General features: G+C 43.6%; 4 protein-coding genes across 5 annotated transcripts in view; 2 read left to right on the top strand and 2 right to left on the bottom strand.

Annotated features, from left to right (window-relative positions):
- LOC103185478 (RING finger protein 175) overlaps nt 1-6,377 on the top strand; it is a gene marked incomplete at its 5' end in the record, with an annotated part of 18,148 nt that extends 11,771 nt beyond the window's left edge. The window contains 4 exon segments of one of the 2 annotated variants that reach the window (XM_007903988.1): nt 71-191; nt 293-426; nt 4,219-4,320; nt 5,511-6,377. In XM_007903988.1, coding sequence (XP_007902179.1) covers nt 71-191; nt 293-426; nt 4,219-4,320; nt 5,511-5,631 — 478 coding nt within the window. 2 annotated transcript variants of the gene reach the window in all.
- A 2,963-nt stretch (nt 6,378-9,340) lies between these two features.
- On the bottom strand, nt 9,341-12,668 carry LOC103185476 (toll-like receptor 2). The gene has a single exon (XM_007903987.2). The coding sequence runs from the start codon at nt 12,659-12,661 to the stop codon at nt 10,280-10,282; it is 2,382 nt and encodes a 793-aa protein (XP_007902178.1). The 5' UTR covers nt 12,662-12,668; the 3' UTR covers nt 9,341-10,279.
- Nucleotides 12,669-46,068: 33,400 nt separating this feature from the next.
- LOC103185499 (toll-like receptor 2) lies at nt 46,069-48,567 on the top strand. The gene has a single exon (XM_007904038.2). The coding sequence runs from the start codon at nt 46,076-46,078 to the stop codon at nt 48,458-48,460; it is 2,385 nt and encodes a 794-aa protein (XP_007902229.2). The 5' UTR covers nt 46,069-46,075; the 3' UTR covers nt 48,461-48,567.
- Nucleotides 48,568-52,611: 4,044 nt separating this feature from the next.
- On the bottom strand, nt 52,612-134,866 carry tmem131l (transmembrane 131 like). The gene is made up of 35 exons (XM_042340187.1): nt 134,734-134,866; nt 132,198-132,268; nt 131,041-131,084; nt 97,980-98,045; nt 94,975-95,098; nt 92,456-92,572; nt 90,811-90,924; nt 89,556-89,633; nt 86,224-86,377; nt 85,296-85,354; nt 83,597-83,708; nt 82,156-82,258; nt 81,193-81,343; nt 78,904-79,071; nt 77,903-77,960; nt 76,414-76,531; nt 74,360-74,495; nt 73,402-73,511; nt 72,412-72,484; nt 71,359-71,507; nt 69,786-69,928; nt 66,317-66,503; nt 65,325-65,510; nt 63,779-63,931; nt 62,470-63,080; nt 60,759-60,910; nt 59,906-60,027; nt 58,350-58,510; nt 57,314-57,505; nt 56,753-56,831; nt 56,531-56,664; nt 55,824-55,944; nt 54,617-54,699; nt 54,035-54,174; nt 52,612-53,105 (listed from the first exon to the last, which is right to left on the bottom strand). The coding sequence occupies exons 1-35, from the start codon at nt 134,864-134,866 to the stop codon at nt 52,827-52,829; spliced, it is 4,881 nt and encodes a 1,626-aa protein (XP_042196121.1). The 3' UTR covers nt 52,612-52,826.
- Nucleotides 134,867-144,179: the final 9,313 nt, after the last annotated feature.

The following is a 144,179-nucleotide window of genomic DNA, read 5'->3' as shown; positions in this document are numbered from 1 at the left end:
GGCTGTTCGACCTGACTGTGTGAAATTGACCATTTTTAACTAATCTGAAATGACCTTTTCCTTAATCCAGAATAAAGACAGAAGATTCGATGGATTTTGGTGTAATTTTGCTTTTCTATGGCTTGTACTATGGGGTTATGGGAAGAGACTTTGCAGAGATTTGTTCTGACTACATGGCGTCCACTATTGGAGTAAGTAATGTTTGTACACTAAACAACGTTTATTTTGTCTGAAACAAAGCCCATACTTTCATCAACAAATCACTAATTTTTTTGCGTACTTCTTTTCACAGTTCTATAATTTTGGTAGTATGCCTTCCAGAAATCTTTCCTGTGACATCTGTGCAGTATGCGGTCAAAAAATATTTGTGGACGTTGATGAAGAAGGAATTATAGAAGATACCTACCAACTCTCCTGTAATCATTTGTATCCTTTCAGTTCTGCTTTGGGTTTGTTGCTGACCCCTTGATTAATTTTTATCACCATTGCATTCTAAGGTTCAAGTTTTGTGACCATAACTTTTATTACCTAGTTTATACAACACTTATACTAAATCATTTTTATTACCTCGTTTATTCTACGCTAGTTTATACTGCACTGTGAAAATCGTGGCGAATTGTGTTTGAGGTACATGGTCGCAAAGTTTTAAAAAGTCTCTTGAAACATTAAACATTATAGCCTGACTGGTTAGAGAGAGGGAAGCGGGATAATAAATCAGGCTTCACGCCCCACATCGTTCCACTCGAGAAATGAGGCATCACTTCTGAAGGGATAAACCAGGCTTTATTTGCACTTTGCAAACTGTTGTAGTACTGGACAGTTCACAGTGGTGGTGCTGTAGAATTACCCACTCCTGATTATCTCTTGGGGGACATAAATTTCATGAGCACTTCATAATCATTCCAACTTTCACAGATTTTGTCAATTGTAGAGTGTAACACAATTGTTTTAAGGCCAACATTTTTGTTACATGTATTCTCCCAAAGAGCTGTAAAATGCTATGAGTATAGAAGCTTCAGTCATTTTGCTGTACAATTGCCATTATTGTCCTCAATTAATGCACGAGTTTTAAGTTGTGAAATATCATTCAAGTAAATTTAACTTGGTACTTTCCAACACAAATGGAAATTGTGCAGTGTTCATTTTGAACAGTTCTGCATATTTCTTTTTCTGACTCATCCTTCCAAACAGAATCCTAACCTGCTGTCACTTGGTGTATCTAATAGCTGGCTGAGCAATGGTGAAATATTCCCTTACTCAAGCACGAATGACAGGGAAGCTGTGGGTTTTAAGAGCGTTAGTTTGGTACAATCTTCAACATCTAGTAATATTTGGTACTTTGATAAAATTCCACATTGATATGCTATGAAGTTATCATAATTGTGCAAATAGCTCATTTTGTAGGCCAAAAAATACTGCACCGTTCAGAATGACTCCACTATAAAAATTTATTTCAGAAAATACATACATAATTCAGCATCATGTTCTGGTTGTCAACTGAACAATGTTTGTATATAATTATATAAATACAACTTTACACCTTTTGAAGTAGTAATGGACTTTATTGCATCAGTTTGGCTCAGTTGTAGCTCTTTTCATTGGGTCAAAAGGTTCGGTGTTCAACTTTTCCCCCACAGCAAAAACATTTGAGCCCATATCTGGCCTGTCTATCAGTGCAGTACTGAGAGAACTCCGCATTGTTGGAGGTTGAAACAAATAGCTAGGAAGTCCTATCTGCAGTTCTGTTGGACATTTTAAAAAGTTCAGTCTAATCTCATCCAAATTCATTCATACAAATTAAATGGTCATTCATTTCAATTTGTGGGACGTTGGTGCAAAATAGCTCCCTCATTTGCCTTAAAAATAACCGGTTGTGTGAAGTAGATGGAGACTACATTTAATTACATAGAATATACAGTCCAGAAACAGGCCATTCAGTCCAACTGGTCTATATTTTTAAGGCCATCCTACCTTTCTGACCTGCTGACTCCCTACCAACCTGCCCGCTCCCTCCGTTCAGCGGGCTCCAGCCTGCTCCATGTCTCCCGCCCGACCCGCCCTACCATCGGTGGCTGGGCTTTTGGCCTCTCTGCCCCCACACTCTGGAACTCCTTCCCACGGTCCCTTCGCCTCACTTCCTCCCTTGCCTCCTTCAAGGCCGGTTTATGCTCCACATGAGCCTCCTGTTCTTCCTCAATTAAGCCTATCAGCATAACCTTCTGTTCCTGTCTCCCTCGTACTTATCTGGCTTTCCCTTACATGCATCTATGTCATTCGCCTCAACCACTCCTTGCGGCAGCAAGTTTTGCATTCCCACCACTCTCTAGGTAAAAAAGTTTCTTCTGACTTCCCTGTTTGACTTATTCCCTATTTGACCTCACTAAGCCAGTCACGAACCCGGGTGTCTTGTTTAACCCTGAACTGTCCTTTCTCCCCCACATCTGCGCCATGACCAGCAGTGCCTTCCACCACCTCTGCAATATTGCCAGACTCCGCCACTGCCTCACCCCTCAGGCTGCTGAAACCCTCACCTACGCATTTGTCACATCAAGGCTCAATTACGGGAACTCTCTCCTCATCGGCCTTCCCAACTCTTCCCTTCACAAGCTGCAGATCATCCAAAACACCACAGCTCGTGTACTCTCGCACATCAGGCTCCGTGACTCCATCACTCCCACTCTCACCCGACTCCACTGGCTCCCCATCCCCCAGAGGATCGAGTTCAAGATCTTCGTCCTCACATTTAAGGCCATCCATGGCCTTGCCCCCTCCTACCTTTCTGACCTGCTGACTTCCTACCAACCTGCCCACTCCCTCCGTTCATCAGGCTCCGGCCTACTCCATGTCTCCTGTCCGACCCGCTCTACCATTGGTGGCCGGGCTTTCAGCCTCTCTGCCCCACACTCTGGAACTCCATCCCACGGTCCCTTCGCCTCGCTTCCTCCCTTGCCTCCCTCAAGGCCGGTCTCAAGATCCTTCTCTTCGATCGTGCCTTTGGTCACCCTCTCACCTCTCTGCCTTCCCTCTTCCCTAAACCACCCCTCCCCCATGCTTGTGCCGTTCACTGCTTTGGGACGTCCTCCCGACGTGAAAGGCGCTCTATAAATGTAAATTTTTTGTTGTATTGGTGACTATTTTATATTTATGGCCTTGGTTTTGGTCTCCCCCACAAGTGGAAACATCTTCCCTATGTCTACCCTATCAAAACCTTTCATAATTTTAAAGACCTCTATTGGGTCACCCTTTACCCTCCTCTTTTCAAGAGAAAAGAGCTCAAGCTTGTTCAACCTTTCCTGATCGCAGTACTGGTATCATCCTTGTAAATTTCCTTTGCACCTTCTCCAGTGCCTCAAAATCCTTTCTATAATATGGGGACCAGAACTGTACACAGTACACCAAGTGTGGTCTAACCAAGGTTCGATATAAGTTTAGCATAACTTCCCTGTTCTTCATTTCAAGCTTTGCAGGAAGCAAAGATCCCTCTAGAAATGGTTTGCTTCTTTATGGCCTTATTAACCTGTGTCGCTACTTTTAGCGATTTGTGCACCTGTACCCCTAGATCCCTTTGCTCCTCTACCCCATTTAGATTCTTATTTTCCAGGCAGTATGTGACCTCCTTATTTCTCCGACCAAAATGTACCACCTCACACTTATCTAAATTGAAATTTATTTGCCAATTAAATGCCCATTCAGCAAGTTTATTAATGTCTTTTTGTAATTTGTTGCAGTGCACCTCAGAATTAACTACACTCCCCAATTGGTGTCGTCCGCAAATTTTGAAATTGTACTTTCAATCCCCGAGTCCAAATCATTAATGTAAATTGTGAACAACAGTTATCCCAATACCGATCCTTGTGAAGAACCACTTCCCACCCTCTGCCAGTCTGAGAAGCTACCTTTTATCCCTACTCTCTGTTTTCTGTCTTGTAGCCAGCTTGCTATCCATTCTGCTTCTTTTCCCTGTCTACATTCATTATGTTACAGTGAACAATGTAATATGTAATTGCAAGTATTTATTATTAGATTGTGGAATATTATATTTTATAATGAAAATGTGAGAATTTTGCCTCTTAGCATCTGTTTTTAACGCTGTTTTCAACATTGTCTTGTTACATTCCTGCTATACTGCAAACAACCCAGTGAATAAATGCAAACAGTTATTTAACGCTTGTGTTACTGCCCTAGACGAGCATCATATCCTTAACGTGATCCGCGCAGATTTCATGAATTCTGCATTCGAGGCTGGTGCATCGTAGGTAAAAAGCAGACCTGTCCGTACTGCAATGAGAAGGTGGACCTCAAGAGAATGCTCAGTAACCCGTATCCTTTAATGTTCATTTTTCTGGAAGTTGAAAATGTTTTCAAATGGTACTGGAAGTGATCAGCAGTATATATAGGGCATTAGGTGTCTTAAATGCTCTGCTATACACTCTGATATCTGCAAGAGTCTTATATACCAGATTGCAGTATATCACAGAGATAAACATCACAACACTTCTCAAATTTTATCATGCATTCTGTAACTAAATTAGCTGCAGGTTTCTAGGTACAGGAGTTGCTAAACAGTAAAAGTTTGCAATTATAGAATTCCAGGTTCAGGCACATAATTGGAATACAATTCTCACTATGTACAGCCGACTTGATTATCAAGCTTATTTTAATGCTACAAAAATTTCATCTTACGTTTTGTTCGCAAATAGAATTTAAATTGAATTCCTTTCACTCGAGACTGTCAACAGAGTTCTGATTTTAAATGTGCTTAAGATGACATTTGCAAAATTCTGCAAATTTAGGAATACAGTAATTTGTTTTTCTTTTCAAAACAATAGCAGCATTTGGTCATGTACTAACGTGTTTTTTTTCTTTGCATGGCATAATGATGGTGCACATCATCTCTAATGCCCTGCAAAGCTTGTTTTATAATGTGCTGTGCAGCTGAAACCTGATAAAAGCACATATAGTTTGACAAGAAATGTTATGTTTGGATTAGAATTGTGCTGGAATCCACATTTCTACAATGTCAGATGAAAAATATTCAACTTTCAAATATTTGTTCCACAGTTTGTGTCCTATTTTAAACTGCATAAATTATTGTAGATTCAATTATAATTTTGTGTTGGGTTAATGCTAAGAATGCAGTCTAAAATTGGGTTTTTTGAGCAATTAATCATCAATCTCAGTATACATTAGGTATGAGTTGTACCACTTTTTGTCCTCTTTTAAAGGAATTTTTTTTAGTGCTAAATACTGCAATTGAATGATGCATTCTTGCAAATGTATTGGTTTTTTTTGGTCGGCTGGGTGTCTGACACATGCGGAAACCCATCACCATGCTTAAGCGTATCCAAACCAAACTGAGAATTCCATGCATCGCGTCTACACATTGAAATTCCAGAGATATTGCTCTGCTTTCAGTGTTGTTCCTTTCTCAAGTTTACAATTCTATTTTCATATACTGAAAGAAAATTGTATTAAACTCCAAATCTGTATTTTACTTAACTTCTTCACAGATGGGAGCGCACACATGTTTTGTATGGCCAGTTGTTGGATTGGCTACGATACCTGGTTGCCTGGCAGCCTGTAATTATAGGTCTGGTTCAGGGCATTAACTACATATTGGGTTTAGAGTAAATCATAGAAATTATTTGAATGTATAATTGAGCAATATGTCATAAATGGAAAGAGACAATTTCTGTATATTCTGTACTTAATATTGTATAAACAAAATGAGCTCTTTACTCTAAAAATATGGCAATTAGTATTAGGTAGCTGAAACATGATTGTAAATTAATCACTTTTTACTGTGTCTGTGTTGTCACATATTAAACTGCAGTATTTGAAAAAATATTTTTTAAAAAATGATTGTGCAGTGACACTGGGTTTTGTGGAACAAGTCCCATGTTATATCATTAGAGGAGAATGCAGCAACAACAAAAAAATTACATTTGTATAATGCCTTTCACATCAGCACCCAGCAACAGAGTTGACAAAGGCAGACGTGTTTACCTTTCTGTACTTATGATGCATTGTTGGCTATAATTCTGATTCATCCATTGTGAGTATGTTAAAGCCAAACTTGACTGTAAAATGTATAAATGCATAACTTATTAAAAAAAGTTGAAATCGTCCAACTTTCAGGTTCTGTACTGTTTACAGCGAATGTGTTAAGAATTTATGCTAGAATGCATAATGCACAACGTTAATTTATTATTATTTTTAGGTTGTCATATTTGTAAGCAGTATTAGAATACTGAGTATGTTGTATATCCACAACATCCAAATTCATATATTCTGCAGTGATTTTCTTTCTGGTTTTTCTATTTCATCTTAAGCATACATACTGTAACCACTTAAATAAAATGTGATTACTATTTTCACCCCTTGTCTGTGATTTTCCATTTCAGGTTTAGTTCTATTAGAAGCGAGACTGGTAGCAAATAATCCATAAATTCGGAATTACATGATTCTTTCAGTGCTGATTTGGCTTTTTACCCATCTATAATTACTATTTAGATATTAAATATTGTTTTTATAATATTTTTGCATTCATTGTATTTATCTAAACACGTATTTCCCTCCATCTTATTAATGGCTGCAAGTAGCTCAATTAGTCTTTGAATTAAAAAGCTGTAAAGCGTTATTTTATCCACCACTGGCAGTAATAATAATGATTATCCTTGCATTTGATATAGCACCTTATCACATAATTGAGACTATTTTGCCAGATACATTTACTGTACTTTATACTTACAAAGTACTTTTTTAGTTCCAAATGCAGGTTCTGTAAATAGCCTTTAATAAAGAATGGAGCCATGCCATTGTCACGGAGCTTGAAATTTTATACCCAAGCTTCAGTGATTAGAGTCGGGGCTTCTCGAGTCAGGAGGATTAAGCCAGTATCCTGGTTATATTAAATTTAAAATGCGCACTTCTCGAAATAACTTTAAACTACTTAATGGAAACAAGCATATATTTTTGACAACACTCCAAAGCCTTAAGTCAGAGTCATAATGCTGCCATTTACGGTTTGAGCAGAGAAGCAAGCTGACCCACTTGCTTGTTATAAGTACCCCCCCCCCCCCCCCCGCCCCCCACAAGGTACAACTCTGCTGCCTGCTCAAACACCTTGTGTTTTATCCCCTAGTTAGTGTACTGTGACATTCACAAAATACACATTCATACAGTCGATAAGTTTTCATGTAAATCAGGCCTCCTTCAGACAACAACATCCTTTAACAGTTCCTGCTACCTGTTAGGTGTAAGTGACTGAAACAATACCATGCAAACAGTAAAGGCAACTTCTAACAGACATCAGTCTCCACTCAAACCAGTTTGCAGGTTCCCTGCTCATGATGTCACCACCGCCAAACCATTAGGCAGATTTTAAAATAAAACTATTATAAAGGGATTTGAATTCTCTTTTTTCCTCAAGTAAGAAAAGACTGCACTGTTAATTAATTCCTTCAAAAAGGACTTTGATGTTTTGCTTAGAATTGGGACTGAAGGTAATGATGCTCCTTGGGGTGGGACTGTTGGCAATCGAGCTGCAATTCTGACGGAGACAAGTAGGTGCAGTAATGTTTACAGCCTGTGGAAGGAGTGCGTTTGATGGCTCAATGTATTCTTATACTTATTCTTGTTACTTGAGAGTTAGTTTGAGACTGCGAGACATCTGAATCTACACTCAAATCACTCTGACGACTGCCTATCTTTGCCGACACCTTAATTCCTTTACTTTCTGGCTCAGTATTTGCTTTACATCTACTATCAATACTATTAACCTAAGGCTCAGCCAAGATTTAACAGTTGACAGGCAGTCTGTCAAGTGCAGTGTTCCTGGAGGCACAAAGATACAAGCTTACAAATCAGAAGATTAGTTTGCAATGGTCCCTTCTCATCCTTTCAGAATATTCAGAATACACCATTTTCCCATCGCAGCATCAAGCTGCTTTTTAAGTAAGTCCAGTGAACTGGCCAAAACCACTTAAATGGCAATCTGTTCCAGTCATTAATTACCTTTTAAGTAATGAAATACTTCCTAGTGTGTCGTGAACCTGCCCTTTGCAACTCAAAATTAGGTTGTCTTGTACTATCTTGGTGTATCTAAAAGTATTGTTCTGAATAACATCAAAAGTTTGCACAATCCATGCTAAAATCATCTTTTAAACTAAAATACCACCCATTTGACCTTTCAAAGTGTTTTTATATGTGACTTCTGCTGATGTAGCACGAAGATTGGTAACATCTTTGGTTTATGTTGCCAGAAAGTACAATGACAAATTTTAAAGTAAAACACATGGGAGTAGTTGTTCTCTGATGGCAAATGTTTAAAGGATTCGTTATTGACCTGATCTTTGATAGATTTCGAAATATAACTTAATTATGTGAAAGACTTCAAACTGTTTCTGACCTGAATGCGCAGACAGACATTCCTTTCACACAAAATGAGACTTAAACAGAAACAGAACTTTTCTTTGGAAGTTACTTCAGTGAATACCTGAGGTTTGAGTATGTACAGATTTAACACAAAACAATTGAGCGACCCAAGTCTTTATTAACGATTCAAACATCTGTTCTGTAAAGTTATGCAGATGTTATATTAATGTTATATTACGTATTATATGATGACATTTTAAATATTAATCACGAGTCAGTAAGACCACCAAGGAGATCAATACTTTCGCACTGGAAAACTTGTTCGCTGAATCATTCAGTGCAATTTAGAATTTGTTTATTCCGTGCAGTATCTTGCATCAACAATTAATTTAAAGGTAATTTCAAAGCAACTTGACAAACTAGGTCCACCTAATATGTATTTTATATGCTCAAGCTTAACCTTAATAATGGATTTACTGTGTATTTTGTGGGCAAATTGCCAGTCAATTGCGCACAGCAATGAAATTTACATAGAAATTTACAGCACGCGGGAGAGCCATTCAGCCCATCATGTCTGTGCTGACTATTTCAGTCCCATTTACCTGCCCTTTCCTCATATCCCTGTAGTTTGCTTCTTCTTAGATATTTACCTACTTCCCTTTGAAGCTAATATGGATTCTGCTCCAAATAGTGCTCCACTCCAGCCATATCCTAACTGCTCTGCGTACAAATAAAATTCACCTAACCTCTCCATTTGCTCTTTGGTAACAAACTCGAATTGATGCCCTGTGGCCACTGATTAACCAACCAGTGAGAATAATTTCTCCCCATTGACTATTAAAACCCCTCAGAATTTTGATAACCATCTGTCAGACAGAACCCTGCAGACCGCAGATTGGACAATTCCAGCTCGTAAGACGAAAACCAAATATACTGCTTTGTACTGAAATAAGTAACTCATTTCTCTATGTAAAACATATTTTTTTAATGTGGAGATATATATACATTTGTTAGTTGCTTGAAATTTGAAGAGATTGCATTTTTGCAGTGACATCGTGGTCAACCGGTTTAAAAGTTAGCAAGAAAAGCAGATTGTCCATCTGACTTAGCGCGCAAATTTATTATGCAAATACTTAGCACTTTGTGTCAAACAGTTCTGCCTTCCTGTGTCCAAGTTCCTAAATTTCAGATTCTGTGCACTTTTTCTTGCATTAGATAAGCACCTGCATACATTTAATAGTTCAGAGTAAAGAGAAAGTGATAGGTTTTCTCTGGAGAATGTCAAATACCATTGGGTAGATATAGGCGTTTGCAGATTACTGAAGGCACAATAATTACAAGTGGAGCCTACAGTTTTTTAACGATTCCATGTGTTCTGTGAGCTTTTTCATGCATCTTTGCCATTTGTGGTCAGCAATGAAAATTGGATGTGGGTAAACATCTATCTTGTTACATGATTTTAGATTATAGAGTCAAGTAAGACTGAAGTCATCAAGCCAGGGAGCAGTGGTGTATGGACTACATTAAGTGGAAATGTGGAAATGTAAAGATGAGCAGACATTCTGGATTCTCACTTGATTGGAGGTTTATTGCAGAATTGACCATAAACAGATGAAACAGGTAGAGAGAGTGATGAGATGTTGTTCCTGGTCTCAGGAGGCAGCGGTCCTAAAGGTTCAAATAGTTATTTCTTGTTTCATGCCTTCTTATCATTAATACCAATCCACGGGACTGAATATTAGGAACTCAGGTGAGTTTATAACAATGTGTGATAGAGGTGTACCTCATGCAACATTCATTTAAATTCACTCCAGTTCCTATTTCCAAACACTATGGACACACTTGCAAAATTATTTGAAACCCAGACGTCTTTTCTCATCTCCGAAGTACTGAAGATTTTTTTTTACTGATGTCCTCTTATGTTTTCCTCACCTTTTAATGCTACTTTTAAGTTAAACCAGAAGATTTGCTGTTCTACTTCATCCTCAGGCCATTCCAAATAGGTTTTTGTGTTCATCAGTTTCCTAAGCTTACAGAATCGCTGAGGAATGGTTTCCTTTGGGATTGGCTCCAACAGAACAAGAATGGCGGTGTCATTATTCTCATCAAACAGACGGAAATGAGAATAGTCCAGCTCGTACTTGCACCACTCGCTTTGGACAAAGTGTTGAGACAAGACAAACAGGGTCTTTCTGCTCTTCTCAATGGACTCAATGATGTTGTCAATTATCCACTTCCCTGGGATGAAATCGCGCTTATGAAGACAGAGTATCAGTGGTGGATGGGTATTTTCTAATTCCCTCAGCAGGAAGTTTTCCACCCACTCAGAATCCATCTCGCTGTAAGAAACAAATGCGTCGTAGAAAATATTATTATTCCTCACTTTCTTTGGCTTCCTTTTTGCCTGGAGCCACGCCCAGGTCATTTGGATGTACCAGATCCCGTGATACTTGTAGCACAATAGTCCCACAATAGCTATTGGCAAACACAAAGCCACACACGACAAGGTGACAGAGAGTGTTGTGTGACAGTCAAAGAAAGAGCGCTTGGTATTTTTCACAATCATTCGCTTGACAACTAAAGGTGAATCACAAATGTAGTTTTCCGGCCAGTTCAGCAGTTGTATTGAGTGGGTTAGGTATTTGTTTATATAGGTCAAGAATTCACAGGAACAGATGTAATGGTTCTTTCCAGCATCCAATGTTGTCAACTTATCGAATGTCGTGATTTCATCACTGGACATAGAGATGAGATTATTCCCACTGATCATCAGAATCTTCACGTTTGGTAGATAGCCACCGCCTGGTAAATACATCAGCTTGTTATTGGACACATTTAGTTCTCTGAGAGAAGGAAGGTGGGTAGTGAATGTCCTTATGTTATTGTTGCTTAAATCCAACACCTCGATATTTGGAGGGATGCACTGTGATATAGTACTTAATTGACTGCCTGAAAGGTTTAGAAATTGAAGAGTTTTTGACCATACACAAAAATCAACATCACTTAATGTATTCTGGCTTAAATCGAGGTGCATCAGGTGGGTAATGTTAGATAAAATCGGGCTAATTTTCTTGAGAGAATGCAACTTATTCTTTCTCAGAATAAGGTACGTCAGAGAAGACCAGGAGTTCTCACAAACCATTTCTTTCATCATTAAATCAGTGAGCAAATTCTCCCTTAAATCAAGATACTCCAATCTTTGAAAACTTTTGGATACACCACATGGCATCATGAACAAGTTCAAGTTTGTCAACCTAGCTGTTCTAACATGGGATATCAAGCCATGAAGGAACGAAAGATCAAAAAATAAATAAAACTGTTTTATGGATATATGTCTGATTGTCAGTGAAATAAGTGATTCACATGTCATATTTTTAACTTTGTGCCATTCTCCTCTTCCTGAAAATGCACAATTTTCTGCAACTAGTTCAGATATTCCACTGTTTCTTCCATTTTTTAGTAAAACATATATTGTACTGTCACTCAGAGAACTATTTCTGAAGGTATATTTCTTCACTGATGAATTATTTGGCAATGAAAATAATTGAGTATCACTGGAACTCAGATATTCTAAGTCTCTCAGTTCAACATGGGTGGTGGCTGGTGCTAAATCCCAGATAATCCGTTGAGCTAAGGTCTGGTTTTTTTGGAATGGGTCATGTAAATTCATAGTGGCATGGCTTACATTTTGGAAAGAACTGAAACTTCTGTCCTCGTATGATTCCAATTTGTTTCCCAGTAAAATAAAGTCATCGAGATGTGAAATTCCTTCAAAGTCATCTTTCTTTAGATTAGACAAGAAAGCGTTTCCAACTTTTAACCACCGGAGGCTTTCCAGATGTGAGAAAAGTCTGCCTGGTCCCAGGTTTCTGTATTTATTCCCTGAAAGATCCAGGTGTTGTAATTTGGAAAGATGCAGAAACCAAGCTGGTGAGAGTTGGATCAAGGAGTTATTGGACAAATCAAGGTATTCTAGGACCACGTTGCTCTTAAATGCCTGGTCATCAATAGACTGTATTTCATTTGATTGTAGCATAAGTACTTTGAGTTTAATATGCTTAGTGAGATCAGTTTCCTTGATGTGCGTTATGAAGTTGTAGGAGAGGTTCAATCTTGAGACTTTCTCCAACACACGTGGAATAGTCACTAAGTTCATTGAAGAGCAGTTACAGAAGTTGCTGGAGTCACATCTTTGACAGGTGTCTGCCTCTGAGCGAGCAATGTCCAGGTAAACACATGCAGCAGCAAGCAGCGTCCACACACTGACACCTCTCATGGTTCTCATTCACACGTGTCTGAAATAAAAGAAAATATTGCTTTTATTTTCCTACAAATAATAATAATGCTTATATTTGTTATCATGCCTTTCACATCAGGATGCCATTTCAAAGCTTATCATGGCACATATCGTTGGTTGTCCCAGAGCAGCCACTCATTACGCAAAACCCTCCCCCGCACCTATAAGGCAAACCCTTCCCTCACTCCCACCCTTCACAACTCTCCTCCCCCCTCAAATCCCACAGTTGCTCTCCCCCCACAATCTGCAACACCCTCTCCCCAGCATCCAATCCCATCAGCGCCCCCACCAGCATCACCCTCCAAAACTTCGCTCCCTCTCAAACAAAGCCCTCACCATCCACCACCCCATCCTAGATGAGCAAGTTGACATCGTAGGGCTCATGGAAACCTGGCCGCCCTCCGGCAACTCCGTCACCCCCACCCCACCCCAACCATCTCGGCAGTCGTGTGGCCCTCATCTCCCAAATCTCTCTTAATCTACCCCACTATTCCTCTGGCTGTTTCCCTTCTTTTGAGCACCTCCACCATCCCTCCTCTCTCCTTCAAATTCCTCCTTGTGCACTGCTCCTCCCAAAACTTCCTGGCTCCTTCCTCATGGACATCTCTCTCCTCTCATCCCTGTCCCTCTGCACTGAATGCATGCTCATCACAGGCAACTTCAGCCTTCATCTCAACTCTTCCTGCCCCACTTCCTTTGACTTCACTGCACTCCTCTCCACCCTAAATCTCATCCTCCATATGAACTCCCTGACCCATAACCATGGCCACCCCCTGGACCTTGTTATCACCCACAGCTTAGATATCTCTGGCCTATCAATCACCAACAAGGCCCTCTCAGCCCATTTCCTTGTCTCCCTCTCTTCTTGCATCCCTTTTCCCTCCATCAAGCCCTCCACCATCCTTTTCCACCCATGGAAAAGACAGTCCCCGGGACCCTCACAAATGCCCTTCCATCCTCAGACCTCCTCTTCCTCTGGCCTACCACCCGCAGCAATCCTGATGCAGCCATCAAGCTGCTCCATGATTGCCTCTCCTCCACCTTGAACTCCCTTGGCTCCCTGAAATCCAGGACTGTCTTCAAATGCTCCCGCTCCCCCGGTACAACAGCCATCTTCATTCCCTAAAATCACAAACCTGGTTACTCGAAGCAAATGGCAAAAAACCAGCCTCATAGTTCACCACCATCTGTGGCTCAAGCACCTTCACACCTACTGCCGCTCCCTCTCGCAAGCAAAAACTGTGTATTACTCAAAGATCATTCTGGAGGCCAAAAATAACTCTAAACTCCACCCACCACGTCCTCCGTGCACCCCTCTAGCACCCTCAATCATTACATCAAATGCCAAGTGTGAAGAGGTCATGGATCTCCTTACCTCCAAAATAGAAAACATCTGCCTGGCAGCCTCATCCTCCTGCCCTGTGTCCCCCAGCACTATGGAACTCCCTCCCTCAGTCCCTTCGCCTTGCCCCCTCTTTCCCCATTTTAAGATTGCATTGGGCTCCGCCATTGTTAACCACCACTTGGACGCCATCTGGAGTGTAGACCGCTATATAAATGCAAGTTATTGTTATGTAAAAAAAAGTCAGCTGAGGCTTCTCTATCTGGCCTTTAGGAGAGACATAGGCGGGTGAAATGGCTTTATCCAGGATCAATAGAATCATATAAGAAAGAACTGGATACGCAGAAACATTTAATCTAACAAGTAAATACAATTATGACATGAGCCAATATTTTTCAACCAAATTGTTCATGTAAATATTTGACGTTAAAGTCAGTTTTAACTTTTGGTGAGTTAATTACTGCAGAAGCTATCCTAGCCATGTTGCAAGGTAGGTTACCACAGATAATTCCTTTGATTCTGGAAGCAGTGAAATAAAGTGTTTTAAATCTCTGTAAAAATGCTCTCGTCATAAAAAATAACTTATAAACACTGTACAACAACGACAACTTGCATTTATACAGCACTCTTCATGTTGAGCTCTTTACAAAGGCAGATTATGGCCATATGTAAGAATTATTATTAGTGACGGATTAAATTGTAGTTTAAAAGATGATTTCAAGCAGGTTACAAAACTAAATCCTAGCGAAATTGGGATTTGGCATTCCAAAAATCCATTTGATGAATTCAGTCTTAATTTTTGAAGCCAGTTTTTTGTAAGTTCTTTCGAGAACTTCATTCAACAATTTGTCAATGCTAGATGCTTTGAAAAGCTAAGAATATAGCATAATAATAACAGCAACAACAACTTGGATTTATATCGCGCCCTCCACACCGGATGGCATCTCAGAGCACTTCACAGTAACGGATCCCGGGGCCGAGCCAGGGGGAGGGGGAGGAAAGTGACCAAAGACGCGGCCGAAAAGAAAGGTCTTCAGCAGAGACCTGAAAATAGGAAGGGAGGGAGCGAGGCAAAGGGAGTGAGAAAGGCAGTTCCAGAGCCTTGGGGCATAGTGTCTGAAGGCACGGCGACCGAGGGTGGAGCGGAGGACTCGGGGGACGAGGAGGAGGCCAGACCCGGAGGAACGAAGGCAACATAACATAACATGTAGGAGTAGGCCATTCGGCCCTTCGAGCCTGCCCCGCCATTCAATCATGGCTGATCTTCTAATCTAACTCCAGTTGATACCATAACCCTGCCTTATCCCCATATCCCTTAATCCCTTTTGCAATAAGAAATATATCTATCTCAGTCTTGAATATGTTCAAGGACTGAGCATCAACAGCCCTTTGGGGTAGAGAGTTCCATACGTTCACCACCCTTTGAGTGAAGAAGTTCTTCCTCAACTCAGTGCGAAAGGGCTGGCCTCTGATTTTAAAGTTGTGACTCCTGGTTTTAGTTTCTCCAACCAGGGGAAACAATCTCCCACTATCTACTCTATCATGCCCTTTGATGATCTTATAGGTTTCTAAAAAGATCCCCTCTAATTCTTCTATATTCTAAAGAATATAGGCCCAAATTGGTCAGCCTATCCTCGTAACTCATCCCCTTCATCCCTGGTACTAACCTAGTAAATCTACGCTGCACCCCCTCCAAGGCAAGTACATCCTTCCTTAAATAAGGAGACAAAACTGCACACAGTATTCCAGGTGTGGTCTCACCAGGGTCCTATACAGTTGCAGCAAGACTTCCCTACTCTTATACTCTAATCCTTTCATAATCCTTTCAATGTGGAGAAATGCGAGGTAATGCAATTTGGTAGAAAGAATGAGGGGAGGCAATATAGGTTAGGTGATACAATCTTAAGGGGGGTGAAAGAACAGAGAGACCTGGGGGTGCAGGTAAATGAATCCTTGAAGGTGGCAGGACAGGTAGATAAAGCTGTAAAAAGGGCATATGGGATACTAGGCTTTATAAACAGGGGCATAGAGTACAAGAGTCAGGAGGTTATGATTAACCTATATAAAGCACAGGTTAGGCCTCAGTTGGAATACTGCACCCAATTCTGGGCACCACACTATAGGAAGGATGTTAAAGCATTGGAAAGGGTGCAGAGGAGATTTACAAGGATGGTACCAGGAATGAGCGACCTTGATTATGAGGAAAGGCACGAGAGACTGGGATTGTTCTCATTGGAGCAGAGAAGGTTACGAGGAGACCTAATAGAGGTCTTCAAAATCATGAGGGGATATGATAGGGTAGAAAGGGAAAAACTGTTTTCACTGGTGGGTGTGTCGGTGACTCGAGGTTACAGATTCAAAATAGTCTCCAAAAGAAGCAGAGGGGAGGTGAGAAGAATTTTTTTCACGCAGCGAGTTGTTCGAATCTGGAACGTATTGCCTGAAAGGGTGGTGGAGGCCGATTTGATAACTACTTTTAAAAACGCGGTGGACGGGTATTTAAGGAGGACGAAACCCGGGTTATGGGGAAAGGGCCGGGGAGTGGGATTGACATTAATTGCTCTAATCAAAGAGCCGGCACAAACTCGATGGGCCGAATGGTTTCTTTTTGTGCTGTACGATTCTATAATTCTATGATTCTATGAATGCTAACATACCATTCGCCTTCCCAATTGCTGCTGCACCTGTAGACTAACTTTCTGTGATTGGTGTACAAGGACACCCAAGTCCCTCTGGACGCTAACACATTCCAATCTCTCCCCTTCTAAAAAATAACCTGCTCTACTGTTTTTGCTACCTAGGTGGATGACTTCGCACTTCCCTACATTATACTTCATCTGCCACCTACCTGCCCAATCACCTAACCTATCAATGTCTCGCTGCATTTTTTTAATGTCATCCTCTGTGTTGACACTTCCTCCTAGTTTTGTGTCATCCGCGAATTTAGATATATTAACTTCGATGTCCTCATCTAGATCAGTGATGTAGACGGTAAATAGCTGAGGCCCAAGGACTGATCCTTGTGGCACTCCACTAGTCACATCCCGCCAATCTGAAAAGGACCCGTTTATCCCTACTATTTGTCCCTACCCGTTAACCATTCCCCAATCCATGTTAATATGCTCCCCCCAATTCCGTGGGCCCCTATCTTTTGGACTAACCTTTTATGTGGCACCGTATCGAATGCCTTCTGGAAGTCTAAATAGGCCACAACCACTGATTCACCCTTATCTAGTTTACACGAAATATCCTCAAACAATTCTATGAAATTTGTTAAACATGACTTCCCTTTTGTAAAGCCATGCTGACTTGGCCTAATTATATTGTGCTCCCCTGAATACCGCACTACCACATCCTTAATCAACGATTCTAAAATTTTTCCTATCAGTGATGTGAGACTAACTGGCCTATAGTTTCCCATCCTTTCCTTTCCACCTTTTTAAAATAGTGGTATGACATTTGCAATCTTCCAATCCATGGGGACTGTTCCAGAATCCAAGGAATTTTGGAAAATCAGACACAAGGCCTCCACTATCTCATAAGATACCCCTTTTAAAACCCTGGGATGCAAGCCGTCCGGACCAGGGGATTTGTCACTCTTTAGTACTAACAGTTTCCCTAGCACCAATTCTCTACCAATGAAAATTTCCCTAAGTTGCTCCCTGTCCTTATCCCCTTGGTGCATCCCTATTGTTGGCAGATTGGTTGTGTCTTCTAATTTAGGGACTCTGCCATGTCCTTATCCCCCATTACAACTTCTCCCGTCTCTGACTGAAGTGGACCTACATTTACCCTCACTAGCCTATCCCTCTTAATGTATTTGTAAAAACCTTTGCAATCTGACTTAATGTTCCTTTTTCTCGCTCTTAATGAGTTTTTTAGGTTTTTTTTGTTGGTTTCTAAAAGCCTCCCAATCTTCAGATTTGCTGCTTTTTTTTGGCAGTTTTATAAGCTTTTTGTTTTAATTTGATGCTTTCCCTGCCTGCCTGTCTGACATCGAGTCCTGGACGAGAGACAACTTTCTTCAGCTCAACATGCGTAAAACTGAGGCCCTCCTGATTGGCTCACGTCAGCGCCTCCGCACCTCAGGCGCTGACAGCATCAGCATCCAAGGCTGCACTCTCCACCTCTCAAAGCCGGTCAGGAACCTCGGTGTTCTGTTCGACCCTGAGCTGTCCTTTCTTCCCCACATCCGCGCCACAAGTGGCACCGCTTTCCATCACCTCCGGAACATCGCCAGACTACGGCACTACCTCACCCCTCACGCTGCTGAAACTCTGGTCCACGCCTTTATCACCTCAAGGCTGGACTATGGGAACTCTCTCCTCGTCGGCCTTCCCGGCACCTCCCTCCACAAGCTGCAGGTCATTCAGAACTCTGCAGCTCGTGTACTGTCCCGCACCAGGCTTCGGGACCACATCACTCCCACCCTCGCTCGCCTCCACTGGCTCCCCATCCCCCAGAGGATCGAATTCAAGATCCTCATCCTCACCTACAAGGCCATTCACGGCCTCGCTCCCTCCTACCTCTCCGACCTACTATCCCCCTATCTACCTGCCCGTACCCTCCGTTCCTCTGACTCCGATCTGCTCCACATCCCCCGCCCCAACCGCCCTACCATCGGTGGCCGGGCCTTCAGCTTCTCAGTCCCTAGGCTCTGGAACTCTATCCCCCAGTGCCTTCGCCTTGCCTCCTCCCTTTCCTCCTTCAAGGCCGATCTCTTTGACCGTGCCTTCAGCTCCCCTCTCAACTCTCTACCCCCTCCTTGCCCCCTCCCTTCCCTCCCCCCACCCTGACCATTTCCCCCCTGCTCGGATCCTGACCCAACTGTCCAGCGCTTTGGGACGTCCTCCCGACGTGAAAGGCGCTTCTATAAATGGAATCTTGTTGTTGTTGTTGTTCCCTAACTGCTCTAGTTAGCCACGGATGAATTGCTTTCCCTGTGGTACTCTTATTCCGCAAGGGAATATGCGACCGCTGAGAATTATGCACTACATCCTTAAATATTTGCCACTGTTGGTCTACAGTTTTACCTCTTAATCTTATTCTCCAGTCTATTTTACCTAAATCTTTCCTCATACCTACAAAATTAGCCTTATTTAAATTCAGAATACTTGCCTCGGATTTAATTATATCCCTCTCTAACTTAATGCAGAATTCAATCATATTGTGATCACTCTGCCCTAGAGGAGTCTTAATACCTACACTGCCGACTAGCCTTGTTTCATTACACAAAACAAGATCCAGGATGGTCTGTCCCCTAGTTGGTTCCTCGGCATGTTGCTCTGGAAAGTTATCTCTCATACACTCAATGAACTCTTCTTCTAACCTACTTTTGCTGATTTGGTTTTCCCAATCTATGTGGCGATTGAAATCATCCACTATTACCCCTACAGAGGGGTAGGGGGGTGCAGAGGAGTGCAGGAACTTGAATACAAGGGTGAGGATCTTGAAATCGATCCTCTCTGGGATAGGCAGCCAATGCAGTCTGGCGTGGACTGGGGTGATCGGGGAGTGGACTTTCGTGCGGGTGAGAATGCGGGTAGCAGAGTTTTGAATGATTTGGATTTTATGGATGGTAGTAGAGGGGAGGCCGGTGAGAAGGGCATTAGAGTAGTCCATCCGAGAGGTGACAAAGGCATAGACCAGGGTTTCAGCGGCTTTTGGGGAGAGGTATTGGCGGAGATGGGTGATGCGTCGGAGGTGGAAGAAAGCGGTGCTGGTGAGGGACCGGATGTGGGGGAGGAAGGATAATTAGGGATCGAACCTGATGCCTAGGTTTCGTACTGGTTCAGAGAGTTTTAGGGGGAGGTTCGGTAGGTGAAGGAGGTGAGAGCCGTGAGATTTTAGACATTGACGAGAGCCAAGAGTACGGCTTCCGTCTTGTCAACGTTCAGCTGAAGGAAACTTGCGCTCATCCACACCCTGAGGTCTGATAGGCAGGCTGACAGAACATCAGGGGACTGGGGGTCACAAAGAGAGGGGGAAAACTAGAGTTGGGTGTCATCTGCATACATGTGGAAGTGTTATCCCATGTTTGCGGATGAAATCCCCAAGAGGGAGCATGTAGATCAGAAAGAGGAGGGGGCCAAGGATGGATCCTTGGGGTACCCTGCAGGTAACCGGGTGAGAGTGGGAGGAGGAGCCGTTTGTGCAGATGTGCTGCTGGCGGTTCGTGAGGTAAGACTCGAACCAGGCGAGTGCGGTCCCACTGAGGTGGATGACGGAGGAAAGGCGGTGGAGGAGGATGGCGTGATCGACTGTGTTGACCGCGGCGGAGAGGTCCAGGAGGACAAGGAGGCAGAGGGAGTCCTGGTCACAGATAGAGAGGATGTCATTTGTGACTTTCACAAGCGCAGTCTTTGTACTGTGGGCAGCGCGGAAACCGGACTGGAAGGGTTCGAAGAGGGAGTGGGAGGAGAGATGTGCGCGAAGTTGGTTGGCAACAATGCATTCTAGGACTTTTGAGAGGAAGGGCAGATTAGAAATAGGGCGGTAGTGGCTGGGGTTTGAGGGATCTAGGGAAGGTTTTTTGAGGAGGGGGGTGATGACAGCAGTTTTAGGGGGGCAGGGACTGATCCGGAGGAGAGGGACTAGTTGATGATGTCAGCCAGTAGTGGGCAGAAAAGGGGGAGCTGTGTGACTAGTAAGTTGGTGGGGAGGGTCGAGGCAGCTGATAGTGGGTTTCATGGAGGTGATGGTGGGTGAGAGGGAGGAGGAGAGATGGGGAGGAAAGAATGTAGAATGGGAGTGGTGGTAGGAGCAGATGATGAGGAAGGTGAGGGGGACAGAGATGCCATGGTGGTGGGTGACAAGGGGCAGGTGGATGAAGCTGCCTGGTGGATGTTAAGTATTTTAGATGAAAAGAAGTCCATGACCTCCCCGCACTTGGCATTTGATATGAAGATTGAGGAGGCCTGAGGGGGGCATGGAGGAGGTAGTGGGTGGTGGAAAAAAGGATTTTAGGGTTGTGTTTAGCCTCCAAGATGATGTTGGAGTAGAAGGCCGTTTTTGCACATGTCAAAGAACAGCGGTAGCTGTGGAGATGCTCGAGCCACAGTTGGTGGTGAACTGTCAGGCCAGTTTTCTGCCATCTGCGCTCAAGCAGACAGGTTTGGGTTTTTTGGCAGTGGAGATGGTTGTTGTATCAGTGGGATCGGGTGGATTTGGAGAAGGTCCTGGATTTCAGGGGGACGAGGGAGTTAAAGGTGGAGGAGAGGCGATCATGGATCAGCTGGACGGCTGCTTCAAGATCTCCGCGGGTGGAAGGCCAGAGGGATAGGATGTTTGATGAAGAGAGGGCCTTTGTGAGGATCTCAGGGGCTAGTCTTTTCCAAGGGCGGTAGAGGATGGTTGAGGGCTTGGTGGAGGAGAGAGGGATGTGAGAGGAGAAGGAGATGAAAAAGTGGTCCGAGATGGCCTTGGCCACTATGCTGAGGCCGGAAATGTCAAGGCCATGGGTGATGACGAGGTCAAGTGCATGAAAACGGTTGTGGGTGGGTGAGTTTATATGAAGGGTTAGGTTTAGGGAGGAGAGGAGGGCAGTGAAATCAGCAGAAGTGGTGCAAGGGGAGTTTAGGCGGAGGTTGAAATCACCCATTATGAGTAGGTGCTCGGAACAGAGGAACAGGAAGAGAGGAGCGTGGAGATGTCTGTGTGGAAGGAGCCGGGGGGGCTTGGGGGGGCGGTAGACAAGGAGGATCCTCTACCGCCCTTGAAAAAGGCTACCCCCTGAGACCCTCATAAAGGCCCTCTCATCATTAATAATCATTGTATTTAATATATTTCTTGTCACATCAGCAGGATATCTCAAAGTGTTTCACGGGATTTAAGGCAAAGTGACCGCGTACTTTGTAGGAATTATGGTGGTTTCTCATGAAGTCTTCAATTTTAGGGGCTTAATTTGTTCCCATCCAGAGTAAATCAAGATGAAATTTCTACATGTGAACGTACTGAAATTTGCTAATTACACATTTCTTATTAAGAGATCTACCAGAAAAAGCATTGCAATTTATCCATATGACTGAAAATTTCATGACCATAACCACATATGTATCTGCTAAAAGGATACAAAACAACGACGGGAAATTATATTTGTATAGCACCTTTCACATCGGGAGGATGTCCCAAGGTGCTGGACAGTCAAGGATTTGAACCCGAACTGGGAGTTGGGAGCAAGAGGTGTGGAGGACAGGGGAGGGTAGAGATAGGAGGATGAGTGTAAATCTCACCCACAAATATACGGTCAATTCACTTTACAGCATATTCTGTGAAGCTCTTTGAGACGTCTAGAAGACGTGAAAAGCGTTATTTCAAATGCAAGGATTATCTCAAGTGCTAAAATGTGAAACAAATTGTGAAAAACTGTGCAAAGGGGTCTTTACATTCTAAGATTATCCACAAACTACTAGCTAAATATTAAATAAACTTTACATTGATTTCCAGCACGGAAAGAGGCCATTCGGCCCAGCTAGTCCATCCTGGTGTTTGTACACCACATGCTCCATTCGCCATCCACTCCTTACTCCCTCCCTTATATTCCCTTCTTCCTTGTCTGTCTACTTCGCTTCTTCTAAAATGCATCTCATTTAGATCCCATAGTAACTATCATGTGGAGTCCTGTAGCTTAGTAGTTAGAACACTCGCCTCGCAAGCGAGAGGCCTGGGTTTGATTCCCAGCAGGGCAAAACCGTGGGCAAGTTTCCTTACTGCATGCGTCTCTGTTTACATAACAGTAAGTAGGTACCCGGTTGTTAGTCAATTGGCGGATCACTTTTACAGGGGTTAATCATTCCTTAAAAAAATAATAATTTGGTCACTCAATCCAAGACTGTTTGTGGAACACTGCTGTGCACAATTGGATGCCGCTTTTTGTCCACAAAATATACAGTCCATTAAATTTACAGTATGTTCTGTGAAGCGTTTTGAGACGTCTTGAAGATGTGATAAGGGGCTATATCAAATGCAAGGATTATTATTATTGCTATACATCATTAATTATTCTCAAAAGCGTCACTTCAGATTGCGCACCTGTGTTTTCAACCCTGAAATGCTTCTATTTTAAGACTAAAGGTTTGAAAACATTTTGAGAGATGAAACTTCCTTTAGTTGTTAACTACTGCAAAATAACATATTTAGGTTTTTTTTAGTCCTTGTAAACCTCATTAATTGTTCAACTGTGTAATTTAGTTCCCCTCACTCATGGAACCTAACTCCTATTCCATAAGAAATACAAAGCAAGTGGAAACAAACATATTCTCTTTGAGTTACTTAAAACAGTATTCTTACCTGCGGAGATTTCAGTATCAAGTTCCACAAATTATGGTTTTGATGCTTTCCGTTCAAAAGACAATAAAATTGTAAGCGTAAAGTTCATTTGATTTGATTTTCTGAAGCAAATGTAATCAATAATTGGCAGATTATCTCAGTGCAAACTGCTTACAGTCAACCGTCTGTAGGAAATGAGCAGGACAAAGATGGAGTCTCAACTCACAAAAAGTAAAGCCAATAATAGCAGTACAGGGACTACTGAACCATATCAAGGTTGCGTAGCTTTGTTTCGGGATTACTGCGCAAATAACAACAATTTGCATTTATACAGAGTATATTATATATACGCAGGGTGACATCCCAGAGCGCAAAAAACAATAAGTATTACTGGAAAATGATACTTGCTTACTCTTCAGTTATCTACATTAGTGTCCTTGCAGAACTGACAGTAAGAAAATTACATGAAACTGAATCTTTACAGAACTTGCCAAACCACAACATAATAGCAACAGCCTTGACTTCTTTATAGAAGCAGCTTTTGGTTGGTGCAAGACTTTGGTGAGAGGTTTGACAGTTCACAAAAATCACAGAGACATGAATTTGCAAATCAAATTTCTAGAATTTATAGAATTTATCCCTCGCCACCCCCCCTCCCCCTCCCCCTCCCCCTCTTCTGTGACCATTACAACAACAACAGCAACAACTTGGATTTATATAGCGCCCTCCACGCCAGACGGCATCTCAGAGCGCTTTACAGTAACGGATCCCGGGGCCGAGCCAGGGGGAGGGAGAGGAAGGTGACCAAAGGCGCGGTCGAAAAGAAAGGTCTTCAGCAGAGACCTGAAAATAGGAAGGGAGGGAGCGAGACGAAGGGAGTGAGGAAGGGAGTTCCAAAACCTTGGAGCATAGTGGCTGAAGGCACGGCCGCCGTGAGTGGAGCGGAGGACTCGGGGGATGAGGAGGAGGCCAGATCCGGTGGAACGAAGGCAACGCGTACTGTTTTGAGGAAGAGGAGGCCAGAGAGATAGTGGGGTGCAGAGGAGTGCAGGGAATTGAATACAAGGGTGAGGATTGCCACATCATCCTGGTCCCAGACACACCTTTTCTCTCCCTGATCTCCCTGTTTTGTTGCAAGTTCTTTTGTCACCCCCGCCTTTTGTTCTGCATCACTAACTCCTCTTTAACTCATCATCCCCTGTCCTCTACTTGAAAAGCCTGGTCAAGAAAGGCCTATGTGCATCAGGTATCATATAACAACAAGACCAACAATAACAACTAGCATTTATATAGCGCTTCACACAGCGTAGCGCACCAGAGCGCTCCACAATGGCAGAGTCTGACAATGAGCCGGGGGAGAGGGAGGCGGGAGGTGAATGTACAAACTAACTTCCAGTGCCTGATACATTATCAGTGCCTGATACATGATACATAGGCCACCTTTTCAGTGATATCCATCAGTTTATTCAGATCATTATTCGACAGAAATAGGCTTGACAGCAGTGCCTGCATCTCCAATAACTTACTTGATTTCACACTTCCCAGGGATCAAGCACTCAAGTATATGACTATTTAATGCATTACTTGCTGCTTTTTTCTTTTCAGAACCATATTTTGTTTATATATTCCCTGATAGCAATAATAATGATAATAATATTCGTTGCATTTGATATTGCAATTAATCACATCTTTATTTGCATATAGTGTCATCCCTACTGCCTTTGCCCCCAATCACACCTCCCCTGAATGTTGTGATTCACACGAGAACATAGTTTGAATGATGCCAGCACACTCTGATGTGTTGCATAAATACCTATGTGTGAGCATAGACTATGAGTGACCATTCAAACTATTTAGCCACACGGATGACCACAACCCTACCTGAGAGAGATTCTTAAATTAGTCCAGAGTCTTAGCTTCAACCACCTTGGGTAACCAGTTCGAGTCATCGATTGCCCCTTGTGTAAACAAATACTTCCTGAGTTCCGTGTCAGAATTGCTATAATAATAATACCTCCACAAGTATGTGGAGTCCTGTAGCTTAGTGGTTAGAGCTCTTGCCTCACAAGTGAGAGACCTGGGTTCGATTCTCGGAAGGATGAAATGTTGAGCAAGTTTCCTTACTGCACACGCCTCTGTTTACGCAGCAGTAAGTAATAATAATAATAATAATAATAATGATCCTTAAATTTGATATAGCGCTTTCCATTTCTTCTAGACATCTCAAAGCGCTTCACAGAATATATTGTAGAGTGAATTGACTGTAGCTGTTCTGTAGAGGAGTTCTGCAGCTCAGTGGTTTGAGCACTCGCCTTGCAAGCAACAACAACAACCACAACAACAACTTGGATTTATATAGCGCCCTCCATGCCGGACGGCGTCTTAGAGCGCTTTACAGTAACGGATCCCGGGACACCTGGGTTAAATTCCAGGCAGAGCAAAACCTTGGGCAAGTTTCCTTACTCCACACGCCTAATAATAATCCCTCCAAAACAAAACAATAATAAATTGGTCATTTTCAATCCATGACTGTTTGTGGGACACTGCTGTGCGCCATTGGCTGCCGTGTTTTGCCCACAAATATACAGTCAATTCACTTTACAGCATATTCTGTGAAGCGCTTTGAGACGTCTAGAAGAAATGGAAAGGGCTATATCAAATTTAAGGATCATTATTATTATTATTATTACTTACTGCTGCGTAAACAGAGGCGTGTGCAGTAAGGAAACTTGCTCAACATTTCATCCTTCCGAGAATCGAACCCAGGTCTCTCACTTGTGAGGCAAGAGCTCTAACCACTAAGCTACAGGACTCCACATACTTGTGGAGGTATTATTATTATAGCAATTCTGACACGGAACTCAGGAAGTATTTGTTTACACAAGGGGCAATCGATGACTCGAACTGGTTACCAAAGGTGGTTGAAGCTAAGACTCTGGACTAATTTAAGAATCTCTCTCAGGTAGGGTTGTGGTCGGGACCACATCACTCCCACCCTCGCTCGCCTCCACTGGCTCCCCATCCCCCAGAGGATTGATTTCAAGATCCTCATCCTCACCTACAAGGCCATTCACGGCCTCGCTCCCTCCTACCTCTCCAACCTACTATCCCCCTACCTACCTGCCCGTACCCTCCGTTCCTCTGGCTCCGGTCTGCTCCATGTCCCCCGCGCCAACCGCCCTACCATCAGTGGTCGGGCCTTCAGCCTCTCAGCCCCCAGGCTCTGGAACTCCATCCCCCAGTGCCTTCGCCGCTTCCTCCCTTTCCTCCTTCAAGGCCGGTCTCAAAACCTTTCTCTTTGACCGTGCCTTCAGCTCCCCTCTCGACTCTCTTCCCCCTCCTCGCTCCCTCCCTTCCCTCCCCTCACCCTGACCATTTCCCCCCTCCTCTCTCCCTCCCTTCCCTCCCCTCACCCTGACCATTTCCCCCCTGCTCGGGTCATGACCCAACTGTGCAGCGCCTTGGGACGTCCTCCTGACGTGAAAGGCGCTTTATAAATGGAATCTTGTTGTTGTTGTTGTTGTCTCGATGATGTGATAAGACACTGTATCAAATGCAAGGGTTATTATTATGGCAAGGGAGGTGGATCATACAAGTTTTGGTGTGTCATCATAAAGTAACAGCTGCATGTCAACTTCATGAATTGAAGTAGATGGTTTGGTAAGGTTGGTTATATATTACTGCAAGCAAATCTATTTAACTCTGGCCGGATGCAGCCTTTCTTGCCACATTGTTTCTCTAAGAGTCTATGAGCTTACTCGTATTGCTCCATGCCACTTCCCCAATTCATTCCGTGACTGGTTCATCTTGCTTCTCGCTACTTGACGCAGTGTGCAATTTGATTGGCATTAAGCTTCTCCACTCAATAACATTGCAGGAGCACCATGGCTGCAGGGTCAACAGCAGTTTATAGAGAAAGCTTCACCACCATCTTCTCAAGGCAACCAGGCTTGGGCAACAAATCCAGCTCCGGCCAGTGTCATCCACATTCAGTGCGATGCCATTAAATGTGACATGAATCTTCCATATTTTTCATCCTATGCTGTCCATCACAAAATAATGTCTATTTACCAAAGCCCCTCAGTTTAGTTTGGATATTCTTAAATGTGTCAGTCACCTGGCTGGCCAAAATAAAAAAGCTTGGCTCATCAGTTAGTATTGAAGAGGTAGAGAAACCCCCAAACTTGGTCATTTAGTCCACGGCTGTTTGTGGGATATTGCTGTGAACAAATTGGCTATTGCATTTGCCTGTAAATATACAGTCACTGTACAGTAAAATTTTACTTTACTTAGTAAAATCCAGTGGGGCGCTTTGAGATATCCGAACAACGTGATATGGCACTATATCAAATACAAGGATTGTTATTATGTCTGATTGTCAGTGAAATAATCATGCGCCTCCACACCTCAGGCCATGATAGCATTACCATCCATAGATGCTCACTCCACCTCACTGAGCCAATCCGGAACCTAAGCGTTTTGTTTGACACTCAACATCCGTGCCATGACCCGCTCTGCCTTCCCCCACCTCTGCAACATTGCCCGACTCTACCACTGACCCACCCCTTAGGCCGCCGAAACCCTCATCACACCGTTCATCACATCTAGGCTCGACTACGCCAACTCCCTGCTTGTTGTTCACTGTCCGGCGCCTTAGGACATCCTCCCGATGTGAAAGGTGCTATATAAATGTAATCTTGTTGTTGTTGATGGTGGTGGTTTTCCACCTCTTCCCTCCACAGATCATCCAGAACTCTGCAGCTCATGTCCTCTCATGCACCAGGCTCCATGACCCTATTACCCCCACCTTTGCCCGGATCCACTTGCTCCCCATCTCCCAGAGTTCAAAATCCTTGTTCTCGCCATCAAGGCCCTCCACGGGCTTGCTCCTTCCTACCTCTGTGACCTGCTGACCCCCTATCAACTTGTCCGCTCTGGCCTGCTCCACGTCCACCACCCGTGCCACCCCACCATTGGCGGTTGGGCCTTCAGCCTCTCTGCCGCCACCTTATGGAACTCCATTCCGCATTCCTTTCACCTTGCTCCCTTCCTTGCCTCCTTCATCCCAGTCCCAGCGCTTTGGGACTTCCCCCCAACATGAAAGGCACTCTATAAATGTAATTTTGTTGTGTTGTTGTTCAAGGCACATCTCAAGATCATCATCTTTGATCGCGCCTTCGGCCACCCTTCGACCCTCCCTGTCCTCCACCCTCCCTGATCCCAACCCCCCCGCTCAGGTCCAAATCCCTGACTGTCCAGCACCTTGGTACATCTCCCGATGTGAAAGGCGCTACACAAATGTAATTTTGTATTGTATTGTATAACTCAGATGGTAGCAAAGAATTTTGTGCAATAGCCCTACGTCGGGACTTGGAACTCATATAGTCTAAGATGACACTCCAATGTCATGCTAGGGTTGTGCTGCATTGTTCGAGATGGTGTCTTTTAAATGAGACATTAAACTGAGCTCCCATGTGAACGCATGGTCATTAAAGATCCCATGACTCTACTCAAAAAAAGGAAGTTTCTCCTTTTAATTCCCCACCAATTCCACAAATGAAATTGGCCATTCACGTCATGGTTATTTGTAGGACATTGCTGTGCACAATTGCTGTTGTATTCACCTACAAAATACAGAGTCACTCCACTTTATATGATATCCTGTGGAGCGCTTTGAAATGTCCTCTTGCAAGGCACTATAGCAAATGTAAGGATCATTATTATAGCCTTATAAATTGCTTTGCCCATTCACACACGCGTCCTATATGGCATCCTATATCCTATAAGTATTCTATATGGCCAATCTTTATGGTCGGCCAATTAAATAAATTGTTCTTGATTGAATATTTCTTGATTTATGGCCACTGAATGACAAGCCAGCTGCACATCTCTGTCCAGGATGGTCGAAACATGGGTCTCTAGGCCAACCTGCAGGGTTGACCACCACTGCTATATGGGAAGCTGAGGTAAGAGATGAGAATTAGAGAGAGAATCATCACTGGGTCACTCGTACATTTGTGCTTCACAAAATGTAAAGAACATTCAGACTCAACAGAGAACAGTGCAAGTGCGTCTCAAGTGAGTGCAAGTCTCAAGAACAAAGCAAGTTAGCTTTCTACCACATATGGCTACTGGATTCAATAAAGCCTATATCGATTAAATCTTCAAAGAATTCATTAAGGTTGATCAAACATAACCTTCCTTTTGTAAATTATGTTCTCCTTTTCCAAGTGACGGGTTACTTAAACCTTTATTGTTATAGATTCTGACAGCTTGCACAAGTGATGTTAAGATGACTGGCCTGCAGTTTCCTGGACAAAGACTATCATTCTTTTCAATTCTAGCAGAAGTGAAAGAGGAAGAGAGAAGTGAAACAGCAAGAGAGAAGAGAAACAGCTAATAGGAAGTATGAAATAATATCACAATAAAAATGTTAAGTAACTCAGAGGCCATGAGTGCGGAACTTCCACCTACCGAGTCTTTGTCATGCATTCAGGCAAAGCACCTGACGTCTGCTATTGTTATTTATATAGCAATGATCTGTTTCCCCCATCTGTGCTTAAGGAACACATTGGGTTTTCAAATATAAAGGCTGGGTCTGCATTAATTCTCTCGCTTGTGAGCTAAGTGGTTCTGAGCTATAGGACTCCACATATAGTGGTGTCTGTCCTGAATTACCCTTTATAACTTTAAATCTTTGCCCACTTTTTCTGCTGTTTTGGTGAATCAAAAAGTATTGTTCTGGCTTTTCATGTGGTGAGCGTTGAAAACACCACAAGATCTCTTTCTGCTTCACCTTTGGCAAGCTGCAGCCCATCCATTTTTCATGTGTTAAACATGGCACACAAACCTTGCCTTAATGTCACCAGTAACGTCACAGTACAGTTCTTGTGTATTTGGCATGTATTAGTCATATAGAATCTGACTTATACAAAACTTTACATAAATCATATTTGATACGACTTATACAAGTTTGTCATAACTGATAGATACTCTGCATCAGTCATATTAAAAATTATGATCCCAACTCATACAACTTATGTGAGTTTTACTGAAATGTATCTGGATTTCCAGAAGGCTTTTGATAAAGTTCCACATAAGATGCTCATGACTAAAATGCTGATTTGTGCAAAAAGTAGCAGAAATAATTAAAGAATGATTAGGAAACCGAAAGCAAAGGGTAGGAGTTAAGGATATCTTCTCAGGCTGCAAGAGGTAGGAAATAGTGTTCTACAGAGATCAGTGTTAGGACCTCTACTGCTCAACATATGCATAAATTATTTGGATTCAGCTATACAACAACAACAACAACAACAACAACAAGATCACATGTCGGGAGAACGTCCCAAGGCGCTGGACAGAGTACAATATTTCAGACCTGAGCTGGGGTTGGGGGGGAGAAGGGAAGGGAAGGGAAGGGAAGGGAAGGGGGGTGGCCGATGGCATGGTCGAAGAGGAGGTTCTTGAAGCAGGACTTGAAGGAGGCTAAGGAGGGGGTGAGGTGGAATGACTGGGGGATGGAATTCCAGAGGTTGGGGGCAGAGTGGCTGAAGGCTCTCCCGCCAATGGTGGGGCTGGTGGGTCGGGGGACATGGAGCAGGCCAGAGCCGGCTGAGCGGAGAGAACGGGCAGATTGGTAGGGGGTTAGGAGGTCGCAGAGGTAGGGTGGGACGAGCCATGGAGAGCTTTGTATAAGAGGTGCGGTGCAGAAATTTGCAGATGACACCGAATTGGAGAGCATGGGAGAAGGGAATTGCAGAAGAATGCATAAGGACATAAGTAGGCTAGCAGAATGGGCAGATACATGGCAAATGAAGTTTAATGTTGGAAAATTCACTTTGGAAGGAAAAGTAAAGAAGCTACAACAACAACAACTTGGATTTATATAGCGCCCTCCATGTTGAATTTATACAAAATCTTGGTTAGACCACATTTGGAGTTTTGTGTACAATTCTAGTCTCCATAGTATAAGAAGGATATAACAACGATGGAACAAGCACAGTGTAGGTTTATTAGGATGAGACCAGGGTTGTCAGGTTACTGCTATCAGGATAGACTGGATAGATTAGGCCTTTTTTTTTACTAGAGAAGAGACGTTTAAGGGGGGAACATAATACAATTGTTTACAATTATAAAAATAGTCAATATTTTAGAATAACTAGGATGTTTCCACTGGTTGGGGAGTCGGTAACCAGGGGACACAAGTGCAAGATAGCGATTGGGGATCTAAAAGAGAATTTAGGAGGAACTACTTTACGCAGAGAGTAGGGAGATTGTGGAAATCATTGCCTGAAGCAGTATTTGAATCAGATAGTATAGATGCATTCAAGAGGAAGCTAGACTTTTACATGAGGGAGAGGTTAATAGAAGGGTACGGGAGAGAATAAGGAAAGGATGAAGACTTGCGTGAAGTATAAACACCGACACGGTTAGGCCGAATGGCTTGTTTCCGTGCTGTACATTCTTTGTAAATCTATGTAATTCTTTGTAATAATAGACCAATAATAATTGTCAACGTTTGACAGTTTTGACAAACATGAGACAGAGGAACAGACTCTCATGTATAACAAAAGTTGATCAATAGCAATCAGTATGTAGTGACCTGGACTGGAGAACATCGGCAGCACAAACTCAATGGGATCAAATTTATGAGAATCACAAAAGATTAAGTAAACAGCAAATCCCAGATGTGTTGCAGGCTCCACCTCAATAACTCCCCTTAGATGCTGATCTCCACTACCATAAAGTTGGTCCCTAAGCAGAGATCTAGAGGGTTAGAGAAGTAATAATAATAATAATAATAATCCTTGCATTTGATATAGCGCTTTTCACGTCGGGAGGACGTCCCAAAGCGCTTCACAGAACACACTGTAAAGTGAATTGACTGTATATTTGTGGGCGAACGCGGCAGCCAATTGCGCACAGCAATGTCCCACAAACATTCGTAGATTGAAAATGACCAATTTATTATTGTTTTCGGTTTTGGAGGGATTATTATTAGATGTGTGGAGTAAGGAAACTTGCCCAAGGTTTCGCCCTCTGCCTGGAATTGAACTCAGGTCTCTCGCTTGCAAAGCGAATGCTCTAACCACTGAGCTACAGGACTTCACGTATATTGTATATACGAATAATGTATATTCATAGATTCATAGAATGTTACGGCACAGAAGGAGGCCATTCGGCCCATCGAGTCTGTGCCGGCTCTTTGACAGAGCAAGTCACTTTCATTAACCCCAATCACCAGCTTTCTCCCCATAACCCTGCAAACCCGTCGTCCCCAGATACCTATCCAGTTCTCTCTTAAAAGCTGTTATCGAATCGGACTTCACTGCCCTTTCAGGCAGATCATTCCAAATTCGAACAACTCGCTGAGTGAAAACATTTCTTCTAACCTCCCCTCTGCTTCTTTTGGTAGATATCTTAAGACTGTGACCACGGATCACAGACACACCTACCAGCGGAAACAGCTTTTCCTTATCGAGCCTGTCGAAACCTTTCATGATCTTGAAGACCTCTGTCAGGTCCCCGCGTAACCTTCTCTCCTCTAATGGGAAAAGTCCTATCATTCTCGTGAATCTCCTCTGCACCCTTTCCAGTGCCTTAATGTCCTTCCTGAAGTAAGATGCCCAGAACTGGACGCAGTGCTCCAGCTGAGGCCTAACCAGTGTATAGATTAACCATAACCTCCCTACTCTTATACTCTATGCCCCTACTAATAAAGTTCAGTACATCAAATGCCTTTTTTACTGCCTTATCTGTTTGCCCCGCTACCTTTAATGATTCGCTTACTTGAACACCCAGATCTCTCTGTACATTCGACCCCCTTAAGATTGAGCTACTAAGTCTTAAATTGCCTCCTATCATTTTTCCTACCTAAGTGTATCACCTCACACTTATCCACATTGAAATCCATCTGCCACATGTCAGCCTATTCCACCATTCTGTGTATGTCTGCTTGCAGTTGGTTACAGTCCTCCTCACTATTTACTACCCTACCTAACTTTGTATCATCTGCAAACTTGGAAATAGTGCTCTCTATGCCCAAGTCCAGATCATTAATATATATTAGAAAGAGCAGTGGTCCCAATACCGATCCCTGGGGGACACCACTGCACACCTCCTTCCATTTCGAGAAACACCCATTAACCACCACCCTCTGCTTTCTGTCACTCAGCCAGTTCTTAATCCAAACTGCCACTGTCCCCTTAATACCGTGGGCCTCTAATTTTTTATTAATCTCTTATGCGGTACTGTGTCAAAAGCCTTTTTGAAATCCATGTAAATAACGTCCACCGCATTTCCCTCATCAACCCTCGCAGTCACCTCTTCAAAAAATTCTATTAGATTTGTTAGGCAAGATTTGCCTTTAACAAATCCATGTTGGCTGTCTCTAATTACCTCGTGTTCCTCTAAGTAGAGATTTATTTTGTCCCGGATTACGGTCTCCAGTAGTTTTCCTATTACCGAAGTTAGGCTGACTGGCCTGTAATTTCCGGGTTTGTCTTTCTGCCCCTTTTTGTAGAGGGGGTAACATTAGCCACTCTCCAGTCTCTTGGCACCACTCCTGTGTCCAATGAAGATTGAAATATAATGGCCAAAGCCTCCGCTATTTGAACCCGTATCTCCCACAGCAACCTTGGGTGAAACCCATCTGGTCCTGGTGACTTATCAATTTTGAGCCCAGTCAATCTTTTCAGAACTTCCTCTCTGTCTATAGTAATCTGATCTATTTCCTCTACCCTCTCATCCAATACTGCGGCATTTGGGGCATCCGTTTCCGTTGTGAAGACAGATGCAAAGTACTCGTTCAGTACATCAGCCATGTCCTCTACCTCCACAACAAGATTGCCATCCCTACCTTTAACTAACCTTTTTTCCTTTATGTGCTTGTAAAATATTTTAGGATTCCCCTTTATGTTACCCGCTAACCTCTTCTAATGCGATCTTTTAGCCTGTCTTATCACTCTTTTAAGATCACTCCTGCATTCTCTATAATGCGCTTTGCTATCCTCAGTATCTTGCGTCTTCCAATTGTCGTACGCCGTCTTCTTCTTTTTCATCCTAGACAGAATATCCCTGGTCATCCAGGCTGGCTTGGTTGTCGCACATTTCCCTTTTGTGGGAATATATCTATTTAGACCTTGAGCTATCATATCTTTGAAGATCTCCCATTGCTCATGAGTTGTTTTACCTGCTAGTCTTACTTGCCAGTCCGCCAACTCTAGGTCCCTTTTTAGCCCATCCCTACCGAAACCTGTTCAACCTGACCTATTTCATTCCCCAGGACTAGATCCAGCAATGCTTCCTTCCTCGTAGGACTGGAGACATACTGCTCAAGAAAATTTTCCTGTACACAGTCTATGAATCTTTCTCCTGCCTTGCCCTTAGCGCTGCTATTTTGCCAGTCTATATTGGGATAATTGAAATCCCCCATTATCACAACTCTGTTCGCCTTACATCTATCCGCGATCTGGTTGCAGATCTGCTCCTCTATCTCCTTCCTGCTGTCTGGTGGTCTATAGTAAACCCCTATCAGTGTAACCACTCCTTTCTTATTTCTCAGCTCTAACCAGATGGATTCTATTGTCGGGCCCTCCAGAGCCCTGTTCCTTTCTACAGCTATAATTGTATCCTTAACTGATATTGCCACCCCTCCTCCTTTTCTTCCTTCTCTATCCTTCCTGAACACATTATATCCTGGAATATTTAACTCCCATTCCTGTCCTGGCTTGAGCCATGTCTCGGTTACTGCCACCACATCGTAACCCCCTACGGCCAGTTGAACCTGCAGCTCATCAACCTTATTCCCTAAGCTACGTGCATTTAGGTACATGCATTTGAGGAAATTGTCCACTTGTACCTGCTCTACACTTCCCACTTGTCTTTTTCCTCTAATCTCTAATCCATTGTTTATCCTTGGATACCCATTACCCCCTTGACACTAGTTTAAATCCGCCCCTACAGCATTTGATAATCTCTTGGCAAGGAAGCTCACCCCTGCCTTGCTTAAGTGCCGCCCATCCTAAGGTAAAGATCCCACCTCCCCCAGGAGTGGTCCCAATTGTCCAGAAAACAGAAACCTTCTTTTCCAGACCATTTCTCCAGCCAATCATTCATGCACCTGATCCTTTCATTATGGTGCTTTGTTGCCCGAGGTACCGGGAGTAACCCAGAGATCACCACCTTGGATGTTCTGGACTTGAGTTTGCTCCCCAGCTTTTGATACTCGCCCTGGAGCATCTCAGCCCTCTTCTTACCAATATCGTGGGTCCCCATATCATCACACAAATCTGGGCAGGGGCATGAAAGCATGGTTGAGGGTTTTATCTGCATTAGGTGTAAGGTACAGTCGGAGGCGGAGGCAATACAATACAAAGTACATTAATAAAGTGCCTTTCACATCAGGAGGACATCCCAAGGTACTGAATAATCAAGGGTTAGGGATTAGAACCTGAATGGGTTGGCGGGAGGGATTGGGATCAGGGAGGCTGGAGAGCAGAGAGGGTAGAGGGGTGGCCGAAGGCACAGTCAAAGAGAAGGATCTTGAGGCATGTCTTGAAGGAGGCAACAGAGGGAGTGAGGCAAAAGGAATGTGAGATGGAATTCCAGAAGGTGGGGACAGAGAGGCTGAGGAAGGAGAAGCAGTGGAAGAGGTCAATCAACTGTGTCGAAGGCAGGGAAGAAGTCCAGGAAGACAAGGAGGCAGAGGTGTATAAAGGGGGGGGAAGGAGCCAGAAGAATAGGAGGATAGACCAAGGGAGGTGTGGGAGATGAGGGTCACCCCACCACCACAGTGCTTGGGGCAAGGGGGGAGTGGGCGAGGCGGACAGTGCAGCCAGGTGGGGAGGCTTTGATGAAGGGAATGGGGGGTCACCGGGTGATAGCCAGGTTTCCGTGAGCCCATGGAGATTGATGCGCTCGTCCAGGTTGAAGTCGTGGATAGAGAGAGCTTTGTTAGAGAGACCGTGGACATTTTGGAGGACAATACGAATAGGAGCACTGCTGGGAAGGGCCCAGGCGATAGAACTTCTGGATTGGGGATGGAAAAAAATGTGGAACTTAAAGAGCAAGCTCAGCAGCCAAAAATTGCGAAATCCCATTTACTGTTGCTGAAAAAGGAACTGTGAGAAGAACATGTCAAAGAGAAATAAAACTATTATTTCACAAACACTATGGGCAAATGAATGCTCTTCCATTCAATGCATTTTGTTTCTCTGACTTTTTAGTACTGAACAGCATTGGCAATACAGAATATCATCATTTCAAATGCTGCAAGGATCACAAGTGATGGGTGCTTAGAAAAATGATGGTGCTACATATGTTTCATATACCCACATTTTCATCTCAAATTAATAATAATCATAAAAATTCTTGCATTTGATAGAGCGCCTTATCATGTCATTGAGATGTCTCAAGCACTTCACAGAATACACTGTCAAGTGAATATACTGTATATTTTATGGCTGAAACGTAGCAGCCATTTGCACACAACAGTGTTACACAAAGAGCAGTAGAAGTTCTTCCAGCTATAAAGTTTTCATTTTTGCAAATGGGCCAATTCCAATTCCCCAAAAAGAATCCTTCCAATATCTGCTTCTTTCCAAATTGAAAGGTTAGTGTGGGTTGGTGAAATTACTGCTGTATTAGTTTTCCATGATTTCCAAGCTAGTAAGTGAAAACTTTGTGCTAATGTGACTGAACCCAGACAGTTAAGCATCAAGAATACATCTTTCAGATACTATTTATGTTTTATTCTAATTTGTTACAATATGAAAGTCTGCCCTAAATTTTGTGCAAATACTCTTGACAATGAGTGATTACGGATGGTAAAATAAAACTGTGACTTTCTTTTTGAAACTGTGAACACCAGCGGAGTGATTCTCTGATGTTCAGTAACTTTAGTGAGCTTGGTGAGTGAGCGCCAATAGGAGAGAGATTATTTGAGGAACAACAACAACAACAACTTGGATTTATATAGCACTCTCCAAACCGGAGGGCGTCTCAGAGCGCTTCACAGTAACGGATCCCAGGGCCGAGCCAGGGGGAGGGGGAAGAAGGTGACCAAAGGCGCGGTCAAAAAGAAAGATCTTCAGTCGAAACCTGAAAATAGAAATAAAGGGAGCGAGGCAAAGGGAATGAGGAAGCAAGTTCCAGAGTCTCAGGGTGTAGTGGCTGAAGTCACAGCTGCCGATGGTGAAGCGGAGAATTCAAGAGACAAGGAGAGGCCAGACCCCATGGAGTGAAGCCAACGAGCACCGTTTTGAGGAGGGAGGAGGTCAGAGAGGTAGGGGGGATGCAGAGGAGTGGAGGGATTTGAAGACAAGAGTGAGGATCTTGAAGTCGATCCTCTCTGGGACAGGCAGCCAGTGCAGCCTGGCAAGGACTGGGGTTATCGGGGAGCGGAGTTTGGTGCAGATAAGCCAAAGAGTATGGCTTCCGTCTTGTCAACATTTAGCTGAAGGAAATTCGCCCTCATCACGGCAGCTCCTGATGTCTGACAGGCAGGCTGACAGAACATCAGGGTACTGGGGGTCGCAAAAGGTGGAAAAATAGAGTTGGGTGTCATCCGCATACATGTGGAAGTGTACCCCATGTCTGCGGATGACATCCCCAAGAGGGAGCATATAGATTAGGAAGAGGAGTGAGCCAAGGATGGATCCTTGGGGTACCCCGCAGGTAACCGGGTGAGAGCGGGAGGAAAAGCCATCTGTGCAGATATACTGCTGGCGGTTCATGAGGTAGGAATTGGACCAGGCGAGTGTGGTCCCACTGAGGTGGATGACGGAGGAAAGGTGGTGGAGGAGGATGGCATGATCGACTGTGTCGATCGCGGCGGAGAGGTCCAGGAGGATAAGGAGGCAGAGGGATCCCTGGTCACAGATAGAGAGGATGTCATTTGAGACTTTCACAAGCACAGTCTCTGTACCGTGGGCAGGGCGGAAACCGGACTGGAGGGGTTCGAAGAGGGAGTGGGAGGAGAGGTGTGCGCGGAGTTGATTGGTAACAACGCATTCTAGGACTTTTGCAAGGAAGGGCAAGTTTGAAATAGGACGGTAGTGGCTGGGGTTTGAGGGATCTAGCGAGAGTTTTTTTGAGGAGGGGAGTGATGACAGCAGTTTTGAGGGGGGGCAGGGACTGATCCGGAGGAGAGGGACTAGTTGATGATGTTAGCCAGTAGTGGGCAGAAGAAGGGGAGCTGGGTGACCAGCAAGTTGGTGGGAGTGGGTTGAGGCAGCAGGTGGTGGGTTTCATTGAAGTGATGGTGGGTGAGAGGGAGGAAGGAGAGATGGGAGGAAGGAATGTAGGATGGGGTTCGTGGTAAGAGCTGATGATGGGAAGGGTGAGGGGTGAGGGGGACGGATAGGTGGTGGGTGACAAGAGGCAGACAGATGAGGCTGCCTGGCGGATGAGACGTTATCTGGCGTGGAGGGCGCTATATAAATCCAAGTTGTTGTTGTTGTTAAGTATTTTGGTTGAAAAGAAGTTCATGACCTCCTCGCACTTGGCATTAGATGTGAAGATTGAGAAGGCCTGAGGGGGGCATGGAGAGGTAGTGGCTGATGGAAAAAAGGATTTTAGGGTTGTGTTTAGCCTCCAAGATGAAGTTGGAGTAGAAGGCCGTTTTTGCGCGTGTCAAAGAACGGCGGTAGCTGTGGAGATGCCCGAGCCACAGTTGGTGGTGAACTGTCAGGCCAGTTTTCTGCCATCTGCGCTCGAGCAGCCGGGTTTGGGTTTTTAGGCAGTGGAAACGATTGTTATATCAGGGGGATCGGGTGGGTTTGGAGCTGGTCCTGGATTTGAGAGGAACAAGTGAGTTGAAGGTGGAGGAGAGGCGATCATGGAGCAGCTGGATGGCTGCTTCAGAATCTCTGTGGGTGGAAGGCCAGAGGGATAGGATATTTGAGGATGTGAGGTAACAGTGAGAGCTGCTGTGATCATTTTCACAAAGAAAAGAATCACTGTCCAGTGAGTGAAGATTCAGCATTTACCTTGACCTGGCCACTTTATATACCACTCCAAATACAGTTGTCAAAATACCTTTAACAAGGCAGGAAGATTAAACATTGACGCAACATAGTGTCCTCCAGGTGTCCTCCCAACGTGAAAGGTACATTATAAATGTAATTTTGTATTGCATAGTCAAAGGCAATGTGGAAAAGAAAACATCAGTGGAGTTGGGCACTGGCTAGAGAAATGTTTGTAATGGTAACATTAGCCATGCCTTATATAACAGGGTGAGTGTATTGAGACTGAGTTAAGGTCGAGTTTTCCGGGGAAATGGACAACATTCCTGGCTTATTTGAAAGAATGCAGGATAATAAAGAATGGCAGTGTGATGTTGTAAACACTGCAAATTACCTCCTTTTATTAGGTGAGATTGGCACATAATTTATGCAGTTTTGTGTGATTAGTAATTAGAAAAGGGTTGATTTCCTGCTTTTATTTTTGCAATTGAAAATGTGTCATTTGGAAGCTCACACTCATACTTCACCTGTTGTCTGAAATATCAGGGTTACCAGGCTTCCACTGGTGTAAAAATATAATAATAATAATAATCCTTTCATTTGATATAATGCCTTATCACACCTTCGAGACATCTCAAGGCGCTTTACAGAACATACTGTAAAGTGAATTGACTGTATATTTTGTGGGCAAAATGGGGCAGCCAAATGGGTACAGCAGTGTCCCACAAACAGTCGAAGATTGAGTGACCAAATTATTATTTAGTAGGTTTTTTTTTTAAGAGATCTGCCAATTGACTTACAATTGGATTCCTACTTACTGCTAGGTAAACAGAGGCCTGTGCAGTAAGGAAACTTGCACAAATCTTTCGCTCTGCCCAGGAATTCAACCCAGGTCCTCTCGCTTGCGAGGCAACTGCTCTAACTGAGCTATAGGGCTCCACATGTTACACATCAGATCTATCCGCCTGTCGGGACGTTGGCACGTCGGGATGTCCTCCTGACATGAAAGGGGCTTTTACAAATGTAATTTTCTTGATGTTGTACAACGTCACTGATTACGCTTTCGAGCATTTATTGAATCTGGTAGCCACATGTGGTAGAAAGCTAATTTTCTCTTTTCTTGAGACTTGCACTCACTTGAGACACACTTGCACTGTTCTCTGTTAAATCTGAATGTTCTTTACATTTTGTGAAGCACAAATGTGCCGAGCTCCTGATTGGACTGAATGACAAGCCAGCCGCACACCTCTGTCCAGGATAATAATGATAATAATCCTTGCATTTGATATAGCGCTTTTCACGTCTTCTAGACGTTTCAAAGCGCTTCACAGAATACACTGTAAAGTGAATTGACTGTATATTTGTGGGCGAAACGCGGCAGCCAATTGCACACAGCAGTGACCCACAAACAGTCATGGATTGAAGTAACCAAATTATTATTGTTTTTTTTCTTGAGGGTTTATTATCAGGTGTGTGGAGTAAGGAAACTTGTCCAAGGTTTCTCCCTGGTGGGAACAAACCCATGTCTCTTGCTCTGAGCTACAGGACTTCTCCAAAGGAGGAGGTGATCTTTCTTACATTTATAGAGCACCTTTCACGTCGGGAGGACGTCCCAAGGTGCTGGACAGTCAGGGGTCAGGATCCGAGCATGGTGGAGAGGTGGGATAGGGGTGAGGGAGGGCAACCAAAGGCACGATTGAAGAGGAGGGTCTTGAAACCGGCCTTCAAGGAGGCAAGGGAGGAAGCGAGGCGAAGGGACCGTGGGATGGAGTTCTTGAGCGTGGGGGCAGAGAGACTGAAAGCCCGGCCACTGATGGTAGGGTGGGTCGGGCGGGAGACATGGAGCAGGCCGGAGCCCTTTGAAAGGAGGGAGTGGGCAGGTTGGTAGGGAGTCAGCAAGTCAGAGAGGTAGGAGGGGGCAAGGCCATGGATGGCCTTGAAAGTGAGGACGAGGATCTTGAATTCGATCCTCTGAGGGCTGGGTAGCCAGTGGAGTCTGGCGCGGGTGGGAATGATGGGGTCACGAAGCCTGGTGTGCAAGGGTACATGAGCTTTGGATGACCTGCAGGGGAAGTGAAAAGTTGGAAAGGCCGATGAGGAGGTAATTTCCATAAATGAGTCTTGAGGTGACGAATGCGTGGGTGAGGGCTTCGGCAGCCTGAGGGATGAGGCAGTGGTGGAGTCTGGCAATGTTGCGGATGTGGTGGTAGGCAGTGCCGGTCATGGCGTGGATGTGGGGGAGAAAGGACAGTTCAGGGTCAAACAAGATACCGAGGTTCCTGACTGGCTTAGTGAGGTTGAGTGTGCAGCTGTGGAGGCTGATGCTGCCAGCAACTGAGGTGTGGAAGCGCTGGCGCAAGCCAATCATGAGGGCCTCAGTCTTGCTGACGTTCAGCTGGAGAAAGTTGTCCCTCTTCCAGGACTTGATGTCAGGACACCAGTAGTCCTGGAGTTCAGGGTGGAGGCAGAGAGGTAGAGCTGGGTATCATCCACATACATATGGAAATTTACCCCATGTCTGCCGAGGTCACCAAGGGGGAGCATGTAGAGGTTGAAGAGGAGGGGAGCAAGGACAGAGCCCTGAGGAACATCGCACAAGGTGGTGTGGGGGCTGGAGGAGAAGCCGTTAGCTGAGATGAAATGGAGGCGGTGTGAAAGGTAGGACCTGAACCAGTCAAGCCAAGAATCTTGGAGGTTGAGGTGGGAGGAGGCAGAGGGAGCCCTGGTCATACAAGGTCAGGATGTCGTTTGTGACCTTGACCAGAGCAGTTTCCATTCTGTGGGCAGCACAGAATCCCGATTGGAAGGGTTCATGGAGGGAGTGGAAGGAGAGAAAGGAGCAAAGCTGGGAGGCAATAGCTCTCTGAAGGACCTTGGACAGAAAAGGGAGGTTAGAGATGGGTCGGTAGCTAGATAGTTGTGTTGGGTCAAGTAAAAGTTTCTTCAAGGTGGGGGTGATAGTGCCTGTTTTGAGGGGGTAGGACAGATGACAGAGAGAGGTTGATGATGTCGGCAAGTAGTGGTGCAAGGAGGTGGAGCTGGGATTTAAGGAGAGGGATGGGGATGGGGTCCAGGGAGCAGGTGGTGGGCTTCATGGAGGATATGGTGGTGATGATAGAGGAGGGAGTGACAGGTTCAAAGGTGTGGAAGGAGGAGTAGGTAGTTGTTGGAGTGTGGGGTGGGGGTAGTGAGGGAGTGGAAGTTGGGAGGGCAGTGGCAGCTGAGCGGATTCCCTCGATTTTGGACTCGAGGAAGTTCAGCATTTCCTCGCAATGAGAGTCAGAGGAAAGAATCTGCGAGGCATGGCGGGGGGGGGGGGAGGAGCTGGTTGGTGATGAAGAACAGGAGCCTGGGGCTGCCCTTTGCCTCCAGGATTCACCTGGAATAGAAGGATGATTTGGCTGAGGCGAGAGCGGAGTAGTAGGTCTTAGTGAGGTCCAGCCAGATGTGGCGGTGGACCGTTAGGCCGGATGTGAGCTAAGTGTGGTCGGCAGCCCACACCTGGCCCTTGAGCGAGCGGAGGTGACTGGTGAACCAGGGTGAGGATCAGGAATAGGAGGCAGTTTGGGAGGTTAGGGGGCAAGGGCATCGAGTGTGGTGGAGAGGGTGCTGTGGAGGAGAGTAAATGCAGAGGATGGGTTGGTGCGGGAGGTGGGCCAGAGGGGGAGGAGATCAGAGGACTCCAGGGCAGCGGAGAGGGATTGCGGGGAGATCTTCTTCCAGGGGCGGTAGAAGATGGTGGTAGGTTTGGAGCCATTGGGGAGAGAGATATGGGAGTTGAGGGAGATGAAATGGCCTTGTCGGTGATGGTGACATCCGAGACACTGAGGCCCCGGGTGATCGCCAGATCTAGCGGGTGGCCATGAACATGTGTAGCAAAGTGGATGTGGAGGGAAAGGTTGAGAGAGGAGAGGAGAGCAGAGAAGTCTGAGGAGTTGGAGCAAGAGGGGGTAAAATGGAGGTTGAAGTCACTTAGGATGATGAGGCGGTCGGAGCAGAGCAAAGGGAAGAAGCAAAGAGGGTGGAGATGAAGGTGGGGGAGGATTTGGGAGGCGGTAAATGAGGAGGATTTTTAGTGAGAGATGGGAAGGATAGCAGAGGGTAAGGTGTTCAAAAGAGGGGAATGAGTCGGTGGAGTAGGGGGATAGGACAAGTGACGCCCGGGATATGAGGGCCACACCACTGCCACGACGGTTGGGCGTGGGGCACGGTGGTAAGTGTGGCCAGGTGGTGTGGCCTTGGTGAGGGGGAAGTTGTCACCTGGGGTGATCCAGGTTTCCGTGAAGGCCATAATATCAACGTTCTCATCGAGGGTCTTATTGCAGATGGAGCAGACGTTTTGAAGGTCATTGTGGAGTGGACAGTTGGCAGGGGGATGTGTGGGATGGGAGGGGGTAGTGGCAGGGAGGGTGCGGATGCGGATGAGGGAGAAAAGATTAGCCCCCGGGGTCTGGCTCCGGGATGGCTTGCGACGGCAGTGGGGAATGGGCAGTCGGTGTGGCTGCTGCTGGACAGTGCCAACGCCGAGTACCACGGTGAGCCTGGCGGAGGATTCCCAGGCTGGAGCAGAGGGAGGCAGTGGGGTGGGGAGGGGGGGGGGGGTCAAGCAGAGATAGAAGGCGGGGAGGGCGGAGAGATAGCAGGACAGAGCGGGAGAGCTGCAGGGAGTGGGACATTTTGAGGGAGGGCCAGCTTGAGTCGGAAGCGGCAGCCAAGATGCGTACGCTGAGACGAGAGGCAGCGGATTAGTGGGACATTGTCAGCCTGCAGGAGGCTGTGGGGGCGAGAGGTGGCGCAGAGGGGGCAGGAAGCTCATTGTGGTCAGCAACGAGCAGCCTGGAGGGGAAGGACAGGGGATGGAGACAGACAGAGGATGGGAGGTAGGGAGACAGACAGACAGAGGATAATAATACTAATAATCCTTGCATGTGATATAGCACTTTCCATTTCTTCCAGACGTCTCAAAGCGCTTCACAGAAAATGCTATAACATGAACTGACTGTATATTTGTGGGCAAAAAGCGGCAGCCAATTGCGCACAGCAATGTCCCACAAACAGTCGTGGATTGAAACTGACCAATTTATTGTTGTTTTTGTTCTGGAAGGATTATTATTAGGCTCTGTGTGGAGTAAGGAAACTTGGCCAAGGTTTCGCCCTGACCTGCCTGGAATTGAACCCAGGTCTCTCGCTTGCAAGGTGAGTCCTCTAACCACTGAGCTACATGATGAGAGGGAGGGAGGGAGACAGACAAAGGGAGGGAGGGAGACACTGGTATAAACTATGCTGTAGCTGCTACCAGGGATTGAAACCTGGCGGGCGAAAGTGACATAATGCAGAATGGTGGGAAAATCTGAAAGTCCAAAATGGCGGCTCCCCCTTACCAGGCAATGGCCGCCGCTCGATCCCCGAGGCACCTGCCACACCTCAGGGTCCACTACAGCTACCAGCCAGACCCTGCCTCTGGCTAACGCCGGTCCAGATCCCCAGGACTCCGATCCTCCCTCTGGCTGCCTCCAGTCCCGATCCCAAACCAGCCCTGTGACTCCCTGCCGCTGCCTGACTTGCTTTCCGTGAGTCCCGCTCGGTTTACATGAGTTTCCAAGGCCCTGCCCCTCGCTGGCTGGCGACCGTCCCTGCCCTTCGCTAGTTGGCGACCGTCCCTGCCCCTCGCTAGTTAGTAACCATCCCTGCCCCTTGCTGGCTGGCAACCATCCCCGCCCCTCACTGGCTAGCGACTATCCCTGCCCCTCACTGGTTGGCGACCATCCATGCCCCTCACTGGCTGGCGACCATCCCTGCCCTCGCTGGCTAGCAACTATCCCTGCCCCTTGTTGGCTGGCGACCATCCCTGCCCCTCGCTGGCTAGCGACTATACCTGCCCCTCGCTGGCTAACGACTATACCTGCCCCTCGCTGGCTAGCGACTATACCTGCCCCTCGCTGGCTAGCGACTATACCTGCCCCTCGCTGGCTAGCGACTATACCTGCCCCTTGCTGGCTGGCGACCGTCCCTGCCCCTCACTGGCTGGCAACCATCCCTGCCCCTCGCTGGTTGGCGACCATCCCTCCGCTCGCTGGTTGGCGACTGAAGGTTTAACCAAGACAGATAGTCAGTGCAAAGTAAGAGAACCACAAGCTGAACCAGGCTGATGTTCCACATGGGCACAAGTTATCATCTATTACCTTGCTAGCACGGTCCAAACATGGAGAAGAGTGACAAAATGATTATAATTTTTTTTGGAAGAATTATTACCCCCAGAAAAGTGATTTGCCAATCGACCAACAACCGGGGTCCTACTTTACTACTAGGTAAACAGAGACGTGCGGGAAAGGAAATTTTTCCAACTTTTCACCCGTCCAGAAATCGAAACCGGGTTCTCTCGCTTGCGAGGCAAGTGCTCTAACCACTGAGCTACAGTGCTCCACTGACCTTAAGGACATCTATTCTTTTTGCACTTGCTACTGAGCTGATTTGATCCAGTTGAGGATCATGTAAGCCATGCCACCGATTTGATACCAAAACAGGAATACCACCAACTCTACCCCAGACTTGGGAGTCAGGTTCGATTCCAGAAACTAACTGGCAATTTATTAGCATGATCCTTGGAACACAAACTGAGGTGATTGTTCTGAGAATATATACAGGTAAGGAGATGAGAGGAGGTCAAAAGGGTGCTTTTTTCATTCTAATGTGTGAAAGTTATGAAGAGGATCAACCCAAGCAAGGGCATTTAATTCTCTGAAAGAGTTCACTAACAGTGTTGCTTTCTATGACCCCAGTTGTCAATTGCAATTAAATGTTTTATATTTCTATTTCAGACACGTGTGAATGAGAACCATGAGAGGTGTCAGTGTGTGGACGCTGCTTGCTGCTGCATGTGTTTACCTGGACATTGCTCGCTCAGAGGCAGACAGCTGTCAAAAATGTGACTCCAGCAACTTCTGTAACTGCTCTTCAATGAACTTAGTGACTATTCCACGTGTGTTGGAGAAAGTCTCAAGATTGAACCTCTCCTACAACTTCATAACGCACATCAAGGAAACTGATCTCACTAAGCATATTAAACTCAAAGTACTTATGCTACAATCAAATGAAATACAGTCTATTGATGACCAGGCATTTAAGAGCAACGTGGTCCTAGAATACCTTGATTTGTCCAATAACTCCTTGATCCAACTCTCACCAGCTTGGTTTCTGCATCTTTCCAAATTACAACACCTGGATCTTTCAGGGAATAAATACAGAAACCTGGGACCAGGCAGACTTTTCTCACATCTGGAAAGCCTCCGGTGGTTAAAAGTTGGAAACGCTTTCTTGTCTAATCTAAAGAAAGATGACTTTGAAGGAATTTCACATCTCGATGACTTTATTTTACTGGGAAACAAATTAGAATCATACGAAGACAGAAGTTTCAGTTCTTTCCAAAATGTAAGCCATGCCACTATGAATTTACATGACCCATTCCAAAAAAAACAGTCCTTAGTTCAACGGATTATCTGGGATTTAGCACCAGCCACCACCCATGTTGAACTGAGAGACTTAGAATATCTGAGTTCCAGTGATACTCAATTATTTTCATTGCCAAATAATTCATCAGTGAAGAAATATACCTTCAGAAATAGTTCTCTGAGTGACAATACAATATATGTTTTACTAAAAAATATAAGAGACAGTGGAATATCTGAACTAGTTGCAGAAAATTGTGCATTTTCAGGAAGAGGAGAATGGCACAAAGTTAAAGATATGACATGTGAATCACTTATTTCACTGACAATCAGACATATATCCATAAAACAGTTTTATTTATTTTTTGATCTTTCGTTCCTTCATGGCTTGATATCCCATGTTAGAACAGCTAGGTTGACAAACTTGAACTTGTTCATGATGCCATGTGGTATATCCCAACATTTTCAAAGATTGGAGTATCTTGATTTAAGGGAGAATTTGCTCACTGATTTAATGATGAAAGAAATGGTTTGTGAGAACTCCTGGTCTTCCCTGATGTACCTTATTCTGAGAAAGAATAAGTTGCATTCTCTCAAGAAAATTAGCCCGATTTTATCTAACATTACCCACCTGACGCACCTCGATTTAAGCCAGAATACATTAAGTGATGTTGATTCTTGTGTATGGTCAAAAACTCTTCAATTTCTAAACCTTTCAGGCAGTCAATTAAGTACTATATCACAGTGCATCCCTCCAAATATCGAGGTGTTGGATTTAAGCAACAATAACATAAGGACATTCACTACCCACCTTCCTTCTCTCAGAGAACTAAATGTGTCCAATAACAAGCTGATGTATTTACCAGGCGGTGGCTATCTACCAAACGTGAAGATTCTGATGATCAGTGGGAATAATCTCATCTCTATGTCCAGTGATGAAATCACGACATTCGATAAGTTGACAACATTGGATGCTGGAAAGAACCATTACATCTGTTCCTGTGAATTCTTGACCTATATAAACAAATACCTAACCCACTCAATACAACTGCTGAACTGGCCGGAAAACTACATTTGTGATTCACCTTTAGTTGTCAAGCGAATGATTGTGAAAAATACCAAGCGCTCTTTCTTTGACTGTCACACAACACTCTCTGTCACCTTGTCGTGTGTGGCTTTGTGTTTGCCAATAGCTATTGTGGGACTATTGTGCTACAAGTATCACGGGATCTGGTACATCCAAATGACCTGGGCGTGGCTCCAGGCAAAAAGGAAGCCAAAGAAAGTGAGGAATAATAATATTTTCTACGACGCATTTGTTTCTTACAGCGAGATGGATTCTGAGTGGGTGGAAAACGTCTTGCTGAGGGAATTAGAAAATACCCATCCACCAGTGACACTCTGTCTTCATAAGCGCGATTTCATCCCAGGGAAGTGGATAATTGACAACATCATTGAGTCCATTGAGAAGAGCAGAAAGACCCTGTTTGTCTTGTCTCAACACTTTGTCCAAAGCGAGTGGTGCAAGTACGAGCTGGACTATTCTCATTTCCGTCTGTTTGATGAGAATAATGACACCGCCATTCTTGTTCTGTTGGAGCCAATCCCAAAGGAAACCATTCCTCAGCGATTCTGTAAGCTTAGGAAACTGATGAACACAAAAACCTATTTGGAATGGCCTGAGGATGAAGTAGAACAGAAAATCTTCTGGTTTAACTTAAAAGTAGCATTAAAAGGTGAGGAAAACATAGGATGTCAACAAGACTGAGGCACTCCTCTTGGCTGCCGTCAGCATCGCCATCCCTCGGACGCTGACAGAATCTCCCTTCATGGACCTTGAACTCTCCTTCATACCCCACATCCCTGACATGACTGCTCCGCTTTCCCCACCTCCACAACATCGCTCAGCTCTGCCACTGTCTCACACCACAACCCATGTCCTCTCCCGCACTAGGCTCCGCGACCCTATCACCCGCATCCTTGCCCAACTACACTGACTTCCCATCACACAGAGGATACAATTCAAGATCCTGGTTCTCACTTTCAAAGCCCTGCATGGCTTTGCTTCCCCCCTACCCCTGCAACCTCCTAACCCCCTACCAACCTAGACAGTCCCTCCGCTCAGCGGGCTCAGGCCTGCATCACGTCCCGCCTTGTCTGTCCCACCATTGGCAGGCGGGCCTTTTGCCACTCTGCCCCCGTCCTCTGTAACTCTGTCCCACAGTCCATCCGCATCGCCCCTTTTTGCCTCAATGATCCGTCTCAAGACCCCTGCCCACCATCCCCTGCCCTCCCACCCCCAATCCCTTTAATCCCGACCCCCAGCTCGGTTCCAAAAAGCTGATTGTCTAGCGCCTTGAGACGTCCTCCCGACATGAAAGGCATTATACGAATGTAATTTTGTTTGTTTGCTTGTTTGTTTGAGCATATCAGTAAAAAAAATCTTCAGTACTTTGTAGATGAGAAAATATGTCTGGGTTTCAAATAATTATGCAACTGTAGCAGCAGTGTTTGGAAATAGGAACTGGTGTTGATCTGCAGTAATGCTGACGACAGACCAGGCAGCCTGGCTTATTGACGGGACCTGAAGTGGGCACACAGGAGGTTGGCATTCTTTCCACTCAGTTCCTGTTGGTCCTGCAGACGAAAAGACCCAACAGTTACGATCGTATTTCATTTTCTGCTTTTATTGAATTTATTTCACTCAATCCTTTATATTCTGTCTGTATATACATATATATTGCTTTGGCTTTCTAAATACTTTACTTTCTAAATTGGTAAGAAAAATAGTTTGCCAATTTTTTCAAGGGTGACGCTTTAAATCGAAGGATTCAAGTATTTTGGCAGAACAAAAAAAAGAGGGATTGAAGAAGTAATGTCACCAAAATGCCAGGTTTTAACTAGATGCCTTGTTGGTTCTTCAGTGTACTCTTGGCTAACGTAAAGTTTTCCGTATTAGCGATGTTGAAGTGGTAACACTAGCAGCGAGTCCTGCTCAATCAAAATGACGCCACAGCCTTTATTCATATACGAAAATCTCGGGTGATTTCCTTCAGTGCATGTGGTATTAAGTTGATCTGATTTCCAGCATCTGAATAAGAGATTGCTTTGTTTGAGCACATCAGTAAACAAAATCTTCAGTACTTTATAGATGAGAAAATATTGTCTGGGTTTCAAATAATTATGCAACTGTAGCAGCAGTGTTTGGAAATAGGAACTGGTGTTAATCTGCAGTACTACTGATGACAGACCATATATATATATATATATATATATATGTATATGTATATACAGACAGAATATAAAGGATTGAGGGAAATAAATTCAATAAAAGCAGAAAATGAAATACAATCTTAACTGTTGGGTCTTTCGCCTGCAGAATTTTCAAGATGGGCTTGGCAGAATGATTTTATTTTGTTGCAAACATGTTTGTACTCCTACATTACTTTTATTGTGTACAATCTAGCCCATTACAAGGCACGAAGCAGATCCTCTTTCCCCACTGGTAGAGAAGATTTAAGTGTGCAGCCATATAGAAATAAACCACATTTATTGGGTGCTCTATTAGTCACACAACAAGCCTGCACAAGCGTAATTGTGCCAACACTGTGATACAGTACACTTGAGTTTGGAAGGGAACAGGACTGATACTGACAGCTGGCGGTAGAGGTCCCCAGAAACACTGCAAATCCAATAGGGCCTCTACGGAGATGCTTATAGATCAGTGGTTTGTGTTATGATTGCAAGCATAAACCTTCAGCACCAATATTACAAAGCAAAATCAAGTACCTTGACTAACTTCAAACTATGTTTCTCACCAATGTTCAGTGTGGAAGTTCCCTCTTGTGGTGTGCCTCAAATTCAACCTCCTAACTGGCAAACTCATTTGGCCTTCAGGGCCACATGAGCAGATAAGCATGAACCATGGGGACCAACTAGGCTACTGTTATGATAAAATGGCCACAACTAACATCACTTCCTGTTGGTATTATCACTGCTGGTAAGGGCAAATGAAAGAGGCCATTTTCAGAGCGCAACATCCGGGGTGAACCTATCACTACCTACTGGCAGAGTGAGAGGCACTCTGTGAGCTCAGAGATTCCTAATCTAGCAACCCTAGAGAAGATAGGGAAATGCTCAAACCTAGCAGATTGAATTTGTGATCACTGCATTAGTGTACAAGATGTTTCATTTGTTATTGCAAACCTTCAAATTGCTGGCTTTGTTGGAAGCCATCGATAAAACAACAATCCCTCAGAATAATAAAAATTGTCACTGCTTCATAGCTGTTTGTGGGATGTTGCTGCACACAAATTGACTGCTGCGTAAAACGATGTGAAGTGCTTGGAGACGTCTCAATGACATCAAATCCAAGGATTATGATTATTTTTATATCGTCTCCACTGATTTTTGGATACTGAGCAACCTGGTCAAGAGCTCTGCAGTCAAAAGCTCTGGAGGCTGCCCCATCAGATAAGGCTGTTCATCTGATTATGAAGTTTCTCCCGTGGAGCAGATATGAAACTCCGCTCTGTTTCGTCATGAGCAGATAGTTTTATGATCCATGACGTGGGGTGAATGTGGCAAAAAAGTGACAGGTATCTCATTATATTAAAAAAATTCCAGCAGGCTCCAAAAACCAGCATCCAGATTCCCTCCAGAGGTTGATCGGTCAATATTTACACACATTACCTCAATGTGGAGGACCTATTGTGCTGCTGGACATTACATTTCAGCAGCATGACTCCATCACTGACATCTGACTTGTTTTTAAAGTTACACTTACATTTATATAATAATCCTTGCATTTGATATAGCACCTTATCACATCTTCGAGACGTCTCAAAATACTTCATAGAATATACTGTAAAGTGAATTGACTGTATATTTGTGGGTAAAACGCGGCAGCCAATTGCGCACAGCAGTGTCCTACAAACCGTCGTGGATTGAAGTGACTATTATTTTTTTTAAAGCAATTATTACCCCCGGAAAAGTGATCCACCAGTCGACTAATAACTGGGTTCCTCCTTACTGCTAGGTAAACAGAGCGAGTGGAGTAAGGAAACTTGCCCAACATTTCGACCTGCCGGGAATCAAACCCAGGTCTCCCGTGTGTGAGCCGAGTTCTTCAACCATTCAGCTCAGGGCTCCACCCTTTATATAGCGCCCTTCATACAAGATAGCTATACCATTCAGCTTTATTATGGAGAAATTTCAACTTCTCATTGTAATTTTGCGTGTGTAATTTTGCGTGTTCCACTTCTATCAGAGTCCACCATTTCTTACAATGATGTTTTCAACCTAAGTTCTCAAATGAGAATGATCATCAGAATACCCATTACTGGGGCTAAAGGCTTAAAATCTATTGAGGAATTAGCATGAACTGTATTTTGCAGCCAAGCACTCAGAATAACATAGTCTACCGTAGTTCTTTTTGTCAGGCCTGTCTGCTGTTCTCCAGTTATGTAAAATAAATACATTTATGACATTTGTGACTGTATGTAGAAACAAATTGCTTTGAATGGGTTCAGACAATCTTTATAAATTTCTGGGCAAGTTCAATTCTTGGAATAGTCTAGCTCTGAAAACTTTTAGATGCGTTTTATTGTGTGTTGGGAAAATGTTCTGCTGCAGAAAACATTTGACATATACCTTCAGTGTTAAAGTAAACTTTTAAAACAAAATTCGTAATTATTTGGAGGCAAATAGTTGAAGCAACTTCAACAATTTGTTGTGTGTTTTTAAATATCACTGAAAATCTTTGCAAATATTTTCAGTAATGACTTTGCCCATTTAAAATGTGAAGCAGCAACTAAGAACATTATGAAGAAAGCAATTGCTGGTTGTGTAAGTGGAAAAAAAGTACACAATTTGAGAGCGCATTTATGGTGTTGAAAGGCAAAAAGGTTCACAAACTGGTTTTGTTTTTCTGTGATCCTTTATTGAAGGAAAAACAAAAAAGATTTTGGGTAAAAAAAAATTTGTATTAAGTGCAAAACATTTGTTGTACAAAACTTTTTTTTGAACCAGAAAAAAATAAAAAAATAAAAAACATTTGGGTCGCCTAAATACTCTGTAAAGAATCTGTAACCATCTCTATGCACACTTTTTCTTATAAAAACCAAAAACCTAATTTAAACATCCCCGTAATAACCAGAGTCACTGGAGAGCTGAGAATTACAACTCCGATTAGAGGAAGAATTCCAAATGTCCAAGTTCATGTAAGTGCCAAAAGGATCAAAAGTGGACACTTGCTCTTTGGTACAGGGAGATTCTGGATCTTCATTAAGCACTGCGTGTGAGATAGAGTTATCCATTGTGAAGTAGCTTTGGTAAGGGTCACTTTGTGGGGTCCAAATAGATCCAAACAGTCCAGACATGGGAGATAGGCTTCTCGTGCCTGAGATGTAGGGCTAGAGAAAAAAAAACACTATCTTTACAATTCAAATCACAATCATTTCAATGATAGGCTTACATTTTGATGAGGGAATACTACTTCTAATAAAAAGTAACCTTCTGTAATATTATACAGGAATTCAAACTCTTGGTGATCAACAGATTTCTACAAACCTGTTTTATAGTGGTGTTCTCATTATCGTTATTTATATTATAAAGCCTATTTTTTGAAATGTAAATATTGTGCTACTTTGAAAGCTACAAAAGTTATTTAATAGGTAAATGTGATAAACTGTATCCCCAAATGTAGTGATTTTATCAACAATTCTCATGGATCTCAGCAAGACTGACAATAGCGCAATTTGAGCTTAAAGGAATGAATATTTAACCTGCTGCCTACAGACCAGGGGCTCACTGGTTCAAATCCCGGTTTGTGTTTAGTTTACTGTCCTCAGCCAGGGCTATATAGGAGGCTAAATTTGCCCCGGCTTTCCCAGGATTGGCAGGGGGGGTGGGGGGGGGGAAGGAAAGCCTGGGTTCCTAGGCCCTTGTGGTTGTGCTTAAGTGGCAGCTGGGGAAGAAGAGGCCAGGCTTGGCTGCAACGTCTTTAGTTTCGTCGAAACATGAACAAAGGTCACTTGGGCAGTGGTAATGGAGGGCGACAAGCACCGACTGAAGTGCATCCAGCAAGAGAAGACCAGTCAAGGAGCAGAAATGCAGTGGGAAAATTATTTGAAAAATTGGATACACTAAAAAAAAGTCAGATAAATAAGCCAGTTAATGCTTGGTAAAGTGAAATCATACTTGAAGGTTATTTGGAATAAAATTGCAGAATGCACTAAGACATGACAAATAGTGTCTGGCTTGATATTATTCTCAGTCCATTTCACAACTGTTCCACACAAAAAAAATCCCAAACTATTGCCTTGCCAGATAGATGACTTACGGGACTGCTGACATAATTAGTAGGTTTCCATCTCGCCTCCGAGGTTGTGTTTACATTCCAAGTCATTGTATGAGCTGCATCATGGAATGCTGCAGCTTGGTCTTCAGAGCAAGTAAAGGGATGCTGCATACTTAGATAGCCTACAAGTTTGAAGTATATTAGATCATCGGACACTCACAGAGAACATCCATCATTGTAAAAATTACATACAGAAGTTAGATATTTCCAATAACTACTATTCAGCTGCTAGAATAATCATCCCAACCCACCTCCAACCATCTGATGGCAACAATCTCTTATTGGAACACTGGGAAAAGCTAAATAATTTGCAGTTTGGCAGCAATGAGAATGCCACAAGTTAGTACAAAACTGTTTTTTTCAAAAACTGAGCTGAGTTAGGTTTCAGCTGAGTTTCAGGGAGAAGTTACCAAAGAGCTGAATCAAAAATGCAAACGTGAAAGAGCGTGCGTTGCACATCTGGCTAGGGCTACACCTAGTTTTTAATTCAATTTTAATTTTTAAACTTAGAAAATTATGTTTAAGCATTATTAATTTTTACTAAATGCAAATGTCAGTGCTTACCTTCAGGAACGCTGGAGAAATCATTTTCCTGGAATGTGGTGAACATGCAATAGTCACTGGTGAACATGGCCCAAGGCAAACAGCTGAGGGTATGGGGGGGGGAAAAAGTTACAATGATTGTGATGGAGATTAAGATATGAGGATTTTTAAACTTCAGTTAGCAACAGTATAATAGAAGAATTCCCTTTCCTATTTATATTTTGAAATATTCTGTGTTTCCAGTATTTCCACGGGGTGGGGGGGTAATCAATCTTCTAAATTACAGTGCCAGCTGCAGGATTGGATGGACTGGATACCATTTTTACACAGAATATAAAGATACACAAGCAAAATCTATAGAAAACACACATTAAGCACCACTACAGTGAGAAAGAAATGTCTGAAAACAGTATTGCCCAGTGGGGTGACATATAATAATAGCACTGTACCAAACATCACTGTATAAACTAAATTATTCAGACCCATCTACAAAATCTCTTATTTACAGAAAAGCAGCAAAACAATCATTAATACCATACCTTTACTGGATAAAATTAACAGGTAATCTTCATCAAAATCATTTCAACATAGAAAACTTTCAAACCATTGTGTCTGTGCAACATTATATTTGCAATGATCAACTGTTAAATGTAACTGTTTTTTTAAAAATACTTGCTTTTATGAGTATTATATATATTATACATATATAAAAAATTTGCACTACTGTCACAGAACTTCAACTATTTGAAACCAATTATCATTGCGAGGTCAAATAAAATTACTGAAATAGGAAGTTGTATTACGCTCAAAACACAAAACATGAATCTAATGTAATTTGATGACCTATTCACCCCAGTAAATGCATCACAAGTTATTCACTAGGTTTAGTTAGATAAATATTGCACATATTCACAATGCAGAAAATCAGTGCAAGAGAACTTACATTCATGACTGGAATAAAATCCTTCAAAAAATGAATAAAGCTTGTTAATATTGTATTTTCCACTTATTCTATCTGATCCAGGATACCACAAAAAATTACATTTATTTGGCACTTTAAGGACAGGGGAGGACAAAAGTGGTGTTAAATGCCCCAAACAGTTGAGTTTCATTTTCTTGTTATTAACTAAAATGAAACATATTAAAAAACGATGTTGGAAAGAAGAAAGCAATAAAACAAAGCTATATGATACCTGCATACACGCGCACACATATATAACTAACACACCTGTAATCAGGAACAGCACTTTGTTGAGGATTGATCTGTATACCATTTCCGGGGTGATATTCCAAGCTATTTGCAGAAGGAATGGATTTTAAACATTCTCCATTTGTTGTTGTATAAAGCCCTGGAAACAGATTAAAAGTGTATCATGTTAATTATAATTTGTGATTTTTAAAAATGTATATCATTATAAAGTAATACCCTGCCAAAATACAGAAACTTAAGCTCCTGAAAGAGCCGACAAGTTAAAATGTCCAACCATAAAGCTCAAATACAAATCTTTCATAAAAAGTAACATATAACATTTGATTTGGTTCCTCGTCAGATATATATCTAGCTCATTTTTAAACAGCAATACCTTGCATTAGCTCTTTGTTGTGAATATATAACACCCACAATTCTGTGAGTTAGAGAACTTGCTCTTATTTTTTGAAGCTTGTTCAATTTTGTATTCACAAACTTCAGACCTGTACCAACAGCCTAGGTAAACTGTCGAAGTGCTTTGATTTCCCGCTGTGAAAGACGCGTATCAAATGTACGGATGATTATTAATACCATTGTAAAAATTAAACTACAGTTCCCTTGAGGAATAAACTATTTTCAAATGCCGATTTTTAAAAATGGTAACAGTTTACAGTGAGTTTCCAAGATCCGTACCGATACCAAACCTTTCACGTCAACGGTCAAGTCTCAATTTCTAACCAACTTACCAGGACTTTTCTTCAAACCTGCAGCAACTGCAGCAAAGGTGGGGCAGGTATTTCTATCTGGGAGCAAGGAAGGCTGTTCATCGCATGTTGAATATGTATCAATCCCTGCTGATTGGCTGGGATGAACCAGTCTGCTGCAGGATAGAAAACAAATATAAAAATTGCAAGTGATTGTGATCAACAAGCATTTTGTTACACAAGAGATTTGATATCTGTAGTTACCTGCTGCTCCACGAATTGGGATCTTGATACAGAAATGGCTGAGCGTAAACTGGACAAGCCTGATGGAAAACTCGCTCCCCTAACAAAAACAAAGATTGTGAAAAAAAAATCAGAACATCCACATATATTTTCTATTTTTATATTAATGAAATATTCAACTTTATTATATCGCAATGGTCAGTTTCAATACATAGGTTCACTTCACGGGACTTGCAACGTGCACAAAGGCTGTTTTACCAAATTAAACAAAGGACATTAAGATCGTATAAATTGGGAGGCTTGTATCAAATCCGTCCACTGAACAAACAGGCCCTTCTTCACAGTCTCAAACCAGCCAAATTGATAAGTACTATATAATATACTTTTTGCTGCAGTAGAAACCTTTTTAAAAATAGATTAAGTGACAAAGCAAGTTGGTGCAGTAATGGGTCAGTATAGGACTAGGGCTTCATACAATCTGTAAAAGATGATTCACAAAATTCGATGGGGAGCCAGTGAAGCCGGGCGAGGATAGGGGTGATCAGCTTACAAAGTGTAGTGCAGTTCAGGTTTGTTACTTACTCTGTCCAGCAGAGGTTACAAAGTGCAATTTGGTAGCCATGATTTGGTCTTTTTCTCCCTCGGAACTACTGCTGCTCCAGCTTCCCCAGCTGCCTCGGCTTGCTCTCACACTGCCGGACGAACTACCAGAATCAGAGCCAGACTCAGAGGAATGCACTTTTCCAGGGAAGGCCTTCCAATTTGAACAATGCCCTAATAGGAATTAACACAAGATTACTTGAAATACTCTTGTATTTGATTATTTTCAAATATAGCGATCATTGACAATAATATTCACGCAAAGTGCGAAGGTATCAATTCCTAACAGCTGTGACTATTAACATTAGAGGTTACAATTTGACTAATTGTGCTGTCACTTCACTCACAGAACAAAAAGTGAGTAGAATGGTAGGGCAAGATAGATTCAAGCTCAGAGTGGTGAATATATGGAACAGATTGTCCCAGAATGTCATTTGTATCATCAGATACAAGAGGGAATTAGATATTGTATCTACTTGGAAAATAACTCGACTATTGTTAACTTTGGGACGACAATAGGCTTTTTTAGTTCTGAACTGAAAAAGGTCAGAGAATTACAACAACAAAATTACATTTATAGAGCGCCTTTCACATCGGGAGGACGTCCCAAAGCGCTGAACAGTCAGCTGTCGGGGCACGAGCATGGGGGAGAGGTGGTGTAGTGGTGAGGGAAGGCAGAGAGATGGGAGGGAGACTAAAGGCACGGTCGAAGAGAAGGGTCTTGAAGAGACCGGCCTTGAAGGATGCGAGGGAGGAAGCGAGGCAAAGGGATGGAGTTCGAGAATGGGGGCAGAGAGGCTGAAAGCCCAGCCACCCATGGTAGGGCGGGAGGCATGGAGTAGGCTGGAGCCTGATGAACCGAGGGAGCGGGCAGGTTGGTAGGGAATTAGCTCGTCTTGTTTTGATTAAAACTGGTGAGATGGGTTAATTTAGGACAGTTGAACATACATCAGAGCAGAGCTCCTAGCTGCAGGACAAGCAATACATCAACAATTCTGATTACATGCTATATACTTACCATTTTCCATCACTTTGACCAAGTTGCCTGGTTTTGTATGCACTTTAGCATTTTCCCTTTTTCCGTACTGCCATCCTTTTCTTGGTCGATCTTGAACTCGCTCCCCCTTCTGGTTGTAATCTTGACTTCTCTCAGTGAGCACACAACCAGTCTGGTCAGCCCTAGCAAAACAGCAAGATACTCAAGTAATCTAGTTCTTAGCACAGGATAAAGAAACTATTCAATAAAAATGTCCTGAAAGCTAGTAAAATAGTCAGTTACAAAATGCCGATTATATTGTCAATTCTTAAAAAATTATTAATGGGGAAGGAGAAAAAGATTAAAAAAAAAGAAAAATTCACAAAACCAGTAAAATGTCCAAATATTTCAGTGGAACTTCTGTCACTGACCATCCCACAAACACACGAGGGAGAGGAAATCGAGGGGAGGGAGGCTCAAGTAGAGTACAAACACAGGCATGGACTAGTTGAGCCAAATGGTCCATTTCTATAATATAATCGTCTATAATTTTGTAAGAACTAACAATGTTATAATCCATAAAATGTCAATTGGAGATGCACCCAATTTACCTCACTTGCATATTCCAATTGCTGCACAGAAAATTTCCCACCCAAGTTTTTGCTATTGTTACTTTGAACACATTCATCACAACCAGGCTCGACTATACAAACTCCATGCGTGTCGGGCTTTTCAGCTCTTCCTTCTCCAAGATTCAGATCATTCAGAACTCTGCAGCTCATGTCCTCTTCCACACTAGGCTCCCTGACCCTATCACCCCCATCCTCGCCCGGCTCCACTGGCTCCCCATCCCTCAGAGGGTAGAGTTCAGTATCCTTGTCACTGCCTTCAAAATCTTGCATGGCCTTGCTCCTCCCTACATCTGTAACCCGCTAACTCCATATCGTCCTGTCTGCTCCCTCCGCTCAGCGTGCTCCTGCATTGCTTCATGACCCCCACCCAACCGCACTACCATCGACTTTTAGCCCCACCCCTTGGAACTCCATCCCACAATCCCTTTGCCTCACTCCTTCCCTTGCCTCCTTCAAGGCTTGTCTCAAGTCCGTGCGTTCGGTCACACTCCTACCCCTACCCTCCCTGCGCATGTCCAACGCCTTGGGATGTCCTCCCGACGTGAAAGGCGCTTTACAAATATAATTTGCTATTATTGTTAGTATTTTTGCAACGAAGGAGAAGGAAAAATGCACAGGCCGACTGTGGAAAGGATTAAAAAGACTAAGAGCCAGGACAGCCATTAACCAGTTTTCCAACAGATATTCTAGATTTGTTGAACTTTCTTTGCTTTTTAAGCTTGCATTGCCATGGTAAAACCTACCTCTTCGACCGTATCTATAATCGTCTCCCCCTCCCCAAAGTCCACTCTGAGTCTAACATGAAGAGCGCTATATAAATGCAAGTTGTTGTTCTAGACTGAAAGAAGTCCTATGAACACTCCAGTCTCAAGCTTATGATCAATTTCCTGACCAAGCACAGACACTGGAAAATATATCAAATTGTCTACATTGTCTAGAATCAATAGGAATGGCTTAAATACTTACTCTACAGCCATCTTCCTGTTTTTCCCATACGTCTTCCTTCCCTTCCATTTATTGCTAGTTGTAATTCCTTCCATCTTCTCCTGTTGTCTCTTCTGTTTAACATTGTCTGGAGGCATCATTTGCTGGGATAGGATTATTTAAAGAAAAAAGTTTTAAACATTAATTCATATGGCTGATGTCAGTTTATTGCAGTCTTAAATAAACTGTAATCCCAGAAATTGATTTTACAAAAAAATAAATGATGCATAACTTTCTGCACAAGACAACTTTATCCAAGGAAAAGAGACTGAGGGGAGCTAGAGCTGGGAGGGAGTGGCAATTTCCACACAGATAATTTGGAGTGAGCAACCTGGGAAGTTGAAACAGGCCATATGTCCAAACAGCAGTAGTCCTGGAGTCGAGGGTAACAGCAGAAAGAAAGGTGGACATTATCTGCTCACACGTACCTACTAATGTCACCAAGGGGGAGCATATAATTGATAAAAAAAAGACAAAGCCCTGAGGAACACTGCACATGACCAGGTGGGGCAGGAAGACACTGGATATAAAACATAGTATATTTTGATGTAGGTCATGTTTGAATGGATTTGCAAGCTGCAGTGCATCATTTCTAACACTCCCCTTGATGTTGACAACTCTGGGTTGAACGCAAGATCCAGGTTTAAAGGAGACAGAACTGGGTCACTTTCTTCAGTTCTTTTCTTACCTAACACTACCTAAGAGGTTGGGTTTATTTTTCAAATAACATTTGTAGAATTTGTGTTTGGAAGTGGAAGGAAGCCCTTCAGTACTAAATACATTAGTAAACAAAATTTTAAAATATTCTTTATGCTGCACTTAAATTGAAACTTACCTCCACTGTGATTGACTTTCTGGTTACAAAGGGAGGCAATGGGTTTTGTAAGTTTGGAATATGTGTCTTTGCTTGAGGTATACAGGGTTTCAGCTTTTCCACAATCTTGAGATTTTCACTCAGCTTCTCCACCGTCCCTTCTTGTAGATTATCTAAACATCAGAATTATCATTAAAACAGAGCAAAATACCTCCAATGAAACATTAAGCAGAAAGGAGCCGCACAATTATTTTTTTATTTTAAATAACAGGGGATAATTATGCCATCTAAACTATTAGGCTGATAGTTAATTTACTTACAACAACTGTCCCACTTAAAAAATGTATTCATTGTATTCAGTGGAATATAATATTAATCCTTGCATTTGATATAGCGCTTTTCACATCTTCTAGACGTCTTAAAGAGCTTCACAGAATATACTATAAAGTAAATTGACTGTATACTTGTAGGCGAAACGCGGCAGCCAATTGCTCACAGCAGTGTTCCACAAACAGTCGTGGATTGAGTGACCAAATTATTATTGTATTTTTTTTTCTTGAAGGATTATTATCAGGCATGTGGAGCAAGCAAACTTGCCCAAGGTCTCACCCTGTCGAGAATCAAACCCAGGTCTCTCGCTTGCGAGGTGAATGCTCTAACCACCGAGCTACAGGACTCCACCGTAATGTAATGAATGGTAACTGCACAGCTTATCATATGACTCGAGAGACAGTTTCCAAAGTACCTATCCAGCTAGGATCACTCTACTGTTTTGACCTTTGTGGCACAAGGTTTCCAGACGTGTCTGTAACTCCAAGTCTCATTGATCAGCCAAACAGGTCATCAAGAATGCTGTGGGTTACTGCAGAACTGCCTATTTCTTCCAGACATGTCTCCTGTAAGGAGATGCACTTCCTTCTTCCTCCCCACCTCATCACAAAAATACATAATATATTTTTAAGATACCTTAAGTGGCACCACTGAAATTTGAACCCAGAACCTTCCAGACCTAAATCAATCAAGTAGCATTGGCCAAGTGGAGTCATCCAAATGGAGCAATCCCTTAAGTTTGCTTTTGACACCATATCAAACGATGAAAGGGATTTCATAAATTATTGAGACACGCTATAATAATGTCTGCCCCAACCATTCGTGTATTTTGATTTGTATTGCATTCATGCCAGGAATTTTTTCAAAATAATACCATAAATTTAGTCCAGATGCTAAATCGCAAAGATAATTCAAAATCTTCATCCTCACTTTCAAGGGCGTTGCCCTCTCTCACCTCTCTGGCCTGCTAACCCCTATCAACCTGTCCGCTCCCTCCACTCAACAGGCTCTGGCCTGCTCCACGTCACCCGCCGGATCATTGATGGCCAAGCTTTCAGCCCCTCTGGCTCCACCCTTTGGAATTCCATCCTCCAATCCCTTTGCCTTGCCTCCTTCAAGACCTTTATTTTCGGCCGTGCCTTCAGCCGCTTCCCTACCTCTCTGCCCTCCATCATCCCAACCCTGCGCACCTCCCCCCCACGGTGGGCTTCTGATCCCTGACTGTTCAGCAACTTGGGAAGTCCTCTTGACGTGAAAGGCGGTTTACAAATGTAATTTGGCTGTTGTGTGTATTGGGAAAAATGAAACATAAAGGAGCGTGATTTTTAGCAGGACAAAAAGCAAAACTTTGGACTTGCAATAACTTACAATTATCGTCACCCTTTCTAAGCTATGGTCATACCTTCACAAGATGAGAAGGAAGCGAGTTGAGATTCATCGGTCTTAAATCTTTCTTCTGATATATGGTATTCATCTGGAGTGCTTAACTGACGAGGTCCACAGTAATCCAATCCTTTCATTTCAGGCATCTCAAAGTCCAGTAGGAGTTCAGTGGGGATTTTCTCAGTCAGCACACATGCCTCGAGTTTACCATTAGCAATTGGCTCAGTTGCAGCAAAAAATGAGGTACTCTCGCATTCCAGTACTGTGTTTTGCACATTTTCTGGAGCTTTCTCTGGATATATACTACAGCTTTTATTGTGCGGCTTTTCAAACGAGGGGATGCCACTGCAAGAATGCTGCTCCTTTGCATCTTGGAACGGTCCTCCATTGGACTGCTGCTGCTCTTCACTAGCGCCACTGCTTGTATTTGCCGTTACATTCCATTTACTTTTGCTGTAGTGCGCTGGACACTTGAGTTTCCTAGGGCAATGGCTTGAGGTGACCGGGCTGCGTTTTGGAGTGTTTTGGCTTCTAGCTGCTGGAGCACCCACTGCAAGAGCTCCTTTTCCTTTCCCTTTGTCTGGTGAATTATTAGCATCACTGTAAGCTTTACAGCTAGCTCTACTCAATCTGTTAACAAACGATAAACACATTATTGAAAATTATTTTCAAACATTCACTCTCGCCAGGAAACAGGATTTTGTTCACAAGATGGGGCATTAAAATAATTATTGTGCTGGCCTTCATACGATAACTGAAACTTTACTTGTAGAGTACGTTCTTTTTCTACTTAAAGAAACCTTGGGTTCAACAATTCTAGCCTTTTTAATTAACACCCTTTCACTCTGCTTTGGTATAAATTGAGGTTGAGAACTTGCCCACCAATGCCACCGTGAGGAGGGGATTCCAGCCAAGCATCGCTTCACATTGCTGCAGCATATTCTCGGTAGTACTTTGGCCTCCAGTCAAAAACGATCCCTTAAAGTTCTAAAGAACCACTTTTAATATTGTTGATGAGGTGATTACACTCCGGCTCTTTAAAAATGTTAAAAGCCTTCCAGTGGTTAACACAATTCTGCACACCGGCTTTTTGCATATGCCCAGAGCTCTCCTCAGTCTGAATGCATGCAATTTCAGAGTAAGTAGGGTAAATCAGCCTTCCTGCTTCCAATTGCTTAACTGCTGGGAAAGTGACTATAAACAGAACAAAGGAATTACAGCACTAAAGGGAGGTTATGTATAGAATTTCTCCAGCTACCAATTGTTTTTTGGAAAATTTTCGAATAGTTTGTATTACACAATTAGAGCAAGGATTTGTTGCTTCTTACTTGTAGGTAGTGGAGCCAAGTGTGTTTATGGAGGTTCGCTCTTCCTGGAGCAGTAGGGAGGTTTGGCATGGCCTAGGTCTGGATTGGCTGAACTCAGTAAGAATGTAATGAGCATGTTGATAAGCCATCAGCACCACACAAACCAACAACGAACTGTAAGACAAAAATCGAGAAGTTGGAACCGTGCGCGAATATTGATTAATAAGCAATTCTGCAAAGAAACTGACACAGTTGAGGTGTTTAATAATCATGAACTGACAAACTAGATTGGGAGTAGAAAGAGGGTGATACTCCTCTGGTCAAGCCAGGAGACAAACTTGAGAAGAAGCAGACATAGGATGATAGATAATTATTATTATTATAGATGTGAAACAGCACATTTTTATCTTTAAAAAATGATGAAATCAACATCTCACAAATCAATGACCATTTGTGTTACACTGCTGTGTGAAATTGGCTATCCTGTTTCACCCACAAAATACACAGTAAATCCACTTTACAATATATTCTATGAAGAGCTTTCAAACGTCTCAACGAGGTCACATTGCCCGCCTCCCTCAGTACCTCACAACCAATGCAGTTGAAACCCTCGTTCACACCTTTGTCACTTCCCTGCTGGACTATTCCATTGCCCTCCTCACCAGTCTCCCCAGCTCCACCATACAACAAAACTCAATTAATTCAACACGCTGTCGCCCAGATACTCACTCGCACGAAGCTCCGTACCGCCATCACACCAGCCCTTGCCAGGCTCCACTGGCTCCCAAGTACCGAACGGATAGATTTCAAGATCCTCTCACTCGTTTTCAAATCCCTTCATGTCCTCACACTTCCCTACCTGTCTGACCTGCTTACCCCCACTCCACTACCCGCTGCCTCCGCTTGGCTGGATCTAGTCTCTTATTTGCCCCTCATCCCCTCCATCATCAATCGCCATAATAATAATAATAATAACAATAATCCTTGCATTTGATATAGTGCTTTTCACATCTTCTCGACATCTCAAAGCGCTTCACAGAATAGACTGTAAAGTGAATTGAACGTATATTTGTGGGCGAAACGCAACAGCCAATTGCGCACAGCAGTGTCCACAAACAGTTGTGCATTGAAAATGACCAATTTATTGTTGTTTTGTTTTGGAGGAATTATTTATGCCTTCAGTCACTGCATCCTGAAACTCTGGAGTTCTCTCCCTCAATCCCTCCATCTGCCCCTTCCTTCCCCACTTTCAAATACCGCCTAAAGACCTTCGTTTTTGATTGTGCTTACTGTCACCTCCCCCACCTCCCTATCCCCCTGGCTCGGTGTCAGACTCCGCCACTGACTGTCAAGCGCTCTGGGACGCTACCCCATGTGAAGAGCACTATATAAATGCAAGTTGTTGATGTTGAGATGTTGAGGTACGATATCAAACACAAGGATTATTATTATCTCTGCAAATACACACAAGGTGAAAACTTTTCTTCCTGCAAAACATCTTAGGAGTCTGCAGGAACTTAAACTGGACTTCAAATGTATATGAACAGTCTTGTTAAAATGTTCTTACCAGCTAAAGAGGCAGGTGATCATCCAGAAAGGCTGCTCCCAGCTAAGTGCTGGTACCAAGTCTGCACAAAGAGGTAACATGTGGTGTGGAAGAGTCACATTCAGAGTGAACTGAAACTGCAAGCCTCTTGCAGTTAAAATTTGCAGTTCACGGATCACCCAAGAGGTAGTGAAATCTGGTGTAAATCTGGAAGGGAACAAAGAAATGTTTCATCAAAGGTATGCGAATGTCATTTCAGCACAGAACACAAAGTTCAGATGATACTCCCTTGGTGAAAAGAGGCAAGTGCCATCTCCTTGGGGCTGAATTGCCTCCAAGGTTTCATGGTTGGAAACAGAATGTCAGAACAGAGTTAACCCTTCGTGGCAATCTCAGGCTGGTTGAGCCAGGGGGCTCACCATACTTTGCAGCACTCCTGATGACAGACCAACCAGCTGGCTCAACAGAACACATAAGGGGCAGATCAGTCACTGGGAGCAAGGATTCTTTCTACTCAGCTCTCATTAATCCAGCAAGTTAAAGTCCTAATGGTTAGGGTGATCCTAGCTAGACAAGCAGTGGGAAGCTTGCCAGACTGCTCACAATGGAAAGCGATGCTGTTCTAGCTGGTTGTACTCCAGTAGTACACTCTGGGATCCCTAAAACTTGGCTCTCGCCAATCTGACACACCTCACAGGTCTCCTTTCAACTTCTGTTGGCCGTGCTCCACAGTCAGTGCTCACATCTCCACAATTCAGGTCTCTCAGCATTTAATGCTGCGAATACTGCATTTAATGCTGTGTATACTGGAAGCGAGTCGCCATGATTTTGGCAGGGGTGCTGAATTTCATTCTAACTCCTGTTATTAAACATCACTTCAGGTCACATTAGAATTCTTCAGAATAATATATGAATATGCTGGAGCAAGCACTGTCTGTTAGATGTTATGCATCAGTGACCGTGTTGAAGTAGATACGAGCTATTACAATTAATCATTCAGCACTTGTACTTACAAAATGTTGACATCGTGTGAAGAGTTAGTATCCAGGACAAACGATTGACATTCTAGGATCTGAAAACCAAACCCATGACATCTGTATCCATTGATGCTCATTGAAGTCACGGTGACTGGCAGAGGTCCAATGTTTTCAACCTTAAAACTTCTTCTGATGGTCAAATTGAGTTCACTTCCCTTTGGCTCTGAAAACAAGAGAAGGGAAACATAGTATCTTTTCTATCTCACACGATGGGTCAATTCCTTCCTCTCCTATTCCAATCCAAATCTTAATTGAGCCTAGCTGTATTTCTGGCCAATAATGTTTCCGCTCATTATTCTAGAAATACAAGGGAAGGATAGTCTAGACTCCGGATTTTTCACACACTTTGCCAGTGGAAGATCATTTTCGGCAAAAGCAAATGCGCATTACAAGTCTGGATTACTCACTCCTATGATTTTTCCTCCTCTCTTTCTGTCCACACCTCACCTGACCCAAACCCATAGACTGAGAAGCTCCACAGACCAGCTCGGAGATCAACAAAACTCAACTCACAAGGAGAGCCCAGCGACAGTGAAGCAAGTCCACAGGACAGAATCACTTCGAATAGGAATCCAGTGATACTGGGCTGTGGATATTCAGGGAAAAGCTAACCTCTAATTTAAGAGAAATTTGACTAGAGAGTAACAGTAAGGTTTCTTCAGGCGGGAGTGAATCTTTCGTCTGTCTCACCCACTGTCCCGACTTCCCAGAAGATTCCTTCCACACGTCTGCCCACCTCATCCTCTCGATTGACCTACTTCTCAAACAGCCCTTATACATTTCCTCTCTCCGCACGCTCAGTACCAGGCGCTCACTCCACCCGCCCAGGGCAAAGCACGTGCCCAGGGCCACATGCCACTGGCCATTTTAATAATATACTATATATATACATATATATGTATATATAAATACATATAATATGGATATAAAATGTTTCTCTGGCAATTCCGAATGGATTTCGTTCCCATTTTTATGCTGGAGACTCTCTTTATCTCCCACCGCCCGCACTTCGCCCTAATTATTCTTGAAATATTCGACATAGAAACACTCCCCCACCCTGAGTACGCCCACATTTTTCAATCCCATTGAACCCCAGTTGTACGTTTTCCGGCCGCTCGCACTGGCTCGGGCTCGCGCTCACCTCACGCTCGCACTCGGCTCGTGCTCAAGCTCGCGCTCGGCTCGTGCTCAGCTCGCGCTCAGGCTGGGCTCACGCTCAGTCTCGGCTCATGCTCGGGCTCAGGCTGGGCTCGCGCTCCGCTCGCGCTCAGGCTCAGTCTCGGCTCGGGCTCAGTCTCGGCTCGCGCTCAGTCTCGTCTCGCGCTCAGGCTCGCGCTCAGTCTCGGCTCGCGCTCAGGCTCGCGCTCAGTCTCGGCTCGGGCTCAGTCTCGCGCTCAGTCTCGGCTCGCGCTCAGGCTCGCGCTCAGTCTCGGCTCGGGCTCAGTCTCGGCTCGCGCTCAGGCTCGCGCTCAGTCTCGGCTCGCGCTCAGGCTCAGTCTCGGCTCGGGCTCAGTCTCGGCTCGCGCTCAGTCTCGTCTCGCGCTCAGGCTCGCGCTCAGTCTCGGCTCGGGCTCAGTCTCGCGCTCAGTCTCGGCTCGCGCTCAGGCTCGCGCTCAGTCTCGGCTCGGGCTCAGTCTCGGCTCGCGCTCAGGCTCGCGCTCAGTCTCGGCTCGGGCTCGGCTCACGCTCAGGCTCGCGCTCAGTCTCGGCTCGCGCTCGGGCTGGGCTCGCGCTCAGGCTCGCGCTCAGTCTCGGCTCGCGCTCGGGCTGGGCTCGCGCTCGGGCTGGGCTCGCGCTCGGGCTCGCGCTCAGTCTCGGCTCGCGCTCGGGCTGGGCTCGCGCTCGGGCTCGCGCTCAGTCTCGGCTCGGGCTCGCGCTCAGTCTCGCGCTCAGTCTCGCGCTCAGGCTCGCGCTCAGGCTCGCGCTCAGGCTCGCGCTCAGGCTCGCGCTCAGGCTCGCGCTCAGGCTCGCGCTCACACTCGACACCGACCGAGGCAGTTTTTGGGTTTTTTTAAAAAAAAATAACGGACAAGATTCAAAACCTGGGCCTTTGTGACATCAGCGACGCCTCAGCCTCTGACATCACCGCAGCCCACAGCGAGGCCAGGACCCAGAGACCAGGAGCGTCTCCAACCCCGGCCCTCCCTCCCTCCCTCCCTCCCTCCCTCCCTCCCCGGCCCTCCCACCCTCCCTCCCTCCCTCCCACCCTCCCCTCCCACCCTCCCTCCCACCCACCCACCCACCCCTCCCTCCCTCCCTCCCTCCCCACCCGGCCCTCCCTCCCTCCCTCCCTCCCCTCCCTCCCACCCCTCCCTCCCTCCCACCCCTCCCTCCCTCCCTCCCTCCCTCCCTCCCACCTCTCCCTCCCACCCTCCCCTCCTCCCCTCCCTCCCACCCACCCACCCACCCTCCCTCCCCGGCCCTCCCACCCTCCCTCCCCTGGCCACCCTCCCTCCCTCCCTCCCACCCTACCCACCCCCCTCCCTTCCACCCTCACTCCCTCCCTCCCTCCCTCCCTCCCTCCCACCCTCCCAACCACCCTCCCTCCCCCCCTCCCTCCCCGGGCCACCCACCCTCCCTCCCTCCCCGGCCCACCCACCTACCCTCCCTCCCTCCCTCCCACCCTCCCCTCCTCCCTCCCCGGCCCTCCCACCCTCCCCTCCTCCCTCCCACCCACCCTCCCACCCTCCCCCCCTCCCTCCCACCCTCCCCTCCCTCCCTCCCACCCACTCACCCTCCCAGCCTCGCCAGGGGCCGGCAGCCATGCTCACCGCAGGTTAAACATTAAAGTTTCCAGCTTTTATTCCGAGGTGTAGGAAATGCTTCGCGCTCCAGGCTCCGCTTTCGATTTGACGGAATAACAACGCAGTTCCCCCCCACCCACCCTCCCCTTGTCTTTCTTTGTGATCGCGCACAAGGCGAACCGCCCGTTGTTGAGACTCGATCCGAGACGACCGCAGCGCGTGATTTCGACACTTCTCGCCTCAACCCCCATCACCGCGCCCCACCCTGTGCACAGGATACTGTGGTGTCAGCCTGGCTCAGCTGTTACTCATCTCGGCCCCAAGTCAAACCTCAAGGTGGGAACTCGGATGGTGTAAGCCGACCCCCCCCTCCCCCCCAGTGCGGTGCTGGGGGAGGTGCCGTGCTCCGGAAGAGACGTTAAGCAAGGTACGGTCGTCACTGTTCAGGTGGACGTTAAAGATCACCTTTCATAAAGGGAAGAGAGTTTCTTCCAGGGTCCTGACCAACAATCCCTCGAGTAAAATTGGTCATTCACTCCATGGCTGTTTGTGTGACACGACTGTGCTCAAATTGGCTGCCTGCATTCACCCACAAAACACAGCCACTGCACTGTACAGTGTATCCTGTAAAAGGCGCTTTGAGACATCCTCCCAATGTGAAAGGCGCTGTTTCAAATGTAAGGATTACTCTTATTACTCACTGTGCCTGCATTCCATGAGGCTGGATTCTGGCACCTTAAACCGAAGCGACCCCCCTCCACCGGGTATCCTGCCTCCCATTTTCAATACTTCGTTCGCCCCAAAGCCTTCCACGGTCAGCATGTCCAGTATTGTGAGGTTATTTCTTCAAAAGAAACCCAAATGGAGAGAGGGGTGGAGGAAGAGAGATCATAAGATATATATCACAAATATGATTGTTTTTACTTAAAAAGGACCTATCCAGACTGGCCTCTTCAACAATATTATACGACAATATTGCGTGGGGAAGACTTTAGGATCAACTCATGTCAAACTACTTCCTAACCATTACTAAAATACCGGTCATATTAAAAAGGCATTGTGGCTGCACCCTCTAGTGTTGCACTTGTGAATTGTATTATCCCTCAGAGCACAACATTAAATCTGGAATCATTTAAAAAAAGAGTATTAATTGGGACAAGTTGCCCTTGATTATGGCATCTGAACATTTATCCATATACAGATGGCCAATCTTCCTGCGGGAAGTCCGAGAGCGGGCATCTGTTTGACTTAGGATGGCATCAGTTTCTTGCAGTTTCAAAAGCACTAACCTAAATTGGACACTCTGCTACCCATATGACTTTTGCGCTAGTATTTTTGTTTGACTTTGGGCTACAAACAAATTTTAAAAGACAGGGTGAATCCTTGGGCAAGTTTCCTTGCTCCACACGTCTGATAATAATCCCTCAAAAAAAATAATTGGTCATTTCAATCCACGACTGTTTGTGGGACACTCCTGTGTGCAATTGGCTGCCGCATTTCGCCCACAAATATACCGTCAATTCAGTTTACAGTCTATTCTGTGAAGCGCTTCGAGATGTCTAGAAGACGTGAAAAGCGCTATGTCAAAGGCAAGGATTATTATTATTATCATTATTATTATCACAGTTGAGCTTAATGACCAGGTTCACACAAGCGCACTTTCTTTCAAGGGTCATTGAATATCGTCAGGTTAATGTCCTCATCATCAGGTTTAGACAAACTAACTCCAGTTGAAAGATGCTAAAACAACACATTCCCTGTCCAAGGGCTCTCTTTCCCACAGGCTGGAAGTGGGAATTAGAGCCCTTGCCTCAGGAATAGAAGGGGTACAAGTCAGGAGATTAGGTTCGTGTGGAGTTTTAACACTAGCACAGATAAACTGGGCTGAATGGCCTGTACCCTTGCTGTAAAATTTCTGTGTAATTCTAAATTACTCGTTATATCTCCAAAGATAGCAGCAATAAGTAGTTCTTTTTAAAAAATATATAAATTTCCACACCTACAGGTTTGCATTAGCTTTTCACAGCAGATTTTGGGGGAAAAAAATAATAACTCTCTTAAGTAGCCTCCCACAGAAAAAAAAACATTCACTGCATAGCATTAGATAGCAGGGGCATGCCTCATTTAAAACATATCAACAACTTGCATTCATATAGCATCCTTCACGTGGAGTGGTGTCTCCGAGTCATATCAAACCACAACATGCATTTTAATGATGTATTTATAGCACGTTATTGCTATTAGTTACTTGCACAGATATTGCCAAATCTTTACCTGATCAGTATGACTGACTTGACCAGACTCTGACTTATTGGTGTGAACTCCACACCAACCTTCTTGATCTCCTGAGGCTGTAAGGTTAACTGAAGCACCTGAACGCTTGTTCCATTGTCCAACTCCATTCGCTCATAACCATCTGAGCTCTGTATCAACACAATTAACAGTCACACGTGTGAGGTGGTTAGCAGAAGGTGGTTAAACTGAGCACTGTTGGAATGCGAATTTCCTTATTAATAATCATAAAAATTCTTACATCTGATAAATCACCAATAACACAGACACATCGCAAAGAGCCTCACAGATAATTACTTTCAAGTATGGCTCCAACAATTTGCATGTATATAGTGCTGTTCACGCTGAGCAGAAATGTCAAAACACTTTACAGGTGGAGGTGGGGGGAAGAGGGTGAGGTGGAGGGACTCCAGAATAGAGTTCCACAGAGTAGGGGCAGAAAGGCTGAAGGCTTGTCTAATGGTAGGGCGGATCTGGTTGGGAACACAAAACAGACTCTAACAGAAGGAATATCCCGGTTGGTAGGGTTGAAGGAGGTCGCTGAGTTAGGGAAGGGTGTGGAGGGATTTGAAGGATTCAAATCCGAATTCAAGGATCTTGAATCCAATCTACTATAGAATGGGAAGCCAGTGGAGCTAAACGAGGATGGGGGTGACAGATTCATGAATCCTGGTTCAAGAGAAGACTCGAGCTACAGCACTACCAAGACCCACAGACAGACATGAAATGAGCAACCATATTATCTGGGGGGGAATGTTGGAGAAGATAACAGGAGGAACTTCCTTCGTTTTTTTTCTCCAAAGAGTGCCACCGGATCTTTAATAACCATCTGAACAGGCTGATGGACCTTGGTTTAAGCTCTGTGAGCTCAAGTTCCAACATAGTTTACATGGGAGGAGGGCGAAGGGAAAGGGTGGCAGAAGAAAAGGAGCATTTAAAATAAAAGCAGAGGAAGAAAAGATATTAAATACCCTACATATCATGCATATTTCATTGCACTACACTTTATATAAATATATATTTTTTTAAACTTACTTTACTCTCTGGCAGTATTATGAGCCTGAATTCCTTTGTTGTGATGCTTATGCTCGGTCGCTCTAGATTATGCCTTTGAAGGAAGCAAAATGATAGTTTTAAAATCTGCTGCAAGTTACAACAATTCTTGCATTTTGATATAGCGCCTTATCACATTGTCAAGATGTCTCAAAGCACTTCACGTGATTTTATTGCGAATCTAGTGACTATTTGTAGGTAAACGAGGCAGGCAATTTGCACAATGTCTCCTCGAGCCATGTAAACTACCAACTGTATTGGGGGGACACTGGGCTATGAAATGACAAAAGGGAATTCACCAGATACTTGAAAACCAGGAATAAAAGTATGGAAGCAGGCCATAGAGTGGGATTAGATTGGGTAATGTCGAAACACAAGTGCAGACTTGATGGGCCAAATTACCAGTTCCTTTTCCTGTTTAAAAAGTTAGTCTCTGCAATTCAGCAGCTTTGGGCATAACAAGGTTAACAAATGAGCATTCAATTCTGATAAATATGTGTAAAAATAATGGAGAAAAGTGCCTTGCTTCCTCCCTTTCCTCCTTCAAGGCCGGTCTCAAAACCTTTCTCTTTGACCGTGCCTTCAGCTCCCCTCTCGACTCTCTTCCCCCTCCTCGCTCCCTCCCTTCCCTCCCCTCACCCTGACCATTTCCCCCCTCCTCGCTCCCTCCCCTCACCCTGACCATTTCCCCCCTCCTCGCTCCCTCCCCTCACCCTGACCATTTCCCCCCTCCTCGCTCCCTCCCTTCCCTCCCCTCACCCTGACCATTTCCCCTCTGCTCGGGTCATGACCCAACTGTGCAGCGCCTTGGGACGTCCTCCTGACGTGAAAGGCGCTTTATAAATGGAATCTTGTTGTTGTTGTTGTTGGAAGATGACACCGAACATTTTTGGTTTAATATCACTCAGAATGGTTTAATATCTGCTCCTTTCCTCAGCATATCACAGTGGTAACTAAAAATTTGCTGCTTACCATTTGAGGAGGAGCTTCAGAGCAAACTGAGGGTTTGGATAATGAGAAACTGGCAGAATTTGCACCACAACTGGCATGTCCGAAGGGTTCTTCAAGACAAAGTGTTTCACCTGAAATATCAAGAACATATCAGTATATCCCACCACACTTGCACGTTGAGCAGCAGCCAAAATCAAGTTTATTTATCTCAGTGAATTTCAGAACTACCCCCATCATAATTCGCTTCGTTATAATGTGTGTTGGCTTACAACACGACTGGCTCCCATGACATTTTCTGACTTGAAAATGGAACTTGCTCCATACAAATCCAATCACATTACAAAATAGCTGACTTCCAGGTTGTCAGGTAGCGTTGTCACTTCATGCACGCTAAATGTGAGCAGGAAGCAAATGCACTCAAAGCGCCGCTGATACAACCCCATGAAGGAAGTGGGCGCAGCATACAGGCGGTGATGTCAGTGGCGATCTGATAACCGGGAAGTCAGCCATTTTATCATGCCTCTTTATAACACGAGACCTCAAACACATTGGACCCAGACAACTACTGTATGTCATAAAGGGATTGCCCTTTAACTGATCTCAGCCTAAGTAGTAATTGGGAATCCTATAACCGACTCCAGTGAACCACAGGGGGGAAGAGAACAAAAATACAGGTAAGGTTCATCATCCTGCAGGAGGAAAGTGCGAGTGTGTGTGTATGTGTGTATATGGGAATGTAGGGCTCAAATGATAATCTGCGTGTGTACATATCTGGTCAAAGCTCACCATCTGGATTCAACCATCAAAAGCACTGGTCTTGTAAAGGATGTGTGTCAATAGCTGCCCCCACCCCATACCACCTGGTATCCTGCCTCAGCCCCCACTCCCCCCCACCCCCCCCATGTCCTTCCTCATACTCTAAGGAAGTGTTGTTTTTAGAAAAACATGGCACCTGGACATACGGAGCACAGTGTTTTACCGTTCTATTGTGGGAAACAGTGGCACTGAAGTTCAGCAGGAAGTTGGGATTTAGAATTAAACGGGGCCAAAGTAAATCCGATGAATACTGTCCCCGGAGACGTTGCCACAAGCCAGTCTCTGCAAACCTCTTCTGCCTGTTCCAAAAACAAAAGGATGAAAAGCTCAAATAATTATTTCTGCACTTACTTCTTCAACAAGAAGCCAATTTTTAAGATATGAATATGTTATAAATATATAAGGTGTGGAGGGTGTACAGTAGAGTAAGTGATCCAAAAGTAGCTTGCATTGGAGTTTTCTGCGACTGATTTTTTTCCTTTTAAAGGAATCTCATTAGCAATTGTCACACATCAGACTCGAAAACCAACATAAACCCGAAAAGACAAGATTATAGCACATAGGTATAAAATCAAGAAATGTCAAACAAACCTACATGAGGAGACAAATCCTTCTCTCACCCCCTTCCCTGCCCATAAGCATGTGAAAAAAACTCTCAGTTCATTAGTTTATGTGGAAGTTCACAGGAATAGCAAAGAATGAGAAAAGGGCCCTTTAGCCCATCATACCTGTTCCTTCTACAGACCACGTAAAAGTTAACTACGGATTCTGGAATCCTTCCTATTTAAGGAAGCTAACAGAATTCTCCCCAAGATCCTCCTCGAGTTCAGAGGACAAGTCTCAAGTACAATATATGTGCTTTGGGTTGAGATTATCTCAGAGGTGCGGCAATGCTTAGACAATGATCTGAGTTCGGAAAAGATAAGTCGGCCAGAGGCAAAATGATTGACAGCCAGTGACCTCTGCTGGAAAATATGCAATGCCTTGGCATTTCAATAGGTCTGTGAATATTGACAGCACCTACTTGTGTCCCTCCATCATGCTCCATATTTCTCACTTAATATAACTACCTTTGACACTTGACTAAAATTCTACTGCTCCACACAGAAAATGTGAGTAGTAAAAATAGCTCACCAAAACTACACACTTGCACGAGTTGTAACATTTCTCATATTCAAAACATTCAAAACGTCCCCAGCAGAGGGCAGGTGTCAGCCACAAAGCTTTTGTTTACTGGCTACAAGCTTGAGAAATTAAGGGAATCAATAAAAATTGGCACTATTTTAGTCTCCGAAGTCTTACATGTGAGATTATAACGCAGTCTGCACTTCGGGACTCAAGCTCATAGTCTAGGTGTAGTACCCCATGCAATATTTAAACACAAGTTTCTCTCAGTGTCTGGATCAACAATCCTGAGGATTCATATTAATTGATCATTATCTTACTGAACATTTGTGGGATCTTGCTGGTACTAAAGGTTACACAGCCATTGTTACTGTGAGTAGATACTGGTGAAACACAGATGTTTCGCTGTGATAAAGGACTAAGAAAAATGCAAGTTCTTTACTGTGCCTATATTTTACTGAGAGAAAGAGAAACAAAACATTTCCCTAGCTCAAAAATCCACATCCTGCTGGGTGTCAAGGCCCTGAGGAGAAGTTTGCTCATCAGTAGACACTCTCTGCTTTAGGCGAGTGCTAAAATCACATCAGTAATTGCCGTGATGGGAAGCAGTCAATCTGCTATCTCTGGTTTCTATGGGCTGCAGAATCAGACCATGAAGCAAGGGATTAAATTGCCCTACTTTCCAAATGAAGAGTGTCACCTGGAATCATTTTAGCGACAGACAGAAAATAGTGAATAAACATTGAGAAGGAGGGTTGATTCAGCCTTCTAATAACACTTTATCAGGTCACACACACTGAACCACTCGATTTTTTAAAAAATGTTACATTTTAATTTGAATTATGTCTTTGCATTTTAGTGGATTACGCTAAATATTAATGCAGTGAAAGCTGACATTGCGGCATCTCGATTACCTTTAAAAATGTTAGCATTTTTTCAGTGCGAGTGGTCAACAGCATAGAGCGGATTGGCACTCCATTGAGACAGCATCAGTAAAGGGTTAATAGGCCTGCACTGGTTTCATATTCCGTTTTTAAAAAGACAAGCTACATTTCTCCACAGTAAAACAGGTGGTCTAGCTATTGGCTTTACCTGTCCTCGCCTGCCCCTCTTAATTTCTGCCACTTGTGCCATAAATCCAAACCTAGCTCAGAGTCGACTTTCCATGAAGAGGAATCCAGAGAGAGACTCTGGTGCCATTGCACAGCAGCTGAAATAGAGGAAGTTATTGCAGAGACATTGTATAAGCTAAAAAAAAATCAAGATTAGATAAGAGTTCTTCCCTTTTGTTTACACTTGTTATATCAGATGGGAGCTTGATAGCTGCTAAGTCCACAAGCTTTAAAAGGTACAGAATAGTTATGCCTCCCTCTTTACAATGCATCACAAAGTTGATAACTATATCAGCATTATAAACATACACACACACACAATGCTAAGTTCCTTCAGACATTGGACTAGGTGTCAGTCTGCCTTACTTTGTAGCACTCTTGACTTCTGGATAAGTCCAGGAACTTAGCTCAATATCTAGGACTGATGCTCCCTCAGACATATCAAAACAGTATTACATCCATCTGCCTGTTCTGCTGGTTCAAGTAAATAAATGTTCAATATTATTTTAAAGGGTAGCTCTCGTTTCATGCCCAAATATCTCTCCCTCACTTTTGGCCATTCATCTATCTCACTGTTTCTTGTGGGAGACTGCTGCTCCAGTTACTGATGTAGTATAAGGCACCACATGAAACAAGCATCAGTTACTACTGCAGAACCTTTGTTCACAATTCTGCTTTCTGCTCTCTCTCAAAGCTCACCCATATAAAACATTTTAAAATATAAAAACAAAGATAAAGCGACTCTGGTTATTGTTATATCATTCTCTCTATCAGATGGCCACCATCATAATCTCATTCTATGTCCAAAATGCATTTTGCAAACAAGTAATCTGCAGCTGTTTTATGAGACTGCAGGACAAGCGCATGGGGAAGGGGAGAGCTTTTAAAACTGTAGGCAGTTGGATTCTGGATGCTGCTAAATGTGCCTGCTTTTCAATGATTTAAACAAGAGGATACAAATTAGATGGGACCATTGGCTACAAGAAAAACCACGATAAGCACTTTGCTACGCTATGTGAAAAGCAATATGTGCATTAGGTGAAAGGCAGTATAAGTATACAGGGTGTTGTATAAGCACCAGGCTAGCATGTGCAATATTCTACATTTTTACTGACATTGAATATTCAAGCCTCTTCCTCCAGGCCACTAGGCCATTCTATTCCTATGCAATAAATGCAAAAAAAAACATTTCTCCCCGTACACTGGGACAAATATTCTTGATGACTCTCCTGGCTGCTGCTTGGAATTGTTCCTCCCTTTAGTTTGTGAGCTTTATGCAATGTTTTCCGAATGCATATTAGTCATATAATTTCACACGTATTAAATGGGAAAAATGGGCAGTTATCAATAGCGCTAAACTGTTTGAAGACCTAGGGCCTCTGTAACAGGCTGCACCATGAAAATAAAAAAAATTTTCTTAAAAAAAAATCGGTGCTTTAGTTACCAAAGCCAAGTCACTCTTCACTTACCTTTTGCTCCAAGATAACAGTGTATACCACACTGCACTGCACCATAGCTCGTCTTCTCCTGCACACAGAAACAGAATTATTAAATATCCTGCTTGTTTTAAAAACAAGTCATTTTATTTCACAATCTCGCTCATGTGTTAATTTTAAGGAGTTACAAGAGTTGTGGCGTGAGCAGAAGAGGATTTACTACTTCCTTAACGTATTGGAAGCAGTCCTGGAACTGAGCAATTTATAGGCAGGAATAGAGTGATAACAGGGAATTGGCCGTGTGGGGAAGAATTTGATTGAGATGGTATGAAAGATAAAGAGCAAGAGTAGGCCAGTAAATCCACTGTGCCTGCTCTGCCTTTTTTTGATAATCAAGGCTGATCTCTATCTCAATACCATGTATCTGCTTTTTCTCCATCAGACACTTCCCAAACCCAACATCTGGCCCTCAGCAGCCAAAAGGTTGGACCACCCTGATCAAAGTAAAGACTTCTGATTTCGCCACTAACAGTTCTAGGTCTAGTTTGTAGAATACGCCCTCTTGAGGAGTCTCTCCTCATCCACTCTGTCAATTACCTTATCTTAAACACCTCCATCAGAGCACAACCTACCTTCGAGAGAACACGGCGCCAGTTTGCTCACTCTATCCTCATAATTAAACCCACTCAATCCAGGTATCATTGAAGAATCTACATTATATATCCTCCCGAGGTCTGTGTGTCTTTTCTAAGGTGCAGTGCCCAAAACTGCATTGAGATCAAATGGGCTAAAGGGCCTTCATCGAAAACTGTTTGTGGGACACTGCTGTGCGCAATTGGCTGCCAGGTTTCGCCCATAAAATGTACAGTCAGTTCACTTTACAATATATTCTGTGAAGCGCTTCGAGACGCCTTGAGGATTTAAGGTGCTATAACAAATGCAAGGATTATTATTATTAAGTCAATCTAGCGATCTTGTGATACTCTGCATAGATAAGTAGCAACATTTACAGCCCCAAAGAGCTGACTACGCACCTGTCCTTGTGCAGAGTGGAACTGCAGAGGTAGGTCAAATGTGAACCCTACCCTCGTGACAATTAGCAGCCGAGTGGTTAATGCGATACAATGTCCTGGTTTCAGCTGCAGTGAAAACACATGCCAACAGCCAGGGATCAGAGTCACCGGACCAGGGAAGTTCAGGAGCTGAAAATAAAAATGCCTGGTGAAGCCAATACAAATGTGCCGCGTGGAGAAAAAAAGAAACTTATTCCATAGTCTTGGTCCTGCATTCTCATCATTTTCCTGGGATGCTAATCTTAAAAAAAAGCACAACAAAACTAACCACTGACTGTAAATATTCCCAAAGGCAGTCACAGAATTCCAATCATTTTATATTCCCAGTGGCCCACAGCCAAGAGTAAAACCACAAACATTAGCCTGTAACCTCCAAGCATGACTGTGATAGCATTGTTGTTTTAGCTGAGATACTGATGTAATAGCCTTAAACATCCACTTCCTGTATCAGTTCTCTGGATGCCCGAGCGTCAGTTTTGAGGTTTTGCATTATTTTAAAGAGAATGGAACCAGGGTGTCCTTTGCCATTGCCAAAGCCAGCGGTGCTGTAGAAAGAACAGTCGCTACATGACAAGTTGAAGAAGCACACACTGAAAACGGGTTCCGTTCAGAGAGAAACGCTAACCTGCAGAAAACATATGGGCAAGAGATCTTTCAATGTGATGGACTGAATTAACAGAAAGAAGCAGCTGAGTTGGTGATAGAGATCAGCCTCGAGTTGAATATAATTCAGCATTGAGGATTAGCCCGTCTTTACACAGACAATCATTGACTAAGTGACTAAACCACTGATAAGTCTGAATACATCAATGCCCAGATGTTTTTATGAGAATCCAGACTGATTTAATCAGTAATGGGTTGCTTCAATCTCTTTACAGTTCATGAGAAAATGTATTGTCTGTTGTAGTCCTGAGCTACACAGATTCTGTAAATCTTGGGTCTAATCTCTGGACTGTGAGGTGGCTGAAGTCAGCTGAGACAATGGGAAAGTGCTATAATCGGAAACTCTTTTCCAAAGAAACAAGCTGAATTGTATACTAAATTAATAATATTTCTATTTATTAAAGTGGGCCATTCCAGAATGGGCAATATTTAATAGGGCTTATATGGGAACAAAGTTTGTACGAACAAGTATAATTTATTGCCTGAAATTTTTGTTTTAAAAAGTTCTGGGTTTTGTACCCGGTCTGGATAGATTGTAATTCCGGAGTCCGGTAAGCCGGGGGTTTACTGTATTAGAAAAATGAAGGGAGTTTCTCCTGGTATTCTGGCCAACAATCCCGAAATAAAGATTGGCCATTCACTGTTTGTGGGATACGGCTGTGTACAAAATCGGCAAAACTTCACAGCAGGCGGCAGGTGACGATGCATCGAGAACCCTGAGCTGTTGGGAGAAAAGCTTGCTTCATTGATGTGGAATCTTCAAGAGCAAGTCTCGACAAAGAGCGAGTATGAGTGCGAGCAAATGCCTAAACAGCTGGTGAAGCCCAAAAGCTGTGGTGGGATTGAGCTTGTGGCAGAGGCTGCTTTAAAACATGGGAAATGTATGAACATTTACTGTACTAGAAATAAGCAGGAGTCTTCTCCCTCTCCCATTTCTCCCACAAGTAAATTAGATTCTTAACCTACTCAAGTATTTTCAGTTATCCCACCTGATTATTTCCAAGATAAAGCCTGTGTTGTAGAGTGTTAGTTTTCATATGTTTCTGAAGTTTAATTGGCATCTGTTTATTGAAATGAACATTTAATTCTGTGGGTTTGGCCTCACTGGGTAATGTAAAAAAATTGCCGCCTTTGCCAATCAGCCCAAAGCACATGTGACTGCGCAGGAGGCGATCTCATCACACTTAGGCATAGTTTTCAGGTTTCTCTCAATTTCTGACATACACTAGTTTTCAATGGGCCCAGTCTAAGTCCTTACAAAAACAGTTGCAGAATTTATGTTTTGATCCAGTTTTGACGGGAGAGGAGAAATGTGAAAAGTGGGGCGAAGTCTCAAGGCCAAGCTTTGAGGAGTGAAATTTCATTTCTACTGACCAAAACTCGAGTTAATTAAGCGGAGCAATCTTTAACAACAACAAATCACATTTATGTAGTGCCTTTCACATCGGAAGGACATCCCAAGGCACTAAACACGTACAGATACAGAATGGAATACGATAGATGATGTTGCATTAAATTAACATTGGCACCCTCAGTAGATTTCAATTTGGTATTTAAAAAACACAAAGGAAAGTAGAGGGACCTTACTGTCAATACATGTGCAGCCTCCGCTGGTACTCGAATGTCTGTTATTGGAATGCTGAACTTGAAGTTATTTGTGAACCAAATGGTCCAGAGTCCTGATCCACGCTCTGGCTTCACTTGAAACATCTCATTGGAAAAATCACAACCAAGGTACCTACCCATGACGAAGAGAAACAGAGATGAGAATGGACAGAACTTAAATAGCCTGGAAAACAAGGATTTGGGCAAACACTTCCACAACAACAAAATTACATTTGTATAGCGCTTTTCACGTTGAGAGGACGTCCCAAGGCGCTGGACAGACAGTGTTTCGGACCCGAGTTGCGGGTCAGGATTGGGGAGGGTGGTTTACAGGATTTGAGGAGGGTGGAGGGTGATTTACGGCTCTAAATCAATGGGATAACATTGAACATGTGAAAGATCACAATATGGAAACAACCCCAAAATTGTCAAATTTTATGACCTTCAAAATTTGCATCATGTTTGTATTTATCCTTCAGCATTTAGTCTCTGAAATGCAGAGAGATGGTGGGTATGACAGCAGAATCTTATGCTAAAGGATTCCTTCCTCAGAAGTGAAACATGCAAGGAGGTTTCTGACTGGAGAAGCAGTCTGCTTAGAAACATTTTACCCACTCAGAGAACAAAGCCAACTCTCAACCAGCCACTTTTGGAAAAAATTTAAAACCTATTTTCAAATATAAATATATCCCATTACCGGTTGTTAATCTGGATCATTCTAGATGTGTAAATTACATTAGCTTTTTGACTTTCGGGAGTGAAATACCACTACAGATATCACTCATGTGGCACACATTTTTAAATTGAAACCGTTCCTCCTTGGCAACATTCATTTAATTTCTAATTAATTTCATTCTGTAAAGCGCTTGGAAAACTTCTGTTGAGTGAGCGGCACTCAAATGAATGTTGAAGTTCTGAACAACAAACTACTGAGAGGAAACTCACCCTTCAGTCAGCTGTAGTGCAGGGAATATCTTCAGTGCTAAGCTACCTTTAATGACATTCACTTCACTGGAGCAATTTGTCCTACTCAAAGGCACAGCATTTGCTGAAAAACAAAGCAACACAAACTTACTTTTACACTCACAATGTACCACTACAGACGCCTTTAGAAACAACACATTGAAACATAACAAAACATGTAGGAGCAGGAGTAGGCCATTCGGCCCTTCGAGCCTGCCTCGCCATTCAATCATGGCTGATCTTCTAATCTAACTCCAGCTAATAACCTGACCCTGCCTGATCCCCATATCCCTTAATCCCTTTAGCAATAAGAAATCTATCTATCTCAGTCTTGAATACGTTCAAGGACTGAGCGTCATCAGCCCTTTGGGGTAGTGAGTTCCATACATTCACCACCCTTTGAGTGAAGAAGTTCTTCCTCAATTCAGTGCGAAAGGGCTGGCCTCTGATTTTAAGGTTGTGACCCCTGGTTTTATTTTCTCCAACCAGGGGAAACAATCTCCCACTATCTACTCTATCATGCCCTTTGATGATCTTATAGGTTTCTATAAGATCCCCTCTAATTCTTCTATATTCTAGAGAATATAGGCCCAAATTGGTCAGCCTACCCTCGTAACTCAACCCCTTCATCCCTGGTACTCACCTTGTAAATCTACGCTGCACCCCCTCCAAGGCAAGTACATCCTTCCTTAAATAAGGAGACCAAAACCACACACAGTATTCCAGGTGTGGTCTCACCAGGACCCTATACAGTTGCACCTACTCTTATACTCTAATCCTTTCATAATGAATGCTAACATACCGTTCGCCTTCCTAATTGCTGCTGCACCTGTAGACTAACTTTCTGTGATTGGTGTACAAGGACACCCAAGTCTCTCTGGACGCTAACACATTCAAATCTCTCCCCTTCTAAAAAATAACCCGCTCTACTGATTTTGCTACCGAGGTGGATGACTTCACACTTCACCAGAGGCGGGAAATTTCTCATAGTATTAGTCTGAAGAGCACCAGCCTTAAAATTTTGATAAATTCTTACATACAGTCGTAATTTGGGAACTGTTATATCAGAAACCTTGTGAAGAATTGTAGAAAACTGGCACCTTTAAACAGAATGTGAGGGTGAAGCAGACACCATTTACGACTGACTCACTCATTTTCTTTCAATGGTACAATATATGAGTTCTTAAAACTGTATATATTTTTGCAGTAAATACTTGCATTTAATAGTCCTATTTTAAAAAGAAAAAACAAGTCAGTAGAAACGGACACCAGACCAATTCTTTCACCCTCACATCCACAGACCTTTATTAAGGTGCTTTGAATCAGCCACAATTTAGAAGCCAGTTTTTCAAAATTCTAGAAACATGCAGTAGTCAAGGCTAGTCACAAATCTAGGGAGCAGGACATTTCAATGAATACTTACCATTACAATTAATAGAAGCAAGTTTGGTAAGATTTGTGGCAGACGACTTCAGTAGTATTGGCTCAAACTTAACAGTGACTGCGTCTTCAGGTCTAGACAGTAGGTGAAAATTCTGCAAGGGATTTTAATGCACATTTAATACCCTGTGCTTGTTTGAGCATCAACAGCACAGCCAGCGTGCAAGGTTTTCCCACGCACAGGAGCAAAACTAACTGCGTAAGTTCATTAGCAAATCAACAGCATCACACAGGTACAGGTGCAACACTGGACAATTACAAACAGTCAATGTGAAGAACTTCATCACAGATGGAATATCCATAGCGCAGCAGATGTCCTTAAGCCAGAAACTCTGGTAAAGTGCAGCAACATTGAACGTTGCCCCATTGTAAGAGCACATCTTCAATGTTGTTTAATTTAAACTATAAGAGAAATTTCTACCCATTTTTAAGCAACAAATTGGAACTGTACAGCACACAACTAGGCTATAGTTGTTTACTCATTCAAACATTTACTCGATGGGGAGAAATTCCACCATGGTCTAGAATTACTTTATTGATGTAGCATTTTGCACTCAATTTGTTGAATCCAATCTCAACTTTGCAGTTTTTAAAATAACTTACAGAAGAATGGATTGAATATGGATCAATTTTTCAGTTTTGTTTTTGCCTTTAGGTCATCTCATCCAGCGACAAGTATTCTTTGGATAGTTTAATGTTTTGGTTTTAAGATGCATTATGTGAAATAAACACCACTTCATAGCTGCTCCTGCTGTGCGCAATTTAGCTACCATGCTTGCCTACAAATACAGTCACTACACTTCACTGTAAATCCTGTGAAGTGATGAGACATCCTCATTACATCAAAGCCACCATATCAAATGCGCTGATTATTAATTATCAATAACAATAATAATGAAGTGGGGAAGCATGTGAAACTACCAGCACAGGCAGTACAAAATTGAAACTATAAAGACTTTCCAAACAGCAACTCAGTTTTCAAGTCAAGTGCAAACTGAATGGAATTCTTTTTAAAAGCACACATTAATCTTTAAACCCTGTGCAACTGCATTAAAAGTGTGCATGGTCTACTTTAGACAAACATATAATCTCAGTCGGGTGCTGAATACCACTTTAAGGCTTTGTTTTTGCTTCCTATTCCTAATCATCAATCATGTTCTCTCTGCCCTCTCTCCTCCCGCTCCCAAACACATACACATAAAACAATCATAAAAGTTGTAAAACTTCAGACCTTTTTCTCCACTAATTATAGCACTGGCTTGAACCAGGAATTTTACTGGCGAGGAGCCCCAACTGAGGCAAATCCGATTGCAAATGCAATTGAGGGCAGTCAATTATAAGTTACTAGGAGATACAAAGGACGCTAACCACAACCAAATACACAAATCAAGCAGTAAGAGATAGATAACAGAGGACATGAAGAAAGGTCAGCAACCAAGGAAACAAAAGGAGAGGGTGCAGGAAGGAAATAAAAGTAGCATTAGACAGTAGATAAGGCACAAAAAAAGTGTTTTACATTACTTAAAACATTTAAAGGATCATCTTGGTACACACTAGGTTTCAGAATGCCACAGCAGAAAGACCTTCCTCTATGTTTTTGGTGCCAAGTTTAGTTACTAACATAAAATATTGTGAAAATGAAGCACGGCCATAGTTTTTCTTGGAAACATTGTTGAAAGTACCTTAATGTATAAAGATTTGGTCCCTGAATTCAAAATATACATAATAATGTTGTGTTCACCTGTAAAGAGAAAATGAAAATCAGAACAAATGAAATCATTTCAGAAAAAAAAACACAATGCAACAGACCTTAAATTGCCAGGACTGAAGTAGATTTTGGATGAACTGGAAAGTAAATGGAGCTGCAAATGCCCTCACAAACAGTTTAGGGAGAGAAACCAGACATGATGGCTAGCCAGAGACTCCGGAACATTGCAGCTCGGCTGCAATGGTTCTGCGGTCAAATGGCTTGCATTCACCATTAAGCCATAGCTAAGAATAATTGCCAACTGGTTGAGACCAGTGCTTGAGCCACCAGAAAAAAAGGATGGTGGGCAGGCGTGGAGGATGAGTAGGAGGGTAATTAGTTCAGAGTTGCCTCATTATTGAACTGGAAAGCAAAACGGTCTGTGTAGGGCCTCATGTTAGTGCATTGATTGTTACATTGCAGGTATGTGTAGGGGTGTCAGTCGGATACATAGTCCTGTACAAACGTCTACTATACTAAAAACAGAAAGCTTAAAAGTTAAATTTACTTAAATGTGAAATTTTGCAACTGTAAAATACCCAGTCATTGCACTTTACATTAAATCCTGTGAAGCACTTTATAATAATAATAATACACTTCCCCGCAATGTGTCAAATGCAAGGATTATTTTATTACTTTATGATTAATTGTGGACTTGCACTAGGAAACTGGTCTCTCCATAAAATAAATCTGTGGACATCATAAAAACATACTAGTTTTTTATTTCTACATTGAATACATGGCAGAAACAATTTCAATAACACCATACTCTTCATCTTCATGAGCCTTGGGATGTCCTCCCGACATGAAAGGCGCTATACAAATGTAGTCTTGTTGTTGGGAAAGAAATAAATGATACTAACCTGAGGTACTTTCTGCAATAACTGGTATGAAAAGTACAAAAATATGTTCTAATAAATAGCTCTTTATTTTTTCCAATTCGTTACAGCATCCTTCTGCGCTGTGGGAGAAGTGGACGTATAATACAAGCTTATTGCTGCTCAACAGGCAAAACCCCTGTAACAAAGAGTAAAAGATTACACAGTGAAGGATATGGTACAATTTCCAAACATCAATGCGCAAATATTTAAAACAAGCTTTGTTGCCCAGCACAAGGTCAAACAAATCAAATGACAAGCATTGAGCATGAACACTGCGTTTACGATTGTAAGCTTTAAGATTCAGCCAAGCAGAACTCGACATTGTCAACAATTCCAGACTCGAACCTAGGTGTCGATTTTTAAATAGAATGCGCAACGGCGTCGGATTTTGGTTTGCCTCGTCAATAGTGTAACGGTTTATTCAATTACATTGTGGCGTTTGTGTGATTAAGATGCCAATTTAAACATTAAGTTTAACCCATCCCAAGCTCTATTGCGTATTTCAGAGATCAGCCTCCACGAATGACATTGATATCTAGGATAATTCAGTACCGTGTTAAGAGACCCACAGGTTTACTACTACTGTGTTAGAGAATTAGCACCTTATCACGTCTTCAAGACCTCTCAAAGCACTTCACAGAATATACTGTAAAGTGAATTGACTGTAATCTTTGTGGGCGAAACACGGCAGCCAACTGCACACAAAGAATCCTCAAACAGTCGTGGATTGAGTGACCAATTTATTATTATATTTGAAGGAATTATTACCTCGGAAAAGTGATCAGCCAATAACTAATAACTGGGTTCCTACTTACTGTTAGCTAAACAAAGGTGTGTGGAGTAAGGAAACTTGGCCAATGTTTCGCCCAGCCGGGAATCAAACCCAGGTCTCTCACTTGCGAGGCGAATACTCTAACCGTTGAGCTACAGGACTCCACAATTATTGAGATTGTGAGAATTAAGGTTTGTGATTTTGAGCACAAAATGCACAGCAACACGAGTCCAGCATAGGAATACATGAAAATGTATCAGTTTACACATGTATAGCATCTTTCGGGTTGGAACAATAAACCTGAGCAATTCAAACCGCTGCCTAGAAGCTGTGGTAACAGCAAGCTTCAATCAGAGGGTTTGTAACTATTTCTGAGAACAGATGGTTTTCCCCTACAATACCTTTCCATTCTGCGCTTCCATTCCTCTGTGTAAATAACCCCTGCAACCACTTCCTCCTTCCTCCCCACCCCACCAACACACACCCCACCCCCCACCACCACTCTCTCAGTCATTGCCTATGTTGAATTCCATCGGTCTTGGTGACCTGCAGTGGCCCCCATTCCTGCTACAAAGACAGATCTTTCCATTTAATCATTCCCTTGGTACCTCACTGGAAAAACCAGGGGCCGTGGGAATCCACCTAGATGGATCCAGGAAGGAGGGATTTCCACCAAGTGGTGGGAAAAGAGGGAACTTCCTGATGATTGGAATCCCCAAGAAAAAGCTCAGCGTGGATTCAAGCAAACATTCTAGAAAAGGTTTTTATGGATAGTTAAAAGTGAGGTAAAAGTGCTCTAAGACACTACCGCCCGTGAAGGGCTCTATATAAATGCAAGTTGTTAAATAAAATGGATTGGACACAACAGCCACATCTACAAGGCAAAATCTAAATGCTTCAATCCCTAAACCCCCTAAAATGAGAATCGGTTAATGACAAACACTTTGAAACATCTTCCCGACGTGAAAGGCACGATGGAAGTGTAAATTGTATGGTACAAGTGCTATCAGGAGCCTATTCTAAGTATTTCATTCTTACGTTATGAGTAGGTAAATTGATATTTCATTTGTCTGCTAACATTTCATGACCTGTGCCTGCACTACTTTTCCTCATGCAAATTAGATATAAACATCATGCTGTGACATAAAGCATTAAAACCAGAAGTGAATCGAACACATGTGTTGATCCAGTTACAAGTTCAAAACCAACTCATGAGGTATCACCTTCATCTTTTATTTTGTACATAAACAGACACCACTAGGCACAATGTTTCACATCCCCCACCTTGTTCGCTCCACTATTGGCGGGCCTTTTGCCACTTTGCCGCAATTCTCTGGTACTCCATCCCGCAGTCCCTCCGCCTCGCCCCCTCGCTTGCCTTCTTCAAGACCTAGCTCAAGACCCTCCTCTTCGACCGTGCTTTCGATCTCCCTGCTTACCTCCCTGCCTCCACCCTCTCCGATCACGACCCCCAGCTTGGGTACGAACCTCTGTCGGTCCAGCGACATGGGAGGTTCTCCCGAATATGAAAGGCGCTATACAATTGTGATTTTGTTGTTGTTAAGCCAACTGCAAAAGGTTGAAGGGCTGAGTGATTCCAAATCTAGATGTTAATCTTGATTTCATCAAGAGATTTCCTTTTACCTCTCACCCCCTCTCTGTTCCATTTTATTTCAGTATGTGACTGTCAGCACTGTATCGCAGCAACTGCATGAGTCAATGAGTTATCACTAATGAACACATGTAGCAGAATAACGCCCCTCCTTTCTCTTCTTCCCCTCCCCATCCCAAAAGGGCACATACTTGTGTTTTATAAAAACTGCAGAATGTTGAGGCACTATAAGAGCTCTCAGTAAAACCTCTTCTCACTCTCGACCACGTACACTGGGAAGATCAGAAGTGGAAGTTTGAACTCTCCAACACAACAGAGGAACAAAAGAAAGCGGTCATTTCCTGACTGAAACTGTTACCATGAGTGTCACAAATATCTGCCCATATGGAGAATTTGGCTGAACAGAAGAACAATCCAGCAAAACACTCACACAATTAAGACGCACACACTACTGTAATGCACAGAGGCGGAGTGTTCAGTTCCTAGCAGGGCAAATAGGTTAGGCCACCTACTGCAGAACTTTTTCTTTACTACACAATGTACCACTTAGCACAGCCAATGTTTACTCAATCTAGCCCCATGATTCAGACAATTCAAAAGCATGAATACAAAGGCAAGGTCTTGCAATTGAAGTGGAACATTTCACAAATTGGCCTCTACACATACAATGTCACAGATCAGCTTTAGAATGGCTGTTCCACTCGATCCAACAGGCAATCCACACTTCAAAATTCAATTTGGTCTTAGTAAAATTCACTTTACAGTATATTCTGTGAAGCACTTTGAGACATCTGGCTATATCAAATGCAAGGATTATTATTATAAACTGGTATTTGCACCTAATTCAATTTAGTTTCAAACTGTAGCTTGCACATATCAAATACAAAACCACCAAGACAAAGCCTCATCCATATAGCCAAACTGACATACCTGGAGGTTTTGATAGACGTGTAATGGCAGAGAAAGCTCAAAATGCAGCTCGAACAGGCTGCAATTCACAGTGTTTTCCTAGGCAGATAAATACAAACATGAAAATGTGGCAAGAACATTGGTTTTCCAATTCTGTAGTGCTCCATATGCAAATCAGCCTCTTTAAGAAGTCGATTCTCTCCCCTCCTAAGTGTGCTGACTGTTTCTAGGGTAAGAGCTCCACAGGCAAAGTGGCCCTTCAGTGGCGATTGTAGAGAGCAAGTCACAGCAGCATATACAACTAGGATAAAGAAGGCTGAGCGCATTCACTTTACTGGATCGGGAGGATCACACTTTTCAGCAGGAGTCAGCAGATAGTAATCGGGAGCAGGAACCCTGACCAATTTTCCCTTCTCTAAACCTCACTGCTGCCCCATCTGCAATAAACTAACTCATTACAGATCAGTATCCAAAACTGTGACCTTCCAGTCAATCAATGGCTCGGTGTACAGTAGGAGGTGCTGTTACGCACTAAACAATAGGGGAAACGTGCAGGGTACATATTTGCTCCCTGCTTTATAGAGATGTGGAGTAGAGCCTTGTTTATACTTCTTCACCCTCCACATCATATTACTGTCCATGAGGATTAAAAAAAACTTAAAACATCCAAACTAAAATATTTTTGGTCTAAAATGTTACTAAAAAGCGAATCCCGCGATCCACCAGCATCAGAAAACTAAACCCAGAGAGCTCTTGGCCTCCTTGCCAAAGAACCTTCAATGGACAGCAGTGGGAAGAAACCAGCACAATTCACATCAGTTATGTTCATACCGTAATGTATGCAAATCATTCTGCTCCTGAAACCACCTCCTCCCATGGGGGCATGAGCCTCACTCCAATCACACACAAGATTCACCCATTTATTCGGCATATTTGTCAGATTCGACCACTAAAAGCACGGCTATTTTCTTCCAAACACGCAATACAAATGTAGCATCAAGATTTGGGATGCATAGGAATACTACTAACTCTATTATAAGCAATCAGTCAGGTTAGAATTACTCTAGTACCGAGATTTTTAAAAATATATTAATTTCCACTAGGTGACAAAATGCAACACATAAAAATAAGTATTTCAGCTCTGTAAATGGATGGCTATGAAATAAATATGCACACAAAGAAAAAAGGAAGTTATCTTTGCGATAAGAGTAATAAATTACAGATTGCTAAAGTTTTGGTCAAATAATCAAGACAGGTCAGAGAACCAGGCACCCACCTGAAGATGTGTTAACTGAACCTTTTGGATATATGGAAACAGTACAGGTTTGGCATTGAAGTGATCTTGATCATCTACTGCTACCTGACTGCTGGGAACACCAACACCAAACATCTTGGAAAAAAATGTGTTTTTAGTTTAAAGACGTGAGATCAAGCACATCAACAACAACAACAAAATGATATTTATAGAGCGCCTTTCACGTCGGGAGGACGTCCAAAGCGCTGAACAGTCAGGTGTCGGGACTTGAGCGTGGGGGAGGGGTGGTGTAGGGGTGAGGGAAGGCAGAGAGGTGGGAGGGCGACCTAAGGCACGGTCGAAGAGAAGGATCTTGAGCCTGGCCTTGAGGGAGGCAAGGGAGGAAGTGAGGCAAAGGGATCATGGGATGGAGTTCCAGAGTGTGGGGCAGAGAGGCAGAAAGCCCGGCCACCGATGGTAGGGCGGGTCGGGCGGGAGACATGGAGTAGGCTGGAGCCCGCTGAACGAAGGGAGTGGGCAGGTTGGTAGGGAGTCAGCAGGTCAGAGAGGTAGGAGGGGGCAAGGCCATGGATGGCCTTAAAGGTGAGGACAAGGATCTTGAACTTGATCCTCTGGGGGATGGGGAGCCAGTGAAGTTGGGCGAGGGTGGGAGTGATGGGGTCGCGGAGCCTGGTGCGTGAGAGGACACGAGCTGCAGAGTTTTGGATGATCTGCAGCTTGTGAAGAAAAGAGTTGGGAAGGCCGATGAGGAGGGAGTTCCCGTAATTGAGTCACAAGACACAAGTACAGCTTTCATTTTCACAGGTCAGTATAGAATCTGAATTTATAAACAAAGAAAAGAACATCTTGACTAGCATTTTTAAAAAAAATGAAAATGAAGTGAGAAAGCAGACTTTTATTGATGTCAGATGTACTCAAAGGCACCCGAAATATCCAAGCACCCTCAGCTACCCACGTATAAATGGGTACTGTTACACAATAAATATTTTTACCAATTTTACCAGCTATTCTTTCAGTTCACAAGGCCAGAACATCACCCTAGTCACCACCCTTCCCAATGAACCGAATGTGGGACACCAGGAGAATCTAAGCTGATACTCCTGTGCTGTGTTTCGGGGGTGCCACATTGTCAGAGGTGCCGTCCTGCAGATGAGACGTTAAACCAAGACATTGAACTTTAAAGATCCCATGGCGCTATTCAAAAAGAGAACGGATTTTCTCCCGGTGTCCTGGCCAACAATGCCCCAAATAAAATTCATGGCTGTTTGTGGGGCTGTGTGCAAATTGGCTGCTGCGTTTGTCTACAAATAATAAATTTCAGAGTAAAATTCTGTGAAGCACTTTGAGACTTTCACGATGTGATGAGGCGCTATATGAAATGCAAGGAATATGTTATAAACTGCTTTTCCAATCAGTGTCAAAGAATTTTTTAGTGTCCATCCGAACAAACACCACCTCGAACAACGTAGCAATAACCCGGGACCGTATTACACAGGAGTGCTAGCGTGGACTAGGAGCTAACGTTTCATTAGATTTGTTATACACCATAAGAATGCTATCTCTGCACTTCAGTGTGTATTCTGCATAGGGATTTTCAGCGAGCTCTCCAAAACAACCCACACCCACCTATTTCTATTCAAGTCCATCATACTCCAAAAAAACTAACCTGATATACAAGAATCCCATGGGTTGAAGTATTTATAAATAAAGAACTTTCTACTCTGCCTTCTTCTGTAGGAAGGAAGATGATTCTAAACAGAATTTTCTCCCCTGCTGGAATTATCTGGAGGAACAAACATGTGGAGAGGAAATATGTGTGATAAGAGGATGATTCAAGTTCATGCATCATATACATACACACGCGTAAAGTTTTTACATATAGTTCAAACACTACAATGGCTATCATTTCACCCCCCCAGCTCTGGTTCCAAGACGGGATTATTAAGTGCCTTGGGAATTTCTCCCAATGTGGAAGGCATTATATAAATGGCACTATATAAATGCGAATTGGTATTTTTTTCCTTCTGAAAAGACCATTACCTGCATCATTAATACCTCATACAGCAAGTAATGGGTTATAAAGGTTAATATGATTTTTTTATTTAAAAAAAACAATCATTCTTTTGTATAATGTGGCCAATTCCCTTAGTTGAAAAAAGCCAAGTAATTTAGGATGTAGACAAATTTTCTCAAACAGTATGTGAAAAGAAAACAAATTAAAATGCTGGGCACAGCAAGTCTTGTGATAACATTGATGAACCAGAAAAATAAGCATGAAAACATTTTATAAGTGGCATTTGCAAACACAATCAAAGCAAGGTTTGTAGATTTTCAAGCCAGGTATCTTTTCCCACACACACAAACACACACACATTGTCGAGCTTCAGTTTCCAGCTAAATTCACAGAACCAGTTAGCAATACTGCATACAGTTCTGGGGAGAGGAGACTGAGGGAAATAGAAAAAGGAGACTTGTTGATGCAGTTAATAAATTCAGTGCTCCATAGTGTTAATGTCCAAACTTAGCCACATTTTCAAGGAGATAAAGTCACGATATACCTCCGCAACTGCAAGAAGCTAGTGACAGAGCAGAGTACAGGCCCCAACATGAGAATGCCCTAAATTGGGAACCTATTTTGTTACAATACAACAGGTAATATTAAGCTGGGATGGGAAGAAGAAACTGGTTTCATCATGGCTCAGTAATGTGCTGCACTGTTGAAAGTACCCTACTTCAGATGACATGTTAAACCGAGGTACTGACTGCCCGTTCAAATGGACTTTGTTAAAAAAGTGAGAGATGATTCCCTCATTGTCTTGGCCAACAATCCCCAAGATAAAAATCGGTCATTCATTCCATGGCTGTTTGTGGGACATTGCTATGTGCAAAATGGCATAATCATGACAAGTGACCTTGCCAATCAAGTTTTGCAATGTCGCGATGCCATGGTAAGGCACTATATCAATGCAAGAATTATTAAATATCAAGATAAAAAATGTTTTTCCTGTAATCAGCCTTTGCATTGTCATATTTGTAAAATATAGTCAATTAAGAAAATGTTGCTAATTTACTTTTAATTAATGAACACCCAAATATGACCAAATTCTATGATGGAACGACAGAAGGCAAGAGCAGAGAAATTCCCAATGATACTCTGGTAAGGCCAGAACTTGGGTTAGTACAAGCAAACCTTGTACAAGCATTCCAAAGTTTCTGAATTATGTAGCTATTTCAAACACATTTTATTAAAGCTCAACAGAGCATTCTAGCATTGTTTTTGCCTCAAGGTTTCCCCACAGAGTAAGCTTTTAACCCCCAATCTATACCTTCTGCACCAAGCAGAAGGGGAGGGGACTGAATATTTTTCAGGGTTTATTTTGGATGTGAAAAAAGAGGAAAAGAGGAAAGTAAATTAACAAAAAAAATTTGTTAAAATCTCTCTTCGTCACTTCCTCACTCTATCTTTCTCTCTGAATCTTTATTTTTCTGCCTCTTTCTATGACATTTTCCTATCTGTATCAACTAAAGTAAACTATTAACTAAAATATTACAAACTTACATTCTCTTCCAGGAAATTGAAACCCAACATCCCCAAAATGAATTGGTTAATTTATTATCAAATTAAGGCCAAAGATCATTTTCACCAAGAATGGTAGTTTTGTTTCTGGAGAGAGTGAGTGATTAGACATATACCCAACCTCAAAACATCATTAAGATTAATTGTCCTTAGATAAGAGGGAGAAAAAGAAAAATGATAATTCCCCCCTCACTTAATTCCTATAATCCTTGCATTACCAATCCAACTATGGAAATCCTTCACTAGAAAAATACCCAATATATGAGGTATAGTGGATTTGTTTGCATTTCACCCACATCCAATCTAATATCTAATATCTAATCATTGCAACCTGTCTTGTGGAAGTCGGTGGCAATGCCAAGGATGGGAAGCAGTGAAGTAACCACGTGGCTGTATGTTGTGAAATAACTAGGGAGTCATAAATGTTTTTTTCCCCCCTGTTCAATAACTGCTGAATAACTCACTATTTCCTTCACAGAGATAAGAAGAAAAAGAGGTTTTTGGTGGTGATTATCATTGTCCATCTTTTTCTGCAACCAGCAGTTTTTCATGTTATGATAACACTGCACACCTCAGAATCAGTCAGGAGCTGTCTTATGAACACTTACCCTGCCATGTATAGAAGGCATGTGAAAATGTCTACTGGAGGCCAGCCCTGAAACCAACGTCACGGGCAACTCCCAGCTAGGATTGTGAATAAAAAACTCCTCGACTTTGGGCAACTCCACTTGCCTAGGAATGGGGAGGAAGAGGGTGGGGGCAGGGAGGAACAAACACAGAGAGAAAGAGAAAACAAAACAAAGAAATCAGTCAGGCATTTAGTTCACTGTACATCTCAAACAATGTGCAAATACAAAGTGATCCAAGATAACCAACACTGCAGAAATACTAATTCCATGGTACGATATAATCATACCATGGCAAATCCAATTCTACCCAAACTAAAAAAAAGATTGCTAGTATTTTAAACATTTTTATATTGCTGGATCAGCACACAATTAAAACTCTTAGGTTTCTATATTTGTAGAAATAAATTCCTCTGTACAATCTTATCCCACTGCTGGAAACGAACAAAGATCTGAAGCAGATAAATGGTAGAACATAAGCAACAGGAGTAACTTGGCCCGATGAACTTGCTCAACCAGTTTACTAGATTGTTGGAGCTTTTCATATGCTTCATTTCCAAGAATCTAGTTATTCACTTCCTTCTTGAATATTTTTGATATATTGTCTTGTGGCCACTGCATTCCACATTCACACACTATTTGGGTTATTTCTAGCCACTTTTGTTCAGCAAAAACAGTTTTGATAATGAGCTCCATTGGTAGCACTCTCTTCTGTGGATCAGAATGGTGTAGATTTGGAGCTCTCAGTCTAGGCTGTAGAGCAGTGGTAGGGAACACTGCATTATCAGAGGTGCCTTCCTTTGGATGGGACTTTGTCTGTTCTTCACATGAACACGAGATTGTGTGACACAAAATGAAGTTTCTCTTAACGCCTTAGTCAACAATCTTCCAGAAAAATTGGTTGGTCAGTCACCACATGGCTGTGAGAGCTCGCTGTGTCCCAGATTTACCTACAAAATACATTGTCACTACACTTGACAGTAACCACTGTAAAATTGAAACTCCCGGAGATGGTTTTGACTGGTTTCTATCAAAATAGCATGTTCATTCTTAGAAGTTTAACCATGCCAGTGTTTTAAAAATAAACATACTGAAACAAGCAAGATTGCAATTTTTTTTCAAGATTGATTACTTATGCACAAACTAAATCAGGACTGTGCTAGAAGATTTAGCTGGTCATTTAAAACACAGCGGCAAGTGAAAACTTCAAATAAATCTCACACGCAGTGATAGTCTATACAGGTTTTCACTGCAATTCCCTACATAGCAAACCATGTGTGTAAGGATTTCCCTGGAGAATAGGGTAGAAAAAGCCAAGAGCAACAGACAGAGTATTGGATCTCTGCCCATTCCCTTAGTTGAAAGTAGATTGAATGCAAAGGGAAAGATTTAAACAGCTCATGAAAATAATTTGCCAAAGAGGAACCTAAAAACAAAACATTGCATTTAAGTACATTACACATAATTGCACTTTTAAAGTCATAAAAGTAAACCAAAATCACTTGGAAATTACCAGGGAACCAGCTAAATAAACTAATATTAGTTTTATAACAAATATGTAAAACTTCCTTCAACTAATCAAAATAATTACTGGAAGACATTCATTAATAAATAAGCAGTGATGCTAGAACTTGCATTTTTGTAACACACCAAGATACTGATAAGATCAACTCAGAGAAACAACCCATATCATCTTCTAACCATATGCCATCCTCGCTCAATGATAGCACTCTTGCCCCACAGTCAGAAAGTTAGGTCAAAGTCTCACGTCAGGATTTTGAACTCACATAGTCCACGCTAACAATCCAGTGCAGTATTGGGGGTATGCATTATCAGAGGTGTTGCCCTTCAGTTGCAATGTTAAACCTAGTTACCTCTTCAGTTGGATATTAAAGATTCCATATCGGAAAAGAGAAGGAAGTTTCTCCCGGTGTCTTGCCAAAACTCACATGACCTGCTGCACACTAACTGCCCTTATGCTCAACTATCTGCATTGTGCTTCAATACACACGCAAGTCAGATTGTGATGCTCAGGTGTTTTAATTAAGAGCACGTTATCAATTATGATTGTAATCGAATGGGATTGAATTGAACAAGTACAAGATAATAATAATCTTTACATTTGGTAATAAATTATTATTTGGTAATAATACTTGCTTTTGATATAGCACCTTATGTCGGTAAGACATCTCAAAGCACTTCACAGAATATAGTGAAGTGGCTGCCTATTTTGTGGGAGAAACGTGGCAGCCATTGTGCACAGCAGTGTCCCACAAACAGCCAGGGAGTGAGTGACCAATTTACTGGGGAGATTGTTGACAAGTATTTTGAGCATTTTAAAAAAAAAAAAAGAATTATTGCCCCCAGAGAGGAGAGCGATTCGTTAGTTGACTAACAACTAGATTCCTGCTTATTGCTAGGTGAACAGACGGAGTGGGAGTAAGGAAACTTGCCTTAATTTCGCCATGACACATTCAGGTACAGTGCCTTACATGCGGGAGGATGTTCCAAAGCATTTCACAGCATATACCGTAAAGTGTACTGACTGTGTGTATTGTAGGTAAATGCAGCAGCCAATTTACACACACTAACGTCTCAAAAACAACCATGAAATGAATGACCAATTTTATTTGGGGGAATTGTTGGCCAGGATACCTGGAGAAACTCTTCTCTTTTTGAAAAGTGTCACACAGCACACTATTTGCATTAGAAGCAGAGTTCATAAATTTTAAAAGGGAATTTGAATAGATGCTCTTAAAAACAAAAAAAATGTTCAAGGATATATGGAGTGCACAAGAGTGGAAATATAATCCATGGTTCATGTGGAGATAAACACCATCTGGCTGCTGACTTGATGGGCTGAATGGTCGGTTTACGTGCTGTAAAGATTTCAAAGATCATCTGCTCCACATTTACAGAGCTAAAATCTGTTACCACTCATTTCTCAGGAATTATAATAACATTTTAAACAAATAAATAGCACTTACTGTATACCAAAATCCAGCATTGGGGGCTGAAAATATAAGGCCTCCGCAGTGGGCCGATTTGTTGAGCTACAAACAAAGAGAAATGAAAATAATTAGGCCAGGGATAACTTGTCAGGAAAATGTGCATTCATATTGTTGCGAGTGTCATTTCCAACCTGCCAATGCATACGTATGCAGCACATAATGAACCATTTACACTGATGTGCGACCTATTTTTCACTGCAGCTGCACACCCAAGCTACATAAGCAATGCAAGATGACCTTGTATTTGTATAACCTTATAAGCATTAAGTTAGCAACAAAATTTAAACCAAGTCGACTTCCAAAGAGGTGCAAAATACCAATTGCATAGACATATTCTATAACAGAAGGCCAACAACAACACAGGCGATTAGTGTGACATTAAGTCTGAGCACTGGTTGGCAGATACGAAAACTTTTCTAAAATTGCATCCAGAAGAGATCCTCTCAGCTGAGCTGTACCCGGTGAAAGGTTCAGAGCTAAGGCTAAACTCCAAGAGAAGCGGAGCTGAAAGACAACAAAAAAAGGAAGGGAATCAAGTGTCCTTCGTGTACATTTCTCAGAGGGACAAAGTTGATGGGCTGGGTGACCTGTGGCTTAGCGGTTAGAACACTCGCCTCAAGCGAGAGGACCCACGTTCGATTCCTGACAAGGTGAAACCATAGGCAAGTTTCCTTACTCCACACGCCTCAGTTCACCTAGCATTAAGTAGGAACATGGTTGTTAGTCGATTGGCTGATCGCTTTCTGGGGCAATAATCCCTTAAAAATATTGGACACTCAATCCACGACTGTTTGTAGGACACTGCTGTGCACAATTAGCTGCCGTGTTTCGCCCACAAAATCCACAGTCAATCCACTTTACAGAATATTCTGTGAAGTACTTTGAGACATCTCAACTACATGATTAAATGCTATATCAAATGCAAACGTTAAAGGAGAGGTGCATAACCTTAAAAGTAGTGAACAAGATTTCTTTCAGAACTGGTGACTACCACTACACAAGATAGCAGGAAATGCCTTGGTAACTTTGCCAGTTGTGAAAATTGCACCGGTCATTAGCTGAATCAGCACGCAACATGACATAAATGCCTTAAAAATAAACAAGATAATTACTTCTGCAGTGTATAACAGCACGTACTGTCCCAGAGCTTCAAGGGGACCCGAGGAAACTTCATACTTTCAAGAACAATAAATAAGTCCCAAGTATTTAAATCTTGGTCAATATTTAGTGTTCAAAGAAAGCTTCCAACAATAACTTGCATTTACACAGCACCCCTAGTGTATCAGAGCGCTCCACAATGGCGGAGCACGACACAGTTGGGCATGAACAAGATTTCTTTCAGAACTGGTGAATACCATCTGCACAAGATAGTAGGAAATGCCTTGGTAACCGTACCAGTTGTGAAAATTGCACCAGCAGAGAGGTACAGGTGGCTGTCATTCGCATACACGTGGAAGTTGCCCCCCATGTCTACGGGCAACGTAGTCTTGACTCGTCACCGCATGCACACATAGTAGCTGTAGTGGTGAAGTCCCGCATGCGCACTTACCGGCTGCACTGAATTACTCGTACACAGTGTAGATTGGTTAAACCGGATTTTATACAACTTGTACAGTTTGCCTGCGGCTCAGACTTGGCGTAAGCCATGATAAATGCTATGATCCTGATTGATACAACTTGTGAGTTTCACTGTATTGAATAATGCCCATTTAACCTGCCACGTTCAATTTGCTGCTGCAAAAACTGACTGACCAGCAACTAAACCTCAAATCATATCACAGCTTAATTACGGATTTTTAAAAACAAACACCAAAGTCCTTCTTAAACAATAAACTGAACATGCATGTTAAAATATCAAGAATATTTTAATATATTTGAGTCAATCCTATTTTGTTGCCAACCCAAACACATTTCTCTGCCAACAACAACATCCAAAACAACTTTCACTTAAATATGCTTTTTACATCGACCATCTCAAAGAAATGAGATGGGGTTTGGGGATAGGGAGCAAGTGGAGTCAGGCAAGGCTGGGGTGGTGGGTTCCCGGAGATTGGTGTGCAAGAGAAGGCGGACGGACTCTGCAGCTCTGAATGATCTGTAGCTTGTGAAAGGTGGAGTAGGAGAGGTCGGCAAGCAACATCTGCCAACTCTCATGTTTCCAAATTTTGTGCCTCACCCACATTTCATCGCTTATCTCATAAAGCTGCCACTGTTGATAGCCTTCAGCAGTGCTATAAAACAGCAATGTGATGCTGCCTCCGTCTTCTGAGGAGCAGGGAACTCCCTCCTCCCCTCCTATGGGTTTTCCAAAATCCCAGTCACACTGGGGGCAATATAAATGCTACGCTTAATCGTCTGTCCTTGTGAGTCACCCTTTGATTTCCACGCGTGAATAGACTGAGCACTCAGCTCGTGCACCACACAGACAAGCCAACTGTACGTGACTATGCACAGACTCCAGGGAAGACCCACCAACCAGAAGGCAGAAATAGTGACCACCAAACAATTACACACACGCACACTGTTCCAGGGATATGGAATCCAGTTTGCAGTGTAGGTGGTGAATTCCACAATGAGATGATGCATTCGTAACTGGCCTTGTGTCAGATAGCCACAATGAACCACTGACCACTTTGTCTGCAAGGCTTATGAAATGGGATTAAAGTTTGTCCATGAAAGGCAGAGAAACTAAAGTTATGGGTGGGAACATGTACTGATAATGAAATGCTCAAGAAAGGTACCTACGTAAAGGAAACATTTGGTTGAGAAGCTGATCTATCAAATGTGGTTACATTTGAAGTTAAGTTGTCTGAAAATGTAAGAGGGGGCACATGGGTGCAACTGCTCTGAGGACTGGCTAGGCTTTCTCCTCTAGCCAGGACCTACCTGTTCAAGGGGGAAGATACTAAAAGGTTAAATAATATAGAAGCAAGAAATATATGTATTTTAAAACAGAATTTGACTAAGGGAATAAAATATTTTATTAATGCAAATAAAAAGAAATAAAACATTTTTAATGAATAAAACAAAATAACACAAAATTCCCTCTCAAAATTGTAAATTCCTGTGCTGGGTGATGTCATTTCATTCAATGCAAGGCCCCAGACGCAATTCAGAAGACCAAGGTGAAAAGCTTAAACAGCGCATCATGCATCCTGTGCTTCGGGTCAGAAGGACAAAAATAAGTCCACCTACCGCCGTCCACCAACATTAAATTACAACATACAACCTTTTATTTTTGGTCAGTCTGGTGTCTTAACACATGCAGAAATCCATCACCACGCTTAAGAGTATCCAAACCAAAACGAAGAGTTCCATGCATCCCACCTACACATAAAAATTCCAGGGATAGATTGTTGGAATGGAAGGCACACTCTCTCCTGGCAGGGATGCATCCTGCTCTCCTAAATCTGTAAAGTATTAGGCGCAGTTTGTCAAGAGCCAAGGCTTGGGTACTCGGGAGTGTGCGTTGGGGTAACTGCTGGATACTGACCAGCTATAACCAAGTAGCTACAACCACATAGCTGCCAGGGTTTGAAATACTCTTCAAACATCAAAAAACTTTGGTAAAATAGAATGCATTCGCAATTTTGCTGCACAGACTCAACATACAGCAGATAAGCCTGTTTGTTTATCTTTAGCTATTCACAAAAAAAAGGTTATTTCGACAGTATTTGGTAGGAATCAAATATTTTTATATCTAACCTGACATGGTTCTGAAAGCTACCAATACTGGCTCCAGTCAGTCAAGCAGTTTTTTATGGCCTCTCTAACAAGAAATGCACCAACACAATGCCATGCAATTACTTTTTTCCCTCAATCATTCCCCTGAAGGGTAAAGAGGAAATGCAATACTCTCACATTTAATACAGCATCATAAAAGACCAGGGTTTATTGATGAAGGATCATATGTGACTTCGTCCTCACTTTTAAAGCCTTCCATGGTCTTGTCCCACCCAACCTCTGTGACTTGCTAAACCTTACAAACCCAACCCCACTACTCAGCAGTCACTGACTTGCTTCATGTCCCCAGCCCTGCCCTGCCGACCCCCCCATCAGGGGTCTACCCCCATCCGCTGAAACTCCATCCCGGAATCCCTTCACCTGGCCACCTCCATTTCTTCCTTCAAGGTCTGTTTCATACCTTCCTCTTTGACCGTGCTGTCTATCATCTTCCCACCCCCATCCCCTTTGGCCTCCACCCCGCTTGAATCCAACCTCCAGCATAGGTGCAAAGCCTCGCCTGTCTGGATGGGACGTCCTCCCGATGTGAAAAGTGCTATATAATAAATGCAATTTGTTATTGTTGATCAACTGCTGCAAATTTCCAAATTACTCTTCTGGTTTATTTCTCAATAACCACACAGATGACTTGGCAGTTTATTACAAAGCAGCATATTAGCCTAATTGGCATAATAGCTAAATGACATATGTGGAAAAAAGCATCCCACTATTTAGTTCACATTCCAATTCTTCTCGTATCGTCTCCTACCATCTAATTTTGACCAAAAATAAACAAATATATAATTTGTTGCTCATTCAGCTTAGTGCGCTGTTCTTATAAGTAACTTCAATAAGACCCTCTAGTGAACAGGCCTGGACTCAGTCCAGATAGGCTTGCTTTAAAACACAGCTGCAGGACTTCAGCTATGTCGGCTACAGAACCTCTTCACGGTGATGGATAGTTTATGTTCAAACAATAGAATGCAATCCACGCACGGCCTGAGCAATAGCTAAGTTGTATTCTCCACTTTTCTTCCCCTTCAGCCCAGTTTCAAAGCATCAGAATTCAGCAAGGACTCCACTCACCAAGTTATTCTCAATGCATTGTGTTGGACAATTCGATCAATTATTAAAAAAGCTGTTGTTTACAGAAAATGATCACAATATTACTGCATTTCAGAAACATTCTCTCCCGCTTGGGCGGATTTGATGTTTCCAGGTTTAAAATAAAAACTTACAGTGACAAGCCAACAAAGACACAAATCAAGTTATTTTTTTTAAAAAAAGCGACTGAATGCAACGACAACTAGTACAACTCTGCTTGCGCTCCAATGCTGGATCAATGCAGTATCAACAAGTAAGTCCTCTACCAAGCAAACTCAATGCACCAATGGGTAACTTGCTCTTAAATGTACAAGTAAAATGAAAGTTCCCAAAGCTTTCTATAATGAGAAATTCAAAGGATTGCTATATCTAAGTAATTAGTGTGTGAATCATGAATCACCCCACTCTTTCTACTAGAAAATTTTAGGTCACAGCCTCTTGCAATAGCAAATAATATTTTTTTGCATTCCTTATAGCACCTTATCACATTGTTGAAACAGCAATTTACATTTATATAGCGCCTTTAATGTCAGGACAGCCAACTGTCTGAGGTGAGCCGGTGGGAAAAAGATTGCCAAAAGACCATTCAAAGAGGTGAGTTTTAAGGCAGATTTTGAAGGCATGGATGGAGGAAGCAAAGCAGAGGGACTCCAGGATGGAGTATCAGAGAGCAGAGGCAGAATACAATTTAATTTTCTAGCGCCGTTCATGTAGGGAGGATGTTCCAAAGCACATTCACATCATCCACATACTTGTAATATTTAATACTGCACCTTTCATGTAGGGAGAATGTCTTGATAGGACTTGTAAAGTGTAGTGACTATTTATAGGCAAACACAGCAGCCAATTTGCCTACAGCCATGAAGTGAATGACTAATTTTATCTGAGGGACCGGCCAGGACAACAAAATTACATTTGTACAGTGCCTTTCGTGTCGGGAGGATGTCCAAAGGCGCTGAACAGTTGGGGATTTGGACCCGAGCTGGTAGGTCAAGAAGAATGGAGGGCAAGGAGTGGAGGGCAGTGACCGAAGGCAGGATCGAACAGGAGGGTCTTGATATGGTATTTAAAGGAGGCAAGGGAGGGGGCAAGGCAAAGGGACTGTGAGATGGATTTCCAAAGGGGGAGGCAGAGAAGCTGAATGCCTTACCGCCGATGTTGGGGCAGTTCGAGCGGTGAACAAGGAGCAGACTGGAGCCTGATGAGCGGAGGAGTCAATATGGAGTTAGTAGTTCACAGAGGTAGGGAGGAGCAAGGACGTGGAGGGCTTTGAAGGCGAGGACGAGGATTTTGAATTCTTGTGGACGCCAGGAGAATTCTTTTCTCTTTTGAAACCGTATCTTTAAAGTCTATCTGAACAGACAGGTGGGATCTCAGTTTAATGTCTCATCAGAAGAAAAGCAAGCCCGAAAATGCAGTATGCCGTCAGCAACACCAACAATGCAGTACATCCTCAGCACCATATCGGAGTGACAGTCCAGATAAAGTCCTGACATGAGGCTTGGACCCACAACCTTCTGACTCAATGACGAGAGTGCGACCAACTGAGCCAGGCTGACACCTTCTGCAAAAGGACGGCATCAGCTGGAAATAGCGCAGGAGAGATGAAGATGAGTTACAATATCACAGGTGTCACAATCATTTGAGCCCTTTTTTTTTCTTTTTGACTGATTTACCCTGCCCCAGGGTTGGCTATTAAACAAAAGAACGCAATAAACTTTTATGAGTGTTATTTTCATGCCATGGAAACATTCTAAAAATAATTAACTATTACTTCTAACTTCAACTGTTGAACAGTGATTGAGCAGGCTGAAATGAAGTTTTCAATCGGCACATAAAACGTTTGTTACATGTTTGGCAACACTCAGCTACGATGGAATTGGTCCAAGTGAGTATTCAACAGAATGGCAGTTTTACAGTAAACACATCTTGCTTATTGAGAGCTTACTTATTCATAGGACCGTAATTATTAACAGTCAACAAATGTACTTCAATTGTTCTTTTAATTTGTGAGTGTGTGTTTGTGAGTGTGCATTGGCTATCATCACTTTCAATAACACAATCTTGAAAAATAGATTCTATCTTCATGTCCAAATTACACAATCAATAAATGTAAAAAAAAGTCAATGCGGGGATACCAGAAAAGACTAAGGAAGCTTATACTACAGTCATAAAAATGTTATGTTTATAAAATCTATGACAAGAGCTCAATGGTCAAATCAAGTGGGTGTACTAGTTTTTTTTTGCTGCACTTGGGACATGACACCACAGCCAAACAACCAATTTTCAAAATGCTAAAACATCCGATGAAAAGATCTGACAGCCCTCAAAGCGTTGTACACAAATAAAAGGGGATATCTAAATTGGTGACGCAAACACTTTCAAAAATGCTGTCTGCGCTCCAACATTGCAAGGTACAAATGAAAACATAACGCTTGTAACACTGCACTATTCAACCAACCTTTAAAAGGTTCTAGATTCAGTGCTCAAAGTCACAGCTGAGCTTTCCAATCAGTTTGGTGCAATTTTTTTTAGTGGGGGATGGGAGGGTGTAAAAGGTTACACTATTGTAAAGAATCGCAGAACTTTATCAATGTAGGAATCAGCACAGAGGCAAGTTACTCGCAGCTTTGACTTGGGATGAAGAACCTCAGTGGTTCAGATTATAATTAATTGTTCACTGCGGAATAATAATAAGAATAATCCTTGCATTTGATATAGCGCTTTTCACGTCGGGAGGACGTCCCAAAGCGCTTCACAGAACACACTGTAAAGTGAATTGACTGTATATTTGTGGGCGAACGCGGCAGCCAATTGCGCACAGCAATGTCCCACAAACAGCCGTAGATTGAAAATGACCAATTTATTATTGTTTTGGTTTTGGAGGGATTATTATTAGGCTCTGTGTGGAGTAAGGAAACTTGCCCAAGGTTTCGCCCTCTGCCTGGAATTGAACTCAGGTCTCTCGCTTGCAAAGCGAGTGCTCTAACCACTGAGCTACAGGACTCCTTGTACGGAACAAGACTGAAAGAAGTCAAGAAATCCTACCAAACTATTAGCTGAATCCCACTCAAAACGTGCTCTGGTTTGGAAGCGTAGCAGCTAAGGAGAATAATAATAATGATAACAACAACACTGGTATAATGAGGGACATCTAACAAATAAGGTAAAAGAGAAAGAATAAACTTCATAAAGCTGATCAGAATGAGATTTATGTTGTTTAATGGCGAGTGCTGCAGTCAGGATTGAGAACTGATTGATTCGAAAGCTTGAGAACTAGCCGAATTTGTAGATTCTTTTTTGTTTAATAAAACGTGATCCTTATGCACAAGATTTATTTTCGAAGCTTATTAGTAGTTGCAAGATTTTTTTTATGAGGGGGAGGGGAGAGAAAAAGAGAGGCAAAGCTCTAACATTCAGATCATATTTATAATCTTTGCATTTGCTAATGCTCATATTGAGTGGCCTCCATAACCTTCAGGCAAGAAGCCATTCCCAAGATCGTCTCTTCATTACCAGATGGAAATTAAATTGTCTCTTACAATTTCTCAATTCTCTGAACCAGATATTTTGGTGCGTCAAACTTTCTTCAGTTTGGCAGATTGAATCAGAGATGCCTGAGAATCAATCTGGGGATACTTGACCCCACAAAGGCATAGTGCTGACAAACATGCAACAATACCCACTCAATAACGTGCTTTTCCAGGGTTAGGCCACTCTGAATCGTCTTCCAGGCTCCCATTAACATTAACCTAAAACACTGCTGTTCCAGCACATGGCTGGCTCTAACCCATAAACATACGTCAGACCGGCTTAACAGCTTTGGGACCAAAGAAAATATTATGCAAAATTATTTTCTTCTAATTAAATGGGGGAGAACAGGAGAGAGAGCGGGGAGGAGAACAACCTTCCCCTCTGGTATATGCTTTCCCCATTAATGTTGGTTTTAATAGCAGATTATTGGGGGGGGGGGGGGGGGGGGGGGGTTGCAAGGGGAGAAATGCATTGTCCTAAAAGCAAAGGAAAAGCAGGAAATGCCACATCTTCTGGAAACCGGGGTATTTAACTCCACAGAAAGCAGCAATATCCTCTTCCGCCAGTTACCTCTGTCAGGGAGAATTAACAGTCTGAGGCAGAGTTTGTCTTTGGTTCTATGAGGTTTCCATAAACCTGACCAACCCATTAGGACACTGAATTCCAATTACACAATTGGACACAAGCCCGAGCTATTCACACAATGTGCACAGAAACAGACAGATAACATTGTAGGCTAATAAATGTATATTTTGCACGTTGGCCCTGGCACCAGGCTAGGAAAATGGAGCCTGCAATTCAGAAGTGCTTGCTTCTCGTTCTTCAGTGCATTTTCCTTTCTCACTTGTATTCCAATGCTTTGCTTCTCTTGAGTTTCAATATCCTGGCTTGCGTTTCCACTCCAGTTTTTTCCATTGTTGTATGTTGTTATATACTTTATTATTTATTTGATTTGTGTGCCCTATATCTTATTTAAGCTTCAATCTCAGTTTTCACACCAATAATTAAGGAAGCATTCACATTCTACCTTAATTCTTTTAGTTTCGATGGTTGATCGCTGGGCCTCCGGTAGTTTTCTTCTGATTTTCAAGTTTCATTAAGCTCACCTCCTGCCACTCCCCATCATCAATCACTACATTTACAGGAGCCTCTCCCACAACAATAAAAAGCAGCAAAGCCAGATAGCATATCCCATATTATACATCTCATGATCTCACCCTGCAGTGTTACAAGTGTTGAGCACAAAGGTTGACACAAATTCCGCTGTGCAAATCGAACATTACAATAGTGTGAAAAGATTTTTTTGGGGGGGAGAAAGAGAAAAAGAAGCCACGATAAGCAATCTGGCATTTAGTACAAATTAGCTTAATCTTCAAGATGGAACGTCAGATTTATTAGGGTAATTTCCTAGAAGGTAGCACTCAATTGTAAGAGGCACTTGCCATGACTTCTAAGTTGCAGACATCTCTCTAAAAAACACTAAGAGGGCGAAAAATACATAAAGGCTCACAAATACATGCACAGAACTTGGTGAGAGTTTTTCTCCATTAAGGGGAACTTACAAAATCAGGGTATGTCCTGGAATTGATGGAGCTTTAAAATTGCTCTTTCAAAACAAGCCAGCAGTACTACCTTTATTTGCATAAACCCACTCTCCCTCTCCCCTTCCTAACCGTTGCCTGCAAATTCAGCACCTAAACATATCTAAATGAAAGAGAACAGTGCAGACTAATACAAGCAACAACTTTAATTTATAATCTGTGATATTCAAATATATCAGAACACTGTAAGGTGGATTCAGTGCATTCATTCATAAGAGTACATTTTGTTATTTATTTGGATAATTGAGTATTGATTTGTTTCAAGTTGTGCATTTTTTTGTAATACAAACATTTTAAGAACAAAAACAATGATCATTTCATAGCAGGGAGGGTGTAACCTGATTCTCCTTGGAGCTCTCAGTATTCCTCAGTTACAGTACTCCAGGACACTGCTGATGACGGCACAGCCAGCCTGACTCTTCAGCAGGACTTGGAAATGTAGACCAGTCACTTGGGATAGGGATTCCACTCAGTTCCTATCAACTCAAAGCCAAAGCCCTAACCGGTAAGGTGGTCCTAGCTGGACAAGCAGCAGGAAGCTTGCCAAACAGTGCTCTTAATGGCAAACTCTGCTATTTTAATGGTTAAACTTCAGCAATACCCTCATCACACACTCTGGGGTCCACGAACATTGGCTCTTGCCAATCTGCACCTAATACTCTCCAGGACTAGGCAAGTTGTGTGCTTCCCTCCAGGAAGAGCATGCACATTCCATTCCAGACACGCGGAAATTTCTATGCAGACGTGGCATACATATATAATGTATATATGGAATTCTGTCTGGTTTGGAAATGCGGAAACAGTATGATGGGTTTCTGCATGTGTCAGACAGCTGGATGACCAAAAAGAAAGTCATGCGGAGGATACATGAGTACCATATCACAGGCAAGCTTCATTGTTAATTGAAATAAAAGTTTCACCATCAAGACCATTGAGTTTTGACAGGCTTTGCTGGAACTTGCCAATTTAAAAATGTGTTGTCAGTTGTTTTTTTAAAACTTGCTCCAGGGTCTAAGAAGTCCTGCACTCTTGCAGGCACTCACAGTAAACATGCCAAACCACATTAAACTTTCACCAGAAACTGCCCAAGAGATGTTGAATTTGTCCAGATGTAACACACATAAACATTAGACACATGAAAGCCGAAAAGAAAACAAATGTGTCGATCTACAGCATTAATAGTCATATAGTTTTGTAAACTGTGGAAAAGTGAGCATATTGTTCTGTGGTGGAATAGAATTAAAAATCACCAACAATACTGACAATGTTTCAAACAGGTGGTTCTAAAGACAACCCGGACATTACAAACGCAAGATCACGCACTAAGAAATGATTACAGATTTCCATAATGATGGAAAGCACAGTACTGTAAAGCACGGTGTCTTATGCGTTGCAATAAAATTTTATTTTACAATAAATAAATAAAATAAAATAATACAATAAAAATAAAACAGCTCAGCTCTTCACCACCCAAATCTCAAAGATGACAGCAGGCACTTTTATGAACCCTTAATCAGTAGTGTTAATGTGCCATACCCACATTTACAGCTCCTCTTCCCTCCCCCTTTCGCACTCGCCACCCACCATATTTTTCAGATCACTCAGCAAATACATTCTTCTGGAGGCTGGCTCTATTGGAAGCTTCGAGCAGGAGACCGACCGGGAAGGTCATCCGACACTCACTTCATGTCTCACTGCAAAATTCCAGAACCCTGTGCACGCGTAATTGCATATCCGCAGAATACTGCAATCAGGCGTTGAGAAGTTCACCTTCGTTATTAAAGAGCGAGTCGGATGGCTTGTTCTTAAACATCCAAAATAATAGTAGTTCTTGGGGGACATCATTTGGGAGTGAACCCAGAATTTACATTGCAGCCACGGTGTCCACACTGCACCACTTGTGCGGCCGAAACAGTCCAAGTTGATCTCAGCAATAACAAAACCTAAAAAAACCATTGTGCTACTGCAGCAACATGCAGAAATTTTTAAGTCGCTATGATAATTCGATGTTTAAAACCACCTCTAAAATTGAACATTTGAACTACTTTAATGCAAGTAGCCACATGTACGTGAGATGCCTTTGGGCTATGGGGAAAACCTGCAATACACTTTCAGCAGTCCTCAACCTGGTTTGATGCAGAAAACACAAAGAGCTTTAATAATTACGCTGACATTTCCAAAATGGACAATGGAACTCGGAGGGAGAAACATTGCATTTAAAATAGAGGAGGGGAGGAAAGTGAGGAAATACAAGAGCAACAACAAATTACATTTGCATATCATACTTTACAGTATATTCTATGAAATACTTGGAGACATCCTTCCGATGTGAAAGGCACTGTAACAAATGCAAGGATCATTTATCTATTTAATGCTCTTTAAGAAAGTTTGTGATCTTTGCCCCAACAACAGACAAAACCTCACTGGCAGCAGTGAGCACCAAACACTGAAACAGGAGGAGCACAGAGGATGCAAGAGGAAAAAGCCCACTTCATTTGTCCTCACAGTGGTCTGGAGAGTGGGGGGGTGGGGGAGGGGGGTAAGAGTACTTTAAAATTACAGCTCATCTCAATGAAGGTCAGAGCAGCGGAATAAATCCCTTTCACTTCTTTGTTGAGATGGTAATAACAGTAATGAGATACCATTACTATTAAAATAGACACCGATAGTGGAACAGGATGCCAGAATAAATTAAAGTATCAGAAATGCAGCCTAAACCATGACTGATAAACACCTGCAAGATTTTAAAAAAAGGGCACTACTGTTGCATTTGTTTTTAAAAACAGTCATTATTTACTCTCGGGGCACCAATTTTCTTGACTCGATTTTCAATCGCTTTAGGAGTTTTTCCTTCCCTTCCCCCAAAAGTTTAACATTTTATGTTAAAAAGTGTCATCACCTTTGAAATAAAACAATTCTCGCGCCACATGGTTTATTCACCATTACAAAACATTCTGTGCTGCGGATTGAGTACAAAGTCAGGAACGAATGTGGGTGATTGGGAGGCTGTAAAGGGAAAGTTTCGCTCACTTCCGTAAAAGAGCCTCAACAAATGATGGGTACAGAGAGGAAACAAAATCTCACACTGTTGTGTTCAGTACTGGACATAGTGCGAGAATAATGGGGCCGGGGAGCACGAAGGAAGACAAACAGCAAAGTACAATTTTAAAACAGAAGCTAAAGAAAATAACACTTCATTTTTAATTGGGAGATTTATTCTTGATTTTTAATTTTAATACAACTTTCCAATACGGTAACCTCCACTCGGGGCTGAGTGGACAAGTCTTACCGAAAACTCCCACACGGTGCTGTGCCCCACGCCCATACATCTCTGCACATCTATAGTACAGTAAGGAAGTAAATCTGCTCAGAAGTAGGCGGTTTGACATCCTTCTGCCTCTTTTGTGATTTCCACCATCCCCCTAAGCCTGAGTGAGAAATCATGCTCACTCAATTTGAGTACAAAATAAGCTTGGATTGGAAAATGTAATGGCAAACACAGACGATGCATTTAATTTTGTTTTAATTGCTGTGCAGTGCTACACTGTGCTTTAGTTAATTCACCGACTGTGCTCCTTGTATAGGGGGAAGGTAAGCAGGGTCTTCTTGGAGTTGAACCGACTCCCAGGTGACATGTTTGGCAACAGAATGTCAGAACCGAGCTGTGGCAGTCTTGGTAATCTGGTTCCCGAGCGAGGCAGGTCCGCAGTATTACAGGACACGACCGATGACAGACAGCATCGCCAGTCTCATCGGAAGGAACTTGGAAGGAAAGATCAGGCACGGGGCAGGAAGTCATCTTACTCAGCTCCTGCTAACCCTGCAAGCCAAAGCCCTACCGGGTAGGGTGGTCCTAGCTGGACAAGCAGTGGGAAAGCTTGCTAGACAACGATTTCAATGGCAAGCTATGCAGTTTTAGTTGGTTAGACTCCAGCAGTACCCCAACGCGCACGCAGGGGTCCCCAAGGCTTGGTTCTTGCCAGCCTGAGCTTTTCCGGAATTAGGTAAGCAGGATGTGTCCCTCCAGGGAGAGAGTGTACATCCACTCCAACAATCTATATCTGGAAATTCCACGTGTAGGTGGGATTTATGGAAATGCATGCAAAGAAAGAGACTGTGAAAATGTGCCCGCAATTGTGAGATGGCTAGAGGTGACCGCAAACCGGTTTCTTCTGCTGTCTTACAGAAACGACATGATGTTTAACACCACAGGTTCAGTTACTCACACTCTCACCTCTGAGTCAGAAGGTTCAAGCTGGACTGTAAATGAGTTCATAGTCTAGCCGACAGTCAAATGTAATGCTAGGAGTGCTGTATAGTCAGATGCGTCATCCTTTATATGAGATGTTAAACCAAGGTTCTGTCTGTCCGGGTGTATGTTAAAGATTCCACGGCACACCTCAAAAAGAGATAGGTAGATTTCTTGTTGTTAAAGGGATTAAGGGATATGGGGATCAGGCAGGGTCAGGTTATTAGCTGGAGTTAGATTAGATGATCAGCCATGATTGAATGGCGGGGCAGGCTCGAAGGGCCGAATGGCCTACTCCTGTTCCTACATGTTATGTTATGAGAAAAAAACGTTTCCTGGCTTCCCCTGGAAATCCTCAGATACAATGAAGCCCAGTTATAACGCGTCCATAAAATTTCAAACAGCAATGTTACAGGACGCCATCAATGGTCAGCTCTTCCTCATCATCATTCACAAATACAATTTGCTGCTTCGAACACACAAAAGTACATTTTATTCTACTAACAGAGATTACCTGGTCTGATTTGGCATTACTCCAAGATGTCTGATAGAATTCCCAGTTCAATTATAGATCAGAAATAGCCATCTGCAAGAACCAATTAACTAGATTTTGCATTGTTAAACAAAAGGAATGATTGGAATCGGAGATTCAGTGATTGGAGATTGTCTCTGCTCCAATCTGATAGCTCTTTATTACCTCTGTCATCAGAACTACGGGTAAATTAAGAGACTTGAGGGCTTTAGTTTAGTCTACTGAGTATCTGATGAACAGGTGCATAAGGAAAGCTTGGCTACACCTGGACATTTCTCTCCTGAACGAGAAGTCAAGCATGTAAAACAGTGAAAGGTTTGAGGTTAAATCTTTCTATAAAATTCAAACACAAGTGACTATATCTTCATAACAAGAAAACAGGATATGTAAGACTTTTTTTTTAAAGCAAGGTAAAAGGGCAAATGTTAGGCACTGGAAATAGGAAATGGACTACAAGCAGAGCTAACAGAACAAGAAACCAAAGCTCTTTGATGAACTGCCGCATTTCGCCCATAAATATACAGTCAATTCACTTTATATTATATTCTGTGAAGCACTTTGAGACGTCTAGAAGACGTGAAAAGTGCTATATCAAATGCAATAATTCTTATTATAATTAGTATTATAAGGTGTCGTTGCATCAGAACAAGCCACACGTTGCAATGTTTTTTGGTCAGCCGGGTGTCTGGCACATGCAAGAAACCCATCAACACACTTAAAATAGCATAACCAGAATTCTATATATGTGAGAGAGAAAAGGGGGGGTAAGAGAGACAGTGAGACAAAGAATGCAGGAAGGAAAGAAAGAGGCGAGAGAGAAAGAAAATGAAAAATTTGGACTACATTACAAAATGGAAATTATTTTTTTCAAATCTCGCAAAAAAGTTCTCGCCCCTCTCGGTTTTTAAAAAGAAGGGCAACTTCTTTTTACTTTGAAGCGTGTTATTGGAAAGCTTTTAATTAGGTTGAAAACAATTGAAACCCACAAACGCGTGGATCACGCCGAAGAAATTCCTGCTTGATGGAGAAAGCATGGAGAGGAAAAGAAAAAGTCCATCACGACACTCTTACATGTGTAAGGAAAGTCTGGCATGAAAGGTCATCACAGAGGGCAGCAGAGAACCAGAGGAAAACATTAGCAGAGCTACAGCACATGCCTAGAACAGGAAGTCACTAATTGTTAATTGCTCGCACTCGAGCCATTTCCTCTCAGTCTTCCTTTCTTCAATGTCAGAATAGACTGCTCTCTTTCCTTTGCAATGTAGTTGTTTTATATAATCTTTAGCTCCAGGTTTGGTTCATTTATGAATTAACTTAATTACTTCCAGCGTCTCAGATATCACAGACAAAGCCATCTCCGATCTCCTTTAACTCTTCAATTCCTCTCCCCACCGCCACCAAACCCGCCTCCATCTCCTACTGTCCCTGAAAAAAAATCTTCCCGCAATCCCTCTCCGCTGTCCTGGAGTCATCTGAACTCCTCTCTCTCTCTGGCTTACCTCCCGCACCAACTTATCCTCCTCTGTCACTCTCCTCCACAACTCCCTCTCCACCACTCTTGATGCCCTTGCCTCCCTCACTTCCCAAACCACTTCCTACTCATGAACCTCACCCTGGTACACCAGCCACCTCCGCTCCCTCAAGGGTCAGGGGCGGGCCACCGAACACACCTGGCTCAAGTCTGACCTCATGATCTACTGGGGGATCTGGCTGGACCACATCAAAATGTACTGCTCTGCCCTCACCTCCGCCAAATCATCCTTCTACTCCAAGATAATCTTGGAGGCGAAGGACAACCACAGGCTCCTATTCTCCACCACCAACCGGCTCCTCCGTCCACCCTCCCATGCCTCGCCCATTGTCTCCTCAAGCTCTGGCTGTGAGGAGATGCTGGATTTCTTCGAGTCCAAAATCGAGGGGATCCATTCAGCTGTCTTCGCCCTCCCAAATGCCACTCCCTCCCAATCTCCTCCCCCACACTCCCAACCACTACTATCCCTCCTTCCACATTTTCAAACCTGTCTCCCCCTCCTCTCTCATCACCACCATATCCAGCATGAAACACACCACCTGCTGCCTTGATCCCATCCCCATCCCTCTCCTTTCCTTCCAGCTCCACCTCCTTGTCCCTCTACTCTCCACCACCATCAATCTCTCCCTTTCATCTGGCAACGTTCCTATCCCCCTAAAAACAGCTCAAATCATCCCCATCCTGAAAAAACCTTCCCTGGACTCATCCCTTCCTTCTAACTATCGGCTCATCTCCAAGACTGAGGCCCTCCTGATTGGCTCGGGCCATTGCTTCAGCACTTCAGGCACTGGAAGCATCAGCATCCACGGTTGCACACTCAACCTCACCAAGCCAGTTAGGAACCTCAACGTCCTATTCTACCTTCAATTGTCCTTTCTGCCTCTTATCCGTGCCATGACCGGCCTTTGCCTTCTCCCACCTCCGCAATATTGCCCGACTCTGCCACTGCCTCACCCCTCAGGCCACCGAAACCCTCATACACGCAGTCGTAACCTCAAGACTCGACTACGCAAACTCCCTCCTTGTCGGCCTCCCCAACTCTTCACTCCACAAGCTGCAGGTCGAGGCTCATGTGCTCTCCCGCACCAGGCTCCGTGACCCCATCACCCCCACCCTGGCCCAGCTCCACTGGCTCCCCACCCTCAGAGGATAGAATTTGAAATCCTTGTCCTCACTTTCAAGGTCCTCCACGGCCTTGCCACCTACTACATTTCTCACCTGCTGACCCCCTATCAACCTGTCCGCTCCTTCTGCTCAGCAGGCTCTGGCCTGCTCTAGGTCCCTCCCTACCATCGGCGGCTGGGCTTTCAGCCTCTCTGCCCCCACTCTTTGGAACTCCATCTCACATTGCCTTCGCCTTGATCCCTTTTTTGCCTCCTTCAAGGCACGACTCAAGGCCCTCCTTTTTGACTGTGTCTTCAGCTGTCCTCCTAACCCCTCTGCTCTCCCTTAACCCAACCCTGCCCATCACTCTTGGGTCCAGACTGTTCAACGCATTGGGATGGCCCCTGACATAAAAGGCGCTTCACAAATATAATTTTGTTGTTGTTGTTGTCGTCCTCCTGTCTCCCCCGACCCCCACCCCACCCCCAACTAAACAACTGCAGTTTCTCTTTTCCAAAAGATCACAATGCATCAAAAATAGGATGTGCAGCTGACAGGAACTGTGCAAAACCTAAAAAAGATACAGAAAGCCACACACTTCTTCCTGCTGGTCAGTTCACTTTTGAAGCCTCTACATACCAATTCAATAATAACCCCAATAAAGTGCAACAAACTAATGTAATTGAACACAGAATACAGGTTCATACGGAAAAATGCAGATTCAAATGTCCTGTGTCACCCAATTCACAACTTCAATCGTAAGGCCTTACAATAATAATCCTTCCATTTGGTGTAGCTCCTTTCACATCAGCACAACCCAAAGCGCTTCACAGGACGATATGCCATAAAGTGGCGAAGGGTCATGGACTCGAAACATTGACTTACTTTCCTTTCTCCGTAGATGCTGCCTGACCTGCTGAGTGTTCCCAGCCACTTCTGTTTTTATTTCATATTTCCAGCATCTGCAGTATTTTGTGTTTTGTTTATTTTGGGAGCATTGTTGTAATGTTCTTAATTCATCAGCAGTAAATTCAGAAGATGGTTATGCATCTTCTTACAGCTCTGCAAGCATCAATTCCATTTGTTTACCAATAACATTGCAAATTAAACCAAGTTAAAGGCCTTTGTCTCTCCCTCCTCAAGCCACAACACCAGTAATAAACCTCTCATCAGCTGAGATCAAGACTTATTCAAGCAGACTTCGAAGAACTACCACCAGACTCCTAAACACAATAACACTTTTCTGTTCTTAAACTTGGATCAAATACTTCTTTACACACTTTTTTATTGATGTTGCAATTACCTGGCCAATTACCATGGCAGTGTCCCACTAACAGTCGCGTTGAGTGACCTAATTTTGCACGAGAACCTGGGTTTCATTCCCAGACGGAGCAAAACCTTAGGCAAGTTTCCTTACTCCACACGTCTGTTTACCTACCATTAAGTAGGAATATGGTTGTTAGTCAATTGGCGGATTGCTTTCTGGGGGTAAAAATCCCTTCAAAAAAATAATTTGGTCACTCAATCCACAATAGTTTGTGGGACCTGCTATGCACAATTTACTGCTGCATTTCGCCCACAAATTACAGTCAATTCACTTTACAATGTATTCTGTGAAATGCTTTGAGATGTCTCAATGTTGTGATAAGGTCTACATCAAATGCAGGTATAATTATTATTATTAATTCTAATATTAAAAATGGAAGTCTACTGTGCAACTTCGAAAGGTGAGGTGAAAAGATTCCTCATGAAAATTATATTCTGCTAATTTGTTTTGGACTTTGAAAAAAATTACAAGGCAATAAATCGCCACAAATCCATCATTGCATTACTTAAACTTCATTCTGTCCAGGCAGAAATGGTTCCCTCTTCTCCCTCCGAAGATATTTATGCTTCTTCATGCTACATTTCTCATAATTTCTCAAAGGGGTAGCTCAAAAATAATCATGTGTGGATACATCCTTTTGGCCAGTCAGGAAAATCAAACAATGCAAGAAATCCTACAATTTGCCTGCAAGAAAAACATGCAGTTTTGACGCCACCGGAAGCTAAGAGGCAGGTTTGATTTAAATAGACAACCGGAAAAAAAAATCACAAAACAAAGTATGGAAAAGTTAAATCCTTTATGCTGTATTGCACAATTAGCTAGGCATATTCCACATTGCAGAGAGTTTAGCATCAGCTTTTTGTTAGATGCAATAATAACAGCAAGGAATCAATCACGTGCAACTTTTCCTGACTAATAAATTTTAGGTCATCTTGTATAGAAATAGTTCTCAGAATATATCTATCAGTAGGAGTGGAGGCGGGTGGGGGGGGCGGTGTGGGGGTCAAAGCTTCTTTCTTAAAATATTTTTTTCAATCAAAATGAGTGGCTTCAGGTCATTGTAATGCAAAACTCAAGCAAACTGAACATGAGACTCAAGCAACATTTAACTACATTTACAGGTCTGGTTCACAAAGAGCGAAACTTCATTTTGTATAAATTATGACCTGCAAAGAAATCACTCGAAATCATGCACTACGGTATTCCAACTAGATTTGCTACAACCCAGGATCAAAGTTCCCTCAATGGCCTTTTGAACAAAAGCACAATCTGGGGCAGGACTATGAGATACAGACCACAAGACCGCAGGTCTAAATGCCAATCTATGCTGACCTAGCTCAGCTCAGTTGCAACAGTAGAAGCACCAATGTTGGCCGTAACAGCCTAAAAAAAGTGTCATGCCACGGTTCCCATTCACTGCTCAGCAGTTCCCACTGGGAAGAGCACGCACGAATGTTAGACAAGGACAGGTTTGCGCTCAGTTGTGATGACAAAACAGCTGTTGTCACTCCCTCGCTATCCAGGCTCAAACATGAACGAATGGCCACTCAGAACAATGAACAGTGCCCCAGCAGGAGTCAATTCCTTCGGGGTGGTGGGTGAGTGCGTGGGGATTAGGGGGGAAAAGAGAAGATCATTGTCACAAATAATACTTGTATTTGATGTAGCATCTCATCACATCATTAGGACATCTCCATCATTTGTGGAGTCCTGTAGCTCAGTGGTTGAGCACTCGCTTTGAAAGCGAGAGAGCTGAGTTCAATTCCAGGCAGGGCGAAACCTTGGGCAAGTTTCCTTACTCCACACGCCTAATAATAATCCCTCCAAAAAAACAAAAAACAATAATAAAATTGGTCATTTTCAATCTACGACTGTTTGTGGGACATTGCTGTGCGCAATTGGCTGCCGCGTTTGCCCACAAATATACAGTCAATTCACTTTACAGTGTGTTCTGTGAAGCGCTTTGGGACGTCCTCCCGACGTGAAAAGCGCTATATCAAATGCAAGGATTATTATTATTTATCTCAAAAGCGCTTCACAGAGTATACTGTAAAGTGGAGAGTCTGTATTTTGTGAGCGAAACAAAAAAGCCAATTGCAAACAGCAGTGTCCCACAAACAGTCCTGGATTGAGTGACCATTTTATTTAAGGAATTATTACCCCCAAAGAGCAATGCGCGAATCGACTAGCAACCGGGTTCCTGCTTACTGCTAGGTAAACAGAGGCGTGCGTGTGGAGTACGTTTCGCCCTGACCCATTCAGGAATTGAACCCGGGTCTTCTTGCTTGTGAGGCGAGCACGCGAATAACTACGCTATGGGACTCCACAACCTAGAGAGAGGAGAGTCTCTGAGGAGACCGAGGCAGGGTCCTGGGAGAGGGGGAGGCAATGGGTTAATAATTTGTACATTTGAGAGAGGGGGGGGGAGGGGGGGTTGATATACAGGATGACCAAAAAGTTGTGCTATTACAATGTCTAACAAGTAATGGCAAACTATTAAAATCACATTGTGTGTCCTTGCGTCCTTCCTCACATGGTAGACACGATGCTCAGAATGGAAGAAAGTTAGCCAATGGCTCAGTCAGTCAAGCCAGGGTGTTACAGCCTCACACAATATCCCTCAAGTGTAATTCCCTGACTGCTGAGAGTTAATTCATGGCAACCTGGTAAACAGTGTGGCAACACATGCACAGGATGATGGACCAGCATAACAATACACACCGCTTGACATTTCACTTCCTTATGCTCTGGTCGAGAAAGCTTGTGATGGAAACAGCAGAAGGCAAGGAAATGTTGCAAACGCCCTTTTATGGAAGTTGAATAAAAACACTGGAGTGGAAGATCCTGTGGACTGAATTGTTAAAATAAAACAAGTGTAGATGGAGCTGCATCTTTCCAGGCTCAACAATGAAAAAAATGTTGGTTCCCCACTCCCACTCCCCCATCCTATTTAAAATTTACCACAAGCCATTTGTGTCCATGGATTCCTCAGATTTTTTTTTAAACCCCTGTCACAGATGCCCAGTCCAGGAATTTTTTTTTCAGCTGGCTGACCACAAACAAAAAAATAATTGTCCTTACATTTGGGCGTCTCTGATGTCTGCTCCACCGAGCCTCTTTTTTGTTCTCTTCTCATAATAATTTCTCCCAATCCCGTTTTAATAAGCGTCACGTAAGTGCTTCAATAAAAATCCACATTTCACAACTCCAATTTACAAAAGCGACATTGTTGCACCTTTGACTGCTTCTCATGGATGGGCTTTGCAAATCGCACTGATACGATTTATCTTCGCTCGACCCCACCCCACCCCCCACCCACACACAATAACTCTCTGTCTCTTAAATACGCAGCTCATACCTATACCACCCAACCAACCAGAACAATAAAGAAATGATATACAAATGGCAAAAGGTTCTGGAAATCTGAAATAAAAACAGTCGGTGGGATCACGGATTAGGCAGCACCTATGGAGAGAGGAAAATGAATGATCATTTCGTCAGGTTAATGTTTCAGGTCAACGATCGTGTGTCAGGTCATGATGAAAAGTCATTGACCCGAAATGTTAACTCATTTTCCTCTCTCCATAAATGCTGCCGGACCTGGTGCGTGGTCCCAGCGACTACTGTTTTTATTTAAGAAACAATATACACTCGGGGAAGAGACTGCATCCAGCAACAGTTATCTTTCTCCTTATTAGGCACTTTCCAACAACCTCAGACACAGTCCATCTTTTTAACTGATGGAACGATGACTATTACTGTGGAGCTCCTCCTATCTTTCTAGATGTGACCAGACAACATCACCATAATACAGTACATTTGAAAAAGAACAACTTGGATTTATATAGTGCCCTCCACGCTGGATAGCATCTCAGAGTGCTTAATCAATCCATAATAAAAGCGCTGGAAAGAAACACTTGAAAAAGTGGCACATAAGACACTTGTAAGCAAAATAGAAGCCCAGGGTTTTAAAGGGACAGTGGCAGCATAGATACAGAACTGACTGGGAGACAGAAAGCAGAGAGTGGTGGTGAACGGTTGTGGCTCGGTAACCCGAGGACACTGATTTAAAATAGCTGTTAAAAGAAACAGAGGGTAGGTGAAGAGAAATGTTTTCACGCAGCGAGTTGTTTGATCTGGAATGCACTGCCTGAAAGGGTGTGGAAGCCGATTTGATAACAACTTTTAAGAGAGAAGGAGATAATTATTTGGAGGGCAAGCTTGCAGGGCTTTGGGGAGAGCGGGGGGAGTGGGATTGATTTGGATAGCTCTTTTCAAAGACGGGCACAGACACAATGCTTACAAGTGTCTTATGTGCCACTTTTTCAAGTGTTTCTTTCCAGCGCTTTTATTATGGATTGATTAAGCACTCTGAGATGCTATCCAGCGTGGAGGGCACTATATAAATCGAATGGCCTCCTTCCATGCTGAATATTTCTATGATTCTATGGAACAATTAAAATATTTCAAACAAATACATCAAGTATGCAACAGGGCAAATGCTACGCGATCCCCAATCACAAACCCTTGATTTTCAGATTTCAAATCATTCATGATGATCTATATGTGAATTTTAAAAAAAGGGCACTTATAGCCAGCCACCACCCCCCCCCCCCCCCCACCACTCCCTCAAACTCCCTCCACCTCCCCTCCTACCCAAATGGCCAAGAAAGATTTAGGATTTCTACTAAGCGGATCGTACAGCGTGGTAGTGAACTCGAAACAAAGTTCAAACAATTAAGGGCATTCATAGTGCAATGCTCAGGGACTGGAACAATGCTAAGAGGAAGCCGTAGTAAGTTGTCAGGCAGCTGCACAGAGTCCAACAGTAAAGCAGGCACAAGCAGCTGTAAAACAAAAGGGCTCAAGGCCCATACATTACCATCAACTCGGCTGCAGGAATCAAAATAACACTTTAATTTTTTTTTGCAAATGACCCTTAATCATCGACTTCAAATTACCAACAACCAGGCATATTAAGGCTACTACTCTGCAGCTGATACTGAGGTCAACTCCAGGTAACCGCTCAAACCACAAGCTGCTCAGAAGTCCATTAGGAATGTAGTAACTGAGCACAGACAACACGCAGGTCTGCCCAGCGCTCCAAACAAAAAAAACTTCTAAAAATAAATATCAGGCTTCCTTCTAGCGGCAATTTTTGAATAAAAAACATGTTCTCTCTCGCTCTCCATCCCTTTTTAAAAAAAATACAATGTAATCTGCTGACAACATAAACGATTTAACCCCTTGAATGCTCCAAAACACCTAAAATCGATTTCAGTGTCATCAATGCAATGAAGTTCTACGGTAACCATCATCTATAAATATTAAAATTTCATCTATAAGTCGGGCCATGACCAGACAGCCAGTTCAAGTTTATAAGCCTCATGCATTCCACAGGTTTTAATTGTCAACAAGTGTATCTATAGAATTTCAGACTATAGCAAACGGAAATTGACAACAGTATGTAACATGCACGCCCACATTACTTGCATATCCTTGCAAATGCACATAGCGTGCAGATTTCTCCCTTTCCTCCCTCCCTCTGTAGCCACTTAATGACACGGCAATTGTAGCGCACAAGAAGTGGCCTCAGTGGCAACCTGGAAGTTAGACATTATTTGTCAGCCGGCATTCTGTGTGACCGTTCATGTGATCGTTGACATTGAAACAGAAGCTCCGACCGGACCAGTTAGAAGGCTGGTTAGGATTTAATGGACCTTCAGCTATTGCTTTATGGTGTGGGTGGGAGGGATCTATTGTATTCACAGTGGATTCATAAGTATTCAATTCAACAGGTAACCAAATGTGTGGTTAACACTGATCCCACAGGAGCTTTGCTTCACCACAATCTTGCTCTGAGCACATTGGAGAGAATTCCCACAGATGAGCATAAGACACATCTGTGTGGCATTTAATATGTACAAATACTAAGTACAGGAGACATCGGGATGGGGAAGAGAAGAGAGAAAGCAGAGAAATCATTTGGCGCTTACATCAAGTGAAACTGCTACATGTTCACCCACTTAATATAAAGCTTTACCTACTTCAACAATCAGATCACACACATGATCGGGTCAGCCCTAACATTTCTTGTCGTTTTTCCGGGGGTAATAATTTCATCAAAAACATCCAGTAAAAAATAATTGGTCACTCAATCCACGACTATTTGTGGGACACTGCTGTTCGCAATTGGCTGCCGCGTTTCGTCCCAGAAAATATACAGTCAATTAACTTTACGGTATATTCTGTGAAGCGCTTTGAGACGTCTTGAAGAGGTGATAAGGCGCTATATCAAGTGCAAGGATTATTATTAGTCTAAGAGGGGAAGGCGAACCAGAGCTGTTATCAGAGTGACCCAGAGAACCGCAAACCCAGCAATGAAGGAAAAATGCAAACAAAAGCATTTTGAAAACATTAGCTTTCTCTTCATTTTTGTAGCCTTGCTGTTGTTTTCTTGCCATTCTCATCTTCCATTTATTTCCCTCGACTTAAATCTTTCCAAATTCTAACCCTCACCATACATACAACGCACAACACCAGAACAGCCAGCAGTGCAGACCTATAATGAAACACCCACAGAGATATCTACAGTTTGCGTCCAGAAGACTACACAGAAATAGACTCTTCCAGGAAACCTTCCCCATTGCTTATTTTTGTGACCCGTTTTTCCCACAGAGAATCTTTGCATTTGATATAATGCCAATTAAGTCAAAACTTCTCGTTTCTATAAAGCAAAGTCACTATGTTTTATGGGAGAACACAGAAGCCAATTTGTGCACACCAATGTCCCACAATTGGCTATGAAGTGAAATTACCAATGACCAAACAACAACAAATTGCATTTATATAGCACTTTTCACATTAGGACACATTTCCCTTTTAAAATAGTGCCAGCATCCAATCTGAACAGCCCTTGGTTTATCGTCTCATTGAAAATACGGCACCTCGAAGAATGACCACTGTGTTTTATTCTTATCAATGTACAAGCCACCCTCCTTCCCTTCCCTCCCAAAAACAGACTTCCTTCATCTTCCGAACTGTCCAGAATCCCACTCATCATCAATTACTTCCATTAATCAGCCAGTTACAGTATATACTGACTTTTTCCCCTTTTCCTCATCCTCCCTCTACTTTGGTCTTTTGAAGATATTTGACATGCACCGCATAATTAATGATACAACAGATAATTGCTGAGAATTATAGGCGACATGCCAACCTACGCAAGCTGTTCACTAGTGAAACTTTTCTGCTTTTAATGGGATCAGACTGGAGCCGTTTCAGAGACATATGAGGGAAGTGGATTCAGGGGTTGTCATGATCTGTATTGTAAGATAATGTTGGGTGGTCTCAAATGACAACCCCACCTCTCCCCCCGATTATTAAAGAACCGGTCTTGTAACTACCCATTTTAACTTTTGTTATTAAAAAGTTAAGACAGCACCCAGCAAGAGGGTAACATTCAAGCTGCAAATTAGTTCACACCTAAGTTTTTTCCTCCTTCCCCCATCCCTATATTAACAGAGTTGATCTTTTAACATTAGCTACTTTTGGAATTAAAACTCTTCAAAAACATGTCTCTTTGACCATTTTCTTTCTTCCCTGCTCAGCGCCTTGGGACGTCATTCCGATGTGAAAGATGCTACATAAATGTAATTTGTTGTTGTTCAGCAATCCCATTTTGTCATCGTGAAGAACTTCAAGGCGTTCACCCTATGCAAAAGTTGCTAAATTAAATCCAAGTTAATGCTGGGAATGGAGGTTGTAATGCGCCTGCATTGATATGCCTTTCTCTTACATTTTACTTGGGCAGTCTGTGCTGGTATAAATATTAAAATTTCAAGATAAGTCGTTGTTTGACGTAGTCTTTTGTAAAGCATTCAGATGTCATCCTACGCTAAGGATGACATCTATATAAATACAAGATGTCGTCAAAATAATTTAACACAATAAAATGAACACAAAACAGACTTCTATATATGAGTCTGAAGCAAAGCACTGCATACAAATATGGACAATAGTTCATGTGGGTTCAGGTTCAATTAAAAAGACAACCTGATGCTTTGTATATATAATTTACCACGAGCCAGCTAAAAAAGTTAGTCTCGTTCTTTCCTCTTTCTCTCCATTCCCAGGCAACCCCAAGAGCAGACTTCCTCAGTTAGTTTCCATCTTTCTCTTCCCCCCAACCCCCCACTCACAAAGCAATTTTAATGAGAAACAGATGAGGCTGTGTGGGAAGCAAGGAGCTCTGAAAAACAGTTTTCAGGTTCCCACAATCCCACAACCAAACTGAATTGTAATAAGTAAACTGCAAAAAAGAAAAAAAATTCAGTGATCAATTTGATTTAGCCCAAGTTATTAACACCTTGATCGTGTGTATGGGGGTGTAATTTCCACCCCAAACTTTAATAATCTGCATCAGAGTTTGACAAACTCCAAGATTACGTCTCTCATTTCGCACATGGTGAGAGAAAATGCTCTAAACCACTCTTAGCAGCAATGCTGAACACTAATGAGTGTGCAGCAGTGCTCAGAGCAGGGCTCCAGACCAACATCTCGACCAGGAAATAAATGCCGTGCAGGGAGACAGATTTTCAAACGTAAAAAGATAAATGCTTCTCATGATACTTGAGGCAGTTACTTAATGCCTTCAGTAGATTGATTATCCACACCACAAATTACATAATCAGTGATGTTACATAAAACGCAAGCTTCAATACTAAAATGGGATATACAAGTTTATGTTGAAATACGCACACACACTACGTTATATTTAATTTACTTACTATCCTGCGTGTATAGGGGGAAGGTTCGCAGGGTCTCTTAGGAGCTGAACTGGTTCCAAGGTGAGGTGTTTATCAATGGAATGTCAGAATCAAGCCAGCCCTCCGTGATGGTATCGGTAGTCCAGTTCCTGAGCCAGGTGGGTCCGCAGTATTTCAGGGCATTGCTGAGGACAGCACAGCCAGCCTGGCTCATCAGCAGGATTGGACCGGGTGCAGGGCCTCTTCCCACTCAGCTCCTGCTAACTCTGCAAGCCAAATGGGTAAGGTGGTCCTTGCTGGACAAGCAGCAGGAAAGCTTGTCAAGACAGTGCTTTCAATGGCGATCTATGCAGCTTTAGCTGGTGAGTCTCCAGCAGGACCCCAACGCACACTCTGGGGTCCCCAAGCCTTGGCTCTCGCCAACCTGCGTCTAATACTTTCCGGAATTAGGTAAGCAGGATGTGTCCCTCCAGGGAGAGGGTGCGCATTCCATTCCAACAATATCTCTGGGGTTTCCATGTCTGGGAGGGATACATGGAACTCTGTTTGGTTTGAATACTCTTAAGCATGGGGATGGGTTTCCACATGCTTCAGATATGCATCTGACTAAAAAAAAGTGAATTAACTTCAAACATATACATGAACTCAGTATGCATACTGAAACTACATGAAACTATGAGCTCCCATTGATTGATCAACAAATTGGTTATCTCAATCCACGACTGTTTGTGGGACACTGCTGTGCGCAATTGTCACGTTTCACCCAAACATACAGTCAATTCACTTTACAGTACTTTCTGTGAAGCACTTTGAGACGTCTCGAAGATGTAATAAGGCGCTATATCAAATGCAAGGATTATTATTATTATAACCTCTCTCCTGCCTTTGATACCGTTGACCACTCTATCCCCCTCCACCATCTCTCCTCTCACCTCAACCTTCATGGTTCTGTCCTTGAATGGTTCAGATTGTACCCCTCACACCATCTCCACTTCATCTCCATAAACAGCTTCTCCTCTAGCTTCCGCACCATCTCGTGTGGTGTTCCTCAGGGCCCTGTCCTTGGTCCCCTCTTCTTCAATAGCAATATACTCTCTCTTCCACATGTATGAGGATGACACCCACCTCTATCTCTCTGCCTCCACCCTCGAGTCCAGGACCACTGCTGTCCCGACACAATGTCTGTCAGACATCAAGTCCTGGATGAGAGCTAACTTTCTACAGGTGAACGTCAACAAGACCGAGGCTCTCCTGATTGGCTCCCGTCAGCGAATCCACACCTCAGGCGCTGACAGCATTACCATTCAAGGATGCACACTCCACCTCACTGAGCCAGTCCAGAACCCTGTTGTCTTATTGGATCCTCAACTACCCTTCTACCCCACATCTGTGCCATGACCCTCTCTGCCTTCCCCACCTCCACAATATTGCCCGATTCCGCCACTACCTCACCCCTCGTCCACGCATTCATCACAGCTAGCCTCGACCAGCCTTCCAAACTCTTCCCTCCACAAGCTGCAGATCATCCAGAAGCCTGGAACTTGTGTCCTCTCCTGCCCTAGGCTCCACTGGCTCCCCATCCCCAGAGGATAGAGTTCAAAACCCTTGTCCTCGCCTTCAAGGCCCTCCACAGCCTTGCCCCTTCCTACCCCTGTGACCTGCTGACTCCATATCAACCTGTCCATACCCTCTGCTCAGCAGGTTCTGGCCTGTTTCATGTCCTCCCCACCCTGGCCCACTCCATCAATAACCAGTCAGTGCAAGATTTGGTTTTCCAACAGTCATGTATTTATCCCATTGGTCTAATTATATTAAACTAGATTGAAAACTTCAGCTGACTAGTCATTTTGCTAGGACTCTGGGGCTGCAAACATCCTATTAGAAAATACAGTCAAATCCAGAAGCACTAAATCCTCAGGCATAGAAGTAATCAAACCCTAATGGTACATCCATAAGTATTGCTGATTGCTATCAAGATACAAGGGAACCCGGTTATATTTCCAGTCAGGACAGCGCAGACTCGCTCATAGTGCTGGTATTCCAGCGTGTTCGGATGTGCTCCCAACGTGAAAGGTGCTACACAAATGTAATTTGTTGCTTTTGCCAAACTTCTGGTTATCAAGTTGCCGCTAATGTCACTTTCTGCATGTTGCACTCGGGCGTGCTGTACACAGGAAGTATTGCTGAGGTTAGTGGCTCATTTCGCACAGAGTGCGGAGGAAGCAACGTCAGTAGAAGCCCAATGACCCAGAATTTGCCTATTTTTTCAACCTTCATTTATAATGCAGCCTTAGATATTGAACCCAAAGGAGCAAGTTATAGCAGGGTTACCCTGTACAAACAAGCTTGGATTATTAGAGAGAAAAAAAACTTTAGAAAAGTTTGTCCCAATCTTCTACAAAAAAATTCTCATGACATGTTCATAATATTACAGCTGAATTAGCAAATGATTCCTAAAAACATCCTGGGCTATAGCAACATATTTTATCTCTAAGTGAAAAACCTCCAAGTGATCATTGATTCCTTTCAGATGTTCATTAAACACACACTGAATTAACAGATCAAACCCAAAATACTTTGAATTTCTTCTTCTAAAAGTTAAAACCTGTTCTGCAGCATGCATTTCACGTTCATGTTGCATTTACATCTCTGCATAAACAGTCGCAGCAGCACTGGCAGGAGCCTGGGCGCAGATCAAGACACAAGAGTTTGACCATTGAAAATGCTCGGTTTGGGAGGAAACTGAAGCAATTTCACGTTGCAAACTAAATCAGCTTGCATCTGTAATCATACCTTTCACACCGGAAAATATTTTACAGCACTTTGCAGGGGACGGTTCACTTGACCAAATACATTTCAGTTTCAGATTTGTAAAGAAGCTTAAGCCCATGTATGGAAACTTTGGTCAAAACTTGGATGCTCTGCTGCAATGGGTTCCCACCTCACTAGAAGCTTCTCACACAACACTGATGCCGCTGCCTATAAAAGGCTGAGCTGTGTGAAACCCAACCGTCTGGTCATCTACTCTTCATCTCGAGGACAGATGTTGTGTCATTATTGCATGGCTGAAGGGGGGAGTTGGGGGAAGATAAAGAGATGTGAAAGAAAGAGACCAATAGCAAGAATAAGAACTTTGTTCTTTAACATTTTGTTATACAAAATGCAATTTACAAATACAGTCACTGCATTTGACAGTGGTTACCTGTGAAGTTTTAAGTCCTGTAGCAAATGTAAGGATTATAACTTAATGAAGCAATGGCACGGCTGACTAACACAAACACTACACGGGAGCTGGAGACTGAAGAAGGGATGGTGGGGGAAGATTCAATGCCCTTTCCCACTGTAAGATTGTTTTTTTGCCTTTGGAGTTATGCTTCTAAGGATCCCAGAATGTGCAGGCACAGAACTGTTTACTGTTTTAGGTGCTTTGAGACATTCTCCCGACGTGAATGGTGCAATATGTAAATTGCATTGTAATAATTCTAGTAGTATGTACAAGTATTTAACAGGGCCAATAATCCTCCAAATACAAAAAAATGGTCATTCACTTCATGGCTGTCTGTGCGACATTCTCATGTGCAAATTGGTTGTCAAGTTTGCCTACAAAATACAGTGACTACACTTACAAGAAAATTGAAGCTCTTGAAAAAGGTTTGCTGTGATGAAGTGCTAGATCAACGCAAGGATAATTATTACATTTATTTTTATACCTTGGAAGCTTACAGTACAACTATAGCCAAGAGCAAATAGTAGCCAATTTATTGTCCCCACCCAATACCAAAAGTCAACCTGCAGCTTTACTGCAGGTAAACTAGTTTCGCTTGTAAAAATGTGTTTTTCACCTTCCCAACATTACCCTCTCCTTCACAGTAAAAATTGAAATGTGTTTGAAGACATGTAATTTGCGCAATTATCCAGTGAAGGCTTTGAAACATCTTGATGACATGATAAGGCACTATATCAAATGCCAGGATTACTAAAGCGCTCCGAGGTGCCACCCCGTGTGAAGGCCACTACATAAATGCAAGTTGTTCTGGTCGGCTGAACTACGAACAGTCAATAGATGTAGGCGGAGGTATAAATTACACTATCAAGACAAATTGATTACAAACACTAGACTAGTTCAGTGGGATTAATACTGTTGTACAATTCCTTCAGCCAAACACTGTTCGTAAGGTTTTGATCACGAAAGTTCTCCAAGGCACACTTTGCAGTATGAAATCAATCATCACACTTTACAGAAAACTCCAAAGTTCTTTGAGGTAATTCATCACCCCAAAACATCAGATTGCTCTTTATCCTTGTAGGCAAAACTTAAGCATATTATATACTGAATGCAGAATAAACATAGCCAATTTTCTGAATTTTTTTTGTTAGCCAGATATGAACTTAGCTTGATGTTTCCAAACAAAACCCACATATGTGCAGTTCTATTTGCCTGGTACAGAGCGCAATCCTCAAGTTATCATTCACCTCCTGCCTGCTTGTGATTGTTGCTGTGCATAAACTGTCTGCCATGTTTGTCTGTTCATACACATCACTCTTTACAGAAATACATAAAATACATATTTCCAGGTAGTTTGTGGCCTTACACGACAATGAAAAAGATGCTGGAGCACCAAATAAATAGCTGTAAACTGCCTTTTTGTACATCTATGCAAGTTCAGACCTGCAACAAAATTAGTACTTTGCGTTAATTTCCCCTCAGTTGTTCACTTCATTAACCCAGCATCATTCCAAGTTTCCTTCTTCCAAGTTTCTCTACTCTCCTGAAAGCAGCACACTTTCTAAGCTACAGCTCCACAGGCGCCAACAATCTTTCAGCATTTCACGCCAGTGGTCATTCTTCATTTGTGAGTCAGAACGGCAGACGACTGTTGGCTATTTGTGAAGCACCATCATAGACGATATCATCTGATCTTTGCCGAAGCCCAAACACGTTCACCTCTAGCAAGGGCCAGCAGCCAACATGATCTGGAGTACGAACCTCAATCAATCTTTTCTCCTCTTTAAAACTAGGAAGCTCAGGGCAAAGGTGCAGTTCTTTTCTTGCACTGTTTTGCTGCCGCATTTCACCCACAAAATATACAGTCAATCCACTTCACACTATATCCTGTGAAACCATTCGAGACATCTGAACAACACGATAAGGGGCTACATCAAATGCAAGTATTATTATTTATTATTAAAGGTGCAGTTCTAGTACAGATAGGAGATCAGACCTTGCACTTTCCAGGTCTATACGGGCTAGCACCACACTCTGCAGTGTATTTACCAATTAAAAACATTCTCCTTAAAAATAAGACTTTCTGTTCTACATTTGGGGGTTTCAAGATGACCTTAGGACTTTCCAGGTCTATATTATATGCGCCACCACCACACTTTGCAGTGCATTTACTCATTAAGAACAATCTTCTTAAAAATGCACTTTTTGTACTTAGTATTATTTTGTAAAAAATGTTTTAAGTTTGAGATGATCTAGGACAGCAATCTGTGAAAACAACGAGTAAGGCAATCAAATTACTGAACAAGCAGAATAAAAGCTTTTTAAATTAAAAACTTACCTTTGATCCACAAGCAGGTCATCTGTACTCTGCTCAGAAGCAGCCTGTGGAGAAACATTACAAAGTTATTTACATAACAGTACAAAATTTAAGCTGGTTCCTCTCCGAATGCATACCCAAACACACACTCCGGGATCCCCAAGCCATGGCTCTTGCCCACCTGCCCCTAATGCTCTGTGGAATTAGGCAAGCAGGAGAGAGTGTGCATTTCATTCCAAACACAGGAATTTCCATGTGTAGGTGGCAAGCATGGGACTCTCGGTTCGGATACTCTTAAGCATGCTTATAGGTTTTTGCATGCGTCAACACTCGACTGACTAAAACCTAGACAGTGGTAGATGAGTTTTAAAAAGTAAGATGTATTTTGGGAAAAGGAGCAGGTAGAGCTCCAAAATACCAGTGCCACAGCCCAAGTCAACCATATTCCTTTTAATACATTAAATGGTTGAGAACCAGAGACACCAGAATTGACTGTTTAAATCAACACCCACCTAAAGCACTAGTCCTTCCAGGTGTCAGCCTGATTCTGTTGACAACACACACTCCTCTAAGTCAGGAGGTTGTGAGTTCAAGCTCCACATCGAAACTTTGAACTCAGTCTAGGCTGACACTTCAATCCAAGTCTGGAGAAAGCTCTCTATTGCCAGAGGTGCTATTCTTCAGATGAGGCATTGAACCAAGGTCCCCTCTGTGTGTTTAGGTGGATCTTATGCCTGGGACACTACCCCATGTGAAAGGCACTATATAAATCCAAGTAGTTGTTACGTCCACCCAAACATGCAGCAACAACAAATTTACATTTATATAGCGCCTTCACATCAGGACATTCCAAGGCAGTGGTCAGTCCAGCATTACTCAAAAAGAGAAGGGAGTTTCTCCCAGTGTCCTGGCAAACAATCGCTCAGATAAAATTGGTCATTTACTTCATGACTGTTTGTGGGTCATTGCTATGTGCAATTGTATATTTTATGGGCTTTCAATGAGATGCAAGTACAGGTTGCTGTTAAAACAGTATTTTGAAGATAGCAAAATATCTCTTTGTTAAGTTTATTTAAAAATAACGGCGAAACAAACCCTACAATAACACAGAGCTGCAGGATTTGATGTCGGCTAGAAATGCTGTGAATTTAATTCTGGGCCTTATTTCAAAGTCTCACCTGAGTGTGAAGTAATACCTCTCCCTCCTCGGTTTGCCAAAGCTCCACTACGCTGGGAATGTCAGCAAGTGCTGTTAGAGGAAAAAAAAATTTGTCAGTAAAAGCGAAAGAGCTTTCATTAACCTAACGACAGAGAGAGAGAGGGGGGGGGGGGGGGAGGGCATTTTTCTGAAAAAGCATTTCAAGGGGTGACAAAAAAAGGTCTCCATTTAGCTCTCAAAACCTACACCCAACTTTTAACCCAAGTAATAAGTTAACCGAGATGCATGCACTCCGGGTTTAAAAACAAAATCGCCCTTTTTTTGTGCGTGTTTTCTTTAAAAAGCAAAGGAAATTGAAATGTGGAGCCACGAGTGTCCCCTGCCTGCAGCATGAGGCTGCCTTCTGCAGCTACAACATGCCCACCGAGGAGAGGAGGGAGAGGGAAGGAGGGTAAACACCACATATTTACTGCTCAACACCACAACAACTCACAAAACATTGCCCAGTGCCCAGGATGGCCCTCAAATTTAATACACACACACATACCACAAATACACACACACACACACACAGACATATACCACAAATATACACACACACACCACAAATACACACACACACATACCACAAATATACATACACACACACCACACACAAACACAAAGGGGTTATTACAATTTATGACTCGTGGTTCAAGAGGGGAAGAGAGAAAAACACCGCACGTTTACTATTTTCAACACCACAGCGACTTATAAAACACTGCCAAGTGCACTGCCCTCAATTTTAAAAACACACACCACAAGCACAAAGGGGTTATTATAATTTGTGACTCGTGGTTCAAGAGGAGAGAGAGAGAGCACGCACCCACCCACCCCATGCACACACGCCCCCCCCACACCCCACGCTGCCACACACACCCCCAGACACACATATACACACACTCACCCACGACACACACAACCAACCCCAGGCACACACAGTGCCCACCCGCCCCCCACCCCCCCCAGGCACGCACAGTGCCCACCCACTCCGGGCATGCACAGTGCCCACCCACCCCAGGCATGCACAGTGCTCACCCCCCCCCCCAGGCATGCACAGTGCCCACCCACCCCAGGCACGCACAGTGCTCACACCACCCCAGGCATGCACAGTGCCCACCCCCCCCCCCAGGCATGCACAGTGCCCACCCACCCCAGGCATGCACAGCGCTCACACCACCCCCAGGCACGCACAGCGCCCCCTCCCCCAGGCACGCACAGCGCCCACCCACCCCAGGCACGCAGAGCGCCCGCCCCCACCCCCCCACAGTGCCCCAACCCCTGGCCAGGCTCGCACAGCGCCCCAACCCCACCCCCACAGACACGCAGAGCGCCCCAACCCCACCCCCCCAGGCACGCACAGCGCTCCAACCCCACCCCCCCAGGCACGCACAGCGCTCCAACCCCACCCCCCCCAGGCACGCACAGCGCTCCAACCCCACCCCCCCAGACACGCACAGCCCTCCCACACCTACATACATGCACATATACCCACACCCGCCCCACACACCCCCAGACACACACACACCAGACACCCACCTGCCCCCATACACGCACCCCAGACACACACCCCCCACACACCCCCCAGACACACATACCCCCCCCCCACACACACACACCCCAGACACCCCCCCACACACACCCCCCAGACACACACACCCCCACCCCCACACACCCCAGACACCCCCCCACACACACCCCCCAGACACACACCCCCACACACACCCCCACCCACCCACACACACCCCCCCCACACACACACCCCCCAGACACACATACCCCCCCACACACACACACCCCAGACACCCCCCCACACACACCCCCCCAGACACACATACCCCCCCACACACACACCCCAGACACCCCCCACACACCCCCCAGACACACATACCCCCCCACACACACACCCCAGACACCCCCCACACACACCCCCAGACACACACCCCCACACACACACACCCCAGACACCCCCCCACACACACCCCCCAGACACACATACCCCCCCACACACACACACCCCAGACACCCCCCACACACCCCCCAGACACACATACCCCCCACACACACACCCCAGACACCCCCCACACACACCCCCCAGACACACATACCCCCACCCACACACACACACACCCCAGACACCCCCCCACACACACCCCCCAGACACCCCCCACACACACACCCCACACACCCACACCCCCCCACCCCCACCCCCCCACCCACCACACCCACACACCCCCACCCACACACCCCCACAACCCCACACACAAAAGGGCGATTACAATCGATGACTCGTGGTTCGCGAGAGGAGGATAAACACCGCACATTTGCCGACACCGCACAAAAACGACAGCCCCGGGAACTCGCAAAAGCACTGCTCGGCTGCACATGTGTGTGTGTGGGTGTGTGTGTGTGTGGGTGTGAGTGTGTGTGGGGGCCTTCTCCAGTGTCACTCACACACACACTCACACACACACACACACAAAGGGGGTGAGTCACAATTCACGGGGGTGACAAACCTTGGGCCGAGGGGGTGGCACTTTGCGTGGAGAAAGGCGGCAGCAGCAGCTGGAAGATGCCGAGCAGCAGCCTGACCCACTGAGCCCGGTGCCGGTGCTGGTGCTGGTGCAGCGGGGAGCCCGGCCCGGCCATCGCCTGTCCCTGTGTCAGTCTGACTGAGGGCGTCGGCGTCAGCGACCGCGGGGGCTGAGCGTCGGCGGCTCCTCGCCGAGCCCCGCCCCACCTCGCGTCACCGGCCCGTGACGTCGGCACGTCTGCGGCGGGACGTCACGACGTTCGGTGCGGGGAGGAGGAGGGGGGGGGCCGCGTCAGCAGCGGGAAGTGACGACAACAACAACAACAACAATAATAATAATAATCCTCGCATTTTGATATAGCGCTTTTCACGTCGGGAGGACGTCCCAAAGCGCTTCGCAGAACACACTGTAAAGTGAATGGACTGTATGTTTGTGGGCGAACGCAGCAGCCAATTGCGCACAGCAATGTCCCACAAACAGTCGTAGATTGAAAATGATCAATTTATTATTGTTTTTGGTTTTGGAGGGATTATTATTAGGCTCTGTGTGGAGTAAGGAAACTTGCCCAAGGTTTCGCCCTCTGCCTGGAATTGAACTCAGGTCTCTCGCTTGCAAAGCGAGTGCTCTAACCACTGAGCTACAGGACTCCACAATGATGAGGGCGGGGATTTGGAGTGGGGGGCGGGGGGGGGCACTCTGGGGGAGGGGGGAATGCGGAGGGGGGAAGGCGGGTGGGGGAGACGTGTGGGGGAACGCTTAGGACGGGGAAGGCGTGTGGGGGAGCGCTCTGGGGGTGAGGAAGGCGTGTGGGGGAGCGCTCTGGGGGTGTGGGGGAGCGCTCTAGGGGTGGGAAGGCGTGTGGGGGAGCGCTCGGGACGGGGAAGGAGTGTGGGGGAGCGCTCTGGGGGTGGGGAAGGCGTGTGGGGGAGCGCTCGGGACGGGGAAGGAGTGTGGGGGAGCGCTCTAGGGTGGGGAAGGAGTGTGGGGGAGCGCTCTGGGGGTGGGGAAGGCGTGTGGGGGAGCGCTCTGGGGACGGGGAAGGAGTGTGGGGGAGCGCTCGGGACGGGGAAGGAGTGTGGGGGAGCGCTCTCGGGACGGGGAAGGAGTGTGGGGAGCGCTCTGGGGACGGGGAAGGAGTGTGGGGGAGCGCTCTGGGGACGGGGAAGGAGTGAGGGGGAGCGCTCTGGGGTGGGGAAGGCGTGTGGGGGAGCGCTCTGGGGACGGGGAAGGAGTGTGGGGGAGCGCTCTGGGGACGGGGAAGGAGTGTGGGGGAGCGCTCTGGGGGTGGGGAAGGCGTGTGGGGGAGCGCTCTGGGGACGGGGAAGGAGTGTGGGGGAGCGCTCTGGGGACGGGGAAAGCGTGTGGGGGAGCGCTCTGGGGACGGGGAAGGAGTGTGGGGGAGCGCTCTGGGGACGGGGAAGGAGTGTGGGGGAGCGCTCTAGGGACGGGGAAGGAGTGAGGGGGAGCGCTCTGGGGACGGGGAAGGAGTGAGGGGGAGCGCTCTGGGGACGGGGAAGGAGTGAGGGGGAGCGCTCTGGGGGTGGGGAAGGCGTGTGGGGGAGCGCTCTGGGGACGGGGAAGGAGTGTGGGGGAGCGCTCTGGGGACGGGGAAGGAGTGAGGGGGAGCGCTCTGGGGACGTGGAAGGAGTGAGGGGGAGCGCTCTGGGGGTGGGGAAGGCGTGTGGGGGAGCGCTCTGGGGACGGGGAAGGAGTGTGGGGGAGCGCTCTGGGGACGGGGAAAGAGTGTGGGGGAACGCTCTGGGGGGAAAATCTGGGGAGCGCTCTGGGCGGAGGGGGGAGCACTCTGAGGGGAGGGGCGGTGGGGAGTGTGTCAGGAGTGCCAAAGGGTGGGGGGGAGTGTCAGGAGGACTCGGGGGTGGGGAAAGCACTCGGGGGGGATGGGGGGAGTGAAGTGTCGGGAGGGCTCTACCCCCCACCCCCCAAGAGTGCGCACCCCAATACTCCACACGCACATCCCCAGAGTCCACTCCTGGACACATACACTCTCTCTCTGTGACACACACACACTGACTCTTTCTCAGGCACCCACACACTCTCTCACACTGTCACTCACTCACACTTTATACGGTAATGTATGAGTAATAACAGAAGATGAACTAGCATCATGACTAATATGCATAAATGTACAACTCTTATGGCTGGGGGAGAATATGATCAGCATTTCTGTTGAAATTGCACAGGCCTATGCATCATGACTAAGAATATACAATAAGCCTGCTAAAAAAAGAACTTGCATTTTCATAGCACCTGATCACATCCAAGTACCTCAAGGCACCACAGAAGTAATTGATATCCAATGTATTGACTAGATTTTGCAGGTAATTGTGGCAGCCATTTGTACTATCAAGGTCTCATAAGCAGCCATGAAGTGAAAGATCAATTTATCTGGAGGATTGTTGACTGGAAATTGTGCGAAACCCCCTTCTCTTTGGAATGGTGTCACAGGAGCTTTAACATGCATTTCAACAGGTAAACGGGACCTTGTTTTAATGTGTCATCCGAAAGCCGGCATACCCTACAATGCACTGGAATTTCAACTTATGACCACAACTTTCTGAACCCAAGAGGCAGCTTGTTACCAACTGAGCCGAGGGAACCACATTTAAATTCCACTGTTACGCTGTTCTATTGCTTTAAATAATTTTCTCAATCTTTAAAAATGACTTTCACCTCTTCCACTAATTCTCTGGAATATTACTTCATTCATGGTGCCCGCTTCCAGCACTATCGCTGAGACTTTTATCCACGCTTTTAATCACATCCAGACTAGAGTATGCCGATTCTTTGATTGCCAGACTTCCCAACTCTTGCCTTCATAAGCTGCAGACCGTTTAGAACTCTGCAGCCCTTGTCCTCTCCCACACAAGAACTTGAGAGGAATACCCCTATTCTCTGTCGGGGGGTGTGGGGAATGTGGGGCTCATAAACTGCAGGTCCTGCCAATGAGTCAGGCTGTCTCTGTCATCAGCATTGGCCTGGAATACTGTGGACCCGTCTGGTTCAGGAACAAGGCTACCGACCCCACCACAGAGAGCTCGATTCTGACATTCCATTGTCAGTTTAGCTCCAAGGAGACTGCGCTTACCTGCCCTCCCCGCCTTCCAGGAGAACAGTCACCAGTCAGTCATTTGACATCTACCAAGCCCTCACTGCGTGGATGGCAGATACCAAGAACTCCCTGCAATCTTCCTGGTGGGCAAAGCAGCTGAGCATGAAATGCACGAGAGCATCGCCACAATCTTCCTGCCCTCAGCTCGGGCACACGTTCCTTCTTATTGAGCAGTGGTTCCACCTGTTGGACGTGCGGAGCTTGAGCATCCGCTTCTTACCTCTGCAACCAATCAGGGTGGAGTTCAAGCGCTGGATGTATGGACTCTAGGTAACATCTTCCAGCAATTGTGGCCTCAGAGTTTCCTCATCAGCTATCTGATGAATATTTGCCTTCAGGGTGGTAGGAAGAGCTTTACAGGACAGCTTGTGATGTGCCAGTCATCTTGATGTTCTCGAGGTCCAAGTTCATACCTGAGCAGTGCTTTTATGTTTCTATGAGCCAAAATCATCTCTTTCTGAGGTCAGTTTCTGTGAATGGGAACTGACCTCAGAAATTCCAAGCAAATGGTCCAAGACTAAAAATAGTTTTAAAAAAAATGATTTAACTAATTCCTTAACCACGTATCGCTTTTGGATGATAAACATATCAATTAACCAATTCATGTTTTAAAATTTTACAAAAAAAAACTTTTTTGAAGTGGAGATTGCTAGAAATGTTTTTCTACGTCGAAGGAAACTAGGGTACACTTTTGGATTATTGAACGGTAGAAATTACAACACTGACATTTTCAGTTTTGCTGAAGGTAATAAGAAAATACTCTTAGATATTGCATCAAAATATCTGTACTTTGCAGCCAAACTTTGTTCACAAAATACACAGTTTGCCCACATAATACAGTCACTATACTTTACAGTAATCCTGTGAAGTGCTTTGGGATTTCAAAGTCCTGACATGAAAGGCACAATACCAAATTAAGGATTATTATTAGTAGTGGTTCTGCAGCACTGTAATTCATCACCAAAAGACGAGAAAGATTAAAGTTTTTTGAAAGATGGATTAGCTCTCACTATTCAAATAACGTTGAAGGACTGATGATCCTTCTGCAATAGGGAGGAAACTGCAGGGCCTGTTCCCTTTAAAATGCTTTACGTCAGTTTAGATTATTGTATCAACATTTCCACAAAAGGTAAACCGACTGCAACAACTAAGCAGCTAAATATTCTACTCTGTGCCAATGGGTTTCAACAGAATGTTTTCCAAGATCCAACAATGATAACTTCGAAAAGGTACAGCTTTTGTCCAAATAAGAAACTTGATGTTATAGTACTGATACACTAGGGGTAGGGAAGTGGTGCATAAATTTGTAAATTTGTGCGTATGCAATCAGATAATAATTTCATGGTGGAGCAATAGATGGTAAGGAATACTTGGGTTTCCAAGCTCTACTCATGATTGTAAAAAAATGTTTTCTACATTTTTTTTATTGGCAAGAGACCTAGATAGTCAAAATGCAGCTGCCATTCTCCATCAGCAACAACAATTTGCAAATAACCAGTGACTACGAAGAATATGCTACTTCAGCCAAATGCCTTTTCTACTCTAAACAGGCAGTAAACATATGATGAAGAACAGCATTTTCCATATTGGCTTTATATCTGCTTTTAACATAATTTACAAAGTCACAGTTTGTATACGGACATAGCCCTTTATGGAGGCACAAGTCCATATATACAATATGTAGTTCCATGTCACTTAGACAAACTTCTCCATGTACTGCTGCATATTATTCTTTCATATCAATATTCTTGAGATCACAGCAGTGAAAAACCATCAGGATCCTGGAGAAGGAAAGTGTCTGCCCAGCTTGAAATGCAAGGCGTGAATTGGAAGCAGGTGGAGATCAAAGAGCTGGAACAAAGTCTGTGGGGAAAACACTTCGCAGGGCCCAATAAGGTAGGAGGATGCAATCTCTTATTTACAGGGTCATCACAGGTAAGAGGGATTGCTTCAGCTAGAATTCACAGGTGCTCATTCTTGATTTCTTGATCATAATTTAGCCTACCACGGCCGGTAAAACTTGTGGAGACAATGCAACAAGTTTATTAAGCTGCTCAATGAATCAAAGTAGAACTTAAACATTAGTGGCATTCATTGTAGCACATTCTTGATTCAGCCAGGAATACAAAAACAGAACAGTAAATGTTTGATGTGTTCAGAGTCAATGGAGATTCATTTATTGGTGTCTGCACCAAAATAAGCTCCGTAGAAATCTCTGTAGAGAATGAGACCTTGGTGGGGGAAAAAAAAGTTACAACTCCAAGGCAAAAATACTGATCCATTAAAAATATTGACTGTGTTGTAACAATGATGCCATTGATCCAAATTGGGGGGAGAGAAGGAATGACGTGGCAACACAATCTCAGAACACCATTTTCATTCTTTGTGACCTACAAAATACATCTCAATTAATCTATTATTGGGCAGAGAGAGGTTTTGTAGAACACCAAATTTGCCTGGTAGCAAGTATGGATGAGGTTTGTTAGAATTTCTCATTTATGTTTTTTTGATCCACATTTCCAGGCATCCTCATCACTGGTTTGCTCTAGCATAGATGATTTTATTGTCCCTTGGTCTATAAATGTCAGGACATGGGCAGTGGGATCTTGTAATAGGAAATTCCCATTATAAGCTCACCCGACTTTCAGAACAACAGAGAATAAAATGTTCTCATACACCAATGTCTGTTAATGTATCTATCTTCAGAGATCCCCCTACTGTCTTGCGCTTGTTTTGGGATCTCTGTTGTTCTACATATAATAAATACTACTTATCATGTAGTGACTACAGTTCGTATTTAGTAAATCCAACAAATGTAAAAAACATTATACAATCGTGGTCTCTTCATCTCTTCTTTAAGCTATCCACTATTTGCCAATAAAGGAATATTAAAGTAAAGTTTTCAGGGTAAAACAAGACACTATACTAGTAAAATAATGATTATTTCTACCCAACCACTGGTAAGTGAAGAGAAACAGAAACAAACTTGCAAAATCAGCTAGGGTGACAAACCCAACCTTCTGCTCTGTTGTGATAGCATATCGATTATGTTAAGTTCCCATTATCTTTTAGCAACAGTCTATCCTGCAAACTTTCTTTACTCCCATATTTTCAATGATAAGCATTGTGACATGCACTCGATCAAGGGTCACAGCAACATGGGAAAGCAAACAGAATCCTGTACTAGAGGTATAGTTGAGCTGGATCATTCTGTTTTAATAATAATAATCCTTGCATTTGATACAGTGCCTATAATGTCAAGAATGTCACAATGTACTTAATGAAAATTCTGTAAAATGTATTGACTGTGTTTGGCGTTGGACATGGCAGCCAATTTGTTCACAGCAGGGTCCCACGAACAGCCATGAAGCGAATGGCTAATTTTTGACTGGGCTTTGGTTCAACAAAGGATGGCGTTCTCTGGCAATGCAATACTCACCCAGCACCCTTAGTGTCAGCCTAGACTGTGTGGTTTCAAAATACCAACATGGGACTTGAACCTACAACCTTCTGTCTCAGAAGCGAGAACGCTACCAAACTGAGCTAGACTGCTACCGTATACATAGTACAAAGCAAAGGTTTGTACACTGTAAACGGATAATGTCCAAAACAACTAGCCAGACCAGGCTGGAGCCTCACAGTACAAACAAGAACCCAAAGATGTTGAATGCCAATTTATTGCAGATAGAGCCCTAGTAAAATGAGATATGAAACCAGACACAAATTAAAGGAATAGGAAGTTAGTCTCTGACAGGTGGTGAACACTTCCAAGCATTGCTTACAAATGTCAAAATAAGAGATAAGATGGTTCAAGCACAAAGGAGCTGTCGGAGAGACAGAGATTTCATACCCAAGCACAGGTGCAGTAAACTCGGGGTGTTTTTTTTGCTCAAGTAGCTCTGCAGATGCTTGTCTGAATATGCTCAGGAAATCTTAAATTGGTCTTTGACCTTTGTATTTGGCAGTTTTGGGACTTTACCCAACCAAAGAAGCAAAGAAGAAAGATGTCCTGTATACACTTCCTGTGAGGTTTCTTTTGGTCAGCCTCCACATATCTGACACATGTGGAAACCCATCACCATGAGTAAGAGTATCCAAACCAAACTGAGATTTCCATGCATCCCACCTACACGTGGAAATTTCCCTGCGTCTGGAATGGAATGGAATGCACACTCTCCAGAGGGACTTACCCTGCTTACCTAATTCCAGAAAGCATTAGACACAGATTTGGAAGAGCCAAGACTTGGGGACACCAGAGTGTGGCTAGGGTATTGCTGGAATCTAACCAGCTAAAACCGCAGAGCTTGTCATTATAGCACTGTCTGGCAAGTTTCCTAATGCTTGTCCAGTTAAGACCACCCTACCCATGAGGGCTTTGACTTGCAAGATTAACAACAACTACAAAATTACATTTGTATAGCACCTTTCACGTCAGGAGGATGTCCCAAGGTGCTGAACAGGAGCTGAGTGGGAAGAAGCCCTACTGCCCAAGTCTTGGCAATGAGCCACACGTCTGTCATCAGCAGTGCCTGTTACTATTGCGGACCTGCTTGTCTACAGAGGATTGACTCGATTCTGACATTTGGTTACTAAGGGGCGCCATCGTAGAGCAGCTCAGCTCTAAGGAGATCCCACTTTCTTTCCCCAGTCCGCAAGGCGGAGAGAACCACAGGTGCGCACGAAGGAGATGCAGGAGATGCATGAATCCTGGAAGCTTTACAACAATTTTGTTTTGTTTTCTTTGCAGTAAACTTCTTAACTCATGTTCATAGAATCATACAGCACAGAAGGAGGCCATTCGGCCTATTGTGTCTATGCCGGCTCTTTGAAAAGAGCTATCCAATTCAATCCCACTCCGCCATTCTCTCCCCATAGCCCTGCAAACTTGTCCTCCCCAAATAATTATCTACTTCTCTCCTAAAAGCTGTTATCGAATCGGCTTCCACCACCCTTTCAGGCAATGCAATCCAGATCCAAACAACTTGCTGTGTGAAAACATTTCCCCTCACCTCCCCCCTGTTTCTTTTAACAACTATTTTAAATCGGTGTCCTCAGGTTACTGACCCACCTGCCAGTGAAAATAATTTCTTCTTGTTCACCCTATCAAATCCCCTCATAATTTTGAAAACTTCTTTTAAGTCTCCTCTTAACCTTCTCTGTTCCAAGGAGAATAATCCTAGCTTCTCTAGCCTTCCTCATAACTGAAGCCCCCATTCCTGGTACCATCCTGGTAAATCTTCTTTGCACTCTCTCCTTTGCCTTGACATCCTTCCTAAAGTGTGGTGCCCAGAACTGAACACAGTACTCTAGTTGAGGCTCCCACCCTCAATCGCCTCCACTATCACTCCCACCCTCGCTCGCCTCCACTGGCTCCCAGTCCCCCCAGAGGATCGAATTCAAGATCCTCATCCTCATCTACAAGGCCATTCATGGCCTTGCTCCCTTCTACCTCTCCAACCTACTATCCCCCTACTGATCTGCCCGTACCCTCCATTCCTCTGGCTCCGATCTGCTCCACATCCCCCACCCCAACCGCCCTACCATCGGTGGCCGGGCCTTCAGCCTCTCAGCCCCTAGGCTCTGGAACTCCATCCCCCAGTGCCTTCGCCTTGCCTCCTCGCTTGCCTCCTTCAAGGCCGGTCTCAAGACCTTTCCCTTCAACCATGCCTTCAGCTCCCCTCTCGACTCTCTACCCCCTCCTCGCTCCCTCCCTTCCCTCCCCTCACCCTGACCATTTCCCCCCTGCTCGGGTCCCGACCCAATTGTCCAGCGCCTTGGGACATCCTCCCGATGTGAAAGGCGCTTATAAATAAAATCTTGTTGTTGAGCCCTAACCAATGTTTTATAAAGGTTCATCATAACTTCCTGACTTTTGTATTCTGTGCCCCTATTTATAAAGCCTAATAACCCATATGCTTTTTTAACAGATTTATCTACCTGTCCTGCCATCTTCAAAGATTTACTTATATGAACCCCCAGGTCTCTCTCTTCCTTCACCCCTTTAAGATTGTACCATCAGCTTATATTGCCTCTCCTCATTCTTTCTCTCAAAATGCATCACTTCGCATTTCTTCACATTAAACTTCATCTGCCACGTGTCTGCCCATTTTACCAGTCTGTCTATGTCCGTTTGCAGTCTGCTACTATCCTCCTCACTGTTTATTACTTTTCCTAGCTTAGTATCATCTGCAAACTTGGAAATTGTACTCCCTATACCCAAGTCCAGGTCATTTATGTAGATCAAAAACAGCAGTGGTCCCAATACTGATCCTTGGGGAGCACCACTGCACACTTCCCT

This window comes from Callorhinchus milii, unplaced genomic scaffold (genome assembly GCF_018977255.1).
Source record: "Callorhinchus milii isolate IMCB2004 unplaced genomic scaffold, IMCB_Cmil_1.0 Scaffold1, whole genome shotgun sequence".
Lineage (NCBI taxonomy): Eukaryota > Metazoa > Chordata > Chondrichthyes > Chimaeriformes > Callorhinchidae > Callorhinchus > Callorhinchus milii.
Note: the sequence above shows the minus strand (reverse complement) of the source record. Positions and strands in the feature narration are given on the sequence as shown.

Coding starts and splice junctions, on each gene's coding strand:
- LOC103185476 (XM_007903987.2), bottom strand. CDS start 12,661: ATGAGAACCATGAGAGGTGTCAGTGTGTGGACGCTGCTTGCTGCTGCA.
- LOC103185499 (XM_007904038.2), top strand. CDS start 46,076: ATGAGAACCATGAGAGGTGTCAGTGTGTGGACGCTGCTTGCTGCTGCA.
- tmem131l (XM_042340187.1), bottom strand. CDS start 134,866: ATGGCCGGGCCGGGCTCCCCGCTGCACCAGCACCAGCACCGGCACCGG. Junction 131,085..132,197: donor AGGTATTACTTCACACTCAG/GTGAGACTTTGA, acceptor GTTTCTCCACAG/GCTGCTTCTGAGCAGAGTAC. Junction 55,945..56,530: donor AGGTTTGAAGAAAAGTCCTG/GTAAGTTGGTTA, acceptor ATCTGTTTCCAG/GGCTTTATACAACAACAAAT.